Source organism: Narcine bancroftii, chromosome 3 (genome assembly GCF_036971445.1).
Source record: "Narcine bancroftii isolate sNarBan1 chromosome 3, sNarBan1.hap1, whole genome shotgun sequence".
Classification (NCBI taxonomy): domain Eukaryota; kingdom Metazoa; phylum Chordata; class Chondrichthyes; order Torpediniformes; family Narcinidae; genus Narcine; species Narcine bancroftii.
The window spans coordinates 346,335,929-346,480,107 of NC_091471.1; the positions used below are offsets into that span (position 1 = coordinate 346,335,929).

General features: G+C 41.3%; 1 long non-coding RNA gene across 4 annotated transcripts; it reads right to left on the minus strand.

Moving 5' to 3' along the window:
* Positions 1-32,247: 32,247 nt before the first annotated feature.
* Positions 32,248-103,151, minus strand: LOC138759342 (uncharacterized). Of its 4 annotated transcripts, none has more exons than XR_011354796.1 (3): positions 103,110-103,151; positions 35,898-36,074; positions 32,248-32,469 (listed from the first exon to the last, which is right to left on the minus strand). It is a non-coding gene; the product is annotated as an uncharacterized lncRNA (long non-coding RNA). The 4 variants fall into 4 exon arrangements; XR_011354795.1 differs by lacking the exon at positions 103,110-103,151 and adding an exon at positions 101,376-101,409; XR_011354797.1 differs by lacking the exon at positions 103,110-103,151 and adding an exon at positions 92,605-92,763.
* Positions 103,152-144,179: the final 41,028 nt, after the last annotated feature.

The window sequence follows — 144,179 nt, forward strand, 5'->3', positions numbered from 1 at the left end:
GTGAGAAAATGGCCCCGAAGGCTGAAGCAGCCCAGTAAGGCTGTCACAGCCTGCACAGGCCATCCCCTGACAGCTCCCGCCAGCCCCTGCTGCCCCTGCCTTGAGGGGGTGATGGGTGTGTGGAGAGATGGGTGGCGGGCTGACGGCATCATCAGCCTGCCGCTGACCAGCCGCTTGCAGTGGCTGCACATTCATGTGGGGCGGTGGAGCACAGCACTCCACTTATTATCTTTCCCTGAGAAGAGTTGCATTCAGCGCCTTGGAGCCGGCTGCGGCGCATTCACAAAAATAAGTCTCCTGATGTAAGGGTGGAGATCCTCTGCCTTTACAGTTGGGCATTTTCCTTGCTTGAAAGGGCCTTTAGTTTTTGTTTGTGTGTGTCAAATATATTAAAAAAAAGTGGTAGAACAAGTTGGAAGTTGATGCCTTCAGCTCCAGGACATTGGTTTGAATCCATAGGTCTCTCTCGCTCTCTCTCTCTGATGCTACAGCACTAAATCTTTAGTTTCACTAAAGAATACACAAGGATGGAAAAGGTTACGCAGGTGTAAAACATGAGCCATCTTGAGAACCAAAGATGCTTTATTGTTGCAATTCACAAGGAACTTGATTCAGCAACTAATCCTTGCAAAACTATACTTTTTTTTTTCAAATTGCCAGTCTGTATGAGCAAAAACATATAGCTGCCAAGCAATTAATCTTCCTTCAGTCTTGAAGCTGATCCAACATCTGGCAAATAGCCTGTACATATCATTCTAGTCAAATTATGTGTTGTAAAGCAGATCTTAAAATATTGTCTTGACTTGAATGAACATACGGAATCGATAAGATTTAAACTAAAACAGTGTAACCATTATTATATAGAGAATGAATGCATATTTTTAATTTTATTCTCCTTCCTGCCATTTAAGTGTAATCTCCAGTTTATCTAACAATACTGGGCAACTAATTTTTTCAAAAGGTTTCTTCCTGAAAAAAAAAGAGGACGATAACAGATACCTTCAAGTTGAAGACAAAGATAATGTCTGATTTTGCTGTACCACATACAAAGTTGTAGAAACATTAAATTAACTTTTATTGAATTTAGCATGTTTAATCACATAATAACACTGGCACATTGTGTTAATTCGACTGACCTAAAAATGTTTTTCTGCTGATTTTCATTTGTACTCGGCATCTGATGCCTCTCATGTCAATGTCCAACAAGAGTCAGCCAACATTGATGGATTGTACTTGTCCATGGTTGCAATGTTCTGGTGAAACCTTTCACAGTGTTTGTCCCTGACTGCACCAAGATCAGCAGAAAAGTCCAAGAGCGAATGCAGAAAATAAACTTTCAATGACATGTTGCATTTATGGTTTTGTATGCTCGATGTAAACTTAAACTATGACAGGAAATCACAAAAAAATAGGTTGTATCTAATAAAACGATACATCATGGGAAAAATTTTAGTGATTTTTGAGATCAGCAGACCAAAATTATAAAATACATCCAAAAGTATTCAGGAAGAAAAATCTTTGTTGTCTAATGTAACATAACTTATAATAATTTCCAGGCATCAGATAAGAAAGTTCTTATTAAAGCACAGATATGTTTAATTATTTTTAATAGAATTTTTGTCTTTCTTTAATGTAATTTCTAGTTCATCTTATTATCAAGTATATGTCAAGTTTAATCAGTTATTTTTTTTCTTCCACTAACCCAGCCTGATTAACCTTTGCCCATCAACCATCATCTGCTCTCGGACTCCCATTCCCTCTATCCACACTTTGATAAATGATTGCCCTGCATTTCAACTCAGTTCACCTGAAATGCCCTCACTCATCAATTGTTGCATTCATCATGACCCCCAAAAATAACCACTTCACCTCCCACCAACTTGGATCTTGGCCTCTCTCCCACACAGCCCAACAAGCCATCCCATCCAAAGACTCGACAATATCAACACAACACTTTTATTTTGTATGAAAGAAAGATGTTTCCTTACAAAAGGCACTTGTTGATTCATCTTAGAATCTTGAAATTCTATATAATAGTCGCTCATCTAAAATTATAATTGTCAATGAATTTTGGTGGATCTGCATTCTTGCAAGTGTTGCAATACAGGCAGATCCCTGCATACAACTACATAGCTCCCTGAAAGTGAGGACATGAGTGGAGAAGGAATATATGGCATGCTTACCCATGGGTGAGGTTGATTTATAGGACTAGGTGTTACAATCCCTGACATTTCAGTATTGGTTAGATTGATCTTCACTCATAGAGCTAATACATTTGGTTGCCTCAATTACAATAATGGAGGATGGCCACTGGGGAATTTTGTCTGATATCAGACACATCTTCCATTGTATGCCCTGGTATCAATGGGTGTTTCAGCCTTTTAAATACAAGACAACCTCTGTCAAGGAAGGCCTACCACAGACTGATCAGACCTGGGTGTGTCCCATATCTGTTTCTCCTAGTGGTCATTTGGAGCCCAGATAGGATCCCTCCTTTTCAGCCGGAGCCAGTGACTGCTCATTTCAGCTAATTGCTTGGTCATGGATTTGGCAACAAATCCTCTACAACCTACTTGCTCTTCTGCTTCTGCGGCAAGATTAGTATAACTCAGGGTCTTCCATTCTTGTACCTTATTTATGGAAACCTCCCAAGGAAGCATCAGTGCAATAATGAGGCATTCTGCTGAGAACTGGACCAGAATATACCAGGTCTGGTCTCAGTTTGCTGCTGGTAATTTCTGGTGGAAAGATGAATCGCTGGCTGCTGTCTACAAGCAATTTCCAGACTCTGGCTATTATCTGACTATTGGTCTATGTCGGAGTGAGGAGGAGTAGGTCCTGCGTCTTTGTCCTTCCACTGAACACTCAAAGGGAAGAACATGACAAACACTGGACTACTCTTTTGCAAAGATCAGCTGATTTGTTTTGAATGAGTTGAAAAACAAAACAAATTAAAAAGTGAAAATCAGATGATAGATGATATTGGAAGGATCCAGCACAGAAACAGTCCCTTTAGCAGATGGGGCATCATATTAAATCTGTACAGGACATTGGGGAAAACATACCTGGAAAATTGTGTGCAGTTCTGGTCGCTGTACTATAGGAAGGATCTGTTAAAGCTGCAGAGGATGCAGTAAAGATTCACAAAGAGTCTACATGGACTGAGTTAAAGGATGGGGAGTGCAGTCCTTGAAGAAGGGCATAGGCCTGAAATGACGCTTATATATCTTTTTGTCCTATGGATGCTGCGAGACCTGTTGAGTTTCTCTAGCATTTTTCTGTTTTCACATTGAGTTAAAAGGTAGACAGGAGAGGCTGGGAGTATTTACCCTAGAGCCAAGGAAGCTGAGAGATGACCTTCTAGAAGTTTATAAAATCACAAGGCACATTACTGTAGATAACCAAGGTGGTCACAATCTTTCCCCAGGATATGGGGAATCTAAAACTGGAGAGCATAGATTTAAGGTGAGGGGAGAAAGATTTAAAGGGCACTGAGGAATATTATTTTTCCACACAGAGGATGGTGGGCATATGGAACGAGCTGTCAGGTAGAGTGGTTAGATGTGGGTCAGGAAAGGTTGAGAGGCTTACGATCTAAAAGCAAGCAAATGGGACAAGCTTAGGAAGTCATCTTGGTAGGAATGAACTAATTGGGCAGAAGGGTCTGTTTCTATGTTGTATAACTCCATGACTCCAAGTGTGGATTGTGGAGGGTCATGTGGCCGCTCTGCCTGAAGCCAGGTGGGAATGTAGATTGTGGAAGGTCACGTGATCTCTCCATCTGGAACCTAGTTACTTCCCATTCAAGGTTGCACTCTGCCAACCTATTAGTGCACACCTGACCATTGGCCCCCTTTAAAATCACAAATTATTTGGGTCAGACTTTCCAGCTTACTGCACTTTAAAAGTCTACCACGTGCAGCAGCCCATTCTCTTTGCTCCTTGGATCTAATTACGAATTCTGCTTCTTCTAATAATGTTTTATGCATTAAGTTGCTTGTCAGAGAATTCTATTGTTTCTTTTCTTTCCCCTTGTATTCCATTAAATTACCTTGTGTTTCAATTATATTTTGGATGCAAAGTTGTTTGAATGCCTTTATGATTAAGGGGTCCAGTGCTTATTATTTCCCAATGGTACAAATGACTGAACCTTACTTTTCATGCCAGAGGTGTACTTCTCCATTATTGCGTGACAAGAGGAACTAGATCAATGGTTAAACCCCTGGCCCTACTAAACAAAGAAATGTTCAAATGCAAATGGATTGTGGCCATATAATCAAAGAAAGCTCACCAAAATGACTCTTCTGAAAGAAAAGTATCCAATGCATAACATCTGCAAAATAAATGTAATTTGGCAGCATTAATATAGCTATAGAATTTAGAGTGTGTGCATTTAATCGTTTAACTGTGATTCCAGCTGTCAAGCTTCCCAGCCATGTTCAAACACAGTTAGAATACTGTATATTTATATTTAATAAAACTAACAGCAAATTGGCAAACATTAGTGATACATTACACTGCATTTTCTTCTTATCTTGATGTGAAACATACTTCTTGATTTCTATTTGGTCCAGTAAAAACATAAGAAATCAGAGCAGGAGTTGCACATCTGGTCCATCAAGCTTGCCCACCATTCACTAAGATTGTGGCTGATCTGCCCATGAACTCAGCTCCACTTACCCATCTGTTCCCCATAACCCTTAATTCTCCTGCTATGGAAATATCTATCTATCTGTTTTAAATACATTCAACGAGGTAGTCCCTACTGCTTCCTTGGATGGAGAATTTCACAGATTCACTACACTTTGGGAGAAACAGTAAAATGTAACCCCCCCCCCCATCGAAATACTGAATCTATTTCCCCAGTCCTACTCTCACCTGTCAATGGAAACAGATTCCCTGTACATTTCATCAGTTTATACATCTTTATAAGATCTCTCTCATCCTTCTAAACTCCCAGTGTTGTCTCTCAGGCTACTCAATCTCTCCTCCTAAGATATCCCTTTCATTTCCGAAATCAACCTGGTGAACCTCCTCTGCACTCTCTCCAAAACCAGTATATTCTCTCCCACCCAAGTAAGAAGACCAGAACTGCACACCATTCTCTAAATGCAAACTCACCAGAACCTTGCACATTGCAGAAGAATCTTCCTGCTCTTAAATTCAAACCTTCTAGCAATGTAGGTCAACATCTCATTTGGTTTTTTGATGGCCTGCTGCAATTTTTGTAGTTCATGCACAAGAACTCCCAGATACTCTGCATAACCACATACTGCAATTTTTCACCATTTAAACAATGGTCCAATCTCCTATTCTTCTTTCCAAGGAGGATGACTTCATATTTATTGGCATTGTTCTCCACCATTCTCTTGTCCACCATTCTGCCATTCTCTTCTCCACTCACATAACCTATCTATGACTCTCTACGGACTTTCTATGTCTTTACACAATTTTATTTAGCAAACTAGGAATGCTGCACTGGTCCATTCCTCCATTTCATAAACACATTCACAAGAAGTTCAGTGGATGATAACAGATTAATGGAGATTCACCAGGAGTTTGCCTAGATTGGAGGACTTTAATTATGGGGCAAGATTGGGTAAACTGGGTTTGTTTTTGCAGGAGTTAAGGAGGCAAGGAGTGATAGAGATATGTAAAATTCTAAGAGGTATAGTTAAGGTAAATATTCAGCATGTTGTTCCGGTACTAAGGGTATCAATAACAAGAGGTCATAGGTTTGTGAGAGGAATAAGTTCTAATATGCATTTGAGGGAAGAATTTTTTTACACAGTGTTTGATGTCTGGAATTTACTGTCAAGGGTAATAGTGGAGTCGGATACAATCACCACATTTAAGAGACATTTAAACAGACACCTAAATAGGCAAGACATAAAAGGGTATGGATCAAATATGGGCAAATAGGATGAGTTTAGACAGGTAAACAAGGCAGCATGAAGGTGATGGGCTGAAAGACCAGTTTCTCTGCGATACAACTACTTGACATGAATGCTTTGACTTGTGTGTGAATGGATTAATGGCAGTGATTGTTTACTGGCAACTGACAATTATGCAAAGGTTACTGAGACTATAAACTGAAGAAGTGAAACACAAAAGTCTGCAGATGCTGTGATTGTAATAACAGCATAAAAATCCTGGAGGAACTCAGCAGGTCACGCAGGGTCGATATGAGTGTCAAATGACCTGTTGAGGTTCACCAGTATTTTTGTGCTTTTGCTATAACTGAAGTACTGTGGTGACAAATGTTGGCTACGTGGATGAAATGGTTCCAATGCTGAAGGAAGTTTGGAACACCTGACTTTTCTCCTCCCTTTCCTTCCTCCTGTTTTGAATTGGCAGAAACCCAAAAAAACCCACATTTTTTTCCTACTCATTTTATATTCAGATTGTTAATTCATTGTGCCTTGATATAATTTGCTAAAATGAATGCCAAACCACTATTTTTCAGTCCTGCTTTGAATAACTCCTGAAATACATTCAGTTTTTCTATCATTTTGGCTTATCCTGTCAAGTAAATCAAGTTATAGTCTTCAGGAAGATCATTCACCACGTCTGACAGTACTGAGGGTGGTCGAATATCAAGAATGTTGCTTTCACGAACAGACTTTCTATGTATAATTACCACCGCATTAAAGTCATCATAAAAAGTGATTGCTTAACTTGTAATTTTGTTATATTGGTTTACACAAACTTGTCTTCCAGTAGATCAGTTCCAGAATTCACAATCAGAAAGCAAATGTACCTCTGGAGATTAGATCTCAAATTCCTTTTCAAAATTGGGACAGCATTAATAAGAAAAATAACATAGAGGCACTCTCCTAGAAGCATTTTCAACATTCAATTTATTCTCATTTAATAAAGTCAGTACAATATTACATAGAATTTGTTTTCGTCTGCTGTAAGGCAAACAGATTTGCCATCAGCAGAAATTCCCCTAAATGCCTCTGACAGACAGCGAAATAGAAACAAAAGAGTCCTGTCAGAGTCACCGTGGATTCACCTCCAGCGCTCCTGCAGCCAGACAGAGTCCAGTCCAGACCATTGGCAGCCCAAGCTCCAGATTCCTGACACATTCAGGAACCCCCCCCCCCCCCACTCAGCGCCCCTCTCACATCCCAGTTCCAATATCTGCCAGCCCTTCAGCCAGTCTTGAGCCTGTCTTCAGCCGTCCACAGCCTGGTGTGAATCCCTCACTGCATTCGCCAGCTGACCACAACCTGTTGTGGCTTCCTCGCCTCAAGTCACCAGCAGCTTCAGAACCCCTCACTGGCACTGTCCTGATTTGTGCAGTTGGACAAAAAAGGTCAGCGTAGACTTGTGGGCCAAAGGGTTCACTTCCGAGCTGTAAAACTCTACGACTCTTTGTCCCTGGGATTTTGGATTTCGAACGCATGATTAACAAGTACACAAATGTTTTTTTCTCCATAATGTACTTTAGAAGAGCAGTTTTAAATATTCAACTCAATTTGACTGAAAACCAAATTTGCTTTAAAGAAACAAATTATATCAATGTTTTCCCTCAAAAATCAAGCAGTTGAGACAAACTACAATTCATTTCAACACCTGTCTCTTTATTTGTGCTAATGTTGACATTTGTCTTTGATCAGCTGAATTTACAAATTATTTAGTGGTGTAAAAAGATTTTGAGAAGCTTAACATTGTTCTGGAGTAGTTACTCTGCCAGGTTACTTCACACCTTCCCTGCGATTTAAGAATACTGCTATTTCTCTCAACGTGTGGGAAGCACAAACATTGATACTATTAGGTAGGAAGGGGAGCATATTTGTGGGATGGAAAGTTAAATTTCTGGGAGCATGCAGGCTTTGAAAAATTCAATGACAGAATAATATTTCTTTGATAGCATGCAGCCAGGTTCATTGGGTGCTGGCAGAACACCCTTTTGAAGTAGGTTCACAAATAAAGCAGATGATTGTTAACATCTATAGAATGCACAACCTTTGTTTAATTTGGGGTGGCACCGTTGGAGTAGTGGTTAGAGCAACACATTTACAATGCCAGTAATTGGGACAAGGTCAGGGTTCAAATCCTGCGCTGTCTGTAAGCAGTTTGTACGTTCTCCCCGTGTTTGAGTGGGGTTTTCCCTGGGGGCTCCTGTTTCCTCCCACTGTTCAAAACCTACTGGGGTGTGTAGAATAATGGGGTGTAAATTGGGTGGCATGGACTTGTGGACTGAAATGGCCAGTTACCATGCTGTATGTCTAAATATTTTTTTAAACTGAAAGAATGGTGAACCATGCTGAATGATCCCACATAAATTTTTTCTGCAAGCTAATTGGATATGCATTTGAAAGAAAACAGTAAAATAAAACCTGGAATGTTGAAAACAAAATTGGACTGCTTTTTCCAAGAGATGGGACAGATGAAATGGACTGAATGGTTTTCTCTGCTAGATCCTCAGTGGTCAGATTATGCCTATTGATCAGAGCTGGGACAACAGCTCCCAGAACTGGTGGCAGGATAAGAGTTATTATTATTCACAGCAGAAGATCAGGAAAGATGGGGTCCATAATCTCAGAATATCATTCTCCATTTCTTGTCATATATAGAGGACTGTGTTTGAGAACCTAAAGGAAACTGTCACTTTTAAAATGCCTTTTGTAGCCCAGGAAGAAAATAGATGATGCTTGGCATGGAATTGCCTGGTTTTGAGTTGTCAAGACCACTCGTTCCCACAGCAGTCAAAATAAATGGCCTTAGATTCAAAGAAAATATGATGGTGACATGTCTGTTTGGGATCATCTGATTGGCTATAGTTACCTTTAAGATTGGGTGATGAGGAGAGGAGTGGGTGGCTGAGGATTAGTGATGTCTCAAAACCTATCTAGGAAAATGAACCAAAGTAACTAACTGTATCAAACTTTCAGGGAAATGTTGTTTTTGGTTGAATGATCATTTTTGTTTCCAAAACTCAGAAATACAGTAAACAAAGATGAGACTGTCAGAGACCATGAGTTCGCCCACAAAGAATGGATTCCAACCCACTTACAGGGTACTTATTGCCACCAACACTCAACGTTCATTTCAATAAATGCATCTTTTCTCAAACTAGCCAAGGAAAGTGGGATGGAGGAAGCATAGCACTGCAAGATTTAAACTTTTGCAAAGTACTGCTTCTAAGAATCGGTCATCAGGAAAGATCATAACATAACACGGTTAAAATTAAAAATAAAGCAAATCCTAATTGCTATCAGGACAAAGCTGATTAATCTCATCCAATAGCTGGAGGCTATTAAGTACAGTGAAAATAATCTCCAGAATGTATCGATCCTACATGTTTTTTTGATTTGATATACAGCATAACTTTTGAGATTTCAATACTTTTGTAAGTATAGAACAGGGAACAACCATTCTTGTAGCAAAATCTAGTACGTGCTTGTCACAGAACCTGCTCTCCTTTCCCCCTCCCTTCCCCCCCCATCAGCTCTCCACTCCCTTCCCTCTCTATTCACCGAGCCACCTCTCGTCCCCCTGCTTGCTGCTGTGCCCTCCCTCCCTTCTCCAGCTATTACCTCCTGCCTTGCGACCACAACTCCCCCCTGACCCTTTTATTCAGACACCTGTGGACATCTTTCCACACTTTGATGAAGGGCTCAAGCCCAAATCATTGGTTCTGTGTCTTTATCTTTGCTATATAAAGGACACTGCTTGACCTGCTGAGTTTCTCCAGCATTGTTTTTACTTCAACCACAGTGGTTTTGTCCATTAGTTTTGATGGACAGACAGATAATAGAATTTAATGTTCAATTTTGCATCCAGGGTGTCTATCCAGCTCAAATGTAGTCTTTTGCAATGTGGATTGTGGAGAGTCATGTGATCTCTCTGTCAGAAACCAGGTGGGAATATGGACCGACTGGAACTGAGTCGGAAGTTGCATCACCTACCAATCAAGGTTGGACTCTGCCCACCCATTAGTGCATACCTAAGCATTGGCTGTTTTAAATCACTTAGTGATTATCTGAACTGTACTCCCCATCTTACTGCCCTTTAAAAGTCAACCATATGCAGCAGCCCATTCTCTTTGCTCCTTGGTCCTTGCTACTGATGCTGCTCCACGCCAGGTTGCGAACTGTGGACATTGCTGGAGGAGTCATTGGTGAGGTGTGTGTTACACCTAGAACAGGTCCGTGGCATCGAGCCTGTCATATAGTCAGGATAATGTGAATTATTTTGCAACTGTGTAAGAATACACCCTTCTCACTGTAGTAACTAGTGCACCACCTTGGAGTGCATGTACATATGAGAGTGTGAACAGTCCTGTGATGGTGGAGGACCATCAAGAATCTTGTATCTTTAAGTTATTTAAGAAGCCTCCTAAGAAACACAGACATAACAGAGCTGTACCTGGTGGGAACAAGACACTGGGAGTATGATTTAGTAAGAGCGGGCTGGTTACTGAATATTACTGTACAGATGTGAGAGATAGTAAGTAGCCACTGGTGTCAGCGATCTGTGTCCGATGTGACTGTTTACTTTGTTTAAAGTGAATACTTAATACTGAGCTGTACCCCATTGGAACAAGGAACCAGGAGTGCATGTTGAAGTCCCTGTATAGCAAGAGTACTAGTTACTGAATAATTACTGTACCCAACCCCAACCAACCAATTCCCCTGCAACCGCTGTTCCCCTGCAACCGCTGCAACCGTGTCTGCCTGTCCCGCATCGGACTTGTCAGCCACAAACGAGCCTGCAGCTGACGTGGACTTTTTACCCCCTCCATAAATCTTCGTCCGCGAAGCCAAGCCAGTGTGTGTGTGTGTGTGTGTGTGTGTGTGTGTGTGTGTGTGTGTGTGTGTGTGTGTGTGTGTGTGTGTGTGTGTGTGTGTGTGTGCACGTGTGTGCAGAGACAAAAAGCAGCCACTGGTACTCGAGGTTGCTGTATCTGATGTGACTACTTATTAAGTATCAAGCATTTTTTGTGTCTTTCCTGTTACAATTTCCCTGTGTGTTCAATAAAGATCATCCTTTGTTTGTTTAACCTGTGTCTGGGCTTGTTTCTCTCTGAACCCACTGAACTTGATCACACATAACATCGTTACACAGGTACTCCCCAACATACATCCATGTTCCATTCTGGATGACCGGTTGTATCTCTGAATGGACCAATGTTGGAATTGCCCTGCCTGTGATACTGAAGAATAAAGTGATCAATTTCCTTCTGTTCGCTATCTCTGAATCCTTCTCATCTCTTTGTTGCTGCTGACCCTGAGCACCCTGTGGAATCTACTGGCCTCTGACTGGCTGCATCATGGCCTAGTATGGTGGCACCAATATCTCTGAGAGGAAAGCCCTGCAAAAATGTCGTGAGCCCAGTACATTACAGGGAAAACTCTCCCCACCATTGAAGAAATCTACAGGGAACACTGCCATCGGAGAGCAGTAGCAATCATCAAGGATCCACATCACCCAGGACATGCTTTGTCCTTCCTGCTGCCAACAGGAAAGAGGTATAGGTGCCACAAGACTCTCACCACCAGGTTCAGGAACATTGGCTACCCCTCTACCATCAGACTCCTAAACAGCAAACTCAATCAGAGGATTTTTACTTTGTACATTATTTATTACTGTGTATATATTTATATTTTTTCTGTATTGGACAGTTTGTTTGCACTTCCTCCTTGTTTACATTTCTCTCTTTTGTACATATCCTTTCTTGAATCTGGTTTTTCCCCCAATACAGATCAGTAGAAATTCTGCCTGGCCCACAGAATCTCAGGATTGTATGTGATGTCATGTATGTATTCTGACAATAAATCTGAACTTTCATTTCATGAACTGTAGAGAAACCCAAAAGTTGCAGATACTGGGATCTTGAGCCAACAAAGAATGCAAGAAGGCACCAAGCAGGCTAGGAGAGAAATGGTTAGTCAGCATTTCATTTCAGGACCCTTTATCAAGACAACAGAGAAAAGGGGTGATATTACATATTCAAAGGGGGAAAAGCTGGTGGAGGGACCCAGAGGCAATATGAGAGAAGGCATGAAAGGTAGAGAGACAATTCAAAGGAGAGACCACTGGAAAAGGGGTGGGTGAGGAGAACATAAGAAATAGGTGCAGGAGTAGGCCATTCAGCCCATCAAGCCTGCTCCACCATTCAATATGATCATAGCTGATGTGATCAATGACTTTACCTACCTGCCTTTACCCCATATCCTTTAATTCCTTTTTTATGTAAATATCCATCTAACTGAACCTTAAATATATTTAATGAAGTAGCCTCAACTGCTTCCCTGGGCAGAAAAACAGTCTTTCTTCATCGGTCTTAAATCTACTTCCCTGAATCATGAAGCTCTATCCCCTAGTTCTGGTCTCACCTACAAGCGAAAACAATTTACCTACCTCTACCTTATCTATCACTTCATAATTTTATGTTCTTTTATAAGATGCTTCTGAATTTAAGTGAGTATAATCCCAGATGATTTAGACTCCCCTTGTAGGTCAACCCTCCTCATATCCGGGATCAACTTGCTCAAGTATGGAGACCAGAAACATAAGAATAGAAATAAGTAAAGTAGAGATGGATGAAGATGAAGTAGGGGTTACAAAAGATTTTTAAAAATCAAAGTTCATGCTGTTAGGTTTAAGGCTGGAAGAAGAATATGATGTATTGTTCCTAAAGTTTACTTTGGATGAGGCCAAAGACAGGATATCCTTGGCCACAAGCAGACCTTCCAGGTGAGGCAGAGCATTGCATGCAGATCACCCAAACGAATTACTGCCATTGGTGTAATTAGAATGGCACATTGGTGAAGGCAGGCGTAGATTGAGTGACCACTTTGCCGAATACCTGTGGTCTGTCTATGACTCCAAGCAAGCTTCCTGTCGCCATTCTAGCTCTCCAACAATTCCTCCATTGACAGGGAAGGAGAGGGTATCTTCCTGACAATGGAGAAAAGTAACTTTTTTCTCCATGAAGCAAAGATGTAAAATCAAATCATTGCCTTTATGCATATTTGGCCCAAATTACATCCACTCAGGAAAATGCTTTGTACCAAAATCCTGGGACCTGGGTCAACAATAAAGATATTTAACCCTTAGCTCGACTATGAGATATTCCTGGTGGAGCAATTTATATTTTTTTAAAATAAATAGTACTAAGATATTTTTCATTGAATTAAATACTGGACACCAAATTTTTCTCCACTAAGTATCTTGCTGTGATCTGACTGAATAAGTAAACCAATGCCTTGCCAAATCAACGTAATAAATAACAGATACACTTGTTACTGTATGGAATTTAAAAAACAAATAATTTTAAAAAGCACAAAAAAAATTATTGAGATGGAATCGAAGCTATAAAAGTGCATATAAAAGATAATCACAGCCATTTAAAAAAATTGATTTGTTAACAAGTAATTGATGAAACCACTTTTTAAGTGATGCAGTTCAGCATTTTTTTCATTTTTTTTTAATCTTGCCCCTTGAATCCTGAATTCCATAAAGTAAAAGTTAAAATCCTATACATCATTTTATGTCAGAGACTATTTAATTTAATCAATTAATTTGTTTGTTTTCCAAATTCTACTCTGTCTTCCTGTTTCTTATTTTGAGTCAATGATCACATCAGCTATGATCATATTGAACGGCAGAGCAGGCTCGATGGGCTGAATGGCCTACTCCTGCACCTATTTCTTATGTTCTCCTCACCCACCCCACCCCTTTTCCAGTGGTCTCTCCCTTGAATTGTCTCTCTACCTTTCATGCCTTCTCTCATATCGCCTCTGGGTCCCTCCACCAGCTTTTCCCCCATTGAATATGTAATATCACGCCTTTTCCCTGTGGTCTTCACTGAATGGATGTCAGTTTTAAAACTTTAAGATGTGCTGCACAATGTCTGTCGGCGTCTCAGAGATCTCCGCCACAGCCTCGGGGATCTGAGAATTGATGTGAATTCTAAGTGTAGGTGGTAGTGCATACCCCTGTCAGTGGGTTGTCTGTGAATTCTGTGGGTGACATCACGAGTACAGACAGTCTGATCTTTGTCTTCTATATTCCAATATTTAAAATTATTGGCTGGAACAAAAATAATCGACGACTGTTGGGAAATCCAACTAAAATTTGTCAGTAGATGCCACAGTGCTGTTGCAAACTCCGGTCGTACTCAAATGCTGAATTCCTTAAATTTACAATTAATTTATTATTGTACGAGGAATGGGCCATAAAGTTGCTCCATTCTGATTGGCCTCATCTCTACTTACCTGCCTGTTCCTCATAACCTTTGATCTCCCCTTCAGACATAGAATTTGGGCTATCTTCGTCTTGAATATATGTATGAGTCAGCCTCAACAACATTCTGGATTTGAAAATTCCAAAGATAAATGACCCTCTAAGAGGTCCTTCCCATGTCTATCTTCGGCTCCTTGTGGTGAAATCATTCTTCCTAATTCTATATTTCAGAATGAGTGGAAATATGCTCTCAGGCTCTAATGAGGTCCTTTCCTAACCTCTTCCGCCTCAATATAATCAGTTAGTGGGATTTATTTAGTGGTTAATATTACATATTAAATTAAAAGATGGAGTTAAAGAGAAAGTATTCCATGGTTTTGCCCTTAAAGTTAATAATTTTACATAGGCAAGGAGTACAACATTTTTAAAATGTATGGATGCAGATCAATTGAATGCATTATTATTATTATATTGATATAGATCAAGATAAAAACTACCTATAATGACCTCCTTGGAAGGGATATGATCGCACCTTGTATTTTATGTAGTTACCACCTTTTTAGATCTGCAGCAATCATGTCAAAGGTTCAAAGCTTAAGTGAACATTCTGCATGATAGCTCATCAGTTGAAGGGAGAATGGTTAACAGATGCAGATTTAGCCATGATAATGGAGAAAATCTTCATAATAGACTCTTTCAGGTGGCCAGAATACCCCGATGTAAGGCCGCATGTTCTACCCCTATGCGGCTCTCGGGGTACCCACCTGAAAGAGCAGGAGGCGCCTCCGAGGCGCACTTTCTAAGCGCCGGAGCACTGAAGTCCCCCTAGGCACCTGAATACAGCTGCCTGAAAGCGGCTGCTAAGGGACGGGCTGATGATGTCGCAGTGATGTCGTCAGCCTGAGACGCTTGATGCGAATTTGGAAACATGGCGTGCAGGCAGGGTATTGTGAAACCATCATCAGCTCTGGGTCAGCCATAATCCTGTGTTCCTTCTGCTTCTCCTTCATCGCGCTTCAAATGACATCACATCAGTGGGTGGGAGTACAGCTACAGTGGACAGGAGCCGGAGTGCACTCCGAGTCACCTCCCGTGAAGCCATCCCTTTCAGGTGGACAGCACAGAGCTTTCAGGGCTGCCACCTGAATGACGATTCCAAAGCTTTGCATTCGCTTCTGCAGGCGTATTCTTGGCGGAGAATGCACCTGAAAGTGGCTAATGATGAATACAGGTGCTATGTGTCAGTGGCCAAGAGGTTTTCATACCAAGGGCAATGCTAATGAGAGGCTGGCAAGAAATGGTAGCTAACCTCCAGAGGTAAAATCCCAAGAAACGTGAAGCAATGTAGAGAAAAGTACCATGAGGCTTTTTTTAAGTAAAAACACAAAACGTTGGAGAAACTCAGCTGGCAAAACAGTGTTCTTTATGTAGCAAAGGTAAAAATACATAACTGAAGTTCTGGGCTTGAACCTTTCTTCAAAGTGTTAGACAATGTCAGCAGGTGTCTGAACAAAAAGATAGAGAGGGGGAAAGAGGGGGTGGCAAAGGCAGATGATAGGTGGAGAAGAGAGGGAGGGGGCTGCGGTGATAAGAGGGAGGAGGGATGGCTGGGTGGGCGGAGGGGAAAGGGAGGGGAGAACTGGAAAAACTGAAAAGGGGAGAGGAAAGAAAAGATGAGTCAGCTAGCAGAAAGCAGAGGTCAATGTTAATGCCATCTGGCAGGAGAGTGCCCAGACAGAAGATGAGGTGTTTTTAAAATTTATTTAGGAGATATGAATGTCACCGACACATGATATATTAAAGTGAAGGCTCAAATATTCAAAGATCTTGCTTTGAGCAGAGTCGTTCTGACAGATATACAGGTCAACAACCATATTGGGCCATGTCCACAAGCAGCTACGTTCCCACACATATTGCTACACAAATACACTAATTGCCACTTCTGGGCACATATTCTGACATGGTCACATACCTACACTTACATAGGATACTGTGTGAAAGGAGGTACGTTCCTGGACCAACAGGTGGAGCTTCGTGGGACGAAAACAGAAATTTAAATCCTGTCACGGTAAGCTAGTGATTGAAGTGCAAGTAATTCAATACATTTGGAATTAAAAAAAAATCTAATCCTAGTACCTGGATATTTTTAAAAACCTAACTGGTTCATCAATCTCTCTGAAGAGAGGAAACCTGCTGTTCTCGCCCCCAGAAGGAGAACAGATTCAGTTAAAGACTGAAGCGGAGAAATTCTTAGCTCCATTTTGAAAGCCTGAGGGGCAAATGGATCTTGGCAGAAATTCAAGGCTGGTAGGTTGACCATCGATAATGGAAAGCAAGGCCAAAGAATTAAATTACATGAGAGAAGAAAGGATTGTAAATAGTCAGGAGGCATCTGAAGATAACAGTGTGAGGGCTGACATAATGGGATTGCTCGAGAGGTAAAGACAATGGGATTTTGGACAGTATGAGAAGTGCAGAGGGTGAAAACTGGGAGAGTTTCCAGATCAGAACAAAAAGTTGAGCTTTGGTGCACTGATAATATGAATACACAGGCTCAGCAGAAGTGGCAGAGAGGGTAGGGTGGAGACATACATATTGGGACAATGAAGCAGCCAGATCAAACCGATATGGAAAGAAATCCAGTTTTGAATCAGAGTCCACATCTGGCGTCCATACCATGCTGAAAGAAAATGAGTCAAGGAGAATCCTAAACATAATCTGCTGGAGGAACTCAATGAGCTGAGAAGCATCAGTGGAAGAAAAGGAATGGTAGACTCTTTGGGCCAGAGCTGGATGAAGGGTTCCCACCTGAAACGTCAACTGTGCTTTTTCCTCCTATTAACTCCTTCTCAACCTGCTGAGTTCTTCCAGCAGATTGTGCTTAACTTCAGATTCAACCTCTGTACTCTCCTGTTACGAGCCCAGAGGACCCCAAAACCCAGCAGCAATAGATATTCACCAAGACAAATGGTGACTTAAACAAAAGTTGCTTTTAATTATCTTTAAACATGAAAACAGAATCACACTTTAACTAACCTAACTTAACCCCCTTCTAATTCTAAGCACACGTGTATGTAATTTGCAAGTTCAGAAAAGTTCTTTGGTTCACAGTCCAATCTCACTTCTCATTCCTCCAAGTTGCAGACAATTCTTATACTGTGCACAGAATTTAACATTTATAAAGTTCACCAGGCTTTGGTGCTTGAAAGGGAAATAGTTACCACTCAGGAAGGTTCTTGTCAGTTTTCAGAGAGAGATTTGTTGTTCCAGGACATCCACAACTGATTTGCTTCCATCAGCCACTTCAGTGTTTTGCTGACAAAACTTGCCCCTTCAGGGATCTCCAGATGATAACCTCTTTCTTTCAGGTCATTTCGGAGTTCCTTTTTGTTTCTCTTATTCCAATTGAAACATTAGACAGCCAGTCCTCTCCTCTTGCATGAACCACAAGGGCTTTGGCCAGGCTGTCTTCCAAAATGGGGCTTTCCATAAGCTTGCCAGCTTGTCCTGTTCGAGTCCCAGATGCTTCTGCTGGCTGTAACACTGTACAAGTCATCTTTCTGTGTGTGTCTGTCTCTGTGAGAAAGCCTGTTTGACTTCCTCTGCTTGCAAAACCACATGACCCTCTTCGAACAACAAGTTCTCCTCCAGACAATCTGCAGCTCCAACAGGATCTTTCATCTGTTGCCTTTTGTAAACACCAATCCATTAGTGAAGTAACTTGAGCACTTTTCAAAACTCTTGCAAAAGCTGTGAGGCACCGATATGTTTAGCATTATAGCAGAGTTCCAGTATTTCAAATAAGATCTGTATGTAACCTACTCTAACAAACCTTTCCCAATTTATCTCCCAAAAACATATCTATATACTCTGTCACACTTGTGTGAGTCTCAAATCGAGGAGAATGCTGGACATATTAACAGATTTCTTGTTCTATACCCTTTTCTGCATTACTGCATTTAAAACTGATCTGTGCCTAATTATGCTTTTTTGGCACACAGATGCATTTTTAAACAAAATTGTAATATTTCATCAAAAAAATCAACAGGTCTGCAGAAGTGGCAACTTTGATGGATAAACAGACCTGGCACTATTTGTCTTTTCCACCTGCAATGTCAGTTTAAGGACTGCTCAAAGACACACGAGCTCCCTCTATGTGATGTAAGTGAAGCCGTTCCGCCAAGATCTGCAGAACTTTGCTTTGAGAATGAGGTGAGTTTTTGGTCAATAATGTACTTAAATTCTGCATTCTGAACCCTTGATTTACTAACATCATAAAGGGACTGCTTTAATGATGCCGAAGTTTATAAATGTAAAACTAGTCAGCTCTTGTTGAAGTGGCACTCCAGGCCAGACCATAAGCTGAGTGAAACAGGAAATAGCAGCAACATTAACGAGTCTGGTTAGACACAGAGGATTACATTCAGTTTTACTAGCAAACTTTAAAGACTGTGCTTAAAGAACGTCTCCCTTACCTCAAGTAACATGACAGTATATAATCATAGGAAAGACATGAAGTTGATCCAGTCTGTATCAACTCTTACTTAATCCCATTTTCTTCCTATTTTCCCAAATTTGTGAAATAACTTTTGATTTACATTTTTACTTTTGAATTCTAGAATTGAACTCAAATCTACCACACTGCCAACATTTTCATTCCAGCCTTAAAAGTTCAAGTTTACTATTATCATACAATTGTAAAGTTTTTAAAAAAAAAACTATCTATCCTTTAGGATGATTATGGTTCCTTTCAGTCAGTTTGTGGGGTTTGATGTGAGGATACCCCACTCCTCAGACAGGAACAGTGTGTCCGTGAATGGATTTAGGTGAGTTGGGGTTGCAGAGGTCCAGACGCACCCTCTCGACATCCCCTCCTGGATCCAGCGGCAGGGTGAGGGCCAAGACGGCTGGGGGAAGTTCTGTTGCAACGAAGGGCCAGACACAAGGGATGCCCTTACCGCGCTTCACGGCACCTGTTTGCTAGATGGCCGTTGACCCTATGAGGTAGTTTGTCCGCCCTTTGACAGGTCTTGCAGGGTTTCTAGCCACCCTACACACCAGACAAGGCTTGTGCCGGTTTACTTGCCGACCACCCGACAGGGTTACATGGAATCAGTGGCACTCAGATGAATGACCTAGACTAGTACAACTGGACATAATGGCATTCTTCAGTCTTTGGTGTTAAAAAAAAAAATTCAAACGCATAGCACGCATATTTACAAGCAGAGTAAACATAGAAACATAGAAGATAGGAGCAGGAGTAGGTCATTCAACCCTTCGAGTCTGCTCTGCCATTCAACGAGATCATGGCTGATCTTAAAGTTCAGTACCCCGTCCCCGCCTTCTCTCTGTAACCTTTAATACCCTTATACTGAAGAAATTTATCTAATTCCCTCTTAAATAGATTTAATGAACCTGCCTCTACTGCCCTCTGTGGCAATGAATTCCACAGATTCACCACCCTCTGGGTAAAGAAATTCCTCCTCATCTTGGTCCTACAAACCGGAGGGCAGATTACTATTTGAATGGCAATAGATTAAGAGATGGGGAAGTGCAGAGAGACCTAGGGGTACTTGTACATCATTCTCTGAAGGCGAGCATGCAGGTACAGCAGTCAGTTAAAAAGGCAAATGGTATGTTGGCCTTCATATCAAGAGGGTTTGAGTATAGAAACAAGGATACCTTACTGCAGCTATACAGGGCCTTCGTGAGACCCCACCTGGAGTATTGTGTGCAGTTTTGGTAAATGGTTTGCCTATTATCCTCGAACCATGGCCCCGGGTTCTGGATTTTCCCATCCTTGGAAACATCCCATCTGCATCCACTCTGTCCAGTCCAGCCAGAATTTTATATGTCTCTATGAGATCCCCTCTCAATCTTCTAAACTCCAGGGAGTACAATCCCAATTTGCACAATCTTTCCTCATAAGTCATTCCTGCCATTCCAGGTATCAGCCTGGTGAATCGCCTCTGCACTCCCTCCATTGCAAGAACATCCTTCCTTAGATAAGAATTTAATTGGTCTGCCATTTCCTTATTCCCCATTATATATTCCCCTGATTCCGACTGCAAAGGACCTACTCTGGATTTCACCAATCTTTTCCTCTTGACATATTTATAAAAGCTTTTGCAGTTGGTTTTTATATTTGCCGCAAGCTTACTTTCGTAATTTATTTTTGCTCTCTTGATTAATCCCTTTGTCCTCCTTTGCTGCATCTTGAACTGCTCCCAGTCTTCGGTTGCGGTACTTTTTTTGGCCAATTGATATGCTCTCTCTTTGGACCCAATGCGGTCTCTAATTTCCCTTGTTATCCACGGTTGAGTCACCTTTTTTGGTTTATTTTTATGCCAAACAGGTATAAACGATTTTTGCAATTTCTCCATTAGATCTGTGAATGCTTTCCATTGTCTATCCACAGTCAACTCCCTCATAAACACCACCCAATCAATCTTACTCAACTCCCGTCTCATACCATCATAATTCCCTTTATTTAAATTCAGGACCTTAGTCTCGGTTTTAATTTCATCACTCTCCATGTCGAGTGAGAATTCGATCATATTGTGATCGCTCCTACCCAAAGGGCCTCGCACAACAAGATTGCTGATTAGCCCCTTATCATTGCATAATACCCAATCTAAAATGGCCTGCTCCTGAGTTGGTTCCTCGACATATTGGTCTAGATAACCGTCCCGTAAACATTCAAGGAATTCCTCCTCCTCTGTATTTTTACCAATTTGACTAGTCCAATCTATATGCAAATTAAAGTCTCCCATGATGACAGCTGTTCCCTTATTGCACGCTTTTCTAATTTCTCTTTTAATGCCTTCCCTCACCTCTACACTACTATTTGGAGGCCTATATACCACCCCCACTAACGTTTTCCGCCCCTTGCCATTCCTCAGTTCTACCCATATAGATTCCGCATCTTCTGAGTTAATATCCTTCCTGTCAATCGTGTCGGTCCCTTCTCTCACCATCAACACTACCCCACCCCCTTTTCTTTCTTGCCGATCCCTCCTAAATATCGTATACCCCGGGATGTTAAGTTCGCAGGCTTGCCCACCCTGCAGCCATGTTTCTGTAATCCCAATCAAATCATATTTGTTTTTCTCAATTTCCACAGCTAATTCATCTACCTTGTTCCGAATGCTTCTTGCATTAAGATATAAAGCCTTCAGATTTGCTTTTTTCACCCTCCTTGCTCTTTCTGATTTTTTACTTTCGCTGCCTAACCTAACTTTTCCTGTACATGCAGTACATGCAGTACATATATAAAAATGCATTTGTTAAATAATAGTAGATTCTCGGAGGTCATAAAAGCAGTCCATCTGCATTCAGCAGTATCACTGCCCGTGCGAAGAAGCTGTTCCTTAGCTTGATGGTTCTAGCTCTGATACCTCTGTATCTCTTTCCTGAACAGAGTAGCTGGAAGATCTATGTGCAGGGTGGGAGGGGTCCTTAACAATTTTGCAAGCCCTCTTCAGACAACAATTGCAATAGATTATGTTGATAGAGGGAGACCACAGTGATCCTCTCTGCTGCTGTTATTGTCCTGTGGATTGACCTCTGGTCCACTACTCTACAGCAAATGTACCACACAGTGATGCAGCCGGCCAGTCATTTTCAAAAGATTTTACTCACATTGTATCTCATTCTTTAAGCAGTCATCTTGAACCAGTGATCTTCAGTTAATGGTTCACCAGTCATTTGATATAGTTTCTCTTTACTTATTCATTCAAAGTTTCTTCTTGGCCTTTTCTGAACCAATATGGTCCTTGCTTCAATGGGGCTACATTTTAGAACCAGATTCCAACAAACTGCTAGGAATAGACTCTATTTTGCTTTGTAAACCAGGAATGGGTTTCTGAATTGCACTTGTTTTAATGAAAGACCTTTGGAAAGTTGCATCTCACCATGAATTCCATGAGTTTGGATCTTTCCGGACATCTCACGATTTGACAGTCAAAGTTATATAATGATGACCACCAAGATTCTTCATTCAAAGAGAACTTTCTAAAAAGCAGCAGGTGAATGAATTATACACTTCCTGATAGTGTAACACATACTTTATCATGACAGGATGTCTGTCCTATTTGAGATTTCAAAGGAATCTTGTCAACATGACATCCTAGCATAGGCGTATCTAGGGTATGGCAGTAGGGCACGTAACCTGGGCACCATTTGCAGGGGGCTCCACCGTCCTTGCCTTTCCCTCCTAATATCTGAGATCACCCACCCAATATCTGAGTCCCTAGCCAGGCTAGCGCAAAACAGATCCCATTCCACTTATTTGAATACCCTGGAGTGCCACTCTGGGCCAGCATCATATCGGGCTGTTTCGGGGCCATTCCAACACGCAAATGGCACCTGGCGGTGGCTCCCTGTGGGAATCAATGGGCAAAATGGCCATCTTATCTACCCATAATCCCCCCACTCAGCTGGAACCGCTCAGTCAGCGCCAGCCAGGGAAACGCAGAGTGGTTCTAGCTGCGGGGGGATTATGGGTTGGGAAGACGGCCATTTTGCATTGAGCCGCTGGTACTGACAAGTGTCTCGTTACGGCTGAAGCAGCCCGGTGAGGTGCCGGAGGCTGGAGCAGCCAGGTGAGGCACCGGAGGCCGGGTGGCCGGAGGGGTGGGCAGTCAGGGTGAGGCTAGTGGTGCTGTAACAGCCCATCCTGGTGGCCACTTCTTGAGCATACCAGGATGCCATTGCATCCTAGCCAGTCACAGGACTTTTGTTCTTTCACTGTCCATGGGACAAGCTAGTTAGAATGACCATGGTAAAATGGTGATGTCCTTTTGGCAACAAACCATTTATTATACTTTCTTTACTTACACCTTTTTTCAGAAGTTTGGCCTTTATTCATTTTTTTTTTTGTTTGGAGTAACTAAAATGAAAAGGTGTGACCACTGGTATGGTCAAGAAGTGGTGACTCAGCCATTTGCATTGTCTGTGTAGAACATAGATCTTTGGTGATCTGCTGTGTGCTGCACTATTTCACCATTATGAGGACCCAACTCTTGTTGTAGCTGTCCAGCAAATAATTGAAGAGCAAGAACATGAAGAGGATAAGGGGGCAAATTAGATTTTCTTTCATGGTTACCGTGAATAACTCATCCAAATGCCATTCTGGTAACAATACCAACAGCTATCCTTCCAAAGTTCCAGACTTTATCTTGCTCTGCATTCTTTTTAATTCATAAGGTTGTCATTGGCAAGGCCAAGTAATATTTCTTACCCAATATGCTTTGGCCCTGAATTTCAGGCAACAGATGAGAGACAGCACATTGTGGTTGGTTTGGAGTTAGATATAAACCAGACTTCGTAATGAAATAAAAACACAAGATGCTGGAGAAGTTCAGCTGGTCAAACAGTGTCCTTGCAAAGGTAAAAATACATAACCGATGTTTCAGGCTTATGAGAGAATGCCAGCAGGCGTCCAAACAAAGATGTAGCAGGGGGAGGGGATGGCAAAGGCAGGATTTGACAGGTGGAGAGAGGAGGGAGGGGACAACAGCAATGGGGGGGTAGAGATGGCTGGGTGGGTAAGGGAGGCGAGAGGGGAGAACTGGAAAGGGGAAGGGAAAGAAAAAGAAAGCAAGTTTAGCAGAGAGCAGAGAAGTCAATGTTAAGGCCACCTGTGCCCAGAAAATAAGATGTTATTCCTCCAGTCTGCGGGTGGTCAGGGTGGGATAGTACATAAGGCCTTGGACAGACATTGTGACTCAGAATTGAAATGATTGGCTACTGGGAGGTGTCTGTTGTTGCGGATGGAGAGGAGGGGCTGAGCGAAGAGATTTCCCAATTGGTTTCTCTGATGTAGAGAAGTCTTTGAAATGAATTTCTTTCATTACTGAAGGAGATGTATTTCAGAATCAGAATCCGGATTTATTGTCATGAACAAGTCGTGAAATGTGGAGTTTTGCGGTGTTTATTTATGACAATCCAGACATTTCATAGTCATTGTTACCAATACTGGTCAATACATTTCAGATTCATTTACTTAATTGAACATAAATTCCATGATGGATTTTGAACTCGTATCTCCTGGCCATCAATCTAAGCTTCTGATTAAAAGCTCAGTTACAAGTAGTATGCTGTCTGTCTCTGATCCATTCTGTGCCAATTTCACCATTGTGCATAAAGAAAGTACCACAAAATATGTTTTATTAATAAAACTTAGAAATGAAGCAATGTCATACAGCATAGAAAAGACAATTTATTATCCTGGTGCATTATTGCAGTCTGCTCCCATGGATCGTTGGCAAGTTCTAGTGCACCAAAATGGTGCTACATTCGTAGCTGCTATTGTTCATGGAAGGTTGCAGTCTTTCCAGTAACTACATTTGCTTGATAGTGGCACCATTATCATTCACATGTACAAAGTAGCCTGATTATCTGGCTCTCCATCCACGAGAGTAAACAACACCTCTCTCCACCAGCGTGTATCATTTCTAAAACCATTACAGGTACACACCTACACTATTATGTCTATTATTAAGAAGGATAAAGGCAAGGTCTGAAAAAATGTCAGCAGGCACCCAAACAAAAAGGTGGGCGAAGGTGCAGGGGGAGGAGCACAGTTCCAAATGCAGGAGGCAATAGGTGGATAAGGGAGGGAGGGCACAGCAGCACGTAGGGGGAGGAGGGATGACCCTTGTGAATGAAGGAAGGGGAGGAGAGCTGGAGAAAAGAAGACAAAGGGAAATGGAAGGAAGGGAGAACAGAGAGTAGGGCAGCAGAAACTGTAGGTCGATGTTAATACCATCCAATTAGAGAGTGCCCGGATGTAAAAATTAAATGTTGCTTCAACCAGATGCTATAACGTCCCCAATTTCTGCTAGCCTACTCACCCTTCCTTCCCTTCCCCTTTGTTTTTTTTCCCTTCAGCTCTCCTCTTTATTCAGTTAACCTTCATTCTTATTTGCATGTTCAATCATAATTCTATTACAACATAAATTGAATGCCTCTATCCTCAAGGTGCCCCCACCACCCAAGCCATGCCCTCCTCCATCTGCTACCATCGGGAAAATAGTACAGGAACATGAAGACGAGCACTCAGCAGCACAAGGATGGCTTCTCGCCCTCTGCTATCAGATATCTCAATCAGTGGTTCTCAGCCCTTCTCTTTCCACTCACAAACCTCTTAAAGTAATCCCTGTGCCATCGGTGCTCTGTGATTAGTAAGGGATTGCTTAAGGTGGTCTGTGAGTGGGAAGGGAAGGTTGAGAACCACTGCACTAGGCCCAATTGATACTGAAATATTTTGCTTGAGAAAACCTGGGCCCATTTCCTTTGCAGTTATGAAACCGTGCACATAACGAGTCGATTAGGTACAATTAAAATTTTCTTTCCACTCACAGACCACCTTAAGCAATCCCGTACTAATCACAGAGCACTTTTGGCATAGGGAATACTTAAAGTGGTCTGTGAGTGGAAAGAGAAAATGAACAATGAACCAAAGACATTACTTTATTTGGACTTTTTCTTTTTCTTGCACTATTTTTAAATTTATTTTGTGAGGTGGTTTATATAAATGTTTGCTCTATAATACTGCTGCATAACAACAAATTTTATGACATGTTCATGACAATAAATGTTGATTATGAATTTAAATTCTAATTCAATCATACTTCAATGGCAGCATGGTTAGGCCAATGCTATTACAACACCAGCGACCTAGGTATGAATCTGGTTATGTCTGTAAGGAGTTTCTACATTTTTCCTGTAATCAATGTGGATTTCCTTTGGGTTCTCCGGTTTCCTCACATCCTCCAAAGACATACAGGGTTAGAAAGTTAATTGATCACGTGGGTGCATTTTGGGGGGCCCCGGGTTCGTGAGCTGGTAGGGCGTGTTCCTGTGCTTTATCTCCAAATTAAATGAGATGGATTTCTCAGTGGACAAGCTGAACAATTTTTTAAGAGATTTTATTTTACACTAAACATAAGACTACATGTATCTGAAATGTTCAAAAGAACAGGCATTTGAAAAGAAAAGTATAAGAAAATCTCAGAATTTTGTGTGTTCTAGGTCACAACAATCCTCCATCAACGGAGGTGAGAGCTAAGTATTGATATTGGAATGAAGTATGAGCGGAAGAGATGTCATTTAAATTGATAGTGTGGCGTTGTGCATCTCAATCGATACAATTTTCGTGATCAGAGCCAGGGAAGTAATATTATATCCTGTACTCACAAAGTCACATTGGAACCATCAGACCAAACAAGTCATTTTAGTGTCTCCTAGCAACTAAGAGAGGTAAAATTACGAATGAATGAATCTCTCTAATTTATTGATCAGCAAAGCTGCTGTTGGAACTTTATATTATTAACAACTACAATGGAAAAACAAATTGTTGGCCTGAAAATTCATCTTTAAGTGAGCAACGTGCACCTGGAACAAAGGGGTAAAGATGGGGTTGAGGCGTTCTCATCAGGTTTTGGACCCAGATTTCTGGAAGGAACCAGCAGCTCAGCTTGATCAGTGGTCAAAGAGCAGCTAGTACCTTGAATGCATGGGCATTTGAGGAGGGTAGGGATCTGGCTGAAAGAATGCTTCCATGGCATTTGTGGAAGAAGAGAGCAGAGGCTGGAACTGGAGATCTGAGTGGTAAAGAGTGGTTAATGCTATCAAGGGTGAAAGGTGAGCGTGTGATTCTGCGTAGAGTAGGGGGAGAAGTAAAAGCGTGGCCAGAATTGATTTGGGAGCATATTTAATGACTTCATTATTTATGAATCTTTCTTGTTGGTTGTAGCCTGCAACAGTCCCAGTGCATACAGCCATGTGTACGTCACCACCTACCGTCTGCACGCAAGCAAAATATATCATGGGGTTGGAGACATAAAATAAAAGGTGCCGAACACTTGTTTTAGGTGTGGGCAATGCAAAATATCTATTTGTTGGATGATGCTCCCCTAAATTGGAGTGGGTTTATGTTTCCAGAGCAGAATATGAGACATTTAGGAAATCAGCATGTAAACTGTGGCCTCAGTACAGACACATAAACAAGCCAATGTGATTGCCAGCCATCTATCATTGCAGATTAAACAAGTCAAGTTTTGTGATTTCGCTTCCTCACAAATTTAATTTAAATTACTTGAAATAAATTCAAATATTTCTCTTGCTCAGTGGAAGTTGTACCTCATTGCAAATCATTTTGAAACTAAAGCCCTATTTGTTTTAGTTGACGAGGTGAGCCTTAAAGTAGGATGATTACAGTGAAATAAGCAGAAACTCAAGAGTGGGGATGTGGGGGAGGTGTGTCGAATCAGCAAATTGTGCCATACACAATAGGTTCATTTTCCATTTGACTGCTAAAACAGAAAATACCAGCACTTAAATAGCAGCCATTTCCTTTCTGTCTGCTGTTCTTAAAGGAAAAGACACCAGTGCAGAATAGAACTCGATTCTCTTTTGCTGACCTTGGGGCAGCATGGTTGGCGTAACAGTTAGCATAACGCTGTTACAGAACCAGCGATCGGACCAGGGTTGGAACAATATGCTGTCTCTGAGGAGTTTGCATGTTCTCCCGTGCCTGCGTGGGTTTCTTCTGGGAGCTCTAGTTTCCTCCCATTATTTGAAACATCCTAGGGGGTTGTAGGCTAACTGGGTGCAATTGGGCCACACGGGCTCATGGGCTGAAATGGCCTGTTACCATGGTGTATGTCTAAATTAATTTTATAAATTTAAAAAATTAAATTTAAAATTTAATTTAAATATTGAACAAATAAGCTTTGCATATTTAGTGCTATGGCTGACCTTGTTCTTTCTGCTGTGATCTTGATCTTTGGATAATTTTGGATGCAAAACACTTTCCACACAAAAATATAGAAAGAAAATTCAGATAGAATTTTTATATTTCTGATGTATTTCTTTGATGTATTTGGTGCAAGCTGAGGGCAAAACTGAAATCACACAGGAGATATGAATGCAGAGGGAGAGATTTTTATGCCACTCGACTTTGCAAATAACTGTACCAGAGATCCCAGTTCAGTCCTGTCCTTGGGTGCTGTTCAAATGGGGTTTGTAGGTTCTCCTTGTGACTGTGTGGGTGTCATAGAATGATAGAGAGCTAAAGCATGGAAAAAGACCTTTGGTCCACCAAGTTTGCACTGACCATCAATCACCTATTTACACTAATCATTCCAATGGTTCCAAATTCAGAATGATTTGAAGACAGGCTTACACATACCCACCTCAGATTAGCACTTCTGGATAGAATTACACTGTGTGCTGCCAGTGGTGGACTACATTGGACGCTAATCTATCGAGGAAACAGCATTTCAGGTATAAGAATGCAAGTTCAGAAATGTATCATCTTATTTCTTCATACAAATGTCCCAACATGGTGAAACTGACAAGGGAACAGGATCACAACCAGTTTTGCCTTATCAGATATGGAGCACAAGTTCAGAAAAGTATCAAAAATGAAGAAGTATTCAAAGCTTTCATGCCACAGTGCATCAACAAGTGGAGCCCAAGGTAATTCTTTGGGCAACGAGTCGGTTTGAATATAGAATGAGCAAATCCTTTATTTATTCTTTCCCTGTACTTGATTATCCTATGACATTTTAAAACATACTGGTTAATACCAGGACTTTAAATTGCACCTAAAATAAAGTAGCAAAAATATATTATATTTTTTGCTGCAATAATTATATAAAGTATATTCCAGTTCCAATTATAAGGTGAAATTTTGTGTTAAATTACTATATATTGATCATTATTCCATTTTTATACGAGTTGCTGTAGCTCTCAGATTCTGAGACTAATTCCAGAGTAATCCAGATAGTTAAGACTAATGCAATTCATGCCAAGCTGATGAACCTATTCCTCTTTCTGGAAGTCTGCATGCAGAATTGTGAGTATAAATTGAACAATGGTAGGAAGGATATTCTCAATGTTTTGGATTGAGCCCCTGCATCAGATCCATAATTTGATGTAGTACATTGCCTCAGCATAGACGGATTGAATCCTTGTGTTACACAGTTCCGTTCCTTTGACACAAAACACTATTGTGACTGGGCCCTCTCTTTTTAGATCTTGCACAAATGAAAGTAGATCTTACTGAAGTTCTGAGGAGATATTTCAAGGCTGATGCTGTGAGGATGATTTCCCTCACTGGGTCATCTGTAACTAAGGGGCAAAGCCTGAGGATAGACCGTTGAGACCCAAGATAATTCACTACATTATCAAGTCAATGTTTGACAGTGAGGTCAACAATTTATAAACTGAGAGGGTTCAGGCAGAAATTGGTGATCAGTGCTCTGAATGTGTTTCTCTACCAGTGTGTTGGGGGTGAAAATAAAACATGAAAGTCTGCAGAAACCATAGTTGAAGTAAAGCACAATGCTGGAAAAATTCAGCAGGTTAAACAGTGCACTTTATATAACAAACCAATGATACATAACCAATATTTTGGGCTTAAGCCCTTCATCAAGGTATGGAAATTTTTGTTTGGATGCTTGTCGTGAAAACAGGCCTTTCAAGTGGAGCAACACTTCACTTGTGTATCCATGGGAGTGATCTACTGCATACAATGCTCCCTTTGTGGCTGGGCTCAGACTGGGAGATTGCTTCGCTGAGCACCTTTCCTCTGTCCACATCAGTGACAGGGATCCCAGTGGCCAACCATTTCATTTTTGCATCCAACTCCCATACTTACGTGTCTGTTCATGGCCTCATGTACTATTCCACCAAGACAACCCATAAATTGGAGGAACAGCACTTGATCTTCCATCTGGGCACTCTCCAACCAAATGGCATTAATATCGACTTCTCTGGTTTCTACTAACCTATTCTCCATTCTCTCTCCCTTCCCTTAACTCTTGTTTTCTTTCCCTTGGCTTTCCACCCCCTTCCCTCTCTATTCACTGACCCATCCCTCATCTCCCTGCTTGCTGCTGTGCCCTCCCTCCCTTATCCACCTATTACCTCCTGCCTTTGGGACCATACTCCTGCCTTACCTCTTCCCCCCCCCCCCACCAACATTTTGTTCAGACACCTGCAGGCATTTTTCCATATCTTGATGAAGGGCTCAAGTCAGAAACATTGGTTGTGCATCTTTATCTTTGCTATATGAAGTATGCTGTTTGACCTGCTGAGTTTGTCCAGCAATCTGTTTTTACTGTGGGGTTTTGTCTATTGTTCACACTGAACCAGTGGAGGAGAAGTTTGCACAATCTTCCTACATCCCAAAGGCATGAATATTGGTGGATTTGTTGGCTATTACGAATTGCCATATACTGTAGGTACATGATAGAATTTAAAGGATCTAGACGAGGAAGAGATGGGAATGTAGGATTAGTTGAAATGGGTGATTGATGTTTGGAGTGGACTTCGTAGGCCAAAGAGCCTTCTTCTATGGTATATGTCTCTTTAATCCAATGACATGGTGGAAGGAAGAGGGATTTAAATTTGCCAGGTTTATATGAGCATGCAAACTTAATACAAGGTAGCTGAGAGAATTGCTCTTGCCCCTCACCTTGTACTTCGGAGGAGTACAGTATTACTAGGCCAGTGGCCCTCCACCTCCATTTTCTGATCCCTGCCCCATTTCAGGACACACCCTTGACTGACACGATGCCTCAGCAAACATGCATCTCAAAATTTCAACCTGGAGAAGAGTAATTCAAAACAAAGCACTATTTGAAAAAGATGGTTCAGCAGATGATTACATCCAACGCACATTTTTTGTGGGTCTTCAATGAATCCCAGATACCCTGAAGTTTTATTGAAAGATGTCACATGCATCTTGAGGCTTTCAATGGCCAGCTGCAATTCACTTGGCCACCAACAAAGAAGGAAAAAGGAAACAGTGCCCTTCAGGGAAATGGGAGTTTGTGATGGCACTTCCAGTAAATTTACTCAAAACATTGATGACAAAAATTATGAGAAATCCATCTGTTTCAAATTCTCAATGTGTTCTTGAGACATGGATTAAAAACACAAGCAGGAATAGGCCCGTTGATGCTGCTCCGCCCATGAAATCATGACTGATCTCCACCTACCTGCCTTTTCCACATATCCTTTAATTCCCCTATGATGTAAAAATATATCCAACCTTGTTGTAAATACCTCCACTGCTTCAATGGGCAGTGAATTCCACAGATTCGCCACCCTCTGGGAAAAGCCTCCTCTCGGATTGATGGGCTTGGAACTTCTTTGGTGTTTTGCTTCCACTGATGACTTAAACCTTTCAAATCTTAACAATCTTGGAGACACACAGGGTACTCCAGGAGTCAGAATCTGAAACTAAACACAAATCACATCCCACTGATACTGCTCAATCTGCTGAGTTTCTCCACCCAAATGTGTTTCACACTGATAATCCCGTTTTCTTTGTATAAATACCACTCATCTCCCCAGAGCTGTACTCTGTGCTTTAGAATTCTCCTGCCAGGAGGTAGAGATAAATGTTTGAAAGATTGGGGAATTGAGGATTAGAGGAGTTGAGATGATCACATTGGATGGTGGGGGAGCTTTGAGGGGGTCTGCTGACCTATTCCTGCTACCATTTTATTCTTGTAGTTAGATAAATAGGGGTTGAAATGTGTCCCTATGCTCACTGTGTTTATATCCAATTATCACACGGTTGCAAGGTCATGCAAAAACTAATTTTACACACAAGTCAACAGTATTCAAGGCCTATAGTTTTCATCAGGCAGGATTTAGGAGGAATGAATCCATGGATACCTGAGATACCAGGATCTGTACACCTATGCTGGGTGAAAATGACTTGAGTATTGTGAAGTTACAATGCCCTCTCCATGAATGCAGTAGAATGTCCCATTTAAACATACCAGAAAGGCCAGTGAATTGGATACTTCATTCCTGGCAGGAGAATTTTAAAGCACAGAGTACAGCTCCGGGGAGATGAGCGGTATTTATACAAAGAAAACGGGATTATCAATGTTAAACACATTTGGGTGGAGAAACTCAGCAGATTGAGCAGTATCAGGGGGATGTGATTTGTGTTTAGTCTCAGATCCCGACTCCTAGAGTACCCTGTGTGTCTCCAAGATTGCCAATGTGTCCCTTGTGTTTCTCGTCAAATGTATGGGGACCATTTGCAATTGGTCATTTTGAAAAAATAAACTATAAAATGTTACAACCACATATTCTGTTATTTATGTTGTGTGCAGGATATATCAGCTGTAAATTGGAGCAAATCCACTAATGCTCACTTAGTTCATAGTAGTCCCTGGCATTGCCACAATGGAAACAGAACATTCGGGCATTCTTTAGAAAGTCAGGCTGCATCTGTGGAGGAGGGAGCAGAGTTAACATTTCCGACTGATGAACTTCTGTCTGATTTTAACTTGGGCCTTTAATATAGCAAAACTTTGTAAGCCAGTTCACACCATTATCCCCAATTAAATTCAACATCAGGCCTCATCAGGAAGTATTATGGTATATTAGAAATATTGAAGAGGTATTAGGGAAGGAAACGTAGTCAAATAGATAGTTCTGAGGCACAAGATCACAACATATAACAGCGTAATCAGCCCATCAAGTCTGTTCCGCCATTCTAATCAATGAGCTGATCCATCCTCCTACTCCATGGCTTTCTCCCCGTAAACCTTGAGAAATGGATTAAGAACATAAAAAATATGTTGGCTAATAAAATACCTGTCAATCTCTGCCCTAAATACACCAACGACCTCACTTCCACAGCCGCCTGTGGCAACGTTCCACAAACTCATGACTAAAGAAATGTTTTTGCGTCTGTTTCAAATTAACGCCATTTCATCCTAAAAGTGTGCCCTGTTGCCCTTGAATCCCCTACTATGGGAAGCATCCTTGCCACATCTACTCTGTCCAGGCCTTTCAGCATTCAAAATCTCTCTTCCAGGTCCCCCCTCATCCTTCTGTACTCCAACAAGTACAGTCCAAAAGCTGACAATCATTCCTGATATGCTAACACTTTCATTCCTAATATAACTCCAGTAAATCTCTGAAACCTTCTCCAACACCAGCATATATTTTCTCAAAAAAGGCACTCAAAACTGTACACAACACTCCAAGTGAGGTCTCACCAGCACCTTCTAGAGTCTCAACATTACATCCTTGCTCTTATATGCTATTCCACTAGAAATGAATGCCAACACTGCATTCACCTTTTTCACCTGGAGATTAATTTTTCAGGTATCCTGCACAAGGGCTCCCAAGTCCCTTTGCACCTCCAGAATTTTTAATTTTCTCCCCATCCAAATAATAGTCTGTCCATCTATTTCTTCTTCCAAAGTGCATGATCATACACTTTCAACATTGTATTTCATCTGCCACTTCTAACCAAGTCTCTCTTCACCCTTTCGGTATCGTCAGCATCACCTACCCTATCAGCTATTTTGGTATTATCTGCAAATTTATCCACAAAGCCTTCTATGCATAATCCAAATCATTGATATACAACATAAAAAAGAAACAGTCCCAAAACTGATCTATGCAGAACACCATCTGTTTCTTGCCGACCTGCCAATGTTCTACCCATCCTTCCTGTAATACCATGGGCTCTCATCTTGTTTAGCAGCCTGACATGGGGCAACTTGCCAAAGGCCTTTTGAAAATCCAAATACACCACATCCACTGCATCTCCCCAGTCTATCTTACCTGTGATCTCTTAAAAATATTGCAATAGGTTTATTAGGTAGGATTTTCCTTTAAGGCTTGGGCCTTTCTTTTTGTGCACCTCTGTGTATTCCGTAACCTTAAAAGGAAATAGGCAGAGAGCTCTAATGAGGGGATACTAGAGCATAGGACCTGGGGAGCTGAAAGAACACGTGCTGATGGTGAAGTAATTAAATCCAGAGATGGCCACGATTACGAGTGCAGGAATGAAGTGTTGAGGGGAACGTTACATTGGTGGGGAGGGCTAGTGCTCTGGAAAGATTTGAAAATACTCCCAATGTGGGGGAAGCCGGACACTGATCAGAATCAAAACTGGACTAGTTTGGGACCTGGAGGTGATGTCAATAAAGATCAGGGATGGGGTGAATGATAGTGAAAGCTCTGTTCAAAATCCATTCCCACTCATGAACTGGTGAAATTAACAGTGGCAGATGGCAGAAAGTGCAAGAGTGTTCATCCATCATGAGGAATATTTAAACATAAACATTAGATAGAATGGTACTCTACTATTCACAAATTAATTGGACAAGTACCTAACCTTAAATTTACTCATTTGATTCATTTTCCCTTCACAATAGATTAAGATCTAATCCAGACATTCTCAACAGGGGCCACAACACATTTCAGTAAAAGGCTTGTTTTTTATTTAACCATGCGTTACATAAATAATTTAATGCTTTTTATGTAAATGATGGGAGAGAAGTATGGAAGAAACCAAAACCCGACTGCTTCACAAGGAAGGCGGCCCATAAACTTTGAGCAGAGTCTTAAGGGGCCAAGGGCAAAAAAAGAGGTTGAGAATGGCTACTCTAATTCATTCACACTGTTTTGTCATTTTAGGTATTATCAAGAAAATTAATTAAACAATGAGATTTATTTAGTTCAAATTAAATAATCAACAGTATAGCTTTAATCTGTCATTTTAATAACTAGTATTTTCATGTAGTGGTCTCAAATTTATGACGTTTTGCTTTGTGGTTAATTATAGCCGGCAGATGATTGTTAATAATATTAGAATGTGGGCTAAAGTTCCTGCTGAGATCTCGTGCTCACTGGCATACAGATACTAATAATAGATCTATCAGCTGTGGAATTCCACCCAATTGATTTACAAGAAAAATGGCATGAGCATACTATATGCAAACATTTTAACATCAGAAATTAATTCATCTGTGGTTGAACAGCACAGAACCTCTAGCAAATACAAATCAGAATCAAGATTTATTGCCATGAAATTCACTGTTTTGTGGCAGCATCGTAGTGTGAACATTCCTATTACAACCTTCTTACGACATCACTATAAAACAAAATAACAATAAGCAAGTGGACGAAAAGTAAGGCAGTGTCTTTGGTTCATTGATTACTCAGGACTCTGATGGCAGCGGGGAAGAAGCTGTGCTTGTGCCGCTGAGTGCTCATCTTTAGGCTCCTGTATCTTTTCCCCGATGGTGGCAGAGTAAAAAGGGCATGGCCTGGGTGGTGGGGGCCTTTGAGGATAGAAGCTGCTTTTTTTAAAAAAAAGCTGTTTAGCTTAAGAATGTGCATTTTAATTTTACAAAGGGATGCTGGAAGAATATTTTATGCAAATGACGATCACTGAGTAATCGTCACTTGAAAAGCCAAGAAATTTTACTGATCTGCTTTTTGTACAATAAAAATGAATATTTCATTTAAATGCCTGCAAATTGGTTGAAAATAAGCCAATCAGAATAATTTGATCCACCACCTCTCATGCGAATCAACTTGAAATCCGTATCTGGAATTGTGCTGATGAAGAAGAAGACGAAATGAACTGACCCAGTGTGTAAAAGTAGAAGACACAAATTTCTTGTTTATTTTCATTGTGTGATGACATTGTTTAATGGGTTTAATGCATCATATAGGTTGAACGTTGAGTGGGTGGGGAAGGGGGGGGGTGAAGGAGGGAGGGAAGGGAGGGGGGAAAAGGGGAGAAAGTGACACTGTATATTCAAGAGGGAAATGTTTGTGTGTATTTTGGTCAGTATGGTTCATAGTGTGAAAATTTTTTTTAAATTTTAAAAAAGAATAATTTGATCTACCTCTCATGCGAATCAACTTGAAATCCATATCGGGAATTGTGCAGATCAGAAGGCATAATCAATGTGGTTATGAAGAACATAAACTGCCTTTCTTGTAAAATGATTGAGTGCGTCTCAATTTCACTTTGAATGGACACAAATTCATTCCTCAAATTAAAACACAATGAACATCTTGTCCTGAGGAAAGAAATAGAAAAAACTGTTGACAATCAAAGCAATCAAAACTCATTGTAACTAATTCTCCTCGACTTGTAGCAAACATCTGAGGCTCCTAGAGAATATTTCTGACCCCTAACATGAAATCCAATTTTGTTGGTTTCCGTTACTTCACAGTTATGTTTCTTACTGAATTGAATACTGTAATAAGTATTTATATCTGTAATTAACTGGTTTAATGTTCCTGTTTATTCTATATACTGTTAATAAATGATACCAAAAAACTTTGATATTAGGTTCATAATTATGTTATCTTTGTCAATTAATAATTTGCTGACTAGGTGAGCTCCCAAGGAACATTCATGTTGTCTGATGTTAATCATGGACCTCCTCTTAATTATTACAATTTTTATTTTCTTTCAGTAAACAGTCTATTTTACTAGGAAAATAATTGCCTTTCAATTAGATGAGGGTATATTTTAGTTAGCTGCTACCGATGCTTTCTTGAAGCCCAGGTCAAAGATTAACATCAGTTATAACGGGCATCTTGTGAAGAAGTTACACTATTAGAAATTAATAATAGGATTTTGAGAATTTAAAACTTCTTGAAAATACGATGCCTGGTTCCGATGAACCGATCTCCAGCCACCCGCAGCCTGTGTGGGTCCTTCAGCCGCTGAGTCACTCGCTGGCCCACTGTTACGATCAGTCCTGTGGGATTTTCTCCTTCTCCACAGGGGGTTATTCTTCCTGTTCCACGTGCCCTTCGCAGGTCTGCTGTTCCTGGGGATGCTGAATTCCGCTCGTGGTACGCTGCCAAGCACAGGCATCACCATCTTGGGCAAAGACCACCGTTGTTTCAGGATGCTGAGAGCGAGAAGGGCTCCTGAAGGGCCTCCGGTGCTGAAGGCTCCCTGATTGTGTCGGAGGTTTAGACCTAGAGCTCAGATTTCCAATAGATTAGTCTGTGTGGCTGCAGAGGCTATGGGATCAGTGGAGGTGAATCCATGGTCACAGGATCTCTGAGTGTCTCTCTTTTGCTTTTCTTTCTCTTATTGTTAGAGGCAATGCTCATGGCAACTCTTTGTCTGACTTACAGAAGAAAAAAGTTAATGCATGTTTCACTTTTATGTATTATTACATGACAATAAAAGGAACCTTGAACCTTGAGTGTTGCTGTTGATCCATGGATGTATTTAAAGATGTATTTAAGCAAATGGAACATTGGTATTATTTACAAATGGAGCATTCCACTGGTGAAAGTGCGGAGCAATACAAACATCCCGAGCTTGCACTCTGTGACCCTCAAACCAAGCATGAGTCTCCTTATGGGACCTGATCCAAAGACATTCCACAAGCTCATTGTAATTTGATGCTGTGCAGAGAGTTGTCTGCTTGTATGTACAACTGCATCAGTCTGAATATATAATGTATGCATGCACATGGAAGGAACGCCAGCTGTTTATTATATTTTCATTCCTGCACTTTTTAAGCTCTCAACGTAACACAGAGAGTGACATTTGCATTTACAAGTACCTTGGATGGATATGCTGCTTTTGTTTAACTAGTTGCAATACTCAGTACCTCATTGTCTAGTTGAATTTAAATTTAGACATAGAGCACGGCAATCGGCCCAATTATGCCGAATTGACCTACACTTCTGGCACATTTTGAAGGGTGGGAGAAAATCGGAGGACATGGAGGAAACCCACACAGACACGAGGAGAATGCACAAACTCCTGACAGACAGCGTGAGATTCAAATCCTGGTCCAGGTCGCAAGCAGTGTGGCAGTGTTGTGCTAAACGCTATGCTAAGCATGCCTTCCATTTCTTTGGAACTTAGAAATAAAACTTAGTTGAAGCAAACCATCTAATGTTACATTTCCATGAGACCACATTACAATTCTGTGGAATGGACCTGATGGCATTAGCTTTCCTCATAAGGCTAATTTCAAAGTCTAAGACAATCCGAGTCTCAGACTTTATGTGATGTAAACAGAATGTACACAGCACAACCAGGACAGTATCAAGTTTCATCCGCTATCATAGGTGCTTTACATGATTTTCTTTGCATTTACAGTGAAATTATCATCACGGCATTTTCTTCCCTGGTATAGGAGGACATGCAGAAAGAAATCAGTGACACCCGGTTTATTTGACCCACAACATAGCTTTAAAAGGGGCAGAAGCCTCTCTGAACAAAGCTCTCAAATGGGAAATTGTTTGATTATCAGAGAACACAAATACCATGGATTAGGAATGAATCTTTGGCTATTAATGCCATTTTTCTTGGAGCCATCACTTGTATTCCCTTCCTGTATATCCTGTTCAATCAACATACGACTGCCCATAATCTCCCTCCAAATCCCTCCCTACTTGCCTCACCATACTCTCCCCCCCTTTACTTCTTTATACTGGCTATTTTGCCACTCTAAATCCAGATGTAGGATAACGACCCAACATGCAAATTATCCATTAGTCTCAATGGATATTGACGGATCCATTGAGTTTTCTGACAACCTCCTAACTGAGTCAATAATAATCTTTCAGTACACAATGAGAGTGAATTTCAGTCATTTATGCAGACCTTTGTCTAATGACATCTCGGTCCATCTCGGTCAGCTACATCCATACAAGGTCCTCATTTACTTTAGTTTTTAAATTTTTGCATATGTTTTGACATAATTATTATAAATCTCTAATGTCATTACAATTATCTCTTTTTTTTCCTCAAGACCTCAGTCGCTCTCTTCAAAGGATGATAAAGGGTTCAGACCCAAAATGTTCACTGACCACTTTTACCTGTGGATATTATCTGACCTGAGTTCCTCCAACAATTTTTTGTCTGCCCAAGATGCCAGCTTCTGCAGCTTTTGTGATTCTCCACATTAATATGTTGGGTGGAACAGTTAGCAGATCTGCTGCCTCACAGTGCCAGAGGGCAGGTTCAATCTTAACCTTGGGTGCTATTTGTATGGTCACTTTGAACCATGGATTTCCTCCCGGTGGTCAAGTTTCATCCCAAAGATGTGCAGGTTGGTCAGTTAATCAAATTGACCCTGGTGCGTAGGGTCCAGGGGAAAATAGATAAGAATTAAAAAACAGGATTAATGTAGAATAATGTAAATTTGTGGTTGGAGGTTGATGTGGAATGAGTTGATGAGTTGCAAATGGAAGCTTCCCAAACTCCTGAGGTCAAGAGAGTACAAACATCAGTTGGTACCAGGGATATGAACTTGCCACCCTCTGGCTGGGTGCCACTGGAGATGCAGGACAGCTTGCTTCACACATTTGCCTAGGGAAAGCATGAGAGGGCATGGGTGGGGTCGATGATCCTTCAGAGGGATAATGTCTGCATGACGTGTTCATTTTAAAAGCGTTGTCAGCATCAGGCAAGGACCACAGTAAACAAAAATCAAAGCTCAATCCAGAAAACAATGGTAATTGAATTGTAACTCATTAAAGACATCTCCAAAACTGAAGTCAGAGACACATTTTCTTTAACTGCTTGTGCCATAAATTATCAAAGTATGTGAATGGGGGCTTTTCCTGGCCAGCAGTGTCAGACACACACTTTCTTCCCTCAGGATTGGCTCTGTGCATCCCACTTGTAACTCATAATGAGAATATTGACAGCAACTTATCTTACTTGCATTTTACACTCAGCTATGGATTTCAGGATGCATCTATGGACAGCACAACACTGTTACAGCGCCAGAAATCGGGACTTCGGTTTTGATCCTGCGCACTCTGTAAGGAACTTGGATATTCTCCCCATGTCTGCGATGGTCTTCAGTTTCCTCCCACTGTTCAAAACATGCCAGGGTTTTAGGTCATTCGGGTGTTATTGCAAGGGGGGGGGTATAGGCTTGTAGGCTGAAAGGGCCTGTTACCATGCTATATATCTAAATTTTTAAAAATGTTCCATTGCCCTATTTCTCTGAACTGTGCTGAAATAGTATCTTGCCAAGGGGCATGTTAAAATACATGGATTTGCTTTACTTGCTTTGTAGTTACCCAATAAACATGCCATCAAGTTACTGATATACTACTTGGCCAGGTTCCAGGTACAGGAGCAAGAGGGGGCGTCCAGGCACACCAGCCTTTATTAGGAAATCCAGGGAGTAGCCAAGAGAGGGGTTAGGGAAGGTCAGGTAGGATCAGAGTGGCCAGTCCATACATATATGAAAATGCATTTCACCACCTGGAGACTGGCTCAAGACTTGCTAAAGGGGTACCAGGTTTCAAAATCGAGATGTGAGAGGGTACCGAGGGCACAGAAGGCTTCCTGACTGTGTTGTAGGTTTGGACTCCGAAGCTCGGGTTGCCGATGGTTTGGACTGAGGTCTGTGAGGCTGGAGGTGAATCCATGGACACTCAGTGACACTCTTTCGCTTCTCTTTCTCTGACTATAATGGGTGCTGGACAATTTCTTACAGCAGACTAATGTCAATTTGGTGTAATATTACACCTGTTTTATGACAATAAAGGAATCTTGAATCCTTGAAAAAAAACGAAAGTTGGGTTTTGTCTCTTCAGCGTATCCTGATGTTTTTGTGTGTGTGTGTGCGATGTTTATTTAAGTCTCCACGAATTCAATGCTGTAAAAGTTTTTAACTCCTGATAAAACAACCTCTCTGGCACTGAGAATGAGCTTTTAATAGTGCAAACTTTCAACTCAGAATTTAAATGTTGAGATAGAATTTTAGAAAAACAACTCTTGTGTTTTACTTTTTCATTTTCTCTTGATCCTGTTTTCTTTCGCCCTCCCTTTATTTTGCTTTTGCTATTTAATTTGGCAATGAATGAGTTATTCTTCTATCCTGCCCTCTTCAGTTCCTAAATCTATTATTAGCAATTTTCTTTAAATCTTTGGTTAAATAAGATATTTGTATCATAAACCCTTGCAAATTTGTATCCGCATAACTATACAGTAGAAATACTAGGGCAAATATAAATAGGGCAAATCCCAGCATTTGCCTCTGACGGAAAAAAAATTGAAGTGAATTTTGGTTCATTTAAAGTAAAATTTTCCTTTCTTTCTTTCTGACCTCGTATCTTAAATTGAACCGTGCTTGCTGCCTTTTGCTCACTGTTAAACCAGATAGGTTGAACACACTGAATGCAAAACCGTTGGCTCCCAATTGCCCCAAAGTCTGCCACATCCCTCATGGTGATGCAGCCAGAAAACTGGAAGAATTTAATGCTGGATAAAATTCAGAAAAGGAAATGTTCCTAAAAATAAATCCAAAGGTTTCTGTCATTATCCAGAAACCTGGAGATGCAGTTAATTCTGACATAGAGAGCCTGCAGCTGACGTGGACATTTACCCCCCTCTATAAATCTTCGTCCGCGAAGCCAAGCCAAAGAAGAAGAGAGAGTGTTTGACCATTGTTGACAAGGTGAAAACGTGAGTTGGGATTCAAGTACAGGTTTGCTTTTCATTTTTAGTTCCAATAAAAGAATTGCTGACTCGACAGCTTTTTAAAAGTAGTTTTTAATGTTCCTTTTTGCTGCATAGTTATTGCAAACCTGGACTATGTGTAAGTACATCTGCAGCTGTGAAACCTTTGCATGCACAGTTTTGAAGCTGCTTGTATTAAGTTTCTCTTGAGTCTTAACTGTGAGTTATGCAAAACTAAGAAAGCATCATGTCTGAATACAACAAATGTGTTGTGTAAACTGGTATCATATCTGAAAGGAGGAGCAACAACAATTATTGTTGCTACATATCCCTTTCCTTCTCCTTTACCATGGAAAAAACTAGCCAAGGTGTTCATTGGTAGTTTCCAACTGATATCTTTTCATAAATGTTAATGCATGGCAGAAAACTTGGCTGAATGGTGCACCCATAATGACCTTGTATTCAATGTCACCAAAACTAAAGACCTGATTGTAGACTTCAGGAAGGGAAAGCCAGTGGTATACAATCCAGTGATCATTGGGGGATTAGAGGTGGAGGGGGTGAGCAAATTTAAGTTCTTGGGAGTCACTATCTCAGAGGATCTTTCCTGGATCCAACACACCAATGGCATTGTGAAGAAAGCACGTCAGTGCCTCTACTTCCTCAGGAGTTTGCGGAGGTTTGGTACGACACCAGAAACCCTGGCAAATTTCTAAAGGTGTGGTGGAAAGTGTGGTGACTGGCTGCATCACGGTCTAGTATGGAAACTCCAATGCCCCTGAGCATAAAGTCCTCCAAAAGGTAGTGGACACACCCCAGGACATCACAGGCAAAACCCTCCCCACTATTGAGCACATCTACACAGAATGCTGTCGTCAGAGGGCAGCAGCAATCATCAAAGACCCTCACCACCCAGCACACGCTCTGTTCTTGCTGCTGCCATTAGGAAAGAGTCATAGATGCCACAAGACACCCACCACCAAGTTCAGGAACAGCTGCTACTCCTCCACCATCAGACTCCTCAACGACACACTCAATCAGAGACTCATTTAAAGATTCTTACTTGTGCACTTTATTGATTTTCTTCTTGTTCTCTCTGAATTGCGCAGTCAGTTTGTTTTTATTCATTATCTGTTTACGTTCTTTTATTTGTTTACACATTTACGCCATGTATAGTTTATTTTTTGCACTACCAATTAGTGGTAATTCTGCCATGCCCACAGGAAGAAGGAATCTCAGAGTTGTATGTGATGTCATATATATAGGCAGACAATAAATATGAATATCAGACAAGATTTATTACAGGCTTTGATTTAGTCATACTCAGGGCCCCTATTCCAACTCTTTTTCTGGTATATTGACAATAACATAGCTTCATCGAGAGAGAGAAGTAAGATGAGAAAAAGGTGGAGAAAGGAATATAAAGTAGGTTGACAGGACTGAGTAAAGTTGTGGGGTGGGGGAGGGGGGGGAGAATTAAAATACCTTACAGAATCTGCTTCTGTGCTATAAATTGTATGTGTTTAAGTTATTACTGCATTAAAATCATAACCTTACGTGATACAAATGCAAGAAATGGATAAGGAAGTGTTGGTATCACTTAGCTTGGTCAAGCACCTAGAGAGAGTCAATCTTTTCGTTACATGAAATAAATTAGACACCTTAGCTTCCTAAATCTCCCCATAAATGATGCTATAACCACTCAAGAGTTTTCATTAGATCAATCTTGGAATGTTATTTAACTACAAAGCAAATTATGAAAGAACATAAAGGACTCTTAAATGAAAGGGCAGGCCACTGTATCACGGTTACCTCAGACAAGAATGAACTTCTACTTAGACAAATCAAAAGGTGTTGGCCAAAACAAATAATGGCATGGCCTAAAGTTCAGATTCATTCATCCGGGCTTTGACGCTGGTGAGGATTGTCAGGTGTGTGCGCGAATGTGAAAGAGCAAAAATATGTCTCAATTTCATCCAAAGTTTGGCAACCAGTCAACTATAATGAAACAATTACAATGAAAACTGGCAATAGCTACCGAACAGTTACAAAATGTAGGAACATAGGAACATAGGAAGTAGGAACAGGAGTAGGCCAAAAATGGCCCATCGAGCCTGCTCCGCCATTCAATACGATCATGGCTGATCTAATTTATGACCTAACTCCACTTACCTGCCTTCTCCCCATATCCCCTAATTCCTCTAACATGTAAAAATTTATCTAACCGAATTTTAAATATGTTTAATGAGGCAGCCTCAACCACTTCCCTGGTTAGAGAATTCCAAACATTCACTACTCTCTGGGAAAAACTATTTTTCCTCATCTCTGTCCTAAATCTACTCCCCCGAATCTTGAGACTGTGTCCTCTCATTTTAGTTTCCCTGCTCAGCTCAAAAAACCTTCCTACATCTATTCTATCCATGCCCTTCATAATCCTATATGTTTCTATAAGATCTCCTCTCACCTGCAACCTAACTTTTTGCGATTCATGCACAAGCACTCCCAAGTCCCTCTGCACAACAGCATGCTGAAGTTTTTCACCCTTTAAGTAATATTCAGCTCTTTTATTTGTCTTGCCAAAGTGGATAACCTCACACTTACTAACATTGTACTCCATCTGCCAGACCTTTGCCCACTCATCCAGCTTAACTATATCCCTCTGCAGACTCTCCACATCCTCATTACAATTTGCTCTTCCACTCAATTTGGTGTCATCCGCAAACTTGGCTACACCACATTTTGTCCCCTCCTCCAAGTCATCAATGTAAATGATGAACAGTTGTGGGCCTAACACTGACCCCTGCGGCACCCCACTTACCACTCTCTGCCAACCTGAAAAACTCCCATTTATCCCGACTCTCTGCCTCCTGTCAGACAACCAATTTTCAATCCAGGCCAATATACTTCCCCGGACTCCACTTTCCTGTAACTTACTGATATGTATTAAAGTGAATGGAAATTAATAATAGTTGGGATAGAATTCGTACTTTACACTTACAATGAGGAAGGCTAAAAGACACAAGCTGCTTTCTATTATATCAAAGGCTCATTGTTTTATGGTTCTTTCATTTTAGTAACATTAACACAGCACTTCAAATATGAAAAAAAAACATTTGTTGGTTGCAAAATACTTGGAGCTGCCAATTGGGCAAAATACTCTGTATGAAGACAAGTTTGTCATCTTTTTGGAAAATAAATGAAACAAGAGAGAAAATAGTAGAGTATATCACACAATACAAATGTAATATGTTGTAAGAATGTTTTTCAAATCAATTAACCTTCAGGAGCTGTGTGGAAAAGATTACAGTGGCGTCTTAATGAAGAGACCAGGCATTGGAAGATGATGAACTCTTTTTCTCTTGGAATACTTGTGTAAAACAATGAATCTTTCAGTAAAGGTAAGGATGACCGATACCCCACCAATTGTGCAAAACAGAACATTTCAATGCTGAAGGATCCTTTCATTCAAGCTATGAATATTACAACAATCTGGTCATCTGTTAGCTGCCAAAGGTAAGCAAACCTATATTCTGTTAACAGCACATGAAATCGCAGCATCCTTGGTTGAGTGTGGTCAAAAATCTAAGCATCACTGCTGACTCCTTCAGAAATGTATTTTATCGAAGAAGGTATGCAGGATGTTTGGCCTCAGCTACAAAAGAAGGCAGTTCATCTTAAAGGGTGCATACTTTTCCTGATAAATACTCTGGCAAGATTGTCCCTGAAGTTCATTTCAAAGGCATTCCTATTAAAGAAACTATCTGAAAAGATGTGGAAAAGACATTCAGACAGGTACATGAATGGGAAAGGTTTTAAGTGCTATTGGCCAAATACGGGCAAATGGGACTAGCATAGACATTGGACTGAAGGGCCTGGCTTTGTGCTGTAGAAATCTGTGTGTAGAGATATGTTTTCTCCTTGCACATTATTCCCTATCTGTATGCTGCTATATGAATGAGGCTGGACCACCCAGTAGTGACTCATCCCCTGTGTCTCCTCCCCTTATGACCTGGCCATTAAGGTCGACCTCCCTCCCCACTACTGGCATTGCTGTACCTAGATCTGGGCCAGCCAAAGTCTTGTGTTAGGGAACGAAAAGGTGATGATGATATTTGAGTTTGTGTGTGTTCAGTGAACTCAAGTTTGTGACAATGAAGTTCCTGCAGCTAACAAACATTGAATAAATTATCATTATATTCCATGAAAGAAAAAATAATAATATATTTAATAATATAGTTAGATAAATATTCACAGTTTCAGATTAAGGAAAAGGAGGATTTAAAGAAATTGAGTATTAGTAATAAAAAGGTACTGGAAAAATCAATGGCTTTTAAAGCCGTTAAATCCAAAGTGCCTGATGAGCTGCATCCCAGAGTGGAAAAAGCCTCGAAAATAATGAATGCTTTGGCTGTCATCCCAACATTTTATAGATTGAGGAATAATTCCAGTAGATGGGAAGTTGGCTCATGTAATTGCATTATTTGAAGAAAGGAGGGAGAGATAAACCAGAGCACAGACTAGTTAGCCTCACATCAGTAGTAGGAAAAATTGCTATAATTTATCATAAAGGACATGATTTTATTAGGAGATGTTGATCAATGCGTCTTTGTAAATTAGTCAGTAAAACAAGAATGCAGATGCAACAAACTGTTAAGAAGGCAGATGGTCCATTACTGTTCATTGAAAAGAGTTTTGAGTACAGGAGCTAAATACCTTGGAATGAATATCTAGGCCCTGTCTGAGACCAAATTTAGTGTTGTGCACAGCTTTGATCATTACCTAAGAAAGCCCATAGAGAAAAGAGAGTGAAAATTCACCAGACTGATAAGATTGAGGGAGGAAATGGATCTATTTGAGAAAAGTTTAGTAAAATGAGGGGGGGTCTCATTTACAGACAGACTGGTTGCAAGAAAGATTCCTGCATGGTGGGACAGTGGGATAAGTAGGAGGAGGGAAGGGTGGAATGAGAGTTACAGCCACAGGATACAGGGTAAAGTATTTAGAATTGGGTTGAGCAGAATATTTTCACTCAAATGGTGAAGAACATGTAGAAACCTTTACCATGAATTTAGAGAAGAGGCTGAGCATATTTAAAAGTTACTTACTCCTACCTCTAACATATCAGTAAGTGGTAGAAACTGTTGGGAGTAAGGGAAAATGGGATTGGTGTAATATTTGTGTAAATGAATACAAAATGCCATCTGATTTTCAGCCTGGACCACTGTACAGAGGTTTTCAAACTGCCCCCCTAAACTCACATTCCACCTTAAGTAATCCCTATGCCATAAGTGCTCTGTGATTAGTAAGGGATTGCTTAAGGTGGTATGTGAGTAGAAAGATAAAGTTTGAAAACCACTGTTTTTTGATCTTCCCCAGAAAACCCGGGTCATGACAGCTGAAGAGTCTGTTTCTGTGCTTTAACTACAAAGGCACAAATGGCAGCGATTCATGAGGATGGAACAGGACTATGCATTTAGAGGAGATCAGCCATAGTTGAATCGAATAGGGAAGCATGCCCAAAGAAATGTGCTCCTATATGTCCAAATTTCTGCTCAGTTGTGTCAGTCATCAGCCAAGTTGTTTTCCATTAGATTCACTGCACATTCTGGGAAAAACAAAATCTTCAATTAGGTCAGTATATTTCACGTTACAAGCATTGCCATTGAATGCATTAAAGGGAGTATAAATGGCTTATAAATCACACAGCCATCTGGTGATTCTCTATACACATGCATATCTTTAGAACGTACACCATCTTCAACTTATTAAACTCATGTTCTCTTCAATACATGAGATGTGTATGTGTCTAAGTGCTTTTATAATAACCACCTACAATATCATATTGATTTTTAAATGTTTTTCCTCTAGTTAATAATCAAAATCCTGGACAGCAAAAACAGTATTAATATTGATGTAGATACAGTGGTTTTCAAACTGCCCCCCCTAAACTCACATTCCACTTTAAGTAATCCCTATGCCATAAGTGCTCTGTGATTAGTAAGGGATTGCTTAAGGTGGTATGTGAGTGGAAAGAAAAAGTTTGAAAACCACTGCTTTAATCGTACCTAATTCGCTCGTTATGTGCACGGTTTCATAACTCCAAAGGAAATAGGCCCATGACAGTTTTTTTCAAACAAAATAGTTCAGTAACAATTGGGCCTAGAGCAGTGATTCTCAACCTTTTTTTCCAACTCACATACCATCTTAAGCAATCCCTGACTAATCACAGAGCACTTATGGCATAGGGATTGGTTAAGGTGGAATGTGAGTTGGCGGGGGCAGTTTGAAAACCACCTGTAGAAAGAGAATTGGCTGATAAAATTATTGAGCAGGATGGATAAGTATGTAATTGTGGAGAACTGCTGAACTGTATTGTATTCCTGATTTCCTGGCTCCGCCCCATCCTGTGACTGTACCTGCAGCCCCTCCCTCTTTCGACCTTGGATAAAACCTCCATCATCCTGACCCTTCCCCAGAAAACCCGGGTCACGACACAGGATGAGGGGGGTCCTTGTCCATTGTGAATGCAAAGCCTGTAGATCAGTGACTCATTCTCTGCCTCTCAAGTTATTTACACTGTGCCAGCAATATAAATCAAGCAAAAAAAGAAAAACAATAATATTACAATATAATATATGGACTAAACCCATTTTTTGAAGAACATATTTCAAAAATTCATTTTATAGTTTTGTATTCTCTCACTCATCTGGCCATTTAGATTGGATATTGCTCATTATTTATAGGAGTCCACGCTGCTGAAGATCCAGCTGCGCTGGATGGGTCACGTCTCCAGAATGGAGGACCATCGCCTTCCCAAGATCGTGTTATATGGCGAGCACTCCACTGGCCATCATGACAGAGGTGCACCAAAGAAAAGGTACAAGGACTGCCTAAAGAAATCTCTTGGTGCCTGCCCCATTGACCACCGCCAGTGGGCTGATAACGCCTCAAACCGTGCATCTTGGCGCCTCACAGTTTGGCGGGCAGCAACCTCCTTTGAAGAAGACCGCAGAGCCCACCTCACTGACAAAAGGCAAAGGAGGAAAAACCCAACACCCAACCCCAACCAACCAATTTTCCCCTGCAACCGCTGCAATCGTGTCTGCCTGTCCCGCATCGGACTTGTCAGCCACAAACGAGCCTGCAGCTGACGTGGACTTTTTACCCCCTCCATAAATCTTCGTCCGCGAAGCCAAGCCAAAGAAAGAATAAATTATAGGAGAAACTAAAAGTTTGCAACAGGGTCACTCTATTTTTCAATCCGTCCACTGTTTTTTAGAAAACGTTTTGAGTGGTTTGTTGGGGACATCTTGTATGACCTTCTGAAGAACCTTTTACAATCTTACCATGTGATGAGAAGGCTAAGTAATCACTTAAAATGTTATCACTATCTAACACAATGCTGAGAGCAGAGTTTAATGCCTGACACAATAAATTTCCACATAAATGACATCAAGGGCGATATCTTTGGCAAGAAACCTAAGCTTTGTTGATGGGCCAAAGTTAATTTCCATTTCACCGACAAAAGAAACATTCAATCAGAATAACAGGCACATACGAGAAAAGCAGATGCTGGAACCTTGAATGACAGACAATCTTGAGAAGCTGTCAGGCAGCGTCCATGGGAAAATGGTCAATCAACATTTCGGATCTGTACACATGATTGAGATGAAAGTGGGAAGGGAGATATCAAGCGTAGAAAGGGGAGAGAAGAAGGAGTAAAACAAGGAAGACTTCAGACGCGATGACTGTAGTTTACACAAAAAGACCAGGGAAGCTCAGCAGTAGCAAAGATCAAGATACATAACCAACGTTGAGCCCTTCAAGGTATGAGCAAAAAGCAAGCCTGAATAAAATGGTGGGAGGGGTGGGGGGGGGGGGGAGAGAGTATAGGGAGGAGCACAGCACCACATTCAAGAGGTTGGGGTGGATACAAGTGGGAGGGCATAAGAGTAAGAAACTGAGAACTGAGGTTGGGCAGCAGATAGCTCTCTGAACAGAGAAGGAGGAACAGGGACAGAAGAATGGGGAAAGGAGGGAGGCAGAGGAGTGGCCTAAAATAAACCAGAGATATTCACACTCTGATGTTCTGAATTATGAAGGATTTATTTAAGATTGTCAAACCTCATTATACGGGAACTTCTCTTCGTCCGCTCATCATTCAGGAGTGGGTAGGAATCTGCAGGGCACTGAAGTGAGAAAGGAATGGAATGATTTTTTTTTTGGGGGGGGTGGAATTCACAATTCTTCCATCTCTATTAAAACATATTGGTTTGCAGAATGGTCTGTGAGTTTTATTTTCACGATTACTGGTCAGGTCTCTGCGCTAGAGTACCCAGTATATATTTTGTGCATTGGCACAACGAAGCTCCATCACAATCTGGTAGATATCAGATGGATTATGGCTCATTAGCTTTGTTTTGAAACAAGAAAGTGCCTTGACTGTAATCCCAAGCGAAATGGAGGTCAGGGTTTGGGGCCCACTGCATCGATTCTGCCTGCCTATATGGAACCAGAGAATACTATAGCACAGAAACAGGCCCTTCAACCCTTGTAGTCTGAGCCAGTCTATTATTCTGCCAATCCCACTGACCTACACCCAGATCATATCCCTCCATGTCCCTCCTATTCATGTACCTGTCCTAATTTCTCTTTAATGTCAAAATTTGGCATGCATTCACCAATTCAGCTGGCGGCTTGTTCCACACTCCCGCCACTCTCTGCGTGAAGAAGAGGTCCCTGACCTCAGTGGGAAAAGCTTGTTTCCATTTCCTTTGTCTCTGCCCATCTGTAGCTATGCACATTGTCTCCTATTTTGCAGTAGAGTGAAATACAGCAAAACCCCTGTTATCAGGAATTCAAGCAACTGTCAACCTCGAGAAATGGGCAAAAATTCGATGAAACTAAATAAATTTTTAAAAATTTAAATAAGGATAAATAAATAATTAAATGAAAGTTTAATATTGTAACATTAAATGTTCTCCGAAGTAACACATAAAACTTTGGTGAAGATGGGAGCAAATATTCAACCAGTGAAGAGCCTTGATCGTGGTTTTCTCAGCAGCTATTTGAATAAAGTTGTGTCACCCACAATGAAGAGCTGGTTGATGCTGCTCGTCGTCGGGGTGACTCTCTTAAAGTGTCTCCTTATCCCTGCTTTGTAAGTTTCTTTATCTTTATTACTTCCAAAAACTGAAAAGATCCAAGAGCCAAATTTTCTTTTAGTGCCAACATGACATCACAAGTGGAAAAAAATTCAACACCTGACTTGCCCATTTGGGGCTTTGACGTTCTGTTGGCACCAGTTTGATTACATTAACAGTGGGAAAAAAATGAAATATTTGCTTCTGGCCAAACGAGAGCTGGGTCCAAGTCTTTAGCTTTGGCTGCAGCCGGAATCGGTGACAGTGACTCCGTTCTCAACATTGGGTGCGGTGCCGTCTGTATCAAAGAAGTCGCCTTGGGGTCCCAGACAGAAGCGGGGACCAGCAGCAGTGGAGGGGAGATGTCAGGACTGGCAGCAGTGATGGGGAGGTTTCGGGACTGCTGCCAGCAGTGGTGGGGAGGTGTCGGGATCGTTAGTGGCGCTGGTGGCAGTGGTGGGGAGGCAGTCTTCTTTTGTAAGCAGAGATCAGGTTTTTTTTGGTAAGTAGTAAACATTATTTCATGTCAATTTTCCACTTGAGGCGTCATGTCAGCGCTCAAAAAGCCTGCCGTCGTTTGTTGTTGCTGTTTAACCGTTGATACAGGTATTATGCTGATGCGACTGTGCGGCTTAGTTCCAATGTTCAGAAAACGAAAAAAACAAAAACTGAAAAGCGCCTGAATCAAGTGTTTCGGATAAGGGGCATTTGATCTGCATATTGCTATATTAGTGAGGCTTTATCTGTAAACTTGGAGGAGGGGAGCTTAATTTTGATGGCAGCATGGTTAGCGCAATGGTGTTACAGCTCCAATGACCGGGTTTCAAATTTCAAATTAAATTTTGTAAGGTATGGGAATTCAGATTAAAGTGAACTATCCATAATTAAGGACTGCAATACTGATCTTTATATCAAATTATTTTACATTTTGCACTGTCTTTTATCTTTTAAACTGTTTATTCTTAATCCTGACATATTAGTTAGTCAGTAGTATGTAAATTATTTGAAGGATTTTTGAGAAATAGGATATTTAGATATTTGGACCGTCATCAGCTGATTAAGGACAGTCGGCATGGATTTGTGCGTGATAGGTCGTGTTTAACAAATCTTGTAGAGCTTTTTTGAGGAATTTGCCAAGAAGGTTGATGAGGGAAAGGCTGTGGATGTTGTTTGTATGGACTTTAGTCTTTGGCTTGGCTTCGCGGACGAAGATTAATGGAGGGGTAATGTCCACGTCAGCTGCAGGCTCGTTTGTGGCTGACCAGTCCGATGCGGGACAGGCAGACATGGTTGCAGCGATTGCAAGGGAAAATTGGTGGGTTGGGGTTGGGTGTTGGGTTTTTCCTCCTTTGTCTTTTGTCAGTGAGGTGGGCTCTGCGGTCTTCTTCAAAGGAGGTTGCTGCCCGCCGAACTGTGAGGCGCCAAGGTGCACGGTTTGAGGCGAGATCAGCCCACTGGCGGTGGTCAATGGGGCAGGCACCAAGAGATTTCTTTAGGCAGTCCTTGTACATCTTCTTTGGTGCTTTAGTAAGGCCTTTGACAAGGTTCCAAGGTTGGTTCAGAAGGTTGGGACACTAGGTATACATAGAGAAGTTGCAAACTGGATTCGAATTGGCTTGGTGGAAGAAAACAGAGTGGTGGTGGATGGTTGCTTCTCAGACTGGAGGTCTGTGTCGAGTGGTGTGCCTCAGGGGTCTGTGTTGGGACCATTATTGTGTGTTATCAATATAAATGACTTAGATGATAACGTGGTGAATTGGATCAGAAAATTTGCTGATGACACAAAGATAGAAAGTGTCGTGGACTGTGAAAAAGGTTTTCAAAGCTTACAGAGGGATCTGGACCAGCTGAGAAAGTGGGCCAGTAAATGGATGATGGAATTTAATGCAGGTTAATGTGAGGGGTTGCACTTTGAAAGAGCGAATCAGGGTAGGACAGTAAATGGTAGGCCATTAAGGAGTTTGGAGGAGTAAAGATATCTGGAAATGCATATTCATTGTTCCCTGGGGGTGGCATCACATGTAGACAGGGTTGTAAAGAAAGCTTTTGGCATCTTAGCCTTTACAAAGTATTGAATATTTAAGCTGGGATGTTATGTTGAAGTTATTCAAATCATTGGAAAGGCCACACTTAGAATATTGTGTGCAGTTCTGGTCGCCCAGCAGCAGGAAAGAAATCAATAAGATTGAAAGAGTGCAGAGAAGATTTACTAGGATGTTGCCGGATCTTCAGGAGTTTAAACAGGTTAGGACTATACTCCTGGAAACAAAGAAGAATGAGGGGAGACAATAGAGGTTTATAAGATTATGAGGGGTCTAGACAGGGTAGATGTGAGTAGGATGTTTCCACTTAGATTGGGGGAGATAAATACGATAGGTCACAGGTTTAAGCTGAAAGGGGAGAGGTATAAGGGGAATAGAGGAAAGTTTTTCACTCAGAGAGTTGTAGAAGTGTGGAATGAGCTGCCGCATGATATAGTGAATGCAGATTCAATCTTGAGTTTTAAAAATAAATTGGATAAATACATGGATAGGAGTGGCCTGGAGGGTTATGGAATGAGAGTAGGTCAGTGGGACTAGTTAGTTTTATTGGTTGGCACAGAATGGAAGGGTCGAATGGCCTGTTTTTCTATGCTGTAACATTCCATGGTTCTTCTGTAAGGGTGCGTCTTAAGCAACTGGAAAAAATCGCTTATCTGGCACCCATGGGTGCCGGATTTCAGGGATTTTATCGTACACTTTTTAAAAATCACTTATTAGTTTACTGGAGCACCAGTGGATGCAGCAAGTAATTGTAAGACCTTGCCTCTCACTTACACCAGCTGAAGTCTGACACTGCACAACCTCATCCATTTTTCTCGTGGCCCTTGTGTGTCCCCCACTGTAACTGAAATCAAATCACTCCTGCTGGTTTGACACATTGCTACACATCTCTGCAACTGCACCTTGTTCCCACACAGGCTTCACTTAGTGACAGAACAATTAATTTGACTCCATTTGTACCAAGCAACTTATAAGCGCAGGATTACCTCTAACTAGGCCATGCTAAAAAAAAATCACATGGCAATTTTGCTCAAGTTGTATTCTCTCATTTCCAAGTGGATCATTATCAAGGATGTTGACCTGCAGAGTTCTGGAAAGTCTACACTGAAGGAACACCAGAGAGTGAGCAATAGAGACAAAATATTATTGAATGCAGAGAATACTAAAAACTAGAAATAAAATATTTTTAAAAAGCATTTTTAAATCTCTGGTCTTCTAGCTACCCATCCCATAAGATGGTGATGGTTCCTTTCAGTCAATTTATGGAGTTCGATATGAGGTTGCCCCACTCCTCAGAAAGGAGAAACGTGTGTATGAATGGATTTACGTGAGCAGGGATTGCACAGGCCAAGACCCACCCTCTTGACATCCACTCCCGGATCCAAATCACTGGTAAACTGAATTTTTATGACAGATCCAGCAGTTGCCAAATGTAACATGGTCAATGGGTTGAAGGTCACTTCTCCCTTGTCAATCAAAATCAGACCTGCCATTGATGAAGCCACTTTCCAATTGGTCATCCACCTCACCTGAAGTCCGGTGACTCAATTCCCAAGTTGGCCTCTTGTCCCAGGAGTATAAAAAGGCAGCACTGGTGTGACTCTTATCTCTTTAATACCCCGAGCCCACTCCTGGCTGTAATCTGCGGGCAGTGCTAGAGAACCAAATGTGAAGTGGGGAGAGAGCTCAATTGTGGCATCCACCTGGGCAACCATTGTGGTTTTCTCAAGTTAAACTTGTACATTCAATCTGTAGCTAGATAAATTCTTGAATCTGTGTGCTGTTTTGGTATATCAGGAGGGCGGAGGGGAGGGGTTTTGTGCCAAGCTACTGTTTGTTATGCGCAGTACTGGCCCCACCCTTTACACCTATGGTTCGTGTGCCGTGGCCAAGCAAGCTGGGACGTGGCAGCGAGGTCCTTGGGTCGTAGGTTTTATATCGGAGTCACCTTCTCCTATGCAGGTTGCTTAACCGGGCTGAAGAGGCCTGCCTCCCCTTTTAGGTCGAAACATTTCTGGAGATCTACGACCGCTGTCCCCAGTTGTGGAATCGACCTGGGTGTTTTTACTCCTGCCGCAGCTGAGTAAAGGGGATGTAGCATTGGTTGAGGATCAGAAAGAAGAGTTCTAGTAGGACCTCGGGCCTCCGGCAGCGGCAGCAACAGTACCTCGGGCCTCCGGCGGCGACAGCAGCAACAGGACCTCGGACTTCTGAGGACAGGTCCACGTCCTCCCTCTCAAAAGATGCACACAAACTCAAGCTAGCATGTTGGAACATCAGAACCATGCTAGACAAGGCTGACAGCCACCGACCTGAACGTCGGTCTGCCCTCATCACACATGAACTCCTCAGACTCAACATCGACATAGCCGCTCTCAGCGAATTCTGCCTTGCAGATGTAGGCAGCCTCCAAGAACACGGAGCGGGCTTCACACTCTACTGGTCTGGCAAGCCTCAGGCTGAACGACGCCTATCTGGTGTTGGCTTCATGGTCAAGAACTCCATTGCCTTTAAACTCAAAAACCTCCTGACAGGCCACTCTGACTGGATCATGTCCATGCGACTCCCCCTTCAAAACAAGCGACATATCACTCTCATCAGTGTCTATGCTCCAACCCTTCAGACAGAACCAGTAGAAAAGGACAAGTTCTACACTGATCTGCGCAACCTCATCCAACGCACCCCTACAGCCAACAAGGTTGTCATCCTTGGCGACTTCAACGCTCGCGTCGGCAAAGACTCAGAAACCTGGCCAGGAATCCTTGGCAAGCATGGTGTCGGCAAGTGCAATGACAACGGGCGCCTCCTGTTGGAACTCTGCGCAGAACAGTGGCTTGTCATTACTAACACCCTTTTCCAGCAGAGAGACAGCCTGAAGACTACCTGGATGCATCCCCGATCCAAACACTGGCACCTCCTGGACTACGTTCTGGTGCGAGGAAGAGACAAACGGGATCTGCTCCACACCAGGGTCATGCCCAGTGCGGAATGCCACACTGACCACTGGCTTGTTCGCTGCAAGCTCAACCTTCACTTCAAGCCAAAGTTCAAGAACAGTGGAGCCCCCAGAAAGAGGTTCATTGTTGGAAACTTGCAGTCAGATGTAGTGAGAGGAAAGTCCAGGCAAACCTCGAAGCAAAGCTTGAGGATGCAAACTGCCTCACGGACACGTCTCCTGATACCCTCTGGGATCAGCTGAAAATGGCCATACTGCAATCCACTGAAGAGGTACTGGGCTTCTCTTCCAGGAAAAACAAGGACTGGTTTGACGAAAACAACCAGGAAATCCAGGAGCTGCTGGCAAAGAAGCGAGCTGCCCACCAGGCTCACCTTGCAAAGCCTTCCTGGCCAGAGAAAAAACGAGCCTTCCGTCTCGCATGCAGCCATCTTCAGCGCAAACTCCGGGAAATCCAAAATGAGTGGTGGACTAGCCTCGCTAAACGAACCCAGCTTAGCGCCGACATTGGCGACTTCAGGGGTTTTTATGGGACACTAAAGGCTGTGTACGGCCCCTCACCCCAAGTCCAAAGCCCTCTGCGCAGCTCAGACGGCGAAGTCCTCCTCAGCGACAAGATCTCCATCCTCAATCGATGGTCAGAACACTTCCAATCCCTTTTCAGTGCCAACCGCTCAGTCCCAAGAATCCGCCCTGCTCCAGCTCCCTCAACAACCCTTGAGTCTAGAGCTGCATGAGGTCCTTACCCGGGAAGAGACATATAAGGCAATTGAACAACTGAAAAGTGGCAAAGCAGCAGGTATGGATGGAATCCCCCCCCCCACCCCCCCCACCCCCCCCACCCCCCCCAGAGGTCTGGAAGGCTGGCGGCAAAGCTCTGCATACCAAACTGCATGAGTTTTTCATGCTCTGCTGGGACCAAGGAAAGCTGCCTCAGGACCTTCGTGATGCCATCATCATCACCCTGTACAAAAACAAAGGCGAGAAATCAGGCTGCTCAAACTACAGGGGAATCACGCTGCTCTCCATTGCAGGCAAAATCTTCGCTAGGATTCTCCTTAATAGACTAATACCTAGTGTCGCCGAAAATGTCCTCCCAGAATCACAGTGTGGCTTTCGCGCAAACAGAGGAACTACTGACATGGTCTTTGCCCTCAGACAGCTCCAAGAAAAGTGCAGAGAACAAAACAAAGGATTCTACATCACCTTTGTTGACCTCACTAAAGCCTTTGACACTGTAAGCAGGAAAGGGCTTTGGCAAATACTAGAGTGCCTCGGATGCCCCCCAAAGTTCCTCAACATGGTTATCCAACTGCACGAAAACCAACAAGGTCGGGTCAGATACAACAATGAGCTCTCCGAACCCTTCTCCATTGACAACGGCGTGAAGCAAGTCTGCGTCCTCGCACCAACCCTCTTTACTATCTTCTTCAGCATGATGCTGAAACAAGCCAATAAAGACCTCAACAATGAAGACGGTGTTTACATCCGGTACCGCACAGATGGCAGTTACTTCAATCTGAGGCGCCTGCAAGCTCACACCAAGACACAAGAGCAACTTGTCCATGAACTACTCTTTGCAGATGATGCCGCTTTAGTTGCCCATTCAGAGCCAGCTCTCCAGCGCATGACGTCCTGTTTTGCGGAAACTGCCAAAAAATTTGGCCTGGAAGTCAGCCTGAAGAAAACTGAGGTCCTCCATCAGCCAGCTCCCCACCATGACCACCAGCCCCCCCACATCTCCATTAGGCACACTGAACATTCATTGGAATGACTTCTTCACCAACATTGAAGTACTCGAGCTGGCAGAGTCCGCAAGCATCGAATCTATGCTGCTGAAGACCCAACTGCGCTGGGTAGGTCACGTCTCCAGAATGGAGGACCATCGCCTTCCCAAGATCGTGTTCTTTGGCGAGCTATCCACTGGCCACCAAGACAGAGGTGCACCAAAGAAGAGGTAAAAGGACTGCTTAAAGAAATCTTTTGGTGCCTGCCACATTGACCATCGCCAGTGGGCTGATATCACTTCAAACCGTGCATCTTGGCGCCTCACAGTTCGGCGGTCAGCAACCTCCTTTGAAGAAGACTGCAGAGCCCACCTCACTGTCAAAAGACAAAGGAGGAAAAACCCAACACCCAACCCCAACCAACCAATTTTCCCTTGCAACCTCTGCAACCGTGCCTGCCTGTCCCGCATCGGACTTGTCAGTCACCAACGAGCCTGCATCAGATATGGACATACCCCTCCATAAATCTTCGTCTGCGAAGCCAAGCCAAAGACTGTTTGTTATAACCCTCAGTAGTCTTACCTTCTCTAGGTCTTTGTAATTTAGTTTCTTCCACATTAGTGAAATTATTTGCAGGCGAGGATTCCATGTCCAGTTTCTTGTTTACTCCCAGTTGTAAATAAAATTTTGGTTTTGATGCTAATGCTTGTCCAGATTTGTAACTCCTTGAACCCTAAACCCTCACTGCCACAACGTGATTTGTACAAACTGTACAAGCCATTGATACTCAAGAAATATTTTAATTCCTCATTTATAAAATATTTCTTAAACTCCTTCGATAAGCACTAGTTGGACTGAATCCAAGGTAGTCTTTGAATTTAGTTAAATTAGCAAAGCAGCAAAACATTCAGTAAGGTAACAGGTCACAAAAGGGGATAGAAAAATCATTGTTTTCACAAGAGATAGAATCTTGTATTTTATTCAACTTTCAACATGCAAAAAGACGTTGCAAATCAGAGAGCTGATATTTCAGTGTCAGGTGACTGTCTCCAACCCACTCTCTTCTACGAAAGAAAGATTAAAGGAAGAGGAAGCTTGATATTGAGCTTCCCTAAGGACAAAATGGCAGATAATAATTATTTCAGTAAACAAAACCTGCTGAGCATTCCTTTTCCGTTGTTTTTATAAAAAGCAAGCTTTGATCCTCTTTGTGAATGTTCCTTGAATGAAAGCCAGCAGATTTAGTGGTATTCTTCTCTATGACAACATGAAATTTATTTTAGCAAAAAGGACAGAATCCTGACATAATAACTCGCTTGCTCTTGACAAGCATTGACAACAATACTGTAAAAACTGCACTCTTGACCCAACTGTTACATTTCCTCTGACTGTCTGGTTTAGAATCTCAGTTCACAGATTCTAAGCAGATTTTGGTTGTCAGGCAGTGTCGCAAAAAGGCATAAGATCTAAGCAGCCAAAATGATTTTCTCTTGACTGTTTACGATATAAGTGAATACTGAATTAAGGCAATTACAAGAACCCAAATTCAAGTCCAGTCCTATTCCAAGCTTAAACAATCTTGTTAAGGCAGATGAAAATTTTTAAAAAGCAAATTCTTATATATTTTTTTTAAATTTAGACATTCAGCATGGTAACAGGGCCTTTTGGCCCACAAGCCCCGTGCTACCTAATTTACCCCAAATGACCTTCAATCCCTGGGTGAACGGTGGGGGAAAACCAGAGCACCTGGAGGAAACTCATGCAGACAAGGGGACAACGTACAAACTCCTTACGTACAGCACGGGGTTCGAACCCCAGTCCCAACTGCTGGTGCTATCACAGGGACACGCTAAACGTGCCACCCCTGAAATAAAGACATAAAATGCTTGAAACACTCAGTAGGTCAGGTGACCTCTATGGAAAGAGAAACAGGAGAAACACGTCTGTTTTCAGAACAGAGAAGGTGAGGGAGGGACAGGTAGAATAAAAGAAATGTCTCATTCCTACTATTGTAAAACCCCTGGTATCCTGCACCTATGGAAATTGGTAGATGCCAAATAAGTGTATTTTCCAGTTGCTTGAGACTTATTTACAATACCTAACTAACACATCTGCATTAAGAATTAATAGTTTAAAGATCATTATTTGAAATCATTTAACCGTCACTGCATTTGCAAGTTTCACCCCCTCCACAGAGCCACGTGAAAGACGAACAATAACATTATAGACAATTAACCTGCTCCCACCCCCCCCCCCCACAAGAGAGAAGGAGTCAGCAGGAGGCATTCTGAGAAAAGGCTCCTTTTTTAAGACTGGGCAGAGTTCTGATATGGTAGCTTGAGTGTACTCTCTGTGGAAATCAGGAGTGGTGGCTAATCTTTCCAGTGTGGCGAAGAAAATAACTCTGTGAGAAGAACCTGGAAAGAAGACAGGTTTCTTCTGGAAGACCCTCATGTTTGGGGTGTCCAACAAGCAACAACCATCTCTCTATAACCCTCCACAACTTTCCTGTCTGGTAATTCTAAGTAAAGCACTGAAGTTTGCTTGAGTCTAATTCTGTGCACAGATTGAAGATTACTGGAAACTGTAGCCTTGGAAACGTGGACAGTGGAAGATTGGCCAGTAAAAAAGTCTTTCTTGAAAATATATTGCACACATTTGTGCTTAGATTAGGTTGTGGGGGAAGGGATTGTGTAAATAACTTAGTGTTGATAAGTTAAATGTTGATCTTCAGAGAAGATCTCTATACTCAGAGAATTAAACTAATTTTGTTTCAGGAACCATTGCTTGGTGTATTTCTACTGCTGCTGGTATATGGGGTTCACTGAACTCATAACAGCCTATACATCTTTAGAACGTGGGAGGAAAGTTAAGCACCCAGAAGAAACGGAGAGAACATATTTGAGTTCCCTGTCTTTAAGCTTTTTTTTGTGATAGGCTACTCAGCTGGCCAAATGACACCAAATCTGGGTGTGGTGATATGTTTCCTCCATTGTATATAGTTATCATTGTCGGTTGTATATATGGAGCTGGCCTGCCCACGGATGACTCGTACCCCGTGACTCCTCCCCCATGGTCCTGGGCCATAAAGTTCGAGCCACCTTTCCCTTGCCACCATTCCTATCCTGGGATCCAGGTCAGCAAGGTACTTGTGTGTATTAAAGTCTATCACTCCCTCAACTTGTGTCTGTGGTTACTGGTAATGCCCTACACTGGGGATGCCACAGATTATATTGAATGACAAGGAATGTCAGGAAGGAATGGTAGTTTCAAAGATTGTTAGTTTAAATGTATATGCTCCTCCATCTAACTTTAATTTCAAATAATTTTCTCCAGACTGATATTTAAGTCACAGGTGATGTGAGCCATGGGAAGCAATAAAATTAACTGCCAATTTGGGCTTACAATTTGCATCTATGTACATTAAATTGCATAAATCATTCATCAGCTCACAGTTTTGAACTTTCTGGATTTCCTTTCACTTCAGTTGAAAATTTTGATGGCTGTGTTTCTGTTCTGAACTCAAATCGCTCACTTGCACTGTGGCCCCAGATCTAATCTCTGCAATATTTTGCTTGTGGCGCTTCAAGCCAACTCCCAATCACTTTGTTGCTCAGTTTAATATCATTCTCCTCCGATGGCTTCCTATCTCAGCGACTAATGTGTTTTGTGGTGCAAAGAGCTTGCCAAAGTGGGAACGTTTCACATCCAGAAAAGGTTTGCAGTCAGCTAGATTCAGTGATTCCAGGAAGAAATCAGTAAGTTTGTTTGCAAGACGATCCACCTCAATTTTCACAATGAGTTCTTCATATTGCACGATTAAAGCCCAGGAAATCATGATTGCCTCTATCGAAAATACACTTAATCTGCAGCAGAAATAAGCTTCATTGCAAGTTCATTGCTGGGTTGTCTCAGGATTAGTGAAAATGTAACTGAGTACTGGCCCTGTGTTCTTAATTTCATTTCTAATAATTTCTTAAAACTGACTTACCAACTATTTAATAAATATAATTATAGAAAATCCACCTGGATGCATTGACTTATTTTCCCTTCATTAAGTCATTTAGTGCCTTATCTGAAATTCTTTTTGTTTTAAGCGCTCCTTGCTTTCACTTTCCCACTGCCATCGTTTTGGCCTGGAATCTTTACCATTGAAGTATTTGTTATCTCATGGCTGCAACTTTTCATTGGGCTTCTTACTTACTTTGGGGCTAATTATTGTTCAAAACGATAGAAATATATTTTGTGATTACTTGTTTTATTAATCTTTCCCCCGCAGCTTAGTATTTTGTTGTTCTTTTTCATCTTCCAGTTGGGTTGGGAGAGGGGTGGCGACAACATTGTTATCCCAAATAATCATCACGTGTATGTGCAAAATATTTGTAAACTATTATTCTGACATTGAGGATTGGTAAGAACTTCTCCTCCACAATCTCCATCAGTACCGGAGCACCACAGGGCTGTGTTCTTAGACACCCCCCCCCCCCACTTTACATCTATGTCTGTGTAGCTTGGTATGACAATAACACCATCTACAAATGTAGTGGGCTGTATAGAAGAAGGGGATGAATCAGCAGACAGGATGGAGATTGAAAACTTGACTGAAAGGTGCGCCTACAACAACCTTGCACTCAACGTCACCAAAACTAAGGAGCTGATTGTTGACTTCAGGAAAGGAAAGTCCCAGATGTATACAATCCAGTGATCATTGGGGGATCAGAGATGGAGAAAGTGAGTAAAGTCCTTGGGAGTCACTATCTCGGAGGATCTTTCCTGGACCCAACATGCCAATGGCAGAATGAAGGAAATGCATCATTGCCTCTACTTCCTCAGGAGTTTGCGGACATTCGTTATGTCACCTGAAACCTTGGCAAATTTCTACAGAGGCGTGCTGGAAAGTTTGATGACCGGATGTATCATGGGAACACCAATCACCCTGAGCATAAAATAGGTATTTTTTGTCCAAAAGGGAGTGGACACAACCCAGGACATCACAGGCAAAACCCTCCCCACTACTGAGTACATCAACAGGGAACGCTGCTGTCAGGAACCAGCAAGAATCTCACCGCCCAGCACATGCTCTGTTCTCGCCGCTGCCATCAGGAAGGAGGTATAGATGCTATCAATCTCACACCACCAGGTTCAGGAACAGCTGCTACCCCTCCTCCATCAGACTCCTCAACGATGAACTCAATCAGAGTCTCATTTAAGGATTCTTAATTGTGCATTTTATTGATTTTCTTTTTGTTCTCTCAGTATTGCACAGTCAGTTTGTTTGCATTCGTTATCTGTTTGCAGTTCTCTGTTTACATGCTTACGCTCAGTACAGTTTTTTTTTGCACTACCAATTACCGATAATTCTTCCGCAGAGTAAAGGAATCTCAGGGTTGTATGTGTTGTCATGTATGTACTCTGACAATAAATCTGAATCTGAAATACATCGTCATCCCTACATTGCTTTTGGTTCTAAATCCTGCAACTCCCTACAGCGTTATTGGAGTACCTTCAATTCACAGAAACGCAGCAGTTCAAGAATGTAATTAACCACAAATTTGTCAAGGGCCAGCAATCTTGGCTTTGCAAGGGATTCCCAAGTAAAGAAAAACAAATATAAGAAAAAATAATGCCTTTCCGAAACCATTTAAGTTTAAATTGTTTCTGGCAATATTGTCCATTCCATTTCATTCCAATAACTACAGGATTTGTGGGAGTTCTGAAAGCCATTTAGTCGTCAGAATGAAAACAGTCACTTAACTTCACAATTAGCATATGTTTCGGCATATAAATCGAGTTGTAAAACTCTCAGAAAGCTCAAAAAATCGGGGTCCATTTAAATTAACCAATAAAGCTAGATGGGCACATGTCAATGTTGGAAGCACCTCCCCACCACTGGGCGCCGCAATAACTGTTCCTACTTGGGACCCTGACATCGCCGGCACCACTCCTGCCTGGTAAGTCAGAGGTTCCTGCTCCTACCTGGAGCACAATGTCACCACTTCAGCTCCTTGGGTCATTGCTGCTCCTTCCCCGTAGGCTGAGGTTATTTTTTACTTCCTTAATTTACAGTTTTGTTACTTGCAATTGGGGCGTTTTAAAAAAAATGGAGTTCCTGGGAGGCCCAGACAGCCCAAAAAGAGGGGGTCGATTTGTACACCGGATATACCATAAAACTGAGGCTTAAAAAGGGGGTCGGCCTATCTGCCAGTTGGCTTATTCACTGAAGTAGACGGTACTACTTTGGAAGCTATCTCAATCCTTTGCTCAACTGCACTACGGTACAATTGCATAAATGGGACTGATAAATTCAAACAGATAATCTAACATCACATTAAAACATTTCATTCAACACTATTCTTTACTGATGACTCAGTGTTAAGCTAAGCAGCACCTACTTTGTGGCTGTAGCCTTCAACCTGCCATAATGCTCGCCAAAGAGCCCATCGTGGTTCCAAGTGAAATGTTTATTCACTTCAACATCCAACTGCCTGACTGAAATTGTAGTAGAGGAAATCCACCCTATGTAGCACACAGGGACTTCATCAAATTATTTCGGCTTTTTTCTTTTCTTTTGATTCAAGTGAGCAGCAATGGTAGTTTACAGGCCAGCTGTAGATTAATTTTTTTATTTTTAATTTAGACAGACAGCACGGTAACAGGCCATTTCGGCCCAAGAGTCCATACCACCTACTTTAAACCAAATTAACCTACACCCTTCCCCCCCACCCCCTTGCCCCGGTATGTTTTGAATGGCAGGAGGAAACCGGGGAAACCCCGTGGAGACATGGGGAGAATGTACAAACTCCTTACAGAGAGCGTGGGATTTTTATCCCAGTCCCGATCTCTGGCGCTGTAACGGCGTTGCATTAACCACTTCGCCAACCAAGCTGCCCTACGTTCAGATGTACGGTAAAACCCCTGGTATCCAGACTTATGGGGATTGGTAAGTGACTTTTTCAGTTCACTCTGACACTGCCTAACTAATACACCTGCATTAAGAATAAACAGTTTAAAAGATAAATGAAAAAAAATGACATTGAACTTACACTGATCAAACTTCACTTGCATGAATATATAAACCTTAAATCATTATTTTCAGTCACATTCTTTGAAAATATCGCTGTATCTGGAGGTTCCACCCCCTGCACGGAGTTGGCCGAGAGATGAACAATAACATTATATATAATTAAACCTCTCCCCCTCCCCCAAGTTTACAGATAAAGCCTCTGAGTGGGATGACTCTTACTAAGCAGCCATAAGGAGACACTTTAAGAGAGTGACCCCCAACGGTGAGCAGCATTGATCAGCTCTTCATCCTGGGCCATTTTATTCAAACACAACTTTATTCAAACTGCTGCTACGAACAAAGCACAACCAAGGCATTCCACCGGCTGAATGTTTGCTCCCGTCTTCACCAAATGTTTATGTGTTACTTCAGAGAACATTTACAATTTTAAACTTGCATATCTTTACCTATTATTTTATTCTTAATCTTTTTTAAAATTTATTTCCCTCAATTTTGTTTTGCCGGTTGCTTGAATTCCAGACGCGAGAGATTTTGCCGTTTACACATTCGTTTAATCATCACTGAAAAAGAGGAAACCTGCAGGAAGCTTGTTCTGAGCTGATAGCAACATGAACAGCTCTAGAGTGAGTACAACACTGAATTTGAAGCTTCTGCAAGGACTTTCTTGATTTGGCTCCAAATAGACTTGCCCACTGCTGAAGCTCCACCTGGTGCTCCTAATGATTCTGCTCTCGTGGACCTATTCACTATTTCATTGATCGGCTGAGTGCAAGGAAAAGCCCTTCAAGATCAATTTCTGCCCATTTCTTGGTTCAGAGTTTGTCCAGGCCTCTTGCAATATTTTTAAATTTAAAAAAATCTTAAATATAGGCATACAGCAAGGTTACAGACCCTTTCAGCCCACGAGCCCGTGCCGCCCAATTTACGCCCCGTTAACCTACACCCCCAGTACATTTCAAATGGTGGGAGGAAACTGGAGCCCCCAGGGAAAACCCACACAGACATGGGGAGAGCATACAAGCTCCCTTACAAACAGCATTGGATTCGAAACCTGATCCCGATCGCTGGCGCCGTAACAACATTGCGCTTACCGCTACACTAGCCGTGATGCCCCCTGCAGCATTTCAAAACTTAAGGTTTGCTTAATGTCACTTTCAGTTGTATGCTACATGAAATCTTGATAAAAAGATTGAAAAACCAGCTATTATCACATTATCAAGTGATTTGCTGTTGAAATAATTCTTCAGACTCTTTAGGTGTTTTGCCATGGGAAACTCCATAAGTCCTATTATTTGCATTGCTCTTCCAATTGATTTTTTTTTTGGTTATTTGAACAGGAAATGGTGGAAACCTTGTGTTTAAAAACATGAACAACCAGCAACTGTTTCCAGAAAATAACTGTGCCACAAATAATAGGAATAAAAGAGAGGGAGGATGAGATGAACTGGGGATATTAGAAATGGTTTTTGAGTGTAAGTATGGTAATGCCAATACATTATGATCATATAGCATGAACATAACGCTTAATAATATCTGTGCGATTCTTGTCGACGAGAAATACTGATCTCTCCTTTATTCTCACAAGTTAATGATGAGATTGGACTTGCCTGTGATAGTTAAATGCTGGAGCTTTCTGGCAAATCTTGCACTTGAGTATTAGCTATTTGATTAATAAACCGGTAATATTAGACATTGTGGTATTAACCCAGCTCACCTCTCTGAAAGGAGAGGTGGAAAAGAAAACTGGAGAGAAAAAGCCTGAGGAAAATATTCATCCTTTCTATAAAAGTAGAAAAGAAAGCAAGCCTCATCTGCAAGCATTTAATACAGCCAAGGTTATCTTCAGTGCATACTAATCTCTCGACAGTCCTCTGCCAGATGTTTTATATATACAGACAGGGTGTCCCATTTTCAGTGTTCAGACGATGTTTCCTCTGAGGAAATACTTTGTTCTCATCAGCCATGATTTAATGAATGATGGTCCACTCTTAAGGAACAGATAGCCTACACCCAGTCCCATGTTCCTTCCCCACCCTTTTGGTTTTGAAAGAGCCTTTTCTGATTTTTTATTTGTTTCCCCCAAACACCGCAGGGGAATTAAGAGTCAATGCAGCTGGAATAGGAGGATGAGTACTAACCAATTCCTGCTTATTTTGTTCAAATCGTCATCTGAATGGATGAAAAAGACTTCAGTGAATCTCTCGCAGAAAAGCATATTCAAATTTAATTCTGGACTACAGTTTGTTGTTTCGTCTAAACCCCGATGAAATCTTCGAGGAATCTGCAATAATTCCAGCTCCAGAAGATGGAAGTTGAGTGATTATCCCTTTCCTACACCTGCTGAGCGGGAAGTTATCGGCCTGCCGCCACAAAATGATTCCACGTGAAATCAGGTTTGACATTCTCTTAATGAAACCCTCATGGAACAGAACATCCATCGTTACAATGTCCATTGGAACAGTAAGGAAGTTAAATAAAAAATAGCCTGTTGGAATATAAATTTGCTATTTTGGGAATAACTAAATTAGGGTTCCGGCCCACTAATGATATTATAATGATTTATATAACTTTCGGCAGCAAAGGGGCCGTAGTATTACAGTGGACCACCACATTCTTCATCGCCATGTCCCCAATCCCTACCTGACATAAGCAACCCATATCCACCTATGGCCTTCTTACTGTCACCCTATACTCCTCCCCCTTCCCCTTCCTCCTTCCTCTTCTCCTCCTGTCTGTTTTTTACACATTCCATGATGAAGGGCTAAGATCAGAAACATGAGTTACCCTTTACTTCCCAAGTCAAAGTTCAAATTTATTGTCAGAGTACATACATGACATCACATACAACCCTGAGATTCTTTTACCTATGGGCCAAGCGGAATTTCTACTTATCAGAAACTGCAAACTACTCCAGAAGAAAGATATGAATACAAAAGAGAGAAATGTAAGCAAAGAAATAATTATAAACAAACTGTGTAAAGAGAAAAAAATTCAGTAATAAATAATGTGCTAAGTAAGAGTCCTTAAATGGCACCTACAGTATATCTCTTTCCTGATGGGAGCAGTGAGAACATAGCATGACCTGAGTAATGTGGATCCTTGATGATTGCTGCTGCAGTGTTCCCTGTAGATGTTCTCAATGGTGTGGATGGCTTTGCCTGTGATGTACTGGGCTGTGTCCACTACTTTTTCAGGGCTTTGTGCTCAATTCCCGTACCAGGCTGTGATGCAGCAGATCAGCACATTTTCCACTATGCCTCTGTAGAAGTTTTCCAAGGTTTTTGATGTCAGACTGAACCTCTGCAAACTCCTGAGAAAGTAGAGAGGCTGACGCGCTTTCCTCTTGATGACATTTGTGCGTTGGATCCATGAAAGGTCCTCTGAGGCGGTGACCACCCCCTATGAATTTAAATTTGCTCACCCTCTCCACCTCTGATTCCCCCACTGATCACTGGATTGTGGACCTCGGGTTTTCCCTTCCAAAAGTCAACATCAGCTCTTTGATATTGGTGACGCATGCTCAAGATGTTGCGTGACCCGCTGAATTTCTCCAGCATCTTTGTGCATTGCACTGCAATCACAGCATCTGCAGACTTTCAGGATCTCCAGTTACCCTGTCCAGTATTTGTTGATCCATTTGCTTGGATATTCCTCTCGGGAACCATGCTATGAGTGATGCAGAAGGGCTTCAGTGAGGTCTATATCCTCTGAAATCCATTCAATTCCTGCTGAACAATTCAATGACATTCAGATGGCAAAGTATGAACAGGTTGTATGCTCTTACCCAAGAGTTAGTCGACCTGTTACTTCAGGTCAATCATGGAGTTTGCATATTGTCATTTTCACTATGTGGGTTTATATTGAATATCTGATTTCCTCCCACATCCTGAAGATTTGTGGATTCATAATTTAACACACAAGGGACTTCCTCATTGCTGATAACTGTGCAAGCTCAGAAGTGACGTGCAGGAATGTTTGCACAGAGGTGCCGATGGCAGCTTTGTCCTCACAACCAGCGCAAAGAAACCAGAAGTCAAGCACCTACCTGCACCAAACACTCCATATACAAAACCAAACATATATGTGAATGGTCAAGGGCTTTCACGTGCCTTGATGGCACGGTCTCTAGATCAACCAACATTGATGACAAAGTTAACAGCAGGATAGCATAAGCCATTTGGTGTGTTGGAAGACTGAGAAGTGTAGGAATGAAGAGGAATCCGCCTTCAGCTGAAGGTGTGTCACGCTGGGATCATGTCCACCTAAGCTTGTGAGCCATCCACAGTGTACAGAGTGGATATACCAGACCGGTTAACTACTTCTACATGACCTGTCGGCTCAAAATACTTCATATCAGATTCAGATTTCAGATTAATTGTCAGAGTTCATACATGATATCACATACAACACTGAGAATCTTTTTCCTGTGGGCGAGGCAGAATTACCACTTAATGGTTGTGCAGAAAAACGGACTCAGCCTAAACAAATAAAGAAATGTAAACAAACTCTCTGTGCAATACAGAGGGAGAAAAAAAATCGATAAAGTGTAAGAGTCCTTAAATGAGTTTGTTGTTGAGGAGCCTGATAGTGAAGGCGTAGTAGCTGTTCATGGATCTGGTGGTGTGAGTCTTATTGCCACCTATACCTTACCTCATGGTAGCAATGAGAAAGGAGTGTGTGCTGGGTGGTGCTCTCTGCAGATGTTCTCGATGGTGGGGAGGGTTTTGCCTGTGATGTCCTGAGCTGTGTCCACTACCTTTTGCAGGGCCTTTGGTGTCCACATACCAGACCATGATGCATACTTTCCACCACTGGCAAGACAAGGTTTTAGGCACATAGTTCTGTACCCAATAATCCTTCCAGCATCTACACACAGCTGATAGAATCACATATCAGATAGATAGGCCCTGTTAGAAGGATACCAAAGAAGTTGCTTTAGGGAAAGCTGATTCATGTCATTGAAGAACAGAAAAGAGATTCAAAGACTCTCTCAGAAGAGTTTAAGCATTGATGCGTACCACTGGGATCAACAAACTTTGGAACATCTTGTTTGGCAATCCCACTTAAAAAAGCAGAGCTCATTCATATGAGAAAGCAAATGATGAGAGATAACCTCAAAAATCAAGAAACCACTAATCCTATACCTCTGTCACCTGGGTTAAAGGACCCTTTAAGCCCATATTGATCTAATCTGCTATCTTTGTATATAGTGTAGCCCTAAAGACCAGATGTCACTCGAGAACAAGTGAGAAACAACAACAAAATGACCACTGTAGATTCCCCTTCTTGTGTCAAGTGAGTAACAGAATCTAGGTGTAGTAAACCACAGTTGCATAAATTGTCTGGCCAGGTACACCTATTGGCCGATTGTACCTCCCCCCCCCCCCCCCCCCCCACCCCGACAGGCTCCTGTATAAAGGTGACTGTCCTCAGCGTAGGACAGTCGAACATTATGAATGTGCTTTTGCTCTTGTGAATAAAAGCCCTGTTGGTTTCTCAACAATAGTATTTTGAGTAATTGATGGTGCATAACTAGGGACTGGTGAAAATGTGGGAAAATAGGATTTCAAGGAAAATTATTGGGGGAAGAGGATCGCTTTGACAGCCAGAACACACTCAGAGACATGTTTGATCATCAAAGATTGTTATGGCATCTCATAGGTTGTAATGTGTACAATTTATAGACAAGAAAGGGTCCTCAGATGTCATCTTTAGCTAATATTGGCTCCTTGAACTTTGATGAAGCCAGAAGGAGCACTGTGAGATTTCTTGCTTTGCTACACTGGAGTTATCTTCCTTGAAGAGCCTTGCAGAATGAACAAAGATGTCATAGTGCATACCCTTGCCTGCTTGAAAGGAAACACAGATTCAAGTTTTCATCTTGCAGCTTACCAGGTTGTGCTGTGCCTTCTTCCCAAATCACAGTTCAAAGTTCCAATTTATTGTCAGAGTGCATGCATTCATGACATCACATACAACCCTTAGATTCTTTGTCCTGTGGGCCAGGCAGAATTTCTACTTATCAGTAGCTATAAATCACATTCAAGAAGAAAGATACTTAAACAAAAAAGACTAATATAAACAAAGAAAGAAATATAAACGAACTGACTGTGCAATATAGACAAAATAAATATTCAGTAATCAATAATGTGCAAAGTAAATGTCTTTAAATAAGTATCTGAATGAGTCAGATGCTTAGAGGTTTGATGCTGGAGGATGAATTCAGGTTCCTTGTAGTGGCTGTTAAATTCTTTGGTGTGCTGCATGTACTACCATGTAAACTGGGTGAACTGCCTTTATTGAAGATAGACAACATATCCGTTGTAAATATCCAATTACATCTTATCAGATCACCTAGCTCTTAAAGTTGAACACAGGGCCAGAGAATGCAGTTGGCATAAAAAAAACACGTTTTTTGAATAAGCTTTAACAATCCTCAAAACCATCTGCAGACACGACTGTGTGTAATGCATAGATATCTTTTCCCATTTGCTGCCCAAGCTTCCTTTGTCGAAAAGCAGAAGGTAGTAGGTCAAGAAGAAGGATGGGTCTCATTGATGCTCCATTTCATCTCCTTCTTCCAGCGTTGTCTAAATGGTTATGCTTTCCTTTCCCTTCGTAAAATTAGCAGTATGAATGGAAGAAGGGATATTTGGTTTGCCTTTACACAAACACCATACTCAGTGCTTTTCTCCCCTCTTTGCCCATCAATCTTGGTCAGAAACAATGAAGGACCCAATGAAGAGGCTATTCCCTACTGATTATTTTCTTTTAAACATTAAAGCATCTCTGCATTCTGGAAATAATGGCCCTTCACGTGAACAGAATTATGGATAGCAATACTGTCAAGACAGATAAGGAAACAAGAAAGCCTTCAGGAGCGATCACCAATTGTTGATATAGCCTTCCTGACTGCCCTAGTTCCATTAGGCCATTTGTAATTGCAGGTCAGATGGAAACCATGTCACATCATTAGTTGTGATTAATTTCCAGACTGTAGTGTCCATGTTTCACACCATGTTATGATACCAGCACGATACACCTTCAGTTAAAGGCTGATTCCTCACAACAGTGAGGTGAATCTAGTCATGTCATTGCTTAGTGTAGAGCCTCGTGCTATGTTCTACCAGTTTCAGTTTAATGAACAAGTCACAATTTACAGAGGATCAGAACTTGTGCAAATGTAAAATACGCCAGAAAAAAAATTATTTTAACAGTAAGCCCTGGTAGAAGGCCCTTTCAGCCCATGAAACCCATGCAATGCAATTACACTCTGCTAACCATGCATTTTTGAGAGTGGGATAAAACTGAAGCATCTGGAGAAAACCCACACAGGCCACAGGGAGAACGCGCGAGCTCCTACACACAGCGTCGGACTCAACTCAGGTCGCTGGCACTGTAATGGCTTTGATCGTGGCTTCATTCCCAGCAATTATGTCTATAATAAGTTTGCCTCAATATCAATAAAAATGTTACCATTCTAGTTGTAGACAGTCATAGATATCTACCTCCTTATTTTGCTTTTAAGTTTTCAAAATAGGAAATAGAATTATAGTTAAAAAAAGGTCAGACAAAAAATAGTACTTAAAAATAAATATTTCACAAATCATTCAAGCAAGCTCTAATAACACTCAAAAATCTCTTCAGAGCACAGCTGTGGCTAAAGCATAACTTTCTTTTCCTGCTTTCTGCACAAGCTTTCTTTGTTCAATGGTAGAAGGCGTTGGGTCATGGAGGGAGGGGGTAGGGGTCTCCTTTATACTTCGTTTCTGCGCAACTATTTCCTATCAGCAATTTCCTGTCACAGGTCAGTGGTGTGATCGTAAGAGGCCAATCATGGCCTCTTGCGAGCAACGAGAGGATCCTTCTGCTGAGTTCGCTGAGAAGTCTGACTTCAATGTGTGTGAGCTTTACCGAGGAATCCCGCTCTGGAAAATTCCACAGCTTGGTCTTAGAAGTGAATTTTGCAGCACTGGCCACATTTTCTTACTTTTTGTTTGCAGGATTTAGCCTTCATTTGTTCTTCTGGAATTTGAATTTTTAATATTTTTCATTCTTCCTATTCCTGAGAGGTATATTTGCTATTTAGCATAGCTTGATTATCAAATTCATGTGAATCTGTTTCAAAATCCTAATTGTTGCTTTGTCCATTTTGAATAAAGTTAAAACAATTGATTGACAGGTTTGTGACCATCCTTAATGTTGTAAGTGGCATAAATCAAACATCATGCCTATGAATTTGTGTTTTCAATTAATGCAGGAGATCAAATTACAACCTTCACAAGCCACAATCTCCGAGAACCATGGAAGTGGTGATCTTCAAATTGCACACAAGTGAAATGAGTGAAAGTGACCCAGCTGAAGGTGTAATGCCTCAGGTCACCTAGGTTATTATGTAATTACAGAGATTTTGTGTGTCTGACTGAGGATTATCTGACAATCTGACCCTAATGGTAGTCAGATGCACAATTTTTAAAAAAATGGCTTTTCAATCGGAATAATTTGTCTCATATATCATTGTCCAGCTGAAAGATTTTTGACTTCCATCATTTAAATTTATGGCCTACGAGGTAAATACAGAAGTCTCCAGATGCTGGGATCTAGTGTAGGGCACAAATGTGCTGGGGAAACTTAGCAGGTCACGCGGCGACCATGGAAAGCAAAAAGGGCAGTTAACACTTCAGGCTTGAACCCTTCACCCAGAGTGCCAAAAATTAGGCAGATGCTTGAATAAGAAGTAGGGGTGGAGGGGAAGCCGGGGGTGGGGGGGTGGGGGGGGAAGCACAGACTAGCAGGTGATAGGCGGATACAATGGGGGAGGGGGGAACATGAGAGAGGAGCAAGGCGGTGATGGGGAGTGGGCAGATATAGCCCTTTGATAGAAGAGAAGGGAATGGAGTGAGGAGCGGAGGAAAGGAAACAGGAATAGAGAAAGGAGGGGGTTCTCAAAAATTGCAGGTCATTGTTGATGCGGTCTGGTTGGAGAATATAAGGTGTACGTCCAATTTATGAGTTGACTCCAACTGGTAGTACACGAGGCCATGGACAGTGTGGCAATGGCACGTGAAAATGAAGCCACTGGATGTCACAGTGAACAAGGTGAGGATGCTCAACAGAGCTACTTGTTTTGTTTGAGTAGCTCATTCTATCTGAAATTTGGAATGATCGCTTAGTATGTAATTTCTACACAATCTGGTGTGTGAGTAGAGTGAATTAGTTCTGATTCCATCGATAGTTCATGACACCTTCCATGGAATCATATGATTACTCAAGAGATTAGAGTTAATTTGTATCCAGCTCTCTTAGTTTTTAAGTATCCTTATACAGGCTTGCTGGCATTTTACTTGGTATTTTGCTGAGACATGAAGGTGGTCGGAGAATGGGGGAGGTTATATTGCCACCTGTCAATCAAGTTGTCAGCCTTTGAGTCCTTAGTAATTCAGCAGTTGTCAACATTTTGAGATTTCATGGTGATTTTAATAACACCATGAAATAGACAGATCTGGTCTAATCTGGGGAATCTTGAGTTCACTGAGTCTAAAATTTCAGGATACTTGAATCCAAGCCTAAAACACAATAATTGCAGAATGTATAAATGCTTTTGCATTACTGAGAAACAGTTTATCCATACTCCCTCGCTTACAGAAACAACGCAAGCCTCTCAGCTTGCTGGTGTGTCTCTCTCTGTTGAGGTTTCCTTCTGGATAGAAAGCTTTGCTGGATCGAGACACAGTGTACAGAGCAGTATCCTCATCTGGTTTAGTTTGGAGTATTTAATTTATCTTGGGAGTGGGGAGGGTGGCTGGTGGGAGGGAAAATGCATGCAGATGAAAAGTGGAGATTCTGGCCAAGCCTCCTCATTAAGGGGTGTGTGTGTGTGTGTGTGTGTGTGTGTGTGTGTGTGTGTGTGTGTGTGTGTGTGTGTGTGTGTGTGTGTGTGTGTGTGTGTGTGTGTGTGTGTGCTTGTACATTTGTGTGTGAGTATGTGTGTATATGTGCACACACAATGCTTGCGCATATGTTGTGTGTGGAGGAAACAGCTTCTCGATCTGTCTGGAATGTGTGTATTGCGGGTGGTCATGTGTTCTCTCTGAAACTTATTCAGAAGTCACATCACCTGTCAATCAAGGTAGGACTCTGACCTCCGTTAGTGCACACCTTGCTGTTGGCTAATTTAAATCATCTAGGGTCATTATTGGCTAAATGCCCAGATTAGCACTGTTTATAACACCAATGCACAGCACATTCTCTCTCTCTCTCTCTCTCTCTCTCTCTCTCTCTCTCTCTCTCTCTTTGCCTCGTAGTCCAACCCTTGGACCTCACTCCACACTAGGTCGCTACTGTGGATATCACTGGAAGTGACACAGGTAAGGTGTGCGCTACACTGAAGCTGAGTCGTTAATACTACAGTAGGTTAGGATTCGCAGAGAGCTGTAACTCCGTTGGTCAGGGAGCTGGGTAGTGTGTGAGTGGGTCGAGTATAGGTTTACTGTGGTCAGAGTCCAACCAAAGTCTGAAGTGAATGTCAATTTTGTCATTTAAGTGAAATAATGATCACTATTTCTGCTCTGTTTGTTTTCCGTGTGTTAATAAAAGTTATGTGCAATTGTAACATTTATCTCCAGACTCATCTCTCTGTGAACCCACCAAACCTGATACATTTCCCAACACAACAGCATATGAGTGTATGTGCATACACACACTTGTGCCTGTGTGTGTGTGTGTGTGTGTGTGTGTGTGTGTGTGTGTGCATATTTACATGTGCACATACACACGTCCACATACTTACGCGTATGAGAGGGCTATGACATGTTGTCATAAAGAAAAAAGTATTAAAACCTAAATTCTATCTCCTGTTCTCTCCTCCTCCCCGCCATTGATCAGGAAGATTGCTCTTATAATTATATATTCTTCAATCTATATCATTGGTAATAATACATGGAATTAAAACCTCCGTAACTTATTATGGTCTCAGATCATATCACTTGTACTAAGGTTTTTATTATTCCATCTGAGTTTTTTTTTACTTTGAGCAGAGTCTGATTGCAATATACAATGACACAAGAAAATAGAAGCAGGATAGGCTAGCTCAGATCTCTGGTCTCCCCTACCAGCCAAAACTCCTTTGTCCCTTCCCTCACTCCTCCTATGTACCAGTTTCAAAACACCCTCAGTAAAATGCACAAATTGAAAATGAAGTTAGGGAGCCGTCAGGGATTACACCCCAGCTCAGTGAGCTGGGCCAGAAAGAGAAGCTGCAAAAAAAAAACAAGGGTGATGAAGTAAATGGGTGAAATCTGGAGTTTGCCTGGGCTGCAATCAGGATGTCACAACTTTTTATACTTCTCTCAGTGCCTGCAGATGTAAACACATGGAGAGTGAAAACATGTGGCCTCCAGACATCAGTCAGAATGGAGGTCCTCAACAGGAGGCCATATTCCCACTTCACCTCTAAAGCAGGGACTTACATTCTGTTCTGCATTCTGGCTAAAGTTAACACTAATGCACAACAGCTGTGGCAGCAGAAACACTCAGCATGAAGCATGAAACATTTCTGGTGGAGAGTAATCCATTAAAATCCCATAACCGCCATTGATTCTTTTAAATCATGAAAACTTCAAAACTTCAGCACTTTGAATGAATTGAATATTTTCAAGTTCGTCTGTCACACTGTTTTGCAGTATCCTTCTCATTCTGGACCCTGACTATCAGCCAAAGTAGCCTCTCTGGTACTGATTCTTAAAGTCAGTGCCACGACAGCAAAATGTTAGTCGGTTTTTGATGGTTCCTTTTAAATCTATTATTGCAGTGTTTACACAGTGAAATGTTGAATTGAGATGGATGCAAGCAGCTCCTGCATCTGCCAAAGCCGCTGGGCTTCAGAATGATTGTCAGGAGCACTGACAAAGAAGAGGGGCATCTTGTGACACATTAATGTCACTTGCATCTGAACTCCCATCAGCAAAAGAAGGAGCTGACAGATGCAGAAGCCAGGAAATCCTGCAACCACACAGACAAAGAGATCAGATAACACTAAAAGCAGTACCTGTGCTATTTGAACAGCATTCCAATTTAACATTTTGTCTCCACTCCAGGAAACATTTATTAACAAGTTTTATCGATGGCATAATGTAACACTTACAACCTGATCATGCCACAATCCCAGTGATGTTTCAAAACCCATATGAAAATCTATTAGTTTTACCCTTTTTAAAAAAAAATCACTTACAAGGCCTTGCTGTCAGGGTCAACATTTATTGTTCACTTTGCTTGACCTTAAAAGATTTCAAAAACCAAACTTCACGAAACACTATCGTCTTTCTGCTTCAGTAGTAAGTCAGTTCTGCTCATTTTCTGCACCTTAAGATCCTTCCCTGGTTCATGGTTCTGAGTAAAGATTTCCTGAACAAAAGGACAAAAGTATATTTGTGTGTCATGTGTGTGTGTCATGTGTGTGTCATGAGTGTGTGTGTCATGTGTGTGTGTCATGTGTGTGTGTCATGTGTGCGTGTCATGTGTGTGTTTGTCATGTGTGTGTCATGTGTGTGTTTGTCATGTGTGTGTTGTGTGTGTGTCATGTGTGTGTGTGTCATGTGTGTGTGTGTGTCACGCGCGTGTGTGTGTGTGTGTGTGTGTGTGTGTGTATGTTAGCCATCTGTATTTATAGACTTATTTTGAAATTTAAGGGCTATATGCTTTATCTGTTAAAAATATAATTGAAAGTTCAGTTCATTTCGCTGTTAATGTCAATGTCTTCTTGATAAGTGGAAATTTCAGATTGGTTAATAGTTATATTTTGATACGGTGTGCCAAAAATAGACTTTAATTTCAAGGCTTGTGATTTTTTTATTAAAATAAACCACTGATTATTACTATATCCAGTATCATCTTTCATGGATGTTGTTCTGGAACTTCTCACCATTTATTCATAGAATCAAATTGAAAAATCTGCTGTTTTAGCAGCTGTGTTTAATGAGATTAGGAAAATAACTGATAGAGAGAAAGAAAAAAACAGCTGGTCAATTGAGGATCCAGCCCTTCCCTTTGTTATTATTATGTATAAAGAAATCTTATCCCCCTATGATTCTGAAGGAGAACTCATTTGAAGTGTTAATTACCTACTTTTACTGGTTTTCTTTGGGAGGGGTTGTAAATTATGTGCAATCTAGTAATATGTTTCTGTCCATAAGAGATCAGGGTAAGTCAGAGAGTTAGGTCTTTGTAAAAGCTGAGAGAGAAAGGATTCCAGAAATGGACAGCAGAAGGGAGGACAATTTTGTGTTGGAAACCTTAAACAAGTGCTATCAAAACCAGCAAGAGATTTGTGGCAACTCCATTACTTTTGGGAAGTATATTCCATAGAATTATATAAAGGTTGACTCTAAACCTATTATCATATTTACTTACAGGTTAGAAGAACATTTAGTCATTGGGCCTCAGCTCTCAGAATATTATTCCACTTACTTCCCTGTAATTATTCCCTCTGACATTCCCATCAACTCCCCCAGGCCAATCCGTGGTCACTTGGGATAATTCTTCAGTCACCAATTAACATATCTTCAGGAGATTGGAAAGAACTGGAGCAGCAAAAGGAAATCCACTGAGAGAATTCAGGATTGGGAGCAAACCTGATTACTGGCGCTGCATGGGAGCACCACCAATTATCGATGCAATTGTACCGTTCTTTGCATATTTATCATAAGCTTTTTTTCCTCTTACAATTAGCATGGAAACGATGGAGTGAAGGGCGTGCCTCTCTGCTCTATGAACCTCTAAGGTGGTAGTAAGTATCTTAACAATTCAGGGTGATGATTCTAGTTTCATGAGTAAATGGTATCAGGGAGATAAAGATCACAGATCACACAAGGCTCCTTTGAATTCAAGAAAATTGTTTATAATAAAGGCAAATTGGTTACACCAGGCGTACCAAATGTGAAAATGACTCAGATACGGATTTCCATTGCAATTCAAAAATAATTTTTGTGTGGGTTTTTGAAGAATTTTCAATTTGCTCACATCTTGACATCCATCTAGGTATTATTTGGACTTACTACTTTAGTAACAATATCAGAAAGCTTTAGTTATCAAGTGGAAATAAAGCAGTGTAAGAATTTATATTTTCTCTCGAGACTTGTCATTTAAGGTACAGTGCAGTTAGCATAGGAGACGGCATGGTTAACATAGAGGATAGGACGGTTAGCGTAGGGGATGGCACGGTGAACATAGTGGGTGACACGGTTAGTACAGGGGGCAGCACGGTTAGCATAGAGGATGGCACGGTTAGTGTAGGGGGTGGCACGGTTAGTGTAGGGGGTGGCACGGTTATTGTAGGGGATGGCACAGTTAGTGTAGGGGGTGGCACGGTTAGTGTAGGGGATGGCACGGTTAGGGTAGAGGGCAGCATGGTTAGTGTAGGGGATGGAATGGTTAGCGTAGGGGATGGCACGGTTAGTGTAGGAGATGGCATTGTGAAAAATGGCTGGAGATGATTAAACTAGCACCATTCTGTGAAGGGTGATGGAATGCAAAATATGTAGATTAGAGCTTGAAAATAGTTAGCCACCAGCTAACTTGGGATGATGAATTCATTAAAGAGGTAATTGGAAAGTGGCACCTGTTAGCACAAGAAAGAAAAGAGATAGGCTTGCAGGTTGCCAAACTAATGCTGTAAAACTGGCAGAAGGAGGGACAGTAAACCTATGGATGTCTTCCAGAAAGAATGTGTACATAGAAAGGAGCAGGACAGGAAAAATCAGGAAAGAAAATAAAAGCAAAGGGTAGGCAGGAGAAGCCTCCTGCACAGGAGGATAAACAAAGACTACGTAGTCAAATGGAAGTCCTAAGGCTGATGGAGGAGGGAGAGACAAGTGACCCCGAGTTCTCCTCAGGAATTCCCTAAGGACCACCACAAGCATATCATCTGCCTGTATCTAGACCCCTAGCAGCGGTCCCCTCTGTGCCAGCAGTACCCAAAGTATTTTCGGATCCTGTTAGTGCTCGAACCCAGAGCCATGATAAATCATTTGGCCACTGTAACAAAGAAGTAAAGATTTAAAGAAAGTCTGTGGAAAATTCTAGAAGCTTTTGTTAAAACACATTTGTCTGCATTTGAACAGTTTAAAAATTAAGCTGTTCTCAGTGAGATCAGAGAGAATTCAACAGAAAAACATAAGATACCACTCTACCAGCCAGGCAAATTGGCAGGAAGCCCAGAAGAAGCGATAACGCAACCAGTTTGTGCAGAATACTACAGAGCACAGAACAAAGAGAGCCAGGAATACTCTTAAAGGGGCCACGCAAGATACCAATTTGTTTGCAGTTTAAAGTTGAGCACATACCCATGATAAAGATGTGATTTCTTAACTTAATGAGGCAGCAGATAAAGTATCTAAAGGGTTATTAGGATTGGGACCCCAAAGATTTAGTTCAACATGAGTCCTCCTCAACGAACCTTATACCTTCCATCCAGGAGATTAGACTCCACTAGAGGGACGCTGCTGATAGAGAAATTGAGTGATGGAAATATTCTGGTTGTTATTATGTTGATGTACTTGAGTTTTAGGTAACTCCAATAGGCAGGGGGTTACTATTGTGGGAAAGTGGGACATTTCAAACAGGAATGTCCCGAATTAAAGAGGGAAAGGGATGCTCTCCCTCTGATGACTTTTGGGAGGATTAGTGGGATCAGGGGTTTCTTCCTCCTGGGACCCACTGGGAACCTTTGATAAATTTCCAACAAAGAGGATGCCGTTTTTCTAGTGGACACAGAGGCCACTAGATCATCATTAAACTTTATACCGGAGGGAGTTAGATTCACTAGTCAACAATTAAAGGTATCAGGGGTAAAAGGGGAAGAGTTTTCTGTACCTATTTTGGGAGCCCATTACGATCGGAACGGATCACGAGGAAGTGATGTGGCAATTATTATACATTCCGGATATTGGAAGTAACCTCCTGGGTTACAACTGGGGAGTAGAAAGGGGAAGGTTGTAAGGTATTGAAATTCTGATTGGAAGAGACTAAATGAAGGTGTGGTGAGGTTGAGCACGGGACTGTACAAAAGAGTGATGATTCTGGACCTCCAGTGTGTCTTGGGACTAAGAGACACCCGGCTCTGCAGACCCGAAATAAAAGCTGAACTTGTTCTCCAAGACTTTGTCTCCAGAGTAGTGATTGTGAACACTTTATATTTCACAAGCCTGGTTAGTGTAGAGGGCAGCATGGTTAACGTAGGGGATGGCACAGTTAATGTAATGGTGGCATGGTTAGTGGAAGGGGCAGCACAGTTTTGCATAGCAGTTAGCACAACATCACTGACGCACCAGCGATCCGAGTTCGAATCTGGCACTGCCTTTAAGGAGTTTGTACATTCTCGCCATGTCCGCTTGGGTTTCCTCCAGATACTCCTGTTTCCTCCCACCCTCCAAAACGTACAGGAGTTGTAGGTTAAGTGGGGTTATTTGGTGGCATGGGCTCATGGGCCGGAAGGGCCAGGATCCATGTTGCATGATTAAATTTAAAATTTAAAAGAATTAAAATCTTATATTAGGGTTAGGGTTAGGGAACAATTATCTCTCAATTAGACAAACACTGAAACTCTGCACAAAGTAATGTTCCATGTTTTGTTTTAAAGATAGTGGTAACTTTTTGGCAATAAATACAATATTTCAATGTGTTTCCTGGAAGTACTGTGAAGTTAAATAAATAATCTGTCATCCCATTTAAGATAATTGTAGATGCTCAGTTTCCACAATCGTGATCCATTTTGCTGTAAACACTTGTGCTTGGTGTTCCACACCTAATTCCTGTTTAATAGCCAAATATTACAATAGATATTTCTTAGAACTTGTTTTCTTCACTAACTCTCTATTCATAGCGAACAGTCACTTCAACAAAAGTTGAGGGATTAGGAACTCATTGTAGAGCTCGTTGAAAGAATCAAAGACTTGTTGATCCAAACCAAGGCTTTTATTAGCAAAAGACAGGAGCTCTTCACAGGTGGCCGACCAGTCCGGAATGATCCGACCTGGCCGGGGACACAACCCTTTAAGGCCCAGACAATAGGCGTGGCTTAGCTCTCAGCCAATCGCTGTAAGCACAGTCTAGATACAGTAACTATATACACTATGTACATTGGTAATAGATCTGTACTAGCACAGCCATATTTCAAATATTATCTAAGGATCTGATAATGACACTGGGGCAACTGCAGATGTTCTTGCTTGGTGACCTACCAGAGATGAATTTGTTTCACTATTTAATGTTCCACACCACCACTGAGGGCCACCATTCATTGCAATAAGTGCAATTTATCACGTGACTGAAAGGAACTTCAACGTCAGTCGGGTTATTTGCTCTTGCAAATATAGTCAGGTGATGGACTGGAGACTTTAACTGTTGGTCTTAACCTGCATATTGAGCACTGCCAAACCTCAGGGCTGTATGCTCAGCCCACTGCAATCCTTGACTGCACCGCCGATCCAGCGCGTCATCAGGTTTGCAGATGACATAACAGTAGTTGGCCTCACCAACAACGACGATGAGTCGCAGTACAGAAAAAAGGTGGAAAGTCTTATGAAATGGTGCAAGAGTATCAAACCAGAGTCTCAACATGGGGAAGACACAGGAGATGATCGAGGACTTCAGGAGGACCAGGAACGACCACCCTCCGCTACAGATCAACAATTCTGTTGTAGAGAGAGTGCAGAACACCAGGTTCCTAGGATTTCACTTTAAATAATCCCTATGTCATAAGTTTTCTATGATTAGTCAGGGATTGCTTAAGTTTGTATGTGAGTGGAAAGAAAAAGTTTGAAAACCATTGTTTTAATTGTACTTAATTGACTCGTTATGTGCATGGTTTCACATAAATGGGCTAATGGGAATTTTTCTGAAAGCAAAATATTTCAGTAGCAATTGTGTCCAGAGCAGTGATTCTCAACCTTTTCTCCACTCACACACCACCTTAAGTAATCCCTTACCAATCGCAGAGATAGGGATTATTTAAGATGGTATGTGAGTGAAAGATAAAGTTTGAAAACCACTGGTGTAGACCCAATTTATCTGCTTGCTCTTGCCCCACTAAACTAGTTTAATCTTACCTTGACTCTATCTTTTCTCCCTAGTCCAATCCCTCCCCACCTCTATCCATGAAACCTCACATGCCCTCCATCTCTTCAATGACTTCAGTTTCCCTATACTGGAGTGCCTAATTTTTACTATGGATGTCCAATACCTCCACACCTCAATCCCCCATTCAAAAGGTCTCAAAGCACTTCACTTCTTTCTGGATAAGAGACCCAACCAATTACCCTCTACCACCACTCTCCTCCACCTGGCAGAACTTGTCATCACTCGAAACAACATTCCCTTTGACTCATCCCACTTCCTTCAAATCAAAAGAGTCGTCATGGTACTCGCATGGGTCCCTGCTACATCTGCCTGTTTGTGGGCTTTGTGGAACAATCCATGCTGAATGCCTACATGGGCAAGGCCCATCGATTCTTCATCTGCTATGTTGATGACTACATTGGGGATGCCTCATCCATCTGCAATGAGCCCATCAACTTCATTCACTTCTCTGCCAACTTCTACTCCGATCTCAAACTCATCTGGTCCAACTCTCTCCTTTCATGATCTTTCTGTCTCCATCTCAGGAGACAAGCTTTCTTTATTTTTTAAATATTTTTCTTGATGTTTACATTATGCACAATTGAACAGTACAGTTATATATTTTATTGTAAAATTCAAAAGACAAGAAAAAAAAAACACAAAAAACACAGAATCCCCACCAAGGTTAAAACCCCCAAGGTTAAAAACTGACATGTTGGAATCAAATGACATCAAGTAGACAGCATAGCACTGAAGCTTCAGAACAACCCTAATTCTTTAGGTTAAGATAATAGACCATAAATGGGGCCCACGTCTTTTGGAAGTTAATATTTGACTCTTTAATGGCATATCTAATTTTTTTCTAAACTTAAACAAGATGTAATATCGTTTAATCATTGTGTATGTGTAGTTGGAGTATTGTCTCTCTATTTAATCAGAATTGCACATCTGGCTATTAATGAATTAAAAGGTAAAATTTGGTTTCAGTTGGAGTCAGAAAATTTAAAAAAATCATCTTAAATGATCTGAATTGAGCAATTAAAGGGCAAGGTTCTAATATGAACTTAAGAGTCACTGCTAATATTTGAAAGATATCTTTCCAAATTTTTTCTAAACTTGGGCAAGTCCAGAACATGTGAGCCAAAGAAGCATCACCAATTTTACATTGGTCACCCAGAGGATTAATATCTGAATAAAAATGAGACATTTCACTTTAAATTGCAACAAACAGTGTTGTGCACAAAAGAAGGTCATGTTACATTACAAATAGAAAAATGAAAGATTCAAATCCTGTTCTCAATTGTTCTTGATTTAACTAATGAGACTATTCTTAAATCAAGTTAATGATTAAAATTAAGAGATATTATGAGAATGTTTTCCTCAGGAATTCGTGGAAAGTTGGGGATCTGAGACGGAACAAAATGTCTAACTTGTAAATATTTTAAAAGATGAGTGTTTGGAAAGTTAAATTTTACCATCAATTGTTCAAAGGAAACAAAATTGTTTTGAATAAAAAGGTATTTAAAACATTTAATACCCAATCTGTGCCAGTCATTGAAGAAAGTATCTTGCAAAGAAGGTTGAAAAAGATGATTAGATATAATAGGGATAGCAAGAGAAAAGCTCTGTAATCCTAAATTGTGCCCATATTCTCAAACTATGTCTGATTATCAGATTATCAGTTAGTTTATATAAAGAGGATAAAAAGACCCTAGAATTACCAAAATAGAAGTACTTTTAGTACAATTCAGTTCCATTTCTACCCATGTTAGGTGGTCAAGTAGATATCGAAATATAACAAAAGAAGCAAAGTATATTGACTGCCCAATAATAAAATTTAAAATTAGGAAACGCCAATCCACCATTCCTTTTAGCATTTTGAACATGAACTTTATTTAAGCGGGGGATTTTCCTTGCCATTTATAGAAAGATATAAGCATATCAAATGAGTCAAAAAAGGATTTGGGAATGAAAACTGGTAAAGATTGATAAGATACAGAAATTTAGGTAAAATGTTCATTTTATTAGAATTGATGCGACCAATCATGGAAATAGATAGAGGTGACCTCTCGATAGCAGTAATTGCTAGAGGTTCTAATTCCAAGTCAAAAAGTAATGAACAACCTTGACGAGTACCCCGTTGAAGATTAAAAGATTGGAGACAAGCTTTCCACCGATATATATTACAAACCACTAACTCCCACCACAACAGTTTCTCACACTCTTTCCCCTGCAAGGACTCTATTCCCTTCTCACAATTTCTCCATCTCCACTTCATCTGTTCCCAAGATGAGGCCTTCCAGTCAAGATCATATGAAATGTCTGCTCTCTTCCACAAACATGGTTTCCCCTTCACTCAGCCCTCACTTTTCCCCGTCACCTACCCTGGCCCCCTCTGCCCCCATTCACAACAAACATAGGATTCCCCTTGTCGTTACCTACCACCCCACCAGCCTCTGCATCCAACACATTATCCTTGGAATTTTTGGCACGCAACAGGATTTCACTACCAGATACATCTTCCCCTCTCCTCCCCTCTCCGCATTCTGTAGGGTCCGCTCCCTCCATGACTCCCTCGTGCACACATCCCTCCCCACTATTTCCCCTCCCCCACCTGACCCTTCCCCTGTGGCCGCAAGAGGTACCCACACATCCTACCTAACCATAGTCTGGGGCCCCAAATAGGCTTTTCAAGTGAAGCAACACTTCACGTGTGTCAGTAGGACTGATTTACTGCATTTGCTCCATTTGTGGCCTTCACGACATAGGAGAGGCTGGGCGCAGGCTGGAGAAAACCCCTCACCCTCACTCTCTGGTTGACGCCTTTGTTCTCCATGGATGCTGCCTGAATCACGAGGCCCCTCCAGCTTTTCCCAGGCAGCTAGACTGCCCATGCTCCCCCTCCCTGCCCACCCATCGGCCACACACCTTGATCCACAGCTGTCTGGCCGACAGGAAAAAAGAATCTCAGATTTGTATATGATGTCATGTATGTACTCTAACCATGAGTTTGAACTTAAAACAAGTGAAAAAAATGACGAATTTCAAGAGACAGATTTGCAATAATATTCCTGTATATATTGTAAACTCTGCATTCAAAATGAATTGTTGCTAGCAACAGACAATAATTTCAAGAAGAACTGAGATTTCTTATTCAAGTTTGAAGGCTGTATATTGAATAAAAATCCCCTGTTTAAACAATTTGGCCAAAAATTCTGCTTAAACCTATTAAGAAAAACTTAATGAATATTTAATCAAGGAAGCATATTTGAAAAGATCCATTTAAATTACATATTTTTTATCTTTAAATATAATGTCTAAATTATGAGAAGAGTAAAGATTTCTATATTACGCCCTGAAATGATTCGCTTTTGGGAATATAAATTACGTAGGGTCCATTTCACTAACCAACCTCCAAAGAATGTGTTGGGTTGAAATGTAAAAAAAACATTCTGGGTTGGAATATCCTTATCTTTTGCCAGAGGTTTGATTTAAAAAAAACCCACTGGCAAAGTGTTCTTCATGGGGCAGTGTGCATCTGACACTTACACTCTAACATTTCAACATAAAAATCAGGAATGTACCGAGGCAACTGACGTTCTACTCCGCAGCTGGATCAGGCTTGGTTGCGCTGATCTGAAGGGACAGGTGCCCTTCACATTCCTCAGCCATAACTGCTCCACGTAGCACACATGCACAGCTTCTGTCGTTGCGTCTCAGTCCCAGTAACCTTCCTCCCACAACCAAAAGATTTCCCCTTTGCTCGTTTGAATGGCTACTGTAAGTTTTCTGGAAGGAAAATAGATGGTCGGGGAATTGGAAATTGACGAATATATGAAAGAGAATAAAGTACAGGAATGCAAGTAGTATTACAGTGAGAGCTAACATAATCTCAACGATGTGAAGTATCTCCTTACACTCTTAAATGAATTCTAATCTTCGTTTGAATAGGGTCAGCAATCTGGGTTGAAATACTATTGCAGATAAGTGGTGACTTGATTTTATTTACTTCAAGATGACTGATAGCAATAAAAATGGCAGCGCTGCCACTGGTGCAGACCCGGGAGAGCAGAGAAGGGAGACAAAGCACTGCTTCGAAGGGTTCACCTGCCCGGTCCTAATGCCACCAGCTCTGTACAGGCTGTAATCAGCTTGTTAAAGGAGCCAACTGTGTTTGTAAGTAAAATCCTGCAACCACAGGGGTCTGTACCTAAGATGGTAGCGCCTATGGTCAGAAGCAACCATGAGGGATTGCAGACTCCAGGGAACAGTACAGGGCAACTCCCATTAAGGAGAAGCAGAGGAGACAACCCGACAGCTCGGCAGCTGAAGGACCCTACAGGACAATGACAATGGCAGTGGACCAATGATGGACTCAGTGGGTGAAGAGCCCACACAGGCTTTGGGTGACTTGCAATCAGGGGACCCACACGGGCTGCTGGAACCGGGTATCGGAGCTGGGATGCAAGAGGGTGCTGATGGCAAGAAGGGCTCCCAAAAGTCTTGGGCGCTGAAAGCTTACTGATCATATCAGAGGTTTGGACCTGAAGTTTGGGTTGTCGATGAATCAGGAGCACTGGAGGTGAATCCATAGGCACTTGGTGACTCTGAAGGGACTACTCTTTCTCTCTTACTGGGCAATACAAATGACCAGGCAGACAGAAAGCAATTTCATATAATATTACATGTTCTGAACTATTACATAACATTAAAAGAATCTTGAATCTTAAAGAGTTATTTTAGATAAAAGTGTTTAACAATTTTGCTTTAATTAGTTTAATCTTTTTGAAGTAATTTTCATTTAATGATCACCAGAGACATTTAAAAGTTAGCTGTCCAAAAACCATTTGGATAATTAGGAGGCTGGGTCTCAGAATCTGTATCCTGTGGTCTAATTGCTGCTCAGACACTGTTGCCCCTTGTGATACATATGTGGCTGCAAAGCCTGGAGTTGATTTGGAGCCAAGGGGCCAAGGAAAAAATGTACAGCTGTAGGGAGAGCGAGAGGGGCCAAGTGTTAGGCATTAGCCAAGTCATGCAGTTGCATCCGCTTAACTTTGATGATTATCTCACTCCCACACACACGTGTGCGTGCGCGCATGTGTGTGTACACGTTTGTGCGTGTGTGTGTGTGTGTGTGTGTATGTGTGTGTGTGTGTGTGTATGTGTGTGTGTGTGTGTGTGTGTGTGTGTGTGTGTGTGTGTGTGTGTGTGTGTGTGTGTAAAATCCCCTGGTGTCCAGCACCTATGGGGACTGGTAGGTGCCAGTTAGGTGTAGCTTCCAGTTGCAAGACTGTGTGTTGCCTGATTGGCGAACTAATGGCGAGGCACACCAAATTTAAACTTCTGTATTTTTTAACTATTAATTTTCCTTTTTTTTTCGCTGATTGCTTGAGTTTGTCGCTTGCTTGAATTCCGGATAACAGGGTTTTAAATCTTTTAAGTATTGAAGGTAGCTCACTTGCACCTGCAAAATGGCAAAAAGGGATAAGAAATATTGCCTTATCACTGCCAACCATATTTTGTGAAAGAAGCAGCTTTGTGCACTGGAAGGGCCTGTTACCATGCTGTATCTCTAATTTTTTTTTAAATGAACAAAAGTACAGTCATTCAGTTCATGGCTTAACTATGTGCATGGAAAGGTTTACCAATGACTCTGATCTGCTCTGGGGATACCTAAAACAATCAGTGGAGAAAAATAAAGTATATCACCTTTTACCAATTGTTCAAGAACAATGTTGGACTAACTTATGCACTTTAACAGGCATGAAATTACTTTAATTTATTTTAGTACAGTTCATACAGTAAATAACCTCTTCTGAAGTAGAAATGCAATATGAATTAGTGTTTCATACTTTTTAAGGACTAAGACTGATTTTAAAAACTGGAATAGTTTGTAAAATTTGTAAAATTATAACGGTGCAATAAATTATTTGACAAAAAAGAACAATGTAGAGAGAGAGAGAGAGAGAGAGAGAGAGAGGGAGATTTGAAGAAGACAGATAACATTTAAATCAAATGATATTTTGCAGTCAGAATTGTTGCCAAGACTATGAAAATAGTCTGCAATTAAGCTGAGCGCATATACACTGGCCGTCAAGTTGTGTTTCCAAGCAGGTTCATCATGTACCTGGTTTCATGCAAAGTTAATTCTGTGGAAGGAACACACATATTCAGGTAAACCCTGCTTTACAAATACTCGCTTTACAAAGATTTGCTTATATCAAGAAACCCGTGTTCGCTTTTACAAAGAAATTATAATGGGTTTTCATTTTTACAAAAATTGCCTCTAATAGTCAATGGGTCTTCGCTTTACAAATTTCCGGTTAATGAACTGTTTCTCAGAAACGTTCTACCTTTGTAAAGTGGGGTATTACCTCTACCACCATTTTAGTCCATGACTTGAAGCACAATGCCAGCTCTTTCTATATGTTCTGTGCAACAATGCATTGTTTTCAAGACAAATAATTCCATATTCACAAACGTTGAATTCAATCGTTTGTTGTCACTAATGCTGAGATACGGAGAAAAGCTTTGTTCTGTGAGATATCCGGGCAAGTCAACTTAAAATATTTTTTAACACTGTGGTAATTGTTTTCACTTAGCAATTGTTTATATCCTAATATTTGTGTTTCCTTCCAACAGAAATATCATATTCATCTCCCCTCATATACAACTTGAATTACAGCAGCTTGCAATAAAACTGGCATCTACATTCTATTTCCATGCTATTATTCTGCACATTGTTTTCCCTGCTCAGAAGGTTAAGACATTCTTAAGCTTCCTATCAGTCATTCAGGAGTCATTTTCACAGTATACAGTTTCATTGCTTTAAATATTTATCTAGAGAAAAAATAGGTAAAGCTATGACAACTTTGCTTTTGAAATGTGGTATGGATTTTTCCTTAAACTGTTCCTTCTGACAACCTTCCAAATAAAAATATAATATTTTTTAATAATTCCTAATAATTTATTGTGAATCTTAAATATATGTCCTTCAATTACAAAGATTGAGAATGATTTTTCGAGTTTCTTTAAAGAACTCTATTTATTTGGAACACTTACTTGAGTTACTCCTACATGGATCTGGTTATTATCTGTGGCTTGGAACAGCTGACTATATGGAGAAGTGGCTAGCTAGAAATTGGATTGTATCTGGTACAAAGTACAAGTTTGGTGAAAAGTCATGTATAGAGAAAAATTTGTAGACATACTGCATTTTCCAAATGTTTCCATATTCTGGCCTAAGTGTATTCAATTACATGGGCTTAGATAAACTAAATAGGTTTAAAGTGATAATAGAAGGAATTGAGGAGAGATGAAGAAATATTTTCACTCAGAAATATTTTCACAAACTGAAAAGGTAGTAGGAGTGAAAATCTTCAACACGTTTGAAAAGTACTTTGCAGTGGATTAGAAGAATTATGATATTCAGGGCTGTGAACTTCATTCTGGGTGAGATTAGATTGGGCAGCTCTTGTTAACTTCTTTTCTTTGGCTTGGCTTCGCGGATGAAGATTTATGGAGGGGTAAATGTCCATGTCAGCTGCAGGCTCATTTGTGGCTGACAAGTCCGATGCGGGACAGGCAGACACGGATGCAGCGGTTGCAGGGGAAAATTGGTTGGTTGGGGTTGGGTGTTGGGTTTTTCCTCCTTTGTCTTTTGTCAGTGAGGTGGGCTCTGCGGTCTTCTTCAAAGGAGGTTGCTGCCCGCCAAACTGTGAGGCTCCAAGATGCACGGTTTGAGGCAATATCAGCCCTCTGGCGGTGGTCAATGTGGCAGGCACCAAGAGATTTCTTTAGGCAGTCCTTGTACCTCTTCTTTGGTGCACCTCTGTCACGGCGGCCAGTGGAGTAATAGAGCAACATTAAATGTGTTAGCCATATAACACGATCTTGGGAAGGCGATGGTCCTCCATTCTGGAGACGTGATCTACCCAGCGCAGTTGGATCTTCAGCAGCGTGGATTCGATGCTGTCGGCCTCTGCCATCTCGAGTACTTCGGTGTTAGGGATGAAGTCGCTCCAATGAATGTTGTGGATGGAGCGGAGACAACGTTGGTGGAAGCGTTCTAGGAGCCGTTTTTCAAGCTCTGCTGGGACCAAGGAAAGCTACCTCAGGACCTTTGTGATGCCATCATCATCACCCTGTACAAAAACAAAGGTGAGAAATCAGACTGCTCAAACTACAGGGGAATCACGAAGCTCTCCATTGCAGGCAAAATCTTCGCTAGGATTCTCCTAAATAGAATAATACCTAGTGTCGCCGAGAATGTTCTCCAAGAATCACAGTGCGGCTTTCGCACAAACAGAGGAACTACTGACATGGTCTTTGCCCTCAGACAGCTCCAAGAAAAGTGCAGAGAACAAAACAAAGGACTCTACATCACCTTTGTTGACCTCACCAAAGCCTTCGACACCGTGAGCAGGAAAGGGCTTTGGCAAATACTAGAGTGCCTCGGATGCCCCCCAAAGTTCCTCAACATGGTTATCCAACTCTTGTTAACTAACTCAGACACAATTGTCCTCCTTCTACGTTGTAATTTTTTTCACTGATACCTACTTCTTAATGATTCCAGTGTCAGCAGGCAAATGAGGAAAGGGTGCAGGCTGATAGACCAGGTAACTAATTATGTTTTCTACAGAGCTGCTGCATTCCAGGAAAATATTCCTGTTTTCCCCGAATGCATACTGTGTAAAAAGCTCGGAATGGGAATGAGAGAGCCATTCCAACATTTACCTCCTAGACCCCCAGTAAATTTCCCAGAGCGCCTGCAGTCTAAAGTGAACTGCAGGCATTCCGTGAACAATAGGCTAAGAAATAGGACGTTGCTGCAGTGGCGTTGCAAGTCCTGCCTCTTTACTTACCGCACTTCCGGTATGCTGTCAAAACGCGCGTAAATAAACGGAAGTTTAGAGTTTTAGTCATTGGTGTGTGAACGACCGACGCGGAGATATCGGACATTCTTCAGAACTGGTAAAATCACGCAACGTCTATCTAAAAGAATATTTAAGAGTGGGTCTAAGTTGAACAGTCATAGCCAAGAATAATGGTTGCACAAAGAGCAAAAATACAAGGAGAGAAAGCGTTCGACGGTCACACAAAAAATCTGCTTTAAAATTCAGTGCTGTGGTGAAGTACACCGCTGTAACAAAGGAGCCATGGACTTCGCAAGTGTTTTCCTTTATCATATTAGTAGATGTTTGTTCAGGATCATTTCCTTGGAAAACCATTGACCTTGAGGTAATGCAAAGAGTAACAGAGCAACATTAAATGTGTTAGCATTAAATTCTTTTGTCTGTTATTTCAACTCCCCTAAAGGCTTTTTTTTCCTTCAATGAGCAAAGTCCTGTAGTGCAAACTTATGACATCAATAGCAATAGCAAAGCAGTTCTTTGTCTCTAACAGCTCAAAAGCTGAAAGATTTCTCGACCAGGTGTTTATTCATCTGATGTGTTAGTCAAACGCAATGCAAATCACAAAGGAACATAAGAAATTGTATTAGGATTCAGCCATCTGACCTGCTCCTCCATTAAATAAGATTGTGTCTGATCTGGCCATGGACTCAACTCCTCTAACCTACTTTTCTCCATTAAAGATCTACCTAACTCGGTCTGAAATATATTTAATGAGGCATACCGCTTAGGCAGAGAATTCCACATATTTATGACTCTCTCAAAAATCAATTCTTCCTAATCTCCACCCTAAATTGCTCCCCCGAACTTTTCAGATTTCAGATTTATTGTCGGAGTACACACATGACATCACATACAACCCTGAGATTCGTAACTTTGCGGCTATGTCCCCTAGTTCTAGTCTCGTCTACCAGTGGAAACAACTTATATTGCTCTTTATAATTGTATATATTTCAATGATCCCCTCTCATTCTACTGAATTCCAGTTGGCATAGTCCCATGCAATTCAATCCCTCCTCATAGTTAAACTGAATAGGCTATCATAACTGAATTAAAATAGCTTAATGTTTATTTTAACCAGAAACTAAACTCATAATAAAACCATAACCTTGCAATAAAGTTAATATTTTAAAATAATGGGCATTTTCAATACCATTATGAAAGGTGACAAAAATGAAGAGAAGTGTATGTATGTAAAATCAATTAGGATTGTTACAACATTACTTACTACTGTTGAGTGGAGAGCAGTAGGTGGGTCATTTAATATTCTGCACGTCCTGTGAAGCTAAACTTTATTTTGTGGTGTTTCCTCCTTCAACATCTGGAACAACTTACAGTTGTGCGGGGTAAGAGCAGCTTTGTCAGTATTTATTATTCTGTGGAACTTCTGCAACTAAAAATTAGATTTCCTGAATTTTGAGTTAAAATGTGGGCAGTGCACTGCAATCTGTACTGTTAATATTAACAGAAGGTGACTTCAGAATCTTGGCCACCTTTGGTCCTGACAGTGCAAATCCAACGTTGTGTGGTTCAGCCAGATGAGTGGGTCGGAGACTTTAATTATATTCTCTATATGAAAGACCACATGCTCCTCCTCGCCACCAGGTACCCCTGCTTACATTTTGCTTATACCTCGATGAAGGGCTCAAGCCCGAAACTCCGGTTATGCCTCTTTATTTATTATATTGCATCCGGTGCACCCTATGTGGCATTCTCTACATTGGAGAGACCAGTCACAGACTGGGAGATTGCTTCACAGCACCTTCGCTCCGTTCGCAACCACAGCGACCTTCCAGTGGCCAATCATTTCAATTCCAGGTCACACTCCTGTGCTCACATGTCTGTCCATGGCCTTATGTACTGTCCCACCCTGACCACCTGCAGATTGGAGCTTATTTTCCATCTCGTCACCCTCCAGCCACATGGCATGAACATTGACTTTACTGCTTTCCATGAAACCTGTTTGCCTTTTCTTTCCCCTCCCCTTTTTCCTGTCTTCCAGTTCTTTCACCCACATAGCTCTACCACTACCCCCCCCATTGCTGTTGGCCCCTCCCTCCTTTCTCCACCTATTTCCTCCTGCCTTGCTACCCCTCTTCCCACCCCACTCTTTTGTTCGAATGCTTGCCAGTATTCTCTCATACTTTGATGAAGGCCTCAAGCCTGAAACGTTGGTTATTTATCTTTCCCTTCGCCACATTAAAGGACATGGTTGGACCTGCTGAGCTTCTCCAGCATTTTGTGTTTTTCCTTCATTCAAAGTGTTGTGAGTCTGTGGAACTTGTTGTGCTGTGGAAGCAAGGTCGTTGGATGTGTTGACAGGTATTTGATTAGTCAAGGCATCAAGGGTTAGGGGGAGAAAGCTGGGGAATGGGGCTGAGTGGGAGGATGGATCAGCTCATGATTAGAATGGCAGAACAGACTCGATGGGCCAATGGGCCTGCTTCTGCTCCTATATCTTGTGATCTTGCAACTCTTTTGGATCTAATAAGTTTCATGAAGCCCACCTTTCACTTTTCTGAATGGCAATGGATACAAGCCCAGCCTGTCCAACCATTTCTCACAAGACAAACTGCCCATTCCAAATGACAGTCAAATAAACCTTCTCCAAACTCCTTTAAGAAGACCAGTCTGTAGTCCGGATGTGGTCTCACCAATGCCCTAAAACATAAACTCCTTACTTTTTGTGTATCATTCCCCTGTCAATGAATGATGACATTCTGTTGGCTTTCCCAATTACTTGTTTCTCCTGCATGCTAATCTTGCAAATCATATGTTTGAAGTGCCCTGATGCCTCTGCATCTATCTGAAAGCTCTGCAATCTCTCAAGATCAGCTCGTTTGCTTTTTTTTTATTTTTCTTGCCAAAATGGACACTTGCCTACATTATACTCAATTTCATTTTGACCTTTTCTCTGCCCATATCCCCTTGCAGCCTCCTTGTGTCCTCTTCACAACTTAATTTCCTATCTACAATTGTGTCATCAGCTAAATTAGCAACCATTTTCTTCAGTCCAGTCATGTATATCAAAGCTTTGTGGCCAAGCATTTGGTCTTTGTTTGTAAAAGCTCGTGGCTCCAACATCAGTCCCTGTGGCACATCATTCATTGCATCTTGACAACTAAAAAGAAAACATTTATGCGAATGCTGTTTCCAGATCACTGAACAATGTTCTGTATGTACTGGTAGGTTACCTCCTACACATCAGCTTTTGTTTTCCACAGTAACCTTTGATCTAGTTAATCACACGCCTTCTGGAATTTTTATTATATCGTGTTTAGCTACAGTGCAAGTTGCTCCTTCAAAGAAATCCAAGAAATTGGACAAATTTGATTTTACTTTAATAAAACCATGTTGACTCTGTCTGATTACCTTGAATTTTTGTCCTGATTTAGTATCTTTAAAAATAGCTTCCAGCATGTTTCCTGACAGATGTTAAGCTAACTGGTCAAAGGTTTCCGCTTTCTGTCTTTCTTTCTTTCAAATAAAGGACCTTCGCTTATTGAAAGACCAGAGGGCATTCGCATATTAGTTCGCTGCCATGATTCTTCTGTGGTATTCTCAGTCTGGACTAGGGTGGACCATATGCCCATCAGCGGGAGAACCCTCTCCAATTGGCTAGGCTTTGAGCGTGGGAGGGTCCACCTCCCATCTTATGGCCCTGTGCTCTCCCTTGTTATTTTAGATTGAAAGATAATAAGGGGAAAATTATTCTAAGGTGATTTCTTTGACCATGCTTGCCTCTCTCCATATCTGTGTTTGTGCCTGTGTGAAGAGATAGGAAAATAGGCAAGGCGGCACAGTTGGCGTAGCGGTTAGCACAATGCTGTTACAGCGCCAGCGGGTTCGAATCCCGCTCTCTCTGTAAGGAATTTGTATGTTCTCCCCATGTCTACGTGGGTTTCCTCGGGGTCCCCTGGTTTCATTCCACCATTCTAAATGTACAGAGGCTGAAGTCAATTGGTGTAATTAGGCAGTGCAGGCTCGTGGGCTGAAAGGGCCTCTTGCCATGCTGTATGTCCACATTTAAAAATTAAAATTAAAAATTAATACATTCAAAGGAAAGAGGAGCAGGTTTAACATTTATGGATCGAAAATAAGTACATTATGAACTGGTGTAGGAGTAGACCTTACCACTTCTTGAACCAGTACCACCATTCACCTAGGTCAGAGTCAATCTAACCTTGCTTTGTTTTGTTTTCCCAATCATCTTTTTTATTTACAAGTGGAGCAAGAATCTGACTTAAATCTAACAGAATATACTTAATGATTTAACTTTCACAGCTAACTCAGGTAGAAAATTCCTCTGAATCCCAACATTCTATGAGATGAAAATCCCACCACCTTCACCTTAAATAGGAAATCTGTACTCTTTCATAAATACTAAAAGAGCACACATCCTTTCAGCCTCTATCATGGGTGGGCAACCTTTTATTAAAACTCACATTTCACCTTAAGCAATCCTGATACCATAATTGTACTGTGATGAGTAAGGGACTGCTTAAGATGGAAAGCTGAGAACCACTGCTTTGGACCCAATTGTTACTGAAATATTTTGCTTGAGAAAAATTGTCATTGGCCCATTTCCTTTGGAGTTATGAAACGGTGCACATAATGAGTCAATTAGGCATGATTAAAACAGTGATTTTCAAACTTTTTCTTTCCACCCACATCTTTCTTCTTCTTCTTCTTTCTTTCTTCTTACCACCCTTACTAATCACAGAGCACTTATGGCCTAGGGAATAGTTAAGATGGAATGTGAGTTTTTAAAAAGATTGGCCACCCCTGCTCTATCATATAAATGTTTTCATATGGAGTCATAAAGCTATATGTATGGAAACATATTATGTCTCTCATAATTTAATAAACCTCTATCGTCACCTCTCAAACTCCTTCACTCCAGGAATAAACTCTCAATCTATCTCCCTCAAACTTTATCTCCCTCGACCTCAATGGTTTTCAAATTTTTTCTCTCCACTTACATACCGCCTTAAGTAATTCCTATGCCATAGGTGCTCTGTGAAAGGGATTACTAAAGGTGGTATGTGAGTGGAAAGAAAACACTTGAAAACCACTGCCCTCAATCGCTCCAGTGTACGCAACATTCATGTGAATCTTTTCTGCACTCTCTCAAATCTGCCCTCCTGTGGCATGGTGGCCAGAACCACACACAAAATTTGGCAACTGAGGAGAAGTCCCTGGGAGGATATGTTTATATTGTGCGAATGCAATAGGATAAAAACAAGACTGTAATTTTTGACCTAATCATATGTTCCTGGTATTCAGGTTCAGAACTTTTCTTCCTGATAGAAATTAGCTTGAAATTTAATTATATTGTTTTGTCTATGTGTAATGCAATTGAAAATAAATATATATTTTTCTGAACAAATCATTAACAATCATTTCCTGGTCATTTCATTGTGTCATTCCCAGCCAAATCCTGAGCTACCTCCCAACAGCTCTTACACAAGTCCAATCCCTTCTCTCCACCTTTGACACCCTCCTCCTGCATCCAGGATTCTGCCATAGCATGCCTACTGAGTGCATATAATTCCCATACCCTCCACCAGTACTTCCCTTCCTACCCGACTCACTATTCACAGTCTTGACTGGGACTTCTAAAAGTACAATGCCCATTCTCTTGTAACTGCAGCTGGATTTGGATGTAACTAAGCACAATAATGTTCCTGTCCCATTACATCTATACCATGCAAGCGCACATCTCAGTGTTCACCAGATTAAGTAATAATTACTGAATAACTGAACATGTCTTATAGTCAATGCAGTGTTTCCTGGAAGTGTCTTGACCTTCACATAGGAATGTTTTTGATGCTTAACAACCCTTATTTAAATCATTTGGCTCTTTGGAATTCACAGCTCTTCTTATATTTAATCATTGGTATCTGAGCAATGCATCGACCAAATCAAATTATAAGGTAACATACGATTTAATAAATGGGATATTCCAGTCTCCAGTTTGCCAGTGAATGAACTGCATCACAGTTCTATTGAACTGATTGCCATGGTAACTCCGCAGTTTATAAGTGGAGGTCACCCCTCCTCATCTCTAATAATGGCTGATCTGCAAGTTTTTGATAGCTTTATGATGGAAACATTAACCTACTTTAACCCAACTGTAGAATTCCTATTACTAGTAACTGTACCCTCAAAGATCTTTTTTTAAAATATAAAATTAATTCATGATGGAAGCACTGACGTTCTTACCCACAAGAAATTTCTGGTGAGACAGTGTTAGAAGTCATTTTTGAACCCCAATATTACCGGCAGCTCAATGCTCAAATCTGGGCTGCATTTGTTGAAGTGTTACTCATTTATAGATGTTTTAGATTTTACAGAAGTAATCAATTACAGATGTCGTGCATATTGGCAACCAGTGCATTTCATAAATGAAATTCCATACCGGAAATTCACATTTTCACGTGACTTTTTCATTTGAGGCTATGAATTCATCCATATCAGTTTTTAAGATTCTTACTTTATTTCACACACAATTTTTAAAAAGATGACTTTGACATAATTATGCGGTAAGCTGAATGATTTATTTCCACAGCAGATACAACTTGAGATTAAATGTCAATGTTGTGCTTCCAGCAACAAATCATGGCACAATAGGATATATTAAATCTTTTACCATGATATTTGTCTCAGTATTTCTCTCTTAAACTGTGGAAAATTGCTGGCCATTTAAACTAACACAGAAGGTACATTATTAAACAAAAGAAAAGCTGACAATGCTAAGAAAATATTCTTTTTATTGTGACTTTGAACCCCCCCCTCCTGTCCCATTCATCTGTCTGCACAACCCCTTGCTCGATTTGGAGTACCAGTCCGTCTAACTTCTGACAGAGGAACTCAATTTACTTCAACCTTGTGGGTAAGAGCTGTTGGGAGCTAGCTCAGGATTTGGTTGGGAACGACACAATGAAATGACCAGGAAATGATTGTTAATGATTTGCCTCCTCCCCCTCTGCCCTTCTCACTCCCCCCCCCCCCCCCCCAAACCCCGCATCCACAGTGGCCAACCCTCTAGCCCCTTTTCCACTGGAACCCTGTCCCAGGAATTAACTTGGAATTTACTGGGACAGAGTCCACTGGAAAAGGAACATTGCCTGAATGCCGGCATCAAATGATGACATTTCACACCGGGGATTAACCACCTCTACCCCAACTCATATCCACGCTGACACCAGTGTGCTGAAAAAACAACTGGAAAAGGGACAACAGAAAGTCACTGGTTTCCAGTTGAAGGTAGAACACTCCGATCCTCGGGGATGAGTGTGTTCAATGGAAAAGCAATTAGTGTCCCAGTTAAGGATAGCCCCAGTGGAAATGGCCCAAAGGATTACTATCCCAGGACACTGCACAGCCAATTAAATGGGATGCCAGTGGAAAAGGGACAATGCTCTGGCTTGTTTCATGCATGCGGTGGACTGAGCAGTCACACAGCTGGACAGGCAGAATCGCCGCGCCAAGAGGCCGGCGCAGAATGGTGTGGGCTCCCTTTCTTTGCCCAGGAGAAGCCTGCATTTGCAGACCCCCGTGGGTTGGCGGAGCACGTTGCTTCCATTCTGGCATATTGCCAGAGAGACAATGACTCTGCAGTGCGCTAACTTCACTCCCCTTTATGTGGCGCGCTGACATCACTCCCCTTTATGAAGCGGCTGACATCACTCCCCTTTATGAAGTGGCTGACATCTCTCCCCTTTATGAGGCGCGTTGATATCACTCCCCTTTATGAGGTGCGCGATTGTTTAAAATAAAACCAGTTGGCAGTTTTCTCTTCTCTGGTAGTTGTGTTCCTTGAGCTCTGCAGTTAGTCCCACTAAATTGGTGATCCCGACGGGTGCTCAACATCTTTTGAGCCCCAACAGTGAAACATAGTGAGAAAGCCACAGAATGGATGTGGTGGCTGTGAAACTGCCCACCTTCTGGCCTCACAGACCACATCCATGGTTCTAGCGGGCTGAGGCTCAGTTCCACATTAGGAACAGAACAAATGAAGCAATCAAATTCTGGCATGTAGTCGCCTCATTAGATGAAGATTCTGCTGCCAAGACAGATAATTTTATCAAGAACCCGCCCGAGGAGGATCAATACAGTGCTTTTAAGGCACAGCTTCTTGCGACTTTCGGCATGTCTGACCTGGAGAGACATACGCTTACTCCACTTCGACGATTGGGGGGGGGGGGGGTGGTCTGAAGGCCATCAGAACTGATGAATGAAATGCTTGTGATAGCAGACGGCCATTTCAACTGCTTAATGTTCAAGGCAGCCTTCTTGGAACGGCTCCCTCATGACATTGTCCTGCTGCTCTCTTCTGCTGACTTCGCCAAACCAAGGGAAGTGGCGAGGGAAGCAGACAGACTTCACAGAGTACTGCAGCCTCCCATGGCAAAGTTTGGACAGGTCTCCTTGGACAGTCAAGTCAATGCAGTTCCAGTTCATTGGCAATCCACGAGCTACCGAGGAAGAAAAAGCCATTGGAGAACAGTGAGTGATGTTTCTACCACAAAGTGGGGCAGGAATGCACACTGCTGTGTGCCACCATGCAGTTACGTGGTTGACTCCCAGGGAAATGACACCGCCAACCGCCACTGACGGCCTCGGTAGTTGGTGTTCAGAGCAGCCTGTTAAATGCCACTGATCAGCGCACGGGATGCAAAGTGCAAGTCGACACCGGAGCTCAGATCAATATCTTACGAGTGGCAATCTTGAGTTCTTGAAGCCAACTTGCGTGCCACCAGTAACACTATGATTAGCAGTTATGGTACCAAGTCGATATAACTGGTATTAGGCAACACACCTTACCATTGGACCTTCATGCTAGTGGCTGTAGGACAGCCCATTTGGGAGCGGACTTCCTGAGGCCACATGACCTGTTGGTAGATGTGAAAGGCCGCCATTTGGTCCACGCTACCGCATTCCACACATGCCCACTTTCTTCAGGTCATCGGCTAGCAATACTGCTACGTGTGCAAACACTTGCCACCGATGATTTTGCGAACTTATTAGCAGAGTTTCCTGAACTATTTACACCAGATTTCAATTTAGTCTCTCCATGTCATGGAGTTCTTCACTACTTAACCACCACCAGCCCTCCCCTACATTCCAAGGTACGCAGACCTGATCGGATACTATAAGCCAAAAAAGAGTTCCAAACTATGGAGGAACTAGGCATCATTTGAAGGTTCGATAGTCATTGGGCATCACCACTCCAAAGCATCTGACGGCCTAAGACCTTGTGGAGATTACTGACGCCTTAACGGCACAACTATTCCAGATAGGTATCCAATACCACACATTCAAGATTTCACCGCCAACCTCCATGGCAAATGTATCTTCTTGAAGGAAGACTTAGTAAAAGGTAATCACCAAGTCCCTGTCCACCCAGAGAACATCCCTAAAATGGCCATTATTACTCTATTTGGTCCATTTGAATTTCTGAGGATGCCTTTCGGCCTTAAGAATGCAACTCAGATGTTCCAACGTTTAACGGACACCGTCATGAGAGATTTGCCTTTCCTTTTTGTCTACCTCGATGACATCTTAGTGGCCAGCGAGTCAACACAAGAGCACAGACAATACCTGTGACAATTGTTCCAGAGGCTTCATAATTTTGGCCTTTCTATCAACCTTGCAAAGTGTGCATTTGGCAAACACACAATTGACGTTTTTGGATACAGGATTTCGAACGCAGGCGCAACCCCACTTCCAGACGAAGTATCCGCCATTTGGGCCTTCCCAAAGCCCACTACAGTTAAAGGACTACAAGAATTCCTGGGAATAGTTAACTTTTATAACAGGTTCATCCCAGCAGCTGCCAGGATCATGAAACCCTTGTTCCACATCCTCATTGGCAAACCTAAAAAAACTGCTCTGGACAACAAAGGCCATAGGAGCATTTGACAAAGGAAAAGAGGCACTTTCAAAGGTAACCATGTTGGCCCACTCCCATATGCATGCCTTGCTTTCACTCACGTCAGACATCGGACATCGCCGTGCGGGTGATCCTAGAACAGAAAATCAGTGGTCACTGGCACCCCTGGAGTGATTCAGCTCCCACCTACACCCTCCCAAATTAAAGTTCAGCTTTTTCCACTGCGAATTGTTAGCACTTTATCTGGCCATCAGACATTTCAGATATTTTCTCGAGGGCAGGCATTTTACTGTGTTTACTGTCCATAAGCCTCTAATGTTTGCCCTTGCCAAGATTACAGATCCCTGTTTAGCGCGTCAACAGGGGCATCTAGTCTCTATTTCTGAACTTACCTCTAATGTGCAGCATTTGTCCAGTAAAGACAATGTTGTAGCTGATGCCTTGTCCAGGATAGAGGTCAATGCGATTACAGGAGGGCTGGGTTTCCAGACTCTCGCAATAGCCCAACAAGAGGACCAGGAGGAATAAGCTTTCCATATAGCTATTACGGACCTGCTCTTAGCTGACATTCCATTAGGCCCCAAACAGGTGAACATACTTTGGGATACTCCAACCTGCCACTTATAACCAATCATCCCACTGCCTTGGCAGAGAAATCTTTTCGTCCACATTCACGGCCTGTCCCATTCATCTGTCCGCATAACTGTCAAGCTTATGTCCTCAAAATATATCTAGCATGGCTTAAGGAAGCAGGTCACTCACTGGACACAAACATGACTTTCCTACCAGGCAGCTAATGTCCAATGGCATACCCAAGCACCGCTTCAACAATTTCCACCTGCGACTCAAAGGTTTCAGCAGGTACACCTAGATATTATGGGCCCGCTGCCCATGACAAGAGGTCAACGGTACATACTAACAATGGTTGACTGTTTTATCCACTGGCCAGAAGGTACAATAATGATGGACATCATGGCTGAAACATGTCCTCCGACTTTTTTTTCTCGACCTGGGTTGCTCAATTCGGGGTACCAGTCCGTCTAACCTCTGACAGGGGATCTCAGTTTACTTCAAACTTGTGGGCAAACCTGGCGAGTCTTTGCGGTACACAATTACACCATACTACAGTGTACCACCCATAGGTTAATGGACTAATGGAACGCTTCCACCAGCATCTGAAACAACCCTTGCGGGCAAGACTTAATAGGCCTCAGTGGGCAGATGGGTTACCATGGATGTTGTTGGGTATTAGAAAAGCACCTAAGGATGACCTGGAGTCCTCTTCACCAGAATTAATTTACCGTACTCCACTCCTAGTAGCGGCAGACATCAGTCCTTCTCCAGCCAAAGATAGATCTTCGGTTATAGAGGAATTACAAGAACTAAGAAAGAAGATGGGCTCCCTGGCTCCAGTTCCAGCAATTCATCATAGATCACTGCCTACACACATTCCTGGTGCTTTCGACTCGACTTCTTATGTCTTTGTTCAATGTCCATCCTTTGCTACACTCCTGCAACAACCTTACAAGGTTGCAGCACAATGGATCTACAGTGCTATTGAATATTGGTGGTTGACCAGAACTTTTTACATAAGACATACTGAAGCTTGCACACGTGGACATTGCTAAACCTGTGCATGTCCCACCTCTCAAGCACCAGGGACACCCTCCTAAAATACCTAAAGTTGTGACATTGCAACATGCAACGATTCTGGGCTGGGGGGGGAGGTGATGTGCGGACTGAGCGGCTGCACAGAATGGTGCAGCCTCCCCCTCTTTGCCCAGGAGAAGCTTGCATTTGCAGACCCGTGTGGGTTGGTGGAGCATGTTGCTTACCTGCTGGCATGTTGCCAGAGAAACAATGACTGCAGCGTGCTGACATCACTCCCCTTTATGTGGTGCACTGACCTCACTCCACTTTGTGAGGTGCACTGACATCACTCTCCTTGGTGAGGCGTGCTAACTTCACTCCCCTTTATGAAGCAGCTGACATCACTCCCCTTTATGAAATGTGTGATTGTTTAAAAAAGTTAGTAGACTCTTCTCTGGAAAGCTGTGTTTCTTGAGCTCTGCAGTTAGTACCACTAAAACACACAACAATATTGCAACAGGACAATTGCTCACACGGTTTAATTCCTTAAATGGTGTTGTTTCATTTTATATGTGCTCCATTTATTATAGTGTTAGCACTTTAAATAATACCAGAATTCTCATTGGGCTTTGAGGTAAGTTTGACTGAACTAGGTGAAGACATTGTAATTACTTCCCATTTCAATCAATTCTGATTGATGGAGGTATCGAAGTTCAGTACTTTCTTACCCAGGAACACTTGAATGCCAGCAGATCCCTTCTGGACCACTGGCCACTAATGAAAAGATTCAGCCTGATGTTTTCTGTTGATTATAAGGTGAACTGAAGTTCACAACATTCATGAGCTGGGAAGATTCACAGCTTCAGGAAATCCTCTATTCATATTCCCTGTCAGTATTCAGGGAGGATCCACACACCAGAATCACAATCATCTTTCAAAATACAAATCCTGCCAAAAGAATACAACATAAACAATACATAGTCTTGTTTACATTAACAACTTTGGTGTTCAACATCCTTAAAAAGAAAAAGGAATGTGCTCTAAACATGGAATAAGACATTTCCAGTCAAGATTTGAGGGGGAACATTCACTGCCTTTGCTCCTCTGACTATAAATCATGCCCAGAATAATGACGGAGGATCTTCCAGTTCTGGGATCCAGTGCGAAACCACCTTGGTGCCCCTCTAACTAAAGACACAACACAGCTTTTTATCATTCGGATTGAATTGTCAATCTAACTTGTAGGACAAGGAAGGGGTACATGCAGTGGCATAGCTAGGGGGGAAGCAGGGGAGTCCCCCTGAGCACATTCTTCAGAAGTGGTGCCTTTTCCCCTGGTCCAACGCCTCCGGCCGTCCCTCCCCGTTCTAAGCTGCCACCCCCCACAGCCTGACGCCACCAGCACAACCCCCACCCCCACCCCGTCCAACCCCACCCCTTCCCCCAAGACCACCACTGCCACCCCCCTCCCTGGGCTGACGCTGCCACCACCACTGACTCACCATCTGGTAAGCATCGTGGCTCCTTTTTTACGTACTCGCTCCTCCTAATGTTAAAACCTGGCTGCACCCCTGGGTTCACAAGAAGGAATTCCCTTGTGAGGTTATGCTAAGTTGCTTGAGAAGGGTTGATTTTGTACATCCATGGGCATCCAATGAAAACACTACATTCAAAAGTTCCTTCTCGAATATTCCATTTTCTCTTATCATGAAATAATATTGGTGGTGTTCTCTTTTTAGCGATTACAGAGAAATAGATCAACCAGGAAAATCTGTTAGCATTTCCAGAAAACATTTTGTTTTCTTTAATGTGCAAACTGCCAATTATTGAGAGAAGAATTTGCTGGCACATAACCTGGTGATTAGGAGAGTGTTCAGTCTAAAACAACTGTATTCTTGACTGCCAGAAGCACTCAGGCTTCAACAAGCAGATGTATGAAAACCCGACAATGGGGATTTGCAAAGAGATTTCAAGTCAATTTTATTGTCATCTGATGGCACAAGTACAACCTGACAAAGCAGCGTTCTCTGGTCCTTGGGGCAAAATACGCAGACACACAACTAGATAGAGAAACAATACATATGCAGGACAAGTATTTATATATACAAATAAATAAATAGATAAATGTTGTGTCATGAATATGAGAGCTTAGATGGTGAGTGTGAGCAGTTCCTTTGGTCGTTCAGTATTCTCACTGCCTGTGGGAAGAAGCTGTTCCTTAGCCAGGTGGTACAGGCTCTGATACTCTTGTATATCTTTCCCGAATGGAGCAGGAGAAAGATGGTGTGTGCGGGGCGGAGGGGGTCCTCTTCAAACATCAATTTGCCTGTTTGGTGATTGTTTGGGAAGTGCAAAACTACAAACTTGAACAAAATTAATTCAAAGATAATCAGATAGATGAGATATTATACAAGGATTGGCAATAAACTGCTATGTAGTCAACATTTCAAGCTCCTTTGTGTCAAAGGGACACCATTTGATTTCTGAGTTGCGTGCCTGGTATAGTTATTTCCTTCAAATTCATTTTGAATGCTCTGTAAACTCCAGAGTTCAGTTTACAACCGATGAATTTCTAAACTTATGGGCCTTCTACATGGGACAGCGACAAGACAAAGAGTCATGGACTTGTAATTAAGTAACATGATCAGTCTATATGAGTGTCACAAACCACAGCGCATGCTGCCATGAACACTGTGGCAAAGCTTTCATTTGTCATTCTGAGAAAGTACAGCCTCAGTAGTGGGTGACTAGTTTTGCTCACATGACATAAGCATGTTATGACAGTATAACGGCCCAGCACACTTTTGTCCATTAGCAACTCATTTTACTGTCAATATTGTATACATTGTGTTCTTTCTTTGGCTTGGCTTCGCGGACGAAGATTTATGGAGGGGGTAAAAGTCCACGTCAGCTGCAGGCTCGTTTGTGACTGACAAGTCCGATGCGGGACAGGCAGACACGGTTGCAGCGGCTGCAGGGGAAAATTGGTTGGTTGGGGTTGGGTGTTGGGTTTTTCCTCCTTTGCCTTTTGTCAGTGAGGTGGGCTCTGCGGTCCTCTTCAAAGGAGGTTGCTGCCCGCCAAACTGTGAGGCGCCAAGATGCACGGTTTGAGGCGATATCAGCCCACTGGCGGTGGTCAATGTGGCAGGCACCAAGAGATTTCTTTAGGCAGTCCTTGTACCTTTTCTTTGGTGCACCTCTGTCACGGTGGCCAGTGGAGAGCTCGCCATATAACACGATCTTGGGAAGGCGATGGTCCTCCATTCTGGAGACGTGACCCATCCAGCGCAGCTGGATTGTGACATTGTGTTAATTATGCACCAAATATACATTTTTTATTTACTTGTTTTTCAAGATCCAGACATTGCCGGCTCGTCCCTAACTGCCTTTGAGGAGATGGTGTCGAGCATCTTGAACAGCTGCAGCACTTCAGGTGAAGTACTTCAACGAAGTTGTCAGGAAGAGACGACTTGGAAGTGAACATGGTGTTCCCTTGTGTCTGGCACCATTGTGGCTTCTTGGTGGCAGTCGCCATTAGATTTGGGGATGATTTTGTAGTAGTCAACATAAATAATGACATACATTTTGAGGATGGAACATACTTCAGCCATAGTGCACCAGTGCAGGTGTGGGAGGGAGGGGGGGTGGAATGAATTATTGTGGTGGTGGATGGGCTCCCATTAAAGTAGGTTACATTTTACTGGATGGTGGCAAAATTCTCAAGTGTTGCAGCTCAAGGTATCCAGGTAATAAAGCATTACCTCTCACTCTGCTAACTTCTGCTTCGTGTATGGAGGAGACTTGTCTGGAGTCGAGAGGTGCCACTTTCCACAGGATACCCAGCATCCATTCTGCTTTTGTAACTGCTGAGTAGTGTAAGGTAAAACATCATGAGATGGGAATGTGTAAGGAGTTACCCTGTACAGGGCTGTAACAAGATGTGAATGCATCCTTGTACTTACAAGATAAGAGAGACATTGATGGATTGAGAGGCAGGAAGCTAGCAGGGAAAGGATAGCAACAGTTTTAGTCATTGGACAAGTAATGATATGATGATGTTCTAAGCACGTATCCAAGGGTATAAAAAATCACCATTTTGCTGATAACGGCAGAATGCATTCTCCGACTAACATGGTTAGTTGCAAGTGTTACAATCCGGTAATAAAGAACAAAGAACCCTGATTTCGACTCAGTCTGGTGTTTGTCTCACTCATTCATGAACAAAGCAGACCTAACAGTAGTGAAGCATCTGGTCAATGATGACCATCAGGAACTTGAAGTAGGGGGACTCAGCAATGCCATTGAATGTCAAAGATAAGTGGTTGGACCCTCTTTTGTTGGAGTTGGTTATTGCCTGAATTCTCGTGGCTCGAATGCCAGACTGCTTCTCAGGTCATGTCTACATGCAGCGTGGCTGCATGCTTTAGTCCACAAGGTGATGATCTCCTATAATTTTGCCAGCCACGAGTTTGCAGGATTTTACTCAGGAACAAGTACTATATGTCCAGGATGTGTATATTTCGCAGGAGCTTGGTGTTTGTGTTTCTTCTCTTGGTGGTAATTTAAAATGATAAAGGTGCCGATCAAATGATTATCCACCCATCCTTCCTTTTCAGTTGAAGAAAGAAATTGTGAAAACAAATAGTTTTCTGCAATGGAAGGCTAACAAATAAAAATTCAACAATGCACCCTGACATTGGTGGAGGTAAATGGGATATGGAAAAGAGCTCGCATTTTTGGTCCACTATTATAGCCAATGCCACAATACTTTTCCACATAATCAGTACTCCCAAAGCTTTGCTCTTACTGTTCAGGTGGTAACTTTTACTTGTTGAACTCACTTTATAGATCCTACAATACAGCAGAATACAGTAAAACCCCTGGTATCCGGAATTCAACCAACCAGCAGCCTCAAGCAACCGGCAAAAATAATTCAGGAAAATAAATTTTAAAAATATATAAGAATAAAATAACGTTAAAAACACGCAAGTTTAAAATTGTAAAATGAATGTTCTCTGAAGTAACGCATAAACTTTTGGTACAGATGGGAGCAAATATTCAGCCAGCAGAGAGCCTTGGACGTACTTTGCTCATTGCAGCTGTTTGAATAAAGTTGTGCGAAACAGCCGTAGCGTCGCCCAGGATGAAGAGCTGGTTGATGCCTCTTACCACTGGGGTGATTCTCTTAAAGTGTCTTCTTATCCCTGCTTCATTAGCATTTCTGAGTTGCCCCAGTCAGAGGCTTTATCTCTAAACTTAGTGGGGGTGGGGGGGGGGGTTAATTATCTGGAACATTATTGTTTATATTTCAGGAAGCTCCGTGAAAGGGGAGGATACCAGGGGTTTTACTGTACTTCCTTATAATACTTCCTTATGAAGCTTGGTGTCATATTTTTAATGCTGTGAACAGCATTAGGTTGACACTAATTTTTAAAATTTAAATTAAATTTTTTAATTTAAATATAACCCAGGTAACAGGCCAATTTGGCCCATGAGCCCGTGCCGCCCAATTACACCCAATTAACCTGTAACCCCCAGTAAGTTTCGAACAGTGGGACCCTGGGGAAAACCCACGCAGGCATGGAGAGAACGTACAAACTCCTTATAGGGACCAAGGGATTCGAACCCCAGTCCCGATCACTGGTGCGGTAACAGTGTGGCGCTAATCACTACACCAACCATGTTACAGAATAAAATATTAAGGAATGTTGATGTTGTTGATGTTTCACTCCTTGCATACTTTAACCAAATCTTCGTCATCAAGTAATTAGAAAATACGATCCTGTTAGGCTAACTGGTTTAGCCAGCTTTTTGTCCTTTATCTCCTTTCTCAGAGTGCACACTCACTGTAAGCTGGTACCTTGACCCTGTTGAGTTGAATGCTGCAAGAGTCTTTCCACAAAGCATGTGTACTTCATCATCGTTTTAATCTTGGCAAATTACTTCCAGCAATGGAGAATATAAGTGCTGAGAATTAAATAGTCCTGGTCCACTTGGAATGCACAAATAAGCCATATATCAATTCTTATTTTGCAAATTCAAATTAAAATTCTTGAACCTGTTTGGAACGCCAAAGTAAGGTGTGTGTCTGAGCATGCATGGTTAGTTATCATATGATTTATTAACTCATTGGAGAAATTCAGAAAGAAACATGCTTATTCAGAGCCAAAGTTGTTATTTGCCAATTAAATGTCCAAATGTGAAAACTATTCACATTTGTTTAGGATCTGTGATACTAGTCAAGGAAATATGTCTAGGATATTGTACAATGCAATAAAATTAATGAGGTTAAAAGAAACTCAGGACCTTGGTCTTTATGAAGGAAGGTCTGAACAGGAGTAAAGGAAATAATAAATCTGAAGACTCTAATTTACAATTATTAGTCATCATTTGCTGCAGGAATAAAGCCATAACCCAAATGAAATAAATCTGTACAATTATTATACACTGTTCTGATCTCTCCGAACGTAAACCTGAGGAACAACACCTCATTTTACATTTGTGCATATTGTAAATTTTCCTTTTCAATATCAAAATCAATAATTTCAGGGAATTTGCTTTATCTGCATCACAGCTTGGCCAGTTCAATTGTAACATTAGCCATCTGTAATGTGAATTCTGTTTTATTCTCTCCATGGACATTGCCTTTTCTCTTTTCCTTATAAGTTACACAAGTTCTAAATACATTTTAAAGCTTTACTTGTCCTTTGCTTGTTTTCTTTTTCTCTAACTAACTTCACCAATCTCTTGAGCAAATACTTCCAGAAGTAATCGAATCACCTTGGTAATCCTAGCCATACCCTCTCAGAGATAGTTTCCAATGTTCTCCAAACTTGAACCACCAACTAGGTCCTTTTATAGAGTAAAAAAAAATGCGAATTTAATATTAAAAAAAAATTAAATAATTGAAATTTTTACGTCCTACTTCCCTCACAGTTAAAATGTCTCCCCCGCAATAAATAAGCACATGGATCGTGGGCAGCTCTCGTGTGAAGGCTGAACTGAGAGCAGCACTGAAGAATTAGTGCGGGGAAATCCCAGGAAACACCTGCTCCAACTTTGGATGCCAGGTACAGACTAACAGTCGAAGCCAACAGAGGAGATTAGATGACAGCTGTGTGGCAGTTTGAAATTCCTGGCATTCATGAGAGTTGTGCCACCACTTCTGAGTGGCATTGTTGACAACACACAATAAAGCCTGGGGTACAGCTTTTGGTTCATCGTACTGTATTTACCTGCTGCTTGAAACTTCACAATTTTTTTCAGCTAGTCGAGACGGCTACCATTTGTTAAATTAAAACTTTTGGAAAGGATAGGTCTCTATTCCATATCCATATCCAGAATAATGGTGATGCAAAACTTTGGCCAGTGTGAAAAGTTTCTTTCTGAATCAGATATCCAAACTAAAGTGAGGTAACCAAAGGGGATTCAATGGTAGGAACAGAGCTATGAATGCTTGTAAGAACAAGAAATTCTCATGATTCAGCATCCTTCTTGATAACAATAATGTTTGCCAATCCTAGAGGCAAGAGTGAAGCACAAAAGTGTGCAGATGCTGTGGTTGCACTAAAAACACACAGTAAATGCTGGAGGAACTCAGTCTCGCAAAATCCATTGGAGGTAAAGATATATTAATGACATTTCAGGCCTGATCCCTTCTCCAAGGTATAGGCAATAGCCTTTCTTAAAGGCAGTGGTGTCACCAGGGTTGGTGTCACCCAGAGCGGTAACTCATGGTGTCATTCCGCCCCCTGTGGACTGTGTACTGAGCGTAAAAGAAACAAGTGCGTGTTCCTTGTATGTCTGAGTGTACAAGAAACAGGTGCGTTTTCCTTGTATGTCTGAGTGTACAAGAAACAGGTGTGTGTTCCTTGTTCCTTGTAAGTATAGGGAGGCAGTGGATGCACTGAGCCGGTGGTGGTGGGGTGGGGGGGGGTGGGGGGGGGGTGTGGGGGTAAGGAGAGTTTTAGCCTTGTAGCTATATTGATACATGTAAATTGGGCTTACAAAACAATGTTTTTGTTATAGCGAACTACAGGGATATTTTTATATAAAAAAATACATTTCTGCTGAAACACTGTACAAACATTTATATACAGTCATTTTGATGTCACCCCCTCTGGTGGTGTCACTCGGTGCAGTCTGCACCCCTCACACCCCCTTAGTGACATCAGTGTTAAAGGTTTATTGATATAATGCTTATACCTTGAAGAAGAGCTCATGCTCTTTTATCGGAATGATAAAACTCAACTCCAAAATATAGAATGGGAAACACTGGGAATTCCTGGGAGAAATAAAATGTTCCTACTTTATAAGAAAAACAGTGGGTGAAAATGTTATCTTGTTTTTCCATCGTTCCCCGTCCTGACAGAACCCTTCTAGTTGGGTTGTATTCAAATGATGTAGGAAGGAGATTTTGCAAGAACTGGAAAAAAAGACATTTCTTATCCATACTTGCTCTTTGTATTTGCTTCATCGTGTAATGCTCCTGTTGCAGTTAATTAAATGTAATGACACTCATTCTGTCATCAGTTTCTGTCATTTCTCTACTAACTTGTTAAATATACATAATGTTTGCCTGAAATGAAAGAACGATGTTTAAAAATGAACTCTGGATAGGTGTTTACTATAATTACACACTGTCTTGTCAGGAGTTATGGAGAGTGAAACTTAGCTGTTGCACTTTAAATTCTGTTGTTCCTTGTGGAGGACAAGATCTGGGTTAATTGTACAACTCACAGAGATTATTTTATTCGACTCACCACACAGACATCAGAATCACTGATCCAAAAATGTGAAATCTGAAACTTACAGGAAGTTTTCTCCTTAACTTCTCAAACCTGTCTAAATGTTAATAACAGAGAAAAAAAAAACTTTTTCTTGCTATAAAATCTCAGCTCTCTCACTAATGTTCTTTAGGAAAGAAAATTTGTAATCTTTACCCATCCTGGCTCTTATGTGATTCAGAATGCAGAGCAGTGTGATTGAGTCTTAACTACCCTCTGGCATAGCTTAACAAACCACTCAATAAATGCTAATGTTGAGACGATCACATATGTGCCATAGAAGAATTTTTAAAAAACACTTGTAGGACAGAGTAAAACATTATTGAAGAATCATCGTACTAAGGGCACCCATCTTTCTTTCCTCCAGCTCCATCACAAATTCCTTTCCAAGCACATATTGAGTTACCTCTTAAGCATTACCCTTGAATCTTCCATGGAAACCCTGCTCTCACCTGATCCCAGATATCCCCTTTGTCCTAACCACTCACCCTCTTCCTCTGCAATGTAAAGTTGACTAGTGAAGAGTCTAGGGCCCCAAGTGTTAATTCTGATTTTCTTTCTGCAGATGCTGCCTGATTTGCTGTGTACTTCCAGGATTTGAAGATTTTATTTCAAATATTCAACTTCTATGATTTATTTGGTTTTTATCTTTGGAAGTAAGCAGAGCGCAGCAGCTTGGAGTGCCCCAGAGTGAGGCAGCTGCGAGTGCCATGGTGCTGGATAGCTGTGCACATCTGGCAAGTCACACGTGAGTCAATACTTGAGGTCCCAGGTCTCACTCAGGCCGGAAAACAATGCCCATAAAACTTTACTATCTTGTGTATTATCAAGGACTTTGATTTTTTTTTAAACCAATGTGCTTGATAACAGTGGACAACGGAGATTTTTCTTCCTGAACACATTTGCATGTATTTTATGGATTTCAGCTGCTAATCACGAAAATCGCCTTAAGATTTTCCTATCATGTGCCTTTTTTTTAAAGATATAACCTATTTTAGTGATTTTTCCATCATATTTTAAGTTGACTTCAAGTCTACAAAACAACCAAGTGCAACATGTCATTGAAAATTAATTTTCTGCATTCGCACTTGGACTTCTTCCCTGCTGACCTTGGTGCCGTCAGTGACAAACATAGTGAAAGGTTTCACCAAGACATTGCGACCATGGAAAAGAAGTAACAGGGCAACTGGAATCCATCACTGCTGGCCGACTATTTTTCAATGCTAGCTGACTATTGGACACTAACATGAGAGGCATCAGATGCTGAGTACGAACGAAAATCAGCGGCAGAACATTTTTAGGTCTGTTGAACTTACACAATGTGTCAGCATCATTATGCAATTAAACAATAAAAGTTAATTTAATGTTCTCCAACTTCTTACATGATATAGAAAATCTGAAATTATCTTTAAGTTCAGCCTGAAACTGTCTATCATAATCCTCTTTCTTCAGGAAGCAACCCTTTTGAAAAAAAAATTGCTGTTCAGTGTAATCACATGAGATGAACTAAGGAATGCAGTGATGCAGGCTGGAGACATTTACAGTAGAAAATAGGTGCTAAGGCAAATGAAAATCAAGGGTGAATTTACCCATGTGTACAAACACAGCCACCAAAGTTGCAAAATCACACTACCCTGAGCTAAGTTAATTTTCAACTGCATTGTTTTGTTTGGAGTGTGCAGAGGAATTCTAGGCCATTATGCCTAATTAAGTGTGGTAGTTTAGGAAAAGAAATCCCTTGTGTAGTTTATGATTTTATTTGATGTTGAGCAATTGTGTTCTAATATATGGTAACATAAACAATGCTGTGCTATGTGCTCAGCCAATCCTGAGCTTCATAGCTTGGATACCATCAAATCATAGTCAGGGCTGGAACAAAGGCCAATCGAAATTACTCTCCAAAGAGCAGCTCACAGCTGCCTTTTAGCATGAGCATTTGCTCTGTGTTTTCCTGTTGGGCACGGAGACTTTTAGTGGATCTCTAGGAGGGAAGGAAAACAAAGTGAAGTTCAAATATCTCCTCTGCGGCAATAATGTTTTTTAACATGTTTACCTTCTTTAGGTATTTTCACATAAAAAGTCTACACCATCTGCCAACTTCCTTTAAACAAAGAAAAGCTCTGTTATTTGAAATGAAAGCATTGGAAATATGAGCTTTGATTTTTTTTTAACTTGTGGAGAATGTAAAATTGGCAAGAGCTGACGTGGGTTCCAAACTGTCTCCAGCATCTCACTGCACTACATGACAGTCAAGAGCTGAGCCCATCTTCAGGTATTTTCAAGGCTTTCAGAAAGCTTCCTCCAAAGATTATAGGGAGTCCAGCAAGTAGCATCAAAGATTGCATAGATGGCTTCAAGCCAAAATTCAAAACTCCAAATATAGACAAGCCATAGCCAGTGGACCAACTAGCATTGGTGTCAAGGATAGAGGCATGTGGGCTCTCCTCAAGAGAAATCACTTTTAACAGCATCTCCCACAGCAAGTGCCATTGTTGTTGTCAACCCAGCGAGTAGGAGTGTGAGTGAAATGCGCAGGTTAGGTTTACTGAAGGAGAGAAAATGACATTAATAATCCCTCAAAGCAAAGATATTGTAAAAAAAAATGCATTCAAGGGGGTGTGAGCCAGCATTTAGTTACTCATTCTTAATGGTGGTGGTGAGCTGCCTTCTTGAGTTCGCAAACATGGGGAAATTGTATTTCTCGGCAACAGTTTGCTTTTCGAGTCACTGGTTCAATCATGAGAATGGTCATAATGGGATTTGATGTTGCTTAGCCCAGGCAATTTCTGGGGCTTTGTGCAAATTCGAACTCAATCAACTAATTGCCCTGCCCAAGATAATCATTAGCCTTACACTGGTTTGGAAGTTATACTCCACCAAATTACCTTGTTTCATTTTTCTCCACTTTTATAAAATAGGAAACGTTATCAAGTATTATAACAATTGTAATATTTTAGTGCTGTTTCATTGAGTTATTTGGTAAATAAACTCCTTGTCATATGTACACTGAAATGACTTTTTTTAACATCCCATCACATTGATATCTTACTGCTGAACAAACTACAGATTTGTTAACTCCTATTCTCCAAAATATATATATTCTTCCAAATAAAACTCTGGATAAGTTCATCATTCTTGGTATTGTTGAATTCTCAGCCTGAAGCTACACATAACCCTGAATCTAATCTGAGCAGAAGTATCAAATTACATCAGGAGAATGTGCAATACCAGTTAATAACAGTATAATAATGGTATCTTTCACTTCATAAATCAGAGCATATGAAAGGATGTTTAGGAACACTGGAAAATAGGAGCATCTGTAGCCTGTAGACCACTAGGGATCTGAGGCCTGCCCTGCCAATCAATATGATCATTGCAGATCTATGCTTGCTTCAACCTCTCTCCTGTGCCATTCCCCATAATCCTCAGTTCCCTAATCTTACAAATATTTATCTAATCCACCTTAAATATATCAAAATGACCTAGGAGACAAGAGAATTCTGGAGATTCACTACACTTTGGGATAAGGTTCTTTATGTTAACATGTGGATGCATGACATAAAACATTTAAAGTTTATTAGTCACAAAATATCTAGTACTGTACTGTACAGTAAAACCCCATTATCTGGAATTCAAACTACCGGCAAATTCGTGCAAGTGGCAAAAAGAAATCGTGGAAAATAAATACTGCTTATGTCGGCATATAAGACATGGCTGTATAAGAGATTAAAATTTGGGTTTTTAGATATATTTGCTGTATAAGATTGGCCAGTGGAGTGATGCTGTCACAATATTTAAAAAAAACAAATTACCCAGTAAAAGTTTAAATTTTTATTAGCATATTTTAAAATAAACCACCATCAGTTCCCTTAACAGGTCGTTTAAAGAGCTTCCGGCAGTCGGACTGCGCGGATGGACCCCACAAGGGAGCGCTGAGACTTTGATGTTAAGGTTTGTATTTTATACTTGGCGTGACGGATGCACTGAGACTTTGCTGTTAATATTCAGATCTTATAATTGGCTGTAAGGCAACCCCTGGTTTTGGGGTGACAATTTTAAGATTCAAGTGCCATCTTATATAGTAGGCAAAAATACAGAAGTTTAAAATTGGTTAGCTTACCAATCCACACAACATGCAATCTCAAGCATATGGAAAATTCATTTATCCAGCATCTACCAATCCTCATAAGTGCCAGGAACCAGGGGTTTTACTGTGCAGTGAAATTAGTTCTGCCAACAGGCCTGCAGATTGTCTCTGGCATTGCATAAAGCTGAGTTTAGAGCACAGTTCATAGAGTATACGATAACACTGAGAAGTAGGTTCAAGTAAGAGTAGCTTGGTGGCATTGTTATGGGGTTCATGCAGGAGCTGATGGCTGCAGGGAGGAAACTGTCTTTAAGCCTGATGGTGCATGGTTTCACAAGCCTTCTCCCCTATGGGAGAACAGAAAAAAAGAGTGTTTGGGGTGTGATGGGTCTTTCAATAGGTTGCCTGCTTTTCCCAGGCAGCGGGAGATGTAGATGGAGTCCGTGGAGGACACAGAAGCTTGTGCCATCCATAAATCACCAGATATGACTAATTTATTAGTCAGGATGTGAAACTGTAAATTTCTTCAGCAGTATTTTAGCATCGTTAGCTGCAGGTATTTATGGATAGCTCTTAAGTAGTGTGAAAGCTCAAAACATCAATACATTGTCCTCCAGGGTGGAATTTACCTCACAACTTGAACAATATTTTCAACATAAAATGCAGTCGTTTTCTTCTGCTCTGCATTGGATATAACAGCATTACAGAATTAATTCCCTCAGTTTCTCCCCCCCCCCCCACCCCACCAAGATGTCTGCGCTCAAACCAACCACAAAACACCCAGCCCAGAACTATTCTTCCCAACAATGATTTGCATATATTAACCATTCGCAGCTCAAATGCAACAATTTCATTCCTGCACTTGACAAGTATTAAACGAGATTTCCCTCACCCCTCACTCCTTGTGTCCCCCCCCCCCCCCCACCTCACCTGTTCAGGTTCCCGAGTTGGAATACTCAGTTATCTAGTGTTGTGCCTTTATCTAATTAGAAAAAAAGTCCAAATTTTAAATTGACACTGAGAAGCTACTTTGACATTTGTACAAAACCACCAGCTCATAAACCAATAAATTGAAGTTCATTTTCACTCAAGTACAAACTGAATTTTGTCAATTAATGATTAGAGGGTTTAGAAAATATGAACAATTCACCAATAGTCTGACCAAGATCATTGTCTGAAGGGCATTTTCCTCAGCTTTGGTTCTAATCATGAAACTGTACAAATCTGCAGCATTGACCGAATTATTCAATTTTTCATGTGCAATAATCTGCATGGATATGAAAGCTTGGATTTGTCCCAAGACCAGCTCTCGGCCAATTTATTTATTTCATTGTGGGAGGGGGTGGGAAACCTTTATAAAAGACGGCAGGAGTTCCACGCCCACTGTGATTTGAACTCCCTGAGTAACATTAAACCAGGTTGGTTAGAACCATTAAGAAAGGCAGTTGAAGTAAATCAAGGCTTTGGAACTATTTACCATGCAGGTTTATGTGCTCAAAAGAAAATAAAAATCACGACATGACACCATATACATATATATGTAGTTGAAGACAAGTGACCTTAGTGGGATCTGAGAGGAACGGCAAATATAACTACAAATAATGTTTTTTTGGATCTGCACAACTGCATCATTAACTATTGATTGTGCATTTTTCTGTTTTAATGCAGTGAACCTAATCTGCCATTTTAGTTCTTCCTGGCCCAAGTGGGTCTCCATTTCAGCACATGATTCCTCTCTGAATCACCACCATTCACTAGGACAGTTCAACAATCCACTGCCTCTTTGTTTAAAGAAACCCAAATAGCTCATGAAATATTTGTACTAAATTTCTTCTTCCTTGGTTTCGCTCAGTTACTCCAAATCAAAAGGGTCACTGTGGAAAATGTCCTGGTCTTTATACATCTTTCACATGAAGTATGGACCAATTTTTGTTCAAGACGCGTCTCTTTATAGTTACACTGCTGAGCTTCTTCCTCTTTACTGTTGACCAGAGGAAAAACAAATCATCCTCACCTTCATGTAGCCCATGTCTGTTTCATCTTTCCCATGGCTTATTTCTCTCCATTTTGGAGAATAGCCTGCCACCCAGTATTTGCTGTAAGATTTCAGATTTTCAGATTTATTGTCAGAGGACATACTTGACATCTCATACAACCCTGAGACGCTTTTTTCCTGCAGGGCAGGCACTTATCAGACATGCAAACAAATAAAGAAAAGTAAACAAACTGACTGTGTAATACAGAGAGAAAATAATCAATAAAGTGCAACAGTAAGAATCCTTAAATGAATCCCTGATTGAGTTTGTCGTTGAGGAGTCTGATGGTGGAGGGGTAGCAGCTGTTCCTGAACCTGGTGGTGTGAGTCTTGTGGTATCTATACCTCTTTTCTGATGGTAGCAGCGAGAACAGAGCGTGTGCTGGGTGGTGTGGATCCTTGATGATCGCTGCTCCTCTGATAGCAGCGTTCCCTGTAGATGTTTGTAATGCCACTGATTTACCACAGCTTACAAACAAATAAAGAATACACTCACTCGTTTTTTCAGCACATCGTGAAGTCAACTTTTTTTTATTATTCACTTGACACAACATTGCATTCTTAACTCCCCAAACACCATCCGGCTAAACTCCTCTGACCTTCTTAATGGCTCACTGCCACATAGGTGATCCTGACGCTCTCACTCTCCTCCTCCTACACCTGAAATTCATCACCTGTATATTGATGCTTAACACACCTGCACATGGATGTTATTACACCGCGTACTGCATCATTTACGTCATCACTTCTGAAGAAGGTAAGTATGCGACTGCGACATGTTCTCAACAGTAGAGAGGGTGTTGTCCTGGGGTTTTGTCCATGATCTTTTGCAGTGCTTTACGCTCAAGGGTATTGGTGTCCCAAGACCTGACTGTGATGCGGCCGATCAGCTCATTTTCCATCACACATCTGTAGAAATTTGTAGGGTTTCCGATGTCATACTAAACCTCTGCAAACTTCGTAAAAAGTAAGATCACCAGGTCCTCCAGCTACCTTCACTTCTAATCCACTTCCCCCTGCCTTCCTTCTGTAACTACACTGCTTCACACTTTGTTTCTCTGAATCAGCCACAACTGTACCAGTGTCCATCACAGTGCTTGGGATTATCTCCTCCTTTTCCCTCGATTGATAACTCCTTCCTTTCCAGTTGACAGGGACCTCAGTGGTGCCTGTTGCTTGTCCTACCCTAACCCTTCCTTGGGGGTCATTGTGGTCTCCCTCCCCACCATCGAGATGATCTACCGAGATCGTTCCTTGAAGAGGGCTCACAAAATCGTGAAGGACCCCTACCATCCCCGCTCGTTGCACCTTCCAGCTACTCCATTGGGAAAGAGAGGCAAAAGTATCGGAGCCAGAACTATCAGGCTGAGAAACAGCTTCTTGCCACAGACAGTGAGACTGTTGAATGACTGATGAACTGCCCATACCCTGCTATGGTATTTCACAATACTTATTTATTTTTATATATGTATTGCATATGAATCACTTGTAAATGTGTGTACTATGTCTGTATATGTGCTTGCATGTTTTTACACTGAGGAGCGAAGAACACTGTTTCATCCAGTTGTGCTTTACAATTCCATGATAATAATAAACTTGAACTTTCTTCTGCAAAGTCACAACGGAGTTCCTCTTGCCCTCACCTTCCATTCCACAAGCCTTTATGTTCAACAGGTAATTTTCTGCTATTTTTCCATCTCATTGTGATAAATTTGAACACAATTTCAGGAATTACTTTCATCAGCACCTGCAGATTTTTTTTTCAAAATAGTGAACAATAATTCTCAAATTGCCTTCTTTGCTTCTCTGTTTACAATTTTGCCCTCACTGAATATTCTAGACTCGATTTTTCAGATTATTGTTGAAGAAAAGGCAGAACGCTGCCTAAATTAGACGGGCAGATTGCAACATCTTAAAATGATAAACTCTTAGACCGGTGAGGATACTTATACTTGGCTTGGCTTGGCTTCGCGGACGAAGATTTATGGAGGGGGTAAAAAAGTCCACGTCAGCTGCAGGCTCGTTTGTGGCTGACCAGTCCGATGCGGGACAGGCAGACACGATTGCAGCGGTTGCAAGGGAAAATTGGTTGGTTGGGGTTGGGTGTTGGGTTTTTCCTCCTTTGCCTTTTGTCAGTGAGGTGGGCTCTGCGGTCTTCTTCAAAGGAGGCTGCTGCCCGCCAAACTGTGAGGCGCCAAGATGCACGGTTTGAGGCGTTATCAGCCCACTGGCGGTGGTCAATGTGGCAGGCACCAAGAGATTTCTTTAGGCAGTCCTTGTACCTTTTCTTTGGTGCACCTCTGTCACGGTGGCCAGTGGAGAGCTCGCCATATAATACGATCTTGGGAAGGCGATGGTCCTCCATTCTGGAGACGTGACCCATCTTAATTCTTTACTAAATAACAAAGGTGGGCGGCAACGTTAGCGTAGTGTGGGGCAGCAATGTTAGTGTAGCGGTTAGTGCAATGCTGTTACAGAATCACTCAGGTTCGAATTTGGTGTTGTCTGTAAGGAGTTTGTACATTCTTCCCGTGTCTCTGGGTGTCCTCCCACTGTTCAAAAAATGTACCGGGTTGTAGGTCAATTGGGTGCAATAGGGCAGCACGGACACGTGGGCCAAAATGGCCTGTAACTGTGCTGTATGTCTAAATTAAAAATTAAATATTATTTGACAATTTATGCTTCAAAACTAAACAAAGGCTTGAAAAACATTGTCAAGCAGATAATATCTTATTCCCTAACAATTATCTGTCAGTTTTGGCACATTATAACCTCAAGGCAAGTGTCTTGACCAATACCTTCCAAGGGATTTTAACAAATAACTTTGAAAATCTAAATTTCAACAATTATCCTTAGATATTGGATTTCACGTACTTTTGGAGCACGGAAACCTTGTGGCATTTTGCACAGGCATGATGTCAGGTTCTCCCAATAGAAGTATGAATTGGGTTTAAAAAGACTTTTTAAGCAGCAGGCAGCAGCGGGGGTCAGTTCTGCCCAGAATGAAATATTCAAATGGAACCTGCTGATTCCCCACTCAGGCCTGCATTCTGTTTAGTGCCATTGCAAATTCCTTACTGTGCAGGTAGCATTGAGCAGTATCAGCCCTTAAAAACTGTCTAGCAACAACACACACAATTGCTGCTACTGGAGTGAGAAAGAGGGTACTTGTACAGGGAGCGGAAGAGAGCATCCTCCTCCTACCCACCCCCATCTGTGATTTATGGATAGCCACAAAACTCTAAAACTCAAAAGAATAAGAAATTAGGTCCCAAAAATTCTGGATTTATTCTCAAAGTCTTTCAAAATAGTAAATGGTCCAAATGATTTCATTAAAGTGCACTTAAAACTGCAAGAAGTACAGGGCAACTTTAATTAAAACCCTGATAAATAATTTGTCTACAAATTGGCATGATCGGTAATGATGGTCCAGTTCAACCAGGCTCTCCATTCAATAAGTAATAAAACATAGCTATCAAAGAATGAAACAGTGGTGAAATAATCTTGGAACTGCATTCTCTCACTTGATATGTAATTTCATGGTCTCTGTGTTTTCCCACTTTTCGCCTAACATTGAGTTGTAAAGCCCTCACATTGTGTGTAACACAATGGTACCATTAATTTGAACTGCAAAGCTGATCTACTCATGGACTCCAACATGCCTTTTTTCCCATCACCCTTACTTCCCCTACTATACAAAAAAAAATCGATATATCTGTGTCCAGAGGCCTTACGATCTTGGGAAATTATCAAAAACGCTTCCACCATAACTTCCACCATTTCTTTCATTACCCTGAGATGCATTCCATCAGGACCAGAGGATGTACCTCCCTTTAGACCCATTAGTTTGAAAATGTATCGAGGCCCTCACCTCCCACAGCATCCATATCATCTCTCTTTAGCATGTAGATCTGTCTACCACCGTGAAGACTGACAGAAAATATTCATTCAAGGCCTTGTCCATTTCTGCATTACCCAATATAAATTCCTCCTTCTCATCTTCCAATGAACCCGTGTGCACATTAGCTATTTTTTTCCAGAGTTATATAATAATTAAAATGTTTACAAGCTGTTTTTATATTTTATGCTAGTTTACTTTCATAATCTATCTATTCTTAATTGCTTGATTAGTGATTCGATAGTGCCTTTGAAAGTTTATCCAATCTTCCAGATTCCCACTACTCAGTGACTTTGTATGCAAAAGCTTTTAGTTCGATGTCTTTCCTTATTTCCTGAGTTATCCACACTCGCATTACCTTTGCATTTAACTAGAATCTAATTTTGATGACCACTGTTAAAAAATCTGTTCAAGAAATCTGTCACAGATCTGTCACAGATGCAAATCCCTCTCAAAACTGCCTCGACCAACTTGATTCACCCAGCTAAAATTCCCCTTGACAACTGCTCTTCCATTCTGACAAGGATTAGATATTTCCTGGTCAACTGCCTGTGTCACTGCAATGTTATTATTTGCTGGCTGATAAACAACTCCGACCAGTTAGTAAAGCAAAAGTCTGCAGACATCGTGGTTGAAGTAAAAACACAGCGCTGGAGAAACTCAGCAGGTCAAACAGTGTCCTTTATATAGCAAAGATAAAAATACATTTCGGGCTTGAGCCTGCCAATATTTTTCCGTACCTTGATGAAGGGCTCAAGCCTGAAGTATATTTTTATCTTTGCTATATAAAGGACACTGTTTGACCTGCTGAGTTTCTCCAGCAATGTGTTTTAAATCTGACCAGTGATATTTTCCATTTAAAATTCCCAATCTCTACTCAGATGGATTTATCAAATTAGAAGATTGACTTAATGCATAAACATTTCATATCACAGGGTCTTCACACAGTCAATAATGTCAGTGAGCATCGAGATAGGAGTAATAAGAACCAACAACCATCCTAACTACAGTTAAAAAAAACCCCGTATCCAGCACCTATGCAGTGGTTCCCAACCTTTTTCTTCCAACTCACATACCACTTAAAGTATTCCCTAAGCCATAGGTGCTTTGTGATTAGTAAGGGATTGCTTAAGGTGGGATGTGGGTGGAAAGAAATAAATTTGAAAACCACTGTTTTAATCGTGCCTAATGGACTCGTCATGTGCACGGTTTCATAACTCCAAAGGAAATGGGCCAATGACAATTTTTCTCAAGCAAAATATTTTGGTAACAATTGGGTTCTCAACCTTCCCTTCCCACTCACATACCACCTTAAACAATCCCTTACTAATCACAGAGCACCAATTACATAGAGAATACTTAAAGTGGTATGTGAGTTGGAAGAAAAAGGTTGGAAACCACTGACCTATGGGGATTAGTAGATGCCAGATGTGAATTTGCCAGTTCCTTGAGATTCCCTGTTGTGTGGAACTAACCACTGTGGGGAGGGGGCACCAATTTTAATCTTCTGTAAGATTTATTTCCGTGATTTTTTTTTTGTGCTGGTTGCTTAATGCTGGTGGGTACTTGAATTCTAGATAACAGGGATTTTACTGTATTTGGTTATTCCAAGGCTGCGCCATAATCCCTAACACCACTTACGGGAGTCCCCTAATGAAGCTCCGATGTCTTTGATTCAATCAATAAAACAAGCTGTAGCACAAAGCTTGGCAGGAAATGCTGTGTTTCTGAAAAGGCAAGGTTTGCCAGAAACGTTATAATCAGGGGTGCTGTGCCGCCGAAGTTCACCGGAGTGCTGCTCGGGCATTTCAGGGGGCGGCTCCTGCACCCCTCTGTTGCCGTTTTTTGTGAGCTCCAGCACATAAAAAATTAGCACTGCACCCCCTGGTTATTATCTGGACATGGAGGCATCACAAAATACATATCCCGACTAGAGAAAAATCTTTCAGTTTAGACTGACCCATATCAGAAGTGGTAGGGTAGATTTTTGTCCACAAAAAAAAACCACTCAGGACGTCCCATTTGCTCATTGTACATTATGTGTCCACAAACCTCAAATCATTCAGTTGATTAGAGTTTGAAATTAAAACCAGAAATGGATTTATGAAGAGCCTTTTGTTACACTGGCTGTAAAATATGTAAGGAATCTGTTCTATATTTGAAAAGAGTTGAGAAGGCATTCCTGCTGTAATACAGTTCTGTTTTGGTATGTAGCCTGCCTGCCCTGAGTCAGTCTCACTGTTCCTTTGTAGTTTCTCTATTGTTCTTTGGCAGTGTACTGTCTTCTGATACACCAATGCTTCGTGAGAATATGATCCGTATCCCTCCTATCACCCACCGCCAGCCCTACATCTCCAAACATGCTGCTGTAACAGTTCCAAGAATAGCTTCTTGGCCTCTCAGTAAGTTTAAATAAAAACGGAAAACTTCAGAAATTCTAAGAAAGCAGATAGGGAATCAGGGGCAGGTAATAATTGTGGATAAATGTTTTAAGATAAAATGTGGGAGGGAAGGAGAGCACATCGGGGCAACTGGTGGAAGGCAAGAAGGCAAGAGAAACCAACAAAGGTGAACAAAGAAAAGCCAGACAAAAATCAGTCAGGAAAGAGCAAAATGACTACAAACCGAGCCCATCCAAGCCTCCCCTGATCATTTTCAAACGGACAGCAGATCTCTTTTACTCATCAGTCGCTTTCTTGATGACTCTCAGTCATTAGATTCTTTCATTCTTTACAATCTCCCCATCTCACCAGTTCCATCAACCTTTCAAGGAGAAAATTCCTGTGTAATGGTTTAATAGTTGCACTTCTCGCTGCTACTGAAACATTTCAAATTCTTCCCCTTATTGAACAATTAGAGCAAAGCACTAGCTTTTGGTCACCAGTGGTAAAAGCATGTGATGTCATCAGCCAGCAATTGTTGGGAGCTTTCCATTGAATTTAATGGCATCAAACAATAGGATGTCAATACATCCACTGTCCAGTACTTGTACCCTCAATTATTACTTGCAAATAAAAACAAATTCCTTCCACGTTCCTCATTAATTTTTAGCTTGGTAAGTGCAGAAATTCATGTTCATTGACAACATCCACTGACATGTTTATTGTATGTTTTCTGGTTTAGATTCAACCAGCTCGTAATTCTGGAGATGGTCTTCAGTAATGGATAGAACCAATTTCTATTCTGAATGCATTCCTTTCAGAAATCTTTACCAGTTCATTGGTGGTAATTACATTTTGCAATATTGGATACTTTTTAAAAATTGCTGGTGGTTCTCATTAACATTTCTTGAACTTTTATTCTCAAGCACATTTTTACTCATTTCAGTGAAGACAAAAAGGCCAGTAGAATTCCGTCAGCCTGCTTGACAACAGGAATCTTTACTTAACAGATAATCTCTGCCAAATGATTCTTTCAGAGAGAAATTTGTACAAGATGAACATTTTACTTAACTAGGCCTCAATCTCAGAGTAAAAGCTCATAAAAATTTCTGCCCAGTAGAGCGCATTAACGGCAATGAGCACATCCAGCCATAGAGATCCAGAATCTTTAACTCAGACATTCAACTTTTCACATTTATGGATGTCTTATCCTTGACCTACCGTCATTTCACAAGGGATAAAAACGGGTGTTCTTCCCCAATCAAGATTTCCAAAGTGCCCCCTGCCAACTCAATGAGATCAGGTATTTGACCTAAATGTGAATTAGTAAAAACAGATAAATGCTGGAGGAACTCAGGTCTTCCATTGTGGATAGGAGGCAAAGATAAATAACCCAACATTTCAGCCCTGAGCGCTTCTTCAAATGATACCTTCTCTGAACCCTCTCCAATGACAGCACATCCTTTCTTAAATAAGGAGACTAAAACTGATCGCTATACTCCAAATGATGTCTCACCAGTGCCTTATAATGCCTCAACATCACATCCCTGCTCTTATATTCTATTCCTCTTGACATGTATGCCAGCATTGCATTTGCCATCTTCACAACCAACACAACATGCAAGTTTACCTTCAGGTTATCCTGCACGAGGACTCCCAGGGCCTTTTACATCTGTGTATTTTCAATTTTCTCTCCATTTAGTAAAATAGTCTGCTCCTTTATCCTTTTTGATCCAAGTGTATGATCATTCACTTGCCGACATTTTATTTCATTTGCTACTTTTCTGCCGATTCTCCTAATCTGGCCTCCCTGTTTCCACAACACTATCTGCTCCTCCACTTACCTTTGTATCATATAACCATATAACCATATATCATCTGCAAACTTGGCCACAAATCCATCATTAATATACAGCATAAAAAGAAGCATCCCCTACAATGACTCCTGTGCTAACTGGCAGCCAACCAACTCTCTGCTTCCTGCCAATCAACCAATTTCCTACCCATGCTAGTATGTTTCCTGTCATGTGTGGCACCTTGTCAAAGGCCTTATGAAAACCCAAATACGCAACATCCAATGCTTCTCCTTTATCTAGCCAGCTTGTCATTTCTTCAAATTCTTCCAATAGGTTTGTCAAACAATATTTTCCCTGAAGGAACCGTGCTGGCTTTGGTCTATCTTGTCATGCACCTCCTGTAACAGATTATGTTATATTTTATATTGTATATAGATATGTTTTAAAGGAGATAAATTGTAGGAGGTTTTTCTAGTGCAGGTCACATACAAACACTTCACAGCAGAACTCATTTAAAATGCCAGAGCTCTGGTCAAGCCAGACAGTCCAGGGTCTGCCTGCCTTTGCAAAAACTTTGAAGAATGCCTATAAGGACTTTATAAGTAGGTGTTAATTGGACGTGCTGTGGAGTAATGAATTATTGCTTAGGAAAGCAACAGATGAACGAAATCAGAAAATTAGGTCTGAGTGCAGTTGGCTGTTCTAAGAGGGTCATGTGGTTTTCTCTGAGTGAGAGAGAGAGAGAGGATTCAGTTCTACAGTTCAGCAGCAGCAGCTGGGACTGGAACAGGACAAGCTGGCAAACTTGTGGAAAAACCCTATTTTGAAGAAGGGTTGTGAGTTCTTAGTTCAGCCTGTTCAAAGACCTTGTGGTCCATACAAGAGGAAATGGCTGGCTGCATAATGTTTCACTTGAAATAAGGGAAACAAAAAGGAACTCTGTGGTGACCTGAAAGAAAGAGGTTATCATCTGGAAAACCCAGATGGGGCAAGTTTCTTCGGCAAGACACTGAAGTGGCTGATCTGAAGGAATCAGTTGTGGGGTCCAATGAGCAACAAATCTCTCTCTGAAAACTGAGAAAAACCTCCCTGAGCAGTGACAATTTACCTTTCAAGCACGAAAGCCTGGTGAAATTCATAATTGTTAAATTCTGTGCACAGTGTAAGAATTGCCTGATACCAGTGAACTTAGAGGAGTGAAAAGTGAGATTGGACCATGAATCAAAGAACTTTTTTTGAACTTGTATACACATTACATACACATGCACTTAGAATTAGAAGGGGGTGAAGTAAAGTTAATAGTAATAAATTAAAGTTTGATCCTGTTTTCATATTTAAAAATAATTGAAAGCAACTTTTGTTTCAGTAAACATGTCTTGGTGAATTTCTATTGGTGCTGGGCTTTGGGGTTCACTGGGCTCATAACATTCCAGGTACTGCGTGATCTCATCCTTGACAATCGACTCCCAACATCTTCCCAACTACTGACGTCAGGCTAACCAGTCTACAATTTGCTTTCTGCTGCCTCCCTCCCTTCTTGAATAGTGGGGTAACATTTGCGATTTTCCCGTCCTCCGGGACCATATCAGAATCTATTGATTCCTGAAAGATCATGACCAATGCCTCCACAAATTCTACTGCTACTTTTTTTCAGAACCTGAGGGTGCAATCCATCTGGTCAGGGAAACTTGTCCACCCTGAGACCTTCTGAGCACCTTCTCCCTTGAAATAGTAACTGCACTCACTTTGCTTCCCTGATACCCTTCAACATCCGGCACACTCCTAATGTCTTCCACAGAGAAGACTGATGAAACATACTCATTTATTTCCTCTGCCATCTCCTTGACTCCCATTATTATTTCTCTAGTATGCCTACTCTCACCTCTCTTCTACATTTTATATACCTGAAGAAGCCTTTTGTATCTTCTGACATTTGCTGCCTATTTTCATACGTAACTCTTCCCTCCTAATGAGATTTTTAGTTACTTTTTATGTTTTTAAGAACTTTTCAATTCTCTATCATCCCAATAACTTTTGCTTCCTTGTATGCCATCTTTTTTGATTTTACATTGGTTTTGACTTTCCTTGTCAGCCACAGTTGTGACATTTTTCTATTTGAACATTTCCTCTGTTTTAGTCTGTATTTATCTTGCATCTTCCTCAATTCTCACAAAAACTCCATCCATTGCTGCTCTGCTGTCTTCCCTACTGATGCCCCCGTCCAATTTAGCCATTTCCTCTCTTAATACCCTTTACTCCACTGAAATTCTGGCACATCTGACTTTAGTTTTTCCTTGTTAAATCTCAAATTGAACTCAATCATATTGCGATAAATGCTCCCTAATACATCCTTTACTCCAAGTTCTCTCATCGCCTTTGGTGTATTACACAACATCTAATCCAGTACAGCTGATCCCCTAGTGGGTTCATCAACAAGTTGCTCTAAAAAGCCATCACGCAGGCTTTCCTAAAATTCTCTCTCTTGAAATCCAGTCCCATGGGCCATGACTACCATAATAATATTGCCCTTCTGACTCGCATTTTCTATTTGCAGTTGCAATGTGTGGTCTACAGCCTAGATACAGTCTTGAGGTCGGTATATAACTGCCAATAGTGTCTTTTTACCTTTGCAGTTTCTTTATTCATCTCTCAATGATTCTATATCTTCTGATCCTATGTCAGCTCGTTCTAATAATTTACCAACTCCTTAACACATCATCCCCTCTGCTTGCTTGCCTATCTTTTCAATACATTTTGATCATTGGACATTCAGCTCCCAATGACATCTATCCTTTAGCCATGACCTCGTGGCGGCCACTACATCATACCTGCCTATGTGTAGCTGCACTACAAGGTCATCCACTTTATTTCTTATGCTGCCTGCATTTAACTATAAAATCTTTAGCCCTTTATTTGTTATTTTTGACTCTGTGTCCCTGTTGAATTACAACTCATCCCACTGGCTGCAATTTTGTATCTGAGTGATAATTTCTCTTTCAGAAATTGGCATAAAAATATTATTATTAGTGTTGGAGTCATTACGGCTTCATCCACTCGCCCATCAAATTTTGTATTGAGAGTCAGAGAAGTATGTCGGTGCCGATAATGAAGTACTAATCTATATTGGCCTATTTATCTATAGTCTTTGGTGCCTTGGCAATTCAAGTGAATGTTTAGATACATCTTAAATGTATGAGATTACCTTCCTCCATCACTTACTCAGGCAGCACATTCTAGATTCCATCCACTATCTAGGTAAAATAGTTCATTTTCAGATCCTCTCCAAAGCTTAGATCCCACTCTATAAACCTTTGCTCTCCAGAGTTTTTGACACCTTTGCTATGAATCAGAGAGTCAGAGAGAACAGAAACAGGCCCCAGGGCCCAACTAATCCATGCCAACCAAGTTGTCTATTCTCCTGAAGGGCGACCCTTGCTTCCAGATGCAGTCTACCATTGATATCCAGGGTTCCTTGAACTTTCAGCCTTTTTAGAACACATTGGACCTACTTTCTTGTAATTTTCTTGTTGAATGACGTGCAATTACACCGGACAACAAAGTATTTCAAAAGGTTTGCTAACTGAAAATAAAAATTGGGGATTATGATAGACAACTTCAAGATGAACAGAAAGATCATTTTAGATTTGCCGCATCGCATAGGAAGTTGGAGAAACATTAAATTAACTTTTAATGAATTTAGCATGTTTAATTGCCTAATGATACTGACACATTGAGTTTGTTCAACTGACCTAAAAATGTATGGCCATTGATTTTCATTTGTACTCAGCATTTGATACCTCTCGTGTCAGTGTCCAACGATAGTCGTCCGGCATTGATGGATTCTAGTTGCCCTGATACTACTTTTCCATGTTTTGGTGAAACCTTTCACCCTGTTCATCACTGACTGCACCAAGATCAGCAGGGAAGATGTCCAAGTGTCAATGTAGAAAATGAATTTTCAATGACATCTTACTGGAAGTCACAAAAATAAGCTATATCTAAAAAAAGGAACATGGTAGTAAAAACAATCAAGGTAATTTTCATGATTAGCAGCGCAAAATGCGTAGATAAATCCAAAAGTAAAAAGGAAGCAAAATATTTATTGTCCATTGGTATCACTTGTAAACTTACCTGCAAGCACCTGCTAAAGTCTACTTTTGCCAAGTCCTATCTTATGATTTTGATTTCAGGATCTAATCTCTGAGTCTTTTCCATAACTACCCGGAATCTTACAGCCTTATGGGCATTATCTCAAAACTGATCTCGCACTGAAATTTCAACCACTTGCCCAGCTACATTCCATCAGATTTGGTCCAGTAAAACTATTTATGTAACTGGCTCCAAAAGCTTTTACACTAAACATCGTTCACACAATCCCTGCAATCCCAGTTAAAATTTCAACCACTGACCCAGCTCACCTGCTCCAGAAATCCTCATTCAAGCTTTCCTCATTTCTAGATTCAACTCTTCAAAGGCTCTGTAAGCAGAATTTTGACATTCATTTCAAGCAGAATAGAATTAGAGCAGGGACGTTATGTTGAGGCCCCATAAGGCACTGATGAGACCTCATTTGGAGGACTGTGAGCAATTTAGGGCTCCTCATTTAAGAAAAGATGCGCTGACATTGGAGAGGGTTCAAAGGAGGTTCAGTGGGATGATTCTGGGAATGAAAAGGACTATACAAGAGACATTTGACAGCTCTTGGCCTGTATTCATTGAAATTTAGGAGAATGAGGGGGGATCTCATTGAGACACTTCAAATGTTCAAAGGCATGGACAGGGTAGATGTAGAAAGGTGGGAGAGTATAGGACAAGAGGGCACAACTTCAGGAATAAAGGGTGTTTGCTTAGAACAGAGGTGTGTCAGAATTACTTCAGCCAGAGCATGGGAAATCTGTGGAATTTGTTGCCACAGGAAGATGTGGAGGTCAGATCATTGGGTGTATTTAAGGCAGAGATTGATAGGTTCTTGATTAACCAGGGCATCAAAGATTATGGGGAGAAGGCTGGGCAGTGTGAGTGAGTGGGAAAATGGATCATCTCATGCCAAAATGGCAAGGCAGACTCGATGGGCTGAATAGCCTATTTCTGCTCTTATTCTAATGGTCTGAACTTATGGTCAGTACACCTGAGCTGGTCAAATAATCTGTTGCCATAACTCTCACAAAGTTCAGCTCTTCTGTTACCCCGTTCACTTCATGATTCATGATATAGTACTTAGGATACAAGGGAGGCTTGGCAAATGGAGCTTTTACTTCACAGCCCAGAGACTTAGGTTCAGTCCTAATCTCAGGCATTGTCTGTGTGGAGTTTGCATGTTCTCTCTGTAACTGAATGGGTATCCTCCAAGTGCTCTAGTTTCCTCCCAAATTTCAAAGACCTGTGGGTTGGCTGGTTCATTGGCAAGTGCAAATTATCCCTTATGTATCGTGAGTGGTAGAATCTGGGGGAAATTGATGAGAAGGATAATGAGTTTTGAGTTTATTGTCATACACATCAGTAAAATGTACATAGGTACCAAAATTCTTATTTGCTCCAGAAAATTATTAAACCTTTTAAAATGTTGTTAAATTATCCTTGTGCAGAAAGATAAGAATATAAAAGATAGATAATAGATATTCACAGTTATAGACAATACAAGGAAAAGAAGTGGTGTTTCAATAATGTATTGTTGGAGTCGCTTATGGTATTCGATGATATGGCATATCTCACGCTTCTCATTCTTCCTCACTCCTCACTCCTCACACATCAACAACAGTAGAGGTGTTGGCGTGGCTTCTTTATGGTGGCCTCATTTAGCCCTCAGACAACATTAAAGAAAAATAACCAGTCCTTTATTGGTTTGCTGTGTACCAAGTCATCGTTAAATATGCACACGGTGCAAAAGTGTAAATGCTTTGATGTCTTTGTCAGAAAATGTTAGATTGGGAAAGATGTTAGGGAAATGCATATTCTTTCTTAATAAATGGAAGGAGACTGAACTGAGACCATCAATAGGATCTCGTACAGTTGACCAGTTTAATTAGAATGAGGCTCAGCTGAACAGAAACCTTTGTAAAATGAGGTCACCTTCTCCATTTCTCAATAATTGTGAGAATGTGGGCAATTCTACTTCCTTGATACATCAAACTTCAGATCAGGAAATGAACTAATGCCATACCCTGTTTTGTTTGCTCTTTCTACCTAAAGAACACAGTGCCATGTACTGCATGTAAAGGATGTAAGTTATGTTTTTCTAATTGTACTGGACAGTCGATAAAAGGGAAGAAGAGGAGGTTCATTATGGAGGGAATAGCCCAAATGTACAATAACATGAAGCTGCCCAAGTGACCAAAACCTTTATAATCCATCCAAGTGTTTAGGTGAACTGGTTGGTTCACGTTAGTTTTATTGCCATAGTAATTTTCAGCAAGCTTCTGTCACATTGACTAGTTAGGTTATCAAAATAAAATACATGGCTAAGCTGAAAGCTGTGTTTCTCTCAGGAATGACCTGCTTAAACAGTTTTATTGCATAATAAATGTCTTTTATTTGTGTTATGCTGTATATTTGTCTATCTCTTCACCTTTTGCTACTATCCTAGTCAGCACAATGTCGCCAAGACATACATATAATTCTACATCTTATACAACTCTTATGGAACCAACTCTTCCCCCTTTGGGGCCACAGATAGTGGAAACAAACTGTGCTTTGAGATTTCTATTTTGCCATTTCAGTTTGAATAACAAGCTCATATTTTGTTCACCTATTGATCTTGTGTAATGATAGATGTGTAGTACATAAATATTTTATACAAGATTGTAATGTAATTATTATAAATAGTTGCAGAGGATAAAATGTTTGTTCAGTATTCTCGACATTCAAACCAAGGCTACCAAAGAACACTCAGAAGTCTGGCAGGGAACAGGTACTGGAATTCATTGTAGCTGTGATCTGTTATGTGTTCCAGAAGCCATTTGACAGGCAATCAACAAGTCTTTACAAGATTGCAAGAATTTAGCATACCTATTCCAAAAGCATAATTGCTGCTATGAACTCAGGCTGAAAATAACACTAGTTCTTCTGTAATTAAAACTAACTATAGTCAAATGTGCCATCTAAAGGATTTAGTGGCCCTTCTTTTGATCCATTTGCAATTTTCAAAATATGCAAAGCACCCAAAGCTCAATCCCGGTTTTCCTGGTATGCCTTAAACACACACATACAGTAATGAAAAAGAGTTTCCCCTTACTGCGAGAAGTTCTCCCAAAACCTAAAGGTGGGCTATTGTGTACAATTTGCCATATGATTTCTTTCCAACATTATTCAATTATTAAGCACCCCACGAGGACGATGGTTTGACTTAAGTTACTGAAAATACATCTGAAACACGGGAGCTACTTTTTAACTTTACACAGCCCATAATGTGCCTTCGTACATCATTGTTGTAGAATATGATGACCTTTAATTTGTAATATAATTCCAAAGCTACACTATATTACTGACTTTATTAGTCATTAATAATATGCAACTACATTCTGTGCCTAGGAAGTTGGCTTGCTAACCTCCTAAGTGTTTCACACAGAGGGAGGATCTGACTGCATGACTGATGCTCATGCCACCATTGCTTTTACAGTATTAGTAATGCTACTAAGATCGCTGGCAGATATTAGCAATCTATCGCACTCTCCCACATGGCATTACCCACCCAACTCCATAAACAGTCTGCAGAAACTGTGCAGGATGATCCAGAGGTTTCCATGTTCCATTTTGTGTTTCTCTTGGACTCCTTTCATGGCTGAGACTATTTTATGTTATGCAGATCTTTTTCAGCAATCTCCATGTGATATAATGCAGCTGCCACTCTGCCCCCTTCAGTGTAAGGTGAGTTCCCTCCATTCCATTTCTTTTGCTAATTTTTTTCGTGGCGTATGCTGTCATAATGCAACCCAGACGCTTTTGTTTTTTTGGATGAAATCCAGAAGTTCTCTTAATATTGGCCTGGATACACATGAAATAATTGAGGTTATGATTAAAGACTCAACAGCCTCCTCTTTGGTTGTAGCATTGTACTACAGACTGAACTCCACGTGTTTGCGTGCAACCTTGCCTTGACCAGAATTGCAGATAATACTAAAGAGTGTATTTTCTTTTTCGAGTGATGCTGTCAGGCCTGCTGATTATTTTGCTTCATTATTCATTTTATTACAGATACTTTAATCATTTCATCCGTGAGAAGCCACTTACACAGGTTGAATCAAAATTATTGTCATGAGCATGAGGCCCGAAATTTGTGGTTTTGCAGCAGCAGGATTGTAAATTTTAAAAATTTAACATTTAAATTACAGGTGCAATATTGCTAGAAATTATAATTCCGTAAATGCAAGAATTTTTAAAATGAATAATTAGTGCCAAGAAAAAGAAAAAGTGAGGAAGAGTCCATAGATTCATTGTCCGTTCAGAAATCTGATGGCGGAGGGGAAGAAGTTGTTTTGGTAACATTGAGTGTGTGTCTTCAGGCTCCTGTACCTCATTCCTGACGGTAGCAGTGAGAAAAGGGCATGGCCTGGGTGGTGAGGATCATTGATCACAAGATCACAAAATCAAAAGATATTGGAGCAGAGGTAGGCCAATCAGCCCAATGGGTCTGCTCTGCCATTCTATCATGAGCTGACCCATCCTCCCGCTCAGTTTCACTCCCCAGTATTCTCCGTTACCCTTGATGATAGAAGCTGCTTTCTTGAGACCCCACCTCTTAAAGATGTCATTAATAGAATGAAGAGTAATGTCCATGATAGCGCGAGCCAAGTTTACGACCCTCTGTTGCATTTTCCTGTCCTGTGCATTGACTCCTCCATACTAGACAGTGAGGCAACCAATCAGAATGATCTCCACAGTACACCAAGAGTACTTGGTGACATACGAAATCTCCACAAACACCTAATGAACTACATACAGCCACTGGCATGCCTTCTTTATCATTGAATTGACATGATCGTCCCAGGATAGGTCTTCAGACATGTTGACACCCAGTAATTTGAAGTTCCTTACACTCTCCACTAATAAGGAGTTGTTTGGTTTCTCCTGGATTCCCCTTCCTAAAGTCTATAATCAATTACTTAGTTTTGATAACGTCGAGGTTGTTGTGATGCCACTCATCTAGCTGATTTACCTCACCCTCTTTGCTTCGGCATTGCCATCTGTGATTCTGCCAGTCATCGGCAAATTCATAGATGCCATTTGAATTGTGCCTGGCCACACAGTCATTGATGTAGAGAGAGTAGAGCAGTGGGCTAAGCATGCATCCTTGAGGTGTGCCTGTGTTGATTCTCAGTGAGCAGGAGATGTTGTTACCGGTCCACACTGACTGTGGTCTTCCAATGAGGAAGTTAAGGATCCAGTTGCAGAGGGAAGTACAGAGGGCCAGATTTTGAAGCTTGCTGACCAGTAGTGAGGGGATAATGGTGTTGAAAGCTGAGCTGTAATTGATGAAAAGTAGCCTGATGTAGGAATTGCTGTTGTCCAGGTGATCCAGAGCTGAGTGGAGAGGTAGTTGCATCTTGAAACACCACCTCTTGTTCATGTCCTCGATGGAGTGAAGACTGGTACCCTTAATGATGCTGACCAAGTTCACACTCTCTGTAATCTTTTCCTGTCCTGTGCATTGTCACCTCCGTACAAGACAATGATGCAACCAGTGAGTATCGTCTCCATGGTACACCTGTAGAAATTTGCAAAGTGCACATTTGTCTTTAAATCAACTGGCTGCTCAAATTTTGTCACACATCCCAAAGACAAGAGGGACAGTCGATTAACTGCACAGAGTGTGTAAGTGAATGATAGAATTTGGGGCTAGTTACTCAGATTGTGAGAAAATTAGAAAAAGGATTAAAGTGGAATTAGTGTGCGTGGGTGGTTCACCTTTGACACAGATTTATTGGGCATATTCCAATGCTGTATATTTCCATAACTCCAAGGTATTTAAAATTACCATTGCTTCTGTGACAACTGTCAGGCTGGGAGTTAAAAGAAGGATGTTTGGCAGGTCTTTTCTACAATATGTTTGCAGGCTTTTCCTTCAGATGTTCCATTAAAACTGATCAAAGGAAGAAATATGGGGTAATGTGTGCTGCACATTTTGCAATGTGCAGGGCTCAAACATTTGACCTGCCCCAGGAATAGTTTTGGCCGTGTTTTCATATTGGCTTAAAAGAACTTTCCAATGAAATAAAAGTACAAGCTCACACAACTTTCACAGCTGCAAAATATTTCAACTTTTGGGATAGGTTGGAAAAGAATATCTGTCTTGACAGGACGCAGACATCACTGCATGTGAATGCTGGCACCGTTACATTTATTTTCTGAACTACAAGGCCCAAAGAATTTTTAAAACAGCGGATAAAATATTGCACGGTGTTGCACAATAACATTTGGCATTGTATGTAGCAATATGACAAGATAACAATATCAGGATTGCATATTAAAGCGAACCATGAGCTTCAAGGTTACAAACTCCATCACAGGCAAGAACTAATACCTGCATTCACCACTGATCACTGTAGAAGGTACAGACTTGAATCTACCAGGCCTGTTGGAAGCTGGCCTAATCCAAAATGATGAAGGTCTGAACCCAGCTGAGCTTTGGGTGACATAGCTCTATCAAGTAGGCAGGATAAACCTGTGACTTCCAGCAAAGCTGCGATCCCCAGCCTTAGCCCACAGTCAAACCTGTCAAACATTTAAATGCCTGGGAATATCCCTGACAACTGGAAATCCTTTATAGTTTTCTTATTCTTTTAGTCATCACCTCCCTTCATTCCCTTCTCATCACCATCCATCTGTAAACTCTGCACCAGCTCACTCTCTGACCCAGCCACATGATCATCTTCCCCATCACTTCCTAGCCCCACCTCCCCAAAAAACTCAACATCGACAGTCCTCGTCATCTTTCTGCTAACCTCTTCCCATCTTCTCTGTCGATGGCCTATCGATCCCACCCTGCCCCTCTCTCTCTCTCTCTCTCCCAGGAATTTACGATGATGGGGCCTATCGCCCCGAAGATTGAACACTCCGGCTGTGCAGAGCCTCACTTAAGTCACTGGACGCAATACAATGTTTCTGAAACTGTAGGCTCACCCAAGGGTGATGCAGTCCCCATCCCTGCACCAACCCCCCCTTCTTGCCCAGTTTCAGCCTGTGAACTGAAAGAGAATTTCAAAGTCAACAGAGATTTGGTCTCTGCATTTTCCGTCAGAGGGATGCTTTTCAGCAGAAAATATACATGTAGTTCTCCTTGAATGTCACCCGAAGTGTTAACCTACTCCTCACCCATACAGCCTTTTCCTTTCCAGTTTGACTGAATAAAATCACTTAAATCAACTAACCTGCAGTTAAAACCAAGCAGTGTATGATTAAGTCCCTTCATCCACTGATCAAGGCAATTCAGCTTCTTAATTGCAAGTGCTGCAAATGATTGTTCAAGATTGTGAGTTGTTCCTTTGGTCATTCAGCCCAAATGTTTCTCACGCCAGTGGTGCTGGCATGATAGTCCTGGACCTAGTTCCCGACGGGAGTAGGTGAAAGACGCTGTGTGCGTGATGGTAGGGCCTTCAACGATTTTGTGTGCCCTCTTTAGACAATAATCCTGGTAGTAACAGTAAATCACGTTGATTGGGGAGTGGGGGGGGGAGGGGGAAGGAAAACTCTTATGGTCTTGTGGATATTACCTCCGATCTATTTCTCTGCAGCAACCGTTCCACACTGTGATGCAGCCGGCCAGGACGTTCTCAATAGAGCTCCTGCAGAAGGTTGGCACGATGATGGCCAGTAGCCTTTCCCATTTCAGAACATGTAGTCGCTGCTGGACTTTCCTGACCAGTAAGGAGAATGTCCACAATAAGTGTACTAGTTAAGTGGATTCCAAGGAACTTGGTGCTCTCTACCCTCTCCACTACCAAGTTAATGATGTATAGTGGAGGGTGTTTGTTCCTGGTCCCCCTTAAGTGCACAATCATCTCCTTCATCTTGTCCACGTTGAGACTCAAGTTATTCATGCACTCTATCATGAGATTTTCAGAATCATTAGTCTGAAGCCAGGGTTTTATTGTATTTCTATTTGGAATTTATGTCTAATTTTTTAAATATTTATTCCTCAAGGATAATCATCAAACATTGTAAATTAGCAGCTGAAACCATATGCTTTCTCCCAGTCTGTTGTTTCAAGGTGCTGGAAGGAAAGAATTTAGATTGGAATCTAGAATACTCAAATGTTTTCTTCTTACATTTGCAATTTTTTTTTTAGTCTGTTTCTTTAGCTCTCACAATACTCCAACACAGTGCCAATAAACCTGAAGAGATTTTACTTCAGCTTGGATAACTTCCTGCCCAGTGTTTCCAATATGAAAAACAAATGGCTTTAATTATACAAATAAAAAAAGAGAAGTTATAAAAAAGTTGGATTTTTTTTCAGGAAATATTGTGTTTTTAACAAGGGATCCAGAAATTGCTTCCTGTCTCAGTATCTCAAAAGTATGCCCAGGCCTTCAGTCTGTATTGGTAGGCTTGAGATGGTCCTCCTGAATAACTGGTTCCATAGATTTTCAATGCCTTCTAATAAACTTCTTCTTTGGCTTGGCTTCGCGGACGAAGATTTATGGAGGGGGTAAAAAGTCCACGTCAGCTGCAGGCTCGTTTGTGGCTGACAAATCCGATGCGGGACAGGCAGACACGATTGCAGCGGTTGCAGGGGAAAATTGGTTGGTTGGGGTTGGGTGTTGGGTTTTTCCTCCTTTGCCTTTTGTCAGTGAGGTGGGCTGGAGAGCTCGCCATATAACAGGATCTTGGGAAGGCGATGGTCCTCCATTCTGGAGACGTGACCCATCCAGCGCAGCTGGATCTTCAGCAGCGTGGACTCGATGCTGTCGACCTCTGCCATCTCGAGTACTTCAATGTTAGGGGTGTAAGCGCTCCAATGGATGTTGAGGATGGAGCGGAGACAACGCTGGTGGAAGCGTTCTAGGAGCCGTAGGTGGTGCCGGTAGATGACCCATGATTCGGAGCCGAACAGGAGTGTGGGTATGACAACGGCTCTGTATACGCTTATCTTTGTGAGGTTTTTCAGTTGGTTGTTTTTCCAGACTCTTTTGTGTAGTCTTCCAAAGGCGCTATTTGCCTTGGCGAGTCTGTTGTCTATCTCATTGTCGATCCTTGCATCCTATAAACTGGTGCTATGTTATACAGACAAAATGCAGGAATGAGAATCCTGATTTAACAAACAAAATTACTCACCTTTTTTTCATTCAGCTCTTCCCCCCACCCCCCCACCACTTCCTCCTGCTTTGAATAGGCCACCATGTCAGACAACTGAAATAATTTGCAATTGAAAGACTTTACTTCACATCTGTTGGACTCCTGGGGTTGACGATACTTCTTAATGCCCCCACAAAAAACTTGAACTTAATGTGCTACTTTTCCAATAGAAGGAATTTGAACAGGTCTAAAAGTCAGATAAGGTTCATTTATTGACTTCAATGAACTCGTCAGCTATGACAAAAATGGTAAATCCACTGTGTTCAAAATATATTTTCTCATCCTTATTACAACAAAAAAAAGACTGCCGTTTCAACCATCTGATCCATGCCTGCTCTCATAGCTGTCCCATCCATCTCACATTTCTTTCTCTGTAATCTATTCATCCTGACACGCCCATCAACTCTCTGGCCACCAAAGTGACACGAGACATAAATTACATTTGCCAATTAACAATTGTAGGCTGAATTTCAATGGGCTTCATCGGTGGAGTGATGCTATTTGACACCACTGCCCATTCGTTGTGACCCTTACAGCTATGAATCCACTGCTTGGAGCAACCAACAACACAAGATGACAATCTGAATGGCCAGAATGCATTTGGATCAGAATTGTTCTGTTTGCTCAGATGCAGAGGTAAGTGAAGAATTTGAGGCAGTTCAGAAAAGAGCCACAAGACTGACCCCTGCTGCTGGCAGTCTTGACGGACAGGAAAAAATGTGAATGTTTTAGTCTGAGAAGGAAGAAATTATTTTCTAGCGTCGCAGAAAATTTAAAAAACAGTAACAAAAAAATAATTCAGAAAAACAACTTCAAAATAAACTGTTTTATCTCTCAATTGATTTTAAAAAGTCCAATTATTGGTGATAATGGACATTTCTAAAAGTGGGCACCTCTTCTTGCGTATATCAAAATCAGAATTTATTGTCATGTCAAAGTCAGGAAATTCATTTTGTGGCAGCATCACACAGTGAAAACATTTTTATAAACCACAAAACAAAATAAGTTAAAATAGTGAAAGAAAAAGGCAGTGAACAACAAAAGGTTTGCTTCCTGAAAAAATATTGGGATTATGATGGACATCTTCAAGCAGAACACAAAGATCATTTCAGATTTGCTGTTTCACATAGAAAGTTGGAGAAACATTTAAATAACATTTTTAAAATTGAATTTAGCATGTTTAATCGCAAAATGATGCTGACACCTTGTTCAATTGACCTAAAAATGTTTTGCTGCTGTACTCAGCATCTGATGCCTCTTGTGTCAGTATCCAACAATAGTAGAGCAGCATTGGTAGATACCAGCTACCATGATACTGCTTTTCCATGGCTGCAATGTCCTGGTGAAAGCTTTCCCCATGTTTGTCACTGACTGCACCAAGATCAGCAGGGAAGACGTCCAAGTGCGAATTCAGAAAATGAATTTTCAATGACATGCTGGACTTCATGATTGAAGTAGACTTAAAGTATGGGAGGAAAGTTATATCTAAAGGATGGTACATGATAGGATAATCTTAGGGTGATTTTTGTGATCAGCAGCCCAAAATCCATAAAATACACCTAAGCATGTTCAGGAAGCAAAATCTTTATTGTCCAGTATTATCAGACCTTTAAGTAGCTCATCTAAAACATTTTCAAAAATTACAGTTATCTCCAAAGTGTGATCAATGCAGTGAATGAACTTTGGAATCAATCAATAAAAGCAAAACTTCTGGAATAATAAATTATAAAATAAGAACTGCCTGGACTTTCTAGGTGGATATACTTCAATGGAAAAAAGTAATTTTCCTGACATTTTGAAAAGAGATGGCACAGTTACTATTTACACTAAAACATTTAACTTGTTTGAAGAATATATCTTCCAATCTCCAAGTTTCCAATGTCAAATGGGAAAGTTTCACCAATCTTAATTGGATATTCGAACGTGTTTGAAACTGGTTAAGGAGGTTATTCTATAAAAAATGAGTGAGAACGACATTGTTGGCTATCTGAAATGCATTCAGAATGGATAAAATATAGCAAACAGTTCTGAGTGTAATGCAAAAATTGACAATGAATTGCAATTGTGCAGTTATACATCTCCGAGATCCGAATTATCCTTGGGACCAGCCTAAGGATTTGTGTTGTTGTTAAAAAAAGGTTATACACCAGGATATTAAATAGTTATAACATGGTACATAATGAAAACATATCAAATATTATTTATTATGATCAATTATTTTATTTTTGTATTCTTGTCTTAATTGGAATTGCATTACAATTTTATTGGTGTACGAATTAATAGTGAGTTGTGACTTTAAGCTTGAGCTTTGTGCAATAACCAAAAACCTTGCCAATATGCTGTTAATCAATTTTGTCCATATTTACTACGTTAAAGTAAGTTATTAAGGGGATTAACTTTTTGGCATTGAAGTTTGTTTTTTGGTGTACACTTCATCTACACGGCCTCATCAGCAGAGTTTATATCAAAATTTGTTCCTGGAAATATTTTCAAGCACGTTGGGCTGAATCTTGACTCCCTTTGTTTTCTCCAAGGAGGCAAAGAATGTTTTTTTTTAAATCACTCTGGGGTCTATTTTGAAGATCAGAGACATCACTCCAGCAATCACGGGAAGTCCAAACAATCCCCTAAGACTATCCAAAACAGGAAGTCAGTCACTACACATAAAGATAGTTTCCACAGGGTTCCTCTTCAAAATGAAGTATCCAAAAGTAGCCGAAGGAATCATGAAAAAAAAATGGGGAAGTTACTCCATCTTTATCAAATCAGAAATTAGTAAAACGAAAGGCAACGATGACATAAAGTTGCCAAGCAGTTTCTGTAAAGTCATAGTCAATGCCTGAACTTAGGGGATCCCAGCCCAGCAGCCAAATGCCCCTTCCAAGCATGAATACAGAAAATACATTAATGATAAATGGAAGATTCCCCACATTGCTAACAGAGTACTCATTAGCAATGAAGTGCCATGATGAGATGTCCTCCAAGGATCCTGAGAGGGGTGAATGCATGTCTTTAAATCTGAGAGCAGTGGAAACATCTGTATTTGGAGTCAGAGAGTTGCAGCACTGAAACAGTCCCATTGTTCACCCAACCATCAACGACCCATCTACAGGTGCCCTGGATTAACCTGTTTTCTTATATTCTCCCCAAGTGTTTGTTTACCCTACACAACTCAAGGATCAAACAAATGCAAGAAGAGGGACCCACTAATATTGTTTTGGAACTAGGGCTAATGAATTTTAATTTTTTAAAATTTTTTTGAAGTAGCACTAGGAAGATTGCTAATAGAATTTTAACTGGAAAAACTGCAAAGATCTTAATCTCAAAGGTTGAGAGACGAAGATCTAGATTTTAGAGATTAAGGTTTAAAAATATGTCTATGCAGTTTTCTAGCATTTCCAGTGTTAAAAACATGTCAGCTTCAGAAAATATTACAAAAACTGATCAAGATCCAAATTCTTAAAACTCAGGGTTACAATAACACAAAATAAATAAACAGACGATTAGAAGTGTCAATGTTCTGGCAACTCATTGATTCTCCAACCCATTGATTCATGTTGCACTGGTGAAGGAAAAAGCATTTTGTTTCAAACCTAGATTCGGGCCAAATAAATTAACCAGTGAGGATTTGGGAAATGGTTGTACATGGCTCTGGCTCAAAGAAAATTTAAAACAATTTTTTTTATTATTATATCTGTTATATCTGTGTCACAAGTTCATGTTATAATGTCTTGGGAAATGCCATAAAACCCACCCAGTCCAAGAGGGCAGCAGAAACAAATTAGTTCAGTCATTCCCCTTGAGCCAAGTATAGTGGAAGTTGGAAAAGTCACAAGTTAATGCATTCTACAGTTGTAAAATAAAACCATACTCGTTATTTCCTTTAATGCAACTTAAATTGTGAATTACTCGCATTGTAACTTGTGGTGGTACACCACCGGCCTACTGCAGGGGGCAACCTCTGTACCTGCAGGAGAGTAAGGGGACAGGACAACACCTGGCCGGCTGCCAATCAGTCAGCATAAATGGATCAAGCCCCACCCGGTCGGGTGTCAATCACCCTCCGGGATATAAGCCTGCGTCGGTCTCCTGAGGCCTCACACTGAGTTGCTGCAGCCACAGCCAGCCTGGCTCTGTGGAGGTTTTTGTGGATTATAGCCTGTTGTTCAGTCTTTACCATGTGTGTGTCTGATTCTGTCTAACAGCGCACCACATAACTATTATGTTGGAATATAAGAAATTGCTCAATGTAAAAATTAACCTGCGGACTGTTGTGAAAGTATGACTAGTACAAAAAAGGCAGGTTGCCCCTGAACTGGAGAGAGACTAATATCCTTGCTAGCAAGTTAGTTGGAGCTGTTGGGGAGGGTTGAAACTAGCTCGGTGGAGGGAATACGAATGTGATGTCAGATGATGGAGCAGTTGGTGAAAAGGTGGAAGTCAGCCAACTATGCACAGTTAGAGAAAGAGCTTCTGGCCAGCACTTATGCATGTGAAAAGTTCCATCGATACATTTATGAACAAGCTCTTGAAGTGGAGAAAGACCATAAACCACTGGTCTCAATTATGTCCAAACCACTGAATGATTGTCCCATGAGAGTACAGTGCATGTTAATAAGGCTGCAGAAAAACGATGTTAAAATGACCTACATGTCAGGAAAATACATGTTTGTGGCTGGTGCTCTGTCTCGAGCAGTTGACAAGAAAGAAAAGAACAACCAAAAGGTTAATGCGGAGATATGGGCCTATGTTGACATGATTATCTCCTCACTTCCAGTATCTTGGGATAGAACAGAACAGATCAAGAAGGCAACAGGGACAGATGAAACAAAGAAAGAGCTCAATGAAACAATACAGAAGTAGCTAAGAATGACTGTCCAATGGGTATTCAAGATTACTGGACAGAGATAAACTGTCAGTTGTGAAGCATATAGTCTTCAAATGGAACAAGTTTGTGATTCCAGTGTTGCTACGCAAGGAAATGCTCCAGATCAGTGCAGACTAGAAGGGCCAAATTGGCCTGTTTCTGTGCTGTAATTGTTATA